The 138,685-nt window shown below is 51.8% G+C and overlaps 6 protein-coding genes across 13 annotated transcripts in view; 4 read left to right on the plus strand and 2 right to left on the minus strand.

Annotated features, from left to right (window-relative positions):
- Nucleotides 1–4,915: 4,915 nt before the first annotated feature.
- Nucleotides 4,916–23,397, plus strand: TMEM269 (transmembrane protein 269). Of its 8 annotated transcripts, none has more exons than XM_055001271.1 (7): nt 4,916–4,999; nt 6,451–6,532; nt 16,518–16,665; nt 17,592–17,689; nt 18,418–18,561; nt 19,688–19,888; nt 21,349–23,397. In XM_055001271.1, exons 2-7 carry the CDS (start codon nt 6,508–6,510, stop codon nt 21,456–21,458), a joined length of 726 nt encoding a protein of 241 aa, XP_054857246.1. In that variant the 5' UTR covers nt 4,916–4,999; nt 6,451–6,507; the 3' UTR covers nt 21,459–23,397. The 8 variants fall into 8 exon arrangements, with proteins under 8 accessions (XP_054857246.1, XP_054857247.1, XP_054857248.1 ...); XM_055001272.1 differs by having other exon boundaries at nt 4,977–4,994; nt 6,447–6,532; XM_055001273.1 differs by lacking the exon at nt 4,916–4,999 and adding an exon at nt 5,173–5,190.
- A 180-nt stretch (nt 23,398–23,577) lies between these two features.
- Nucleotides 23,578–25,945, minus strand: SVBP (small vasohibin binding protein). Its single transcript, XM_055001829.1, has 2 exons — nt 25,778–25,945; nt 23,578–23,964 (listed from the first exon to the last, which is right to left on the minus strand). Exons 1-2 carry the CDS (start codon nt 25,907–25,909, stop codon nt 23,878–23,880), a joined length of 219 nt encoding a protein of 72 aa, XP_054857804.1. The 5' UTR covers nt 25,910–25,945; the 3' UTR covers nt 23,578–23,877.
- Nucleotides 25,946–27,672: 1,727 nt separating this feature from the next.
- On the plus strand, nt 27,673–32,631 carry TRIM62 (tripartite motif containing 62). Its single transcript, XM_055001002.1, has 5 exons — nt 27,673–28,254; nt 28,560–28,655; nt 29,563–29,819; nt 30,013–30,128; nt 31,557–32,631. The coding sequence occupies exons 1-5, from the start codon at nt 27,832–27,834 to the stop codon at nt 32,105–32,107; spliced, it is 1,443 nt and encodes a 480-aa protein (XP_054856977.1). The 5' UTR covers nt 27,673–27,831; the 3' UTR covers nt 32,108–32,631.
- Nucleotides 32,632–41,696: 9,065 nt separating this feature from the next.
- LOC129344603 (protein-arginine deiminase type-2-like) lies at nt 41,697–78,121 on the minus strand. The gene is made up of 16 exons (XM_055001387.1): nt 77,977–78,121; nt 71,580–71,763; nt 69,469–69,541; nt 68,009–68,070; nt 66,521–66,638; nt 64,769–64,894; nt 60,089–60,267; nt 57,901–58,004; nt 57,242–57,353; nt 56,241–56,348; nt 48,916–49,067; nt 47,472–47,616; nt 46,141–46,234; nt 44,092–44,177; nt 43,343–43,471; nt 41,697–42,564 (listed from the first exon to the last, which is right to left on the minus strand). The coding sequence occupies exons 1-16, from the start codon at nt 78,066–78,068 to the stop codon at nt 42,331–42,333; spliced, it is 1,998 nt and encodes a 665-aa protein (XP_054857362.1). The 5' UTR covers nt 78,069–78,121; the 3' UTR covers nt 41,697–42,330.
- A 17,878-nt stretch (nt 78,122–95,999) lies between these two features.
- On the plus strand, nt 96,000–114,028 carry LOC129344696 (protein-arginine deiminase type-1-like). The gene is made up of 16 exons (XM_055001531.1): nt 96,000–96,091; nt 101,059–101,239; nt 102,425–102,494; nt 103,802–103,863; nt 104,452–104,569; nt 105,971–106,096; nt 106,442–106,620; nt 106,957–107,060; nt 107,350–107,470; nt 108,094–108,201; nt 109,101–109,252; nt 110,285–110,429; nt 111,310–111,403; nt 111,493–111,572; nt 113,113–113,238; nt 113,795–114,028. The coding sequence occupies exons 1-16, from the start codon at nt 96,000–96,002 to the stop codon at nt 114,026–114,028; spliced, it is 1,992 nt and encodes a 663-aa protein (XP_054857506.1).
- A 12,430-nt stretch (nt 114,029–126,458) lies between these two features.
- The window catches only part of LOC129344535 (protein-arginine deiminase type-3-like), a 23,982-nt gene continuing 11,755 nt past the window's right edge, over nt 126,459–138,685 (plus strand). Inside the window, exons 1-9 of the mRNA XM_055001259.1 lie at nt 126,459–126,570; nt 132,357–132,537; nt 133,732–133,804; nt 133,933–133,994; nt 134,955–135,072; nt 135,440–135,565; nt 136,549–136,724; nt 137,138–137,241; nt 137,910–138,021. Coding sequence (XP_054857234.1) covers nt 126,476–126,570; nt 132,357–132,537; nt 133,732–133,804; nt 133,933–133,994; nt 134,955–135,072; nt 135,440–135,565; nt 136,549–136,724; nt 137,138–137,241; nt 137,910–138,021 — 1,047 coding nt within the window. The 5' untranslated portion in view covers nt 126,459–126,475. The remainder of the gene's footprint in view (nt 126,571–132,356; nt 132,538–133,731; nt 133,805–133,932; nt 133,995–134,954; nt 135,073–135,439; nt 135,566–136,548; nt 136,725–137,137; nt 137,242–137,909; nt 138,022–138,685) is intronic.

Consider the following 138,685-nt stretch of genomic DNA (forward strand, 5'->3'; position numbering starts at 1 on the left):
AAGGACTGGCTGTGCGCATTTCCCCTGCAGATGCCTTTCAAACAGCTAAAAATGATTTTCAAGGATGGGTTAGAAGCAGGATGTTCACCAGGCCGCTACGAAAGATCATCTGTCACTGCCCTGGTCATATACTCCATCCTTCAACATGGGCAAGAGGACATGGGATGGGACGCTTTCAGCGGTGACCCCCGGCTTGGGAACAACCTACCCAGCAAGCTGCATCTACTACAGACTGGCGAAGAGGCTCTTGTTCAGGGAAGGGGCTGGGGCGGGGGCGGGGCTGAACCCAGCTGCCTTCTTCTGGGCGTTATTGCTGGTTTCAGGCGTCGTTCTCCTGCTTGCAGTGGCTGGTTCTCTTGGGGTCTTTGCAATGGCTTCTGGCTGCTCTCAGTTTTTAAATGCTGCTCTTATCGCTTGCTGCTTTTTGTACCCTCGGGCGCCTCTGGCCCCGTCGGTTAATGCTGTAGAGTCCCAACCACCGGAGGCCTGAGGATTTGCCTTTGACGCTGTCAGAAAGGATCGCTATTCTGTCCTTGAAAAAGGTACAGGTGGTCAGACGCCCAGAGTCAAGCTCAGGAGTCGAACAAATGGAGCCCTTTGAAACCAGCGGTTCTTGGGGAAATGTCAGTTTTAGTGCTCAGAGGGAGTCTTTCCTCACACCTTGAGAGGAATCAAATACAGTTTTAATACCGCCCTGTGAAAGTCACGTAACTGGGTATATGTGGTGGTGGCACACATCCCCCCCCCCACCGTCTCTCAGCCTTGGCTTGTGGCGAGACGGTCTTCTCTTTCTGAAAACGCTTAGCTGAGAATCGTAGAAATTATATTTTATCTTTCCATTTAAGATAGAGAGATGACATGTTTGTTTTCTTATTTTTAAATTCTTTGACAAACGATAGTGGGTTTTGTATCACTGTGATTCTTTCATTTTTAATTATTTCAAGAGCAATTTAGATTGTTTCTAAATAAAAATCTTAAAAGATAACCATGGGTGATTCTTGGCTGGGGTATAACGTTTTGCCTCACACCTGGAACAAATGAACTCCTGACCTCTTTTCAGTCAGAGGGCTGATAACTGGTAAGAGACTGATTATGTAAGAGAATAGTCCTCTTATATACAGCCCTGTGGGTTGTTGTTATTAATATTTATTTATCGTCCGCATTTCTCACTGAGATACAAGATGGATCACATACTGCGAGTGAATACAATATAATCAATTGCTAGGACACTGACGGAGCAGAAATACAACAGGGCGTTCCATGAAAACAGATACAATGGGGTACGGTAGTGGCAAATTTGTAAACTAGCATAAAGCCAAACATAGATGAAACCTCTCTGAATAAAAGCACAATGAATTGACACCTACAGTTCCTGTGGTTAATGCCATGATTTGGAACAAAGGGACCCTTGGTTTCCATGTGTCTGTCTGGGAAGTAATGCTCCCCCTGAGGGAAAACTCCGTGTCATGGGTGGTCTGGATTCTGTGTTAGCTTTGCAAGCTGCCCCCAAGTGTCCTTTGCTAGAGAAGTGGAGGCTAGCTAAGTAGCTGACTGGAAAAAGAAGGCTTTGACCAACCAAATGGACACAGTTCAGTAGGCCAGCCTCCCAGTACTCCAGAGCTCTTCAACAGGCTGCAAGCTTAAAGTCAAGAGGGCGAGGAGGAGGAAAAAAGCGTTCCAGGCCCTGATGTGAAAGTCTCTTGTTTGCCTGTCATTTACGATATGCTGCGGACTTGGGCAGCTGCTCATCTTGTTAGACCTTTCAGCAGCGTTCAACACGGCCGGCTGTGAGTTGTTGGCCCACCGCCTCGCCGATGTGGGGATTCGTGGGACGGCCTTGCAGTGGCTCGTCTCTTTTCTCCAGTCGGGGACAGAGGGTGGCACCGGGGGAAGAGACTGTCCGCACGCCAACCGTTAGGGTGCGGTGTCCCACAGGGGGCGATACTCTCTCCCCTGTTGTTGAATCTTTATATGCGCCCCCTCGCCCAGTTGGTGCGGCGTTTCCGACTGGGTTGTCATCAATATGCAGATGACACCCAGTTGTATCTGTTGATGGGTGGCCGACCTGACTCTGACCCTGACACCCTGTTGAGAGCTCTGGAGGCCGTGTCTGGGTGGGTAGAACAGAGCAAGCTGAAGTTGAATCCCGTGAAGATGGAGGTCCTCTACTTGGGCCATGGACTGTCGGAGGCAGGGATCCTTCTCGTGACCTTTGGGGGGGCACCACCTGTGCCCATACCGTCGGTTAGGAGCTTGGGCGTGATTCTGGATTCCTCCTTGTCTATGGAGGGCCAGATCGCGGCTGTGGCTCGAGTGGCCTTTTTCCACCTTCGGCAGGCCAGGCAGCTTGCCCCCTACGTCTCGGCCCAGGACCTAACGACAGTGATCCGTGCAACGGTCACCTCCAGGTTAGACTACTGTAACTTGCTCAATGCAGGGCTGCCCTTGGGCTTGATCCGAAAACTTCAACAGGTCCAGAATGCTGCTGCGCATGTCCTAACTAGAGCTTCATGTAGGACACACATTAGGCCTATCTTGCAGCAGCTTCACTGGCTCCCAGTAGAATTCCGGATCCGGTTCAAGGTGTTGGTTTTGACCTATAAAGCCCTAAATGGACTGGGACCAGCATACCTAAGGGACCGTCTCTCCCTGTATGTGCCCCAGACAGTACTTGGTTCAACAGAAAAACACCTACTGGTGGTCCCTGGCCCTAGGGAGGCTCGGCTGGCCTCTACCAGGCCCAGGGCCTTTTCGGTCCTGGCCCCAACCTGGTGGAACTCTCTGTCTGAGGACACTCGGGCCTGCCAGGATCTTGTATCATTTAGGCAGGCCTGTAAGACGGAGATGTTCCACCAAGCATATGGTGGAGGCTAATTTTAGCCCATCATTGCCAAGCCTTCCACCGGTCTCCCTCTACAAGGGGTATGGAGAGTCCATTCCCTCTGGTTGCCCTGAAAGGGGCACAGTATTTTATCTGTTTTTATCATTGATTTTAAGCTGTTTTTTAATCAATGTTGTAACTCGCCCTGAGCCCGCTTGTGGGGAGGGCGGGTTAAAAACAAACAAACAAATAAGGCAGTGCTGGGTGAAGCTGGTATCAGGGGGCACTTTCTGCCTTCTCGGAAGAAGAGAAACCAGCTGGGGAGAATACAAACATCAGAAGCTGGTCCAATGTCTCCTTAACATCAAACGGAAGGGGAGTGCATGTGCTGAGAGCAGAGCGGAAATGGCTTTGCTTTGGGCTGTATCAGTTGGTTTTAAGATGCCTGCCTTTCCCCCAGGCTGTGGAATGTACCAGGGACAGCATCATCTTAAAGCAGAGCCCCACCCCCCCTTCCGAGCTGGTTGAAGCTAACGGGCTTCACCCTGCTTAGGACTGCACTAAGGAGCAATCCGAGGCTGATCGATGTGGTGTAGTGGTGAAAGTGCCGGACTAGGATGTGGGGGACCAGATTCTAATCCCTGCTTTGCAGGGAAGCTAGCTGGGTGACTTTGGGCCAGACACACACTCAACCTAACCTACCTCACAGGGTTGCTGTGATGATAAAATAGCAGCGAGGAGAAGGATGTGAGCCACTTTGGGTCCCCCTTTGGGAGAAAGGAGAGGTATAAATAAAGTGAATAAAGTAAAGCATTTTATTCGGTGGGGCTTATTCCCAGGGAAGTGTTCTTAGGACTGCACTCTCTCGGCTGGAAATGAAGGCAAGAAGTCAGAAATGGGGCTTGGGTGTATGTGTGGGGGGGCATGCAGAGGTGACTAGTTGCTTCTTTGCAACCCCCTAAGCAACTTCTGTGGAGAGACCCAATAGGTGGGTGCCCCCCCTCCCACAATTGACTTCTGCAGGCTGGCCAGTCTTGTCCCTGGCCGGCTGGACCTTCATTCTCCGCATCCCTGCCTGTCCGAACAGCCCTACAGCAGGCTGAGAGCCAAGCTTCAAGTGACGCCTGACACAGGTTGGACACTTGTCAGCTTCCCTCAAGTTTTGATGGGAAATGTAGGCATCCTGGTCTTGCAGCTGTAATGGAGAGCCAAGCTGTAAAACCAGGACGCCTACATTTCCCATCAGAACTTGAGGGAAGCTGACAAGTGTCCAACCTGTGTCAGGCGTCACTTGTAGCTTGGCTCTCAGTCCAGCGGCGCCCTGCAGTTCTGGAAGAGCAGAAGGGCTCAGTGGGTTTGGCCTCTGGCTGCAGCAATGTTGCCCCAAGAGCAGGCTGGCAATCACCATGGCGCAAGCCAGGCCTGTGGTTCAGATGAGAAATAATACAAGGATGCGGTTAAAGACCAGAGCCGCGTGGCTGGTTGCACGTATTAATACCAAGTGCCCGAGCGAGCGCGCAAAGGCGGATGCGGTGCCCATGCCTGGCGAGAGGGACGCACCCCGCCGGGCCCCCTCCAGCCCATGCAAGAGCCACCCAAGCGAGTGGCCGCGGCTGCCGCTCGGGAGGGGGACCCCTCCGTCCTGGGCCCAAGGCGCGCCCGCTCAGTGGGCAGCTGCGCCCCTTTGGCAAGGGGGGGCGAGGCGGGGCGCTGCCTCCGGGCCACCCGCCCCTGCCTGCCAAGCTGCCGCTGCGGGCCGGGAGGATGCAGGCGCCGCCCGGAACTTCCCCGGGTCCCGGAGCGCGTTTCGGAACCCAGGCGCAGGGGCGCCCCCCCGCCGGTCCCGCCTGCCCCCTTCTTCGTGCAGGACTCCGCGCCGGGCGCCGGGGACGCGCTCTTCCGGGCAGCCTCGCTGCAGCGGCGGCCGCGTCCCCCGCACGCGCCCCGCAGCCCGGCTCGTCCGCGCTCTGCCGGCGCACAGGCTCCGGGGGCGCCCCGGGCGGGGGAGAGGGAGGGGGGAGAGCCCCGCCGAGGCCCGCCCCGCCCCTTCCTGTGGAATTTCCCCGCGGGGCGCGGGCGCGGGCGCGGGGCGGCGGGGCCGCGCGGCATAAAAGCGGCGGCGCAGCGAGCGGGCGGCCAGGCAGCGGAGCCAGGCAGCGAGCGGAGGCCGGGCGGCAGGTGAGCGGCCGGGCCGGGCGGTGATGCGCGGTGACGCCACAAGGGCCGGGGCGGCGCAGGACGGCCGGGCAGCCCAGCCAGCCCAGCCTGCCCGCAGGGGCGGCGCCCGCCCGCCCTCGCTCCTCTCCCGGCCCGCGAGGCGCCCGCAGCGCCCCGACAGCCATGGTGCCGCCTGGCGGGCAGCCTGCACGGTGAGCGGCGCGCCGGGGCAGCCTCCCTGGCCGGCGGCACTCGACCCAGCGCTGCCCTCGCCTGTCGCGGCGGCGGCTGCTGCTGCTGCCCGGACGGGAAGGGGCCGGCGGGCTCGAGAAGCCGCGCTCGCCTCGGCGGCTCCCCCCCGCCCGGGCCGGGGGCTGCGTTCTCCCCGGGGCAGGGCGCGGCAGGGCCCGGGGGCTAAGGCGGGGCGCTCGCCGGGGCCCCGTTCTGGCTGCTCCCGGCGCGCGCGCCTTCCCGGCCCCCTCCCTCGCGCCGACGCCCCTTTTCCTCGCGCCGCGGCCGGGGGAGGCGCCGGAGACGCGCCGGGCGGGACAGCGGCGCGCGATCGGGCCGAGCGGCCAAGGCGCGAGCCGGGCTGCCGTCCTCCCTCCGCGGGCCCCCGCCCGGCCCCGCTTCGCTTCCGAGGGCCGCCGAGACGGGGCTGCCCCGCGCCGAGGAAATGGCCGCTGCCGGCGGGGCCGCGCTCGGAGCCGACCCGGCCAGCTGCGCAGCAGCCGCTCGGGCTCGGCCGCGCTCTTCCCGCGCCCCTTGGCAGCACAGGCGCGCTCGGGAACGAGCCGCGCGAAGCCGGCAGAGGCGGGCGGAGCGCCGCTCCGCCAAGCCTCGGCTTCCCCTGGCGCCCGGGCGCGGGATCGCTCGCCCAGCCCGCAAAGACGCCGCGCCGCTTGCGGGAGCGCCCGCCCGGCTGCGCAAAGGCCGGCCGGCCGGCCTGCCTGCCGCTGCGATGCTCGAGCCGCCGGGCTGGGCGACGCGCGGGGAGACGGAGGCGGCTGCGCGGCCGGGCCGGCGGGAAGGGTCGGGGTGGCGGCGGCTGCCTTGGCCCTTCTTGCCCGGCACGCGCGCCGAGACGCGGCCGCCTCGCCCGGGGTTCGGTTGGGCCCCCAGCCCGGGCCTGGACCCCTGCGCGGGGCGTCCCACCTTCCCCGGCTGCCCGAGAAAGCATCTCGGCTTGCCGCGGGTGCCTCCCGCGGGCTCGGCGGCGGTTTCGCTTCCCTCTGGGAAACGCTTTCCCTCCCGCTTCCAGGGGCTTCGGGCAGCGACTGGCACCACTTGCCAGTTAGGCTGCCCGTTGTAGTGCCACGCCAGACTTGCCCCCCATCTCGACAGGGAGTCGGAGTCGGAGCGAAAGCCCCGTAACGCCCCCCCTCCTCCCAGGGCGCCGGGAAAGGCCTGCTTGGGGGGGGGCCTGGAGCCTGCCAGCTGCCCCCACCCAGCCTCTCTTCTTTCCCTTGCAGCTGCGACAGAAGAGGAGCAGAAGGAGTCTCTAGCTGTCCCGGTCCAGTCCTGCCAAGATGTGGATGGTGTTGCCCCCTTCCGGTGAGTCCCGCGACCAACACAGCCCCCCCTCCCCTCGGCACCCCCGGCGGCTTCTTGGAGCGGCTTCCGGCTTTCCCACCTGCTGAGGGGAACCAGAGAGGAAGGAAAATCCCCAAGGGGCAGCCGGGTCAGTCCACTGCAGCAAACCCAAAGAAACCAGAGTTTTGTGGCACCTTCCCAGATGAACTGAAGCAGTGGTGCAAAAGCTGCCTTTGGATGCTTGAACGTGGCCGTGTTCAAGGCTCAGGCACATCAAGTGTAAAGTAGGGGGCCAGAAGGCAAGGCAAGGGGACCCGTTTGTCTGCGGGGATCGAAGGGCTCACGTGAGGGGGCAGAGGGGGGGGGGGAGAAGCAGGCTGGCACCAAGGGCTTTGCCTGATCTAACCCTTTAATAGGATCCCGTGGCTTTGGCCTGCGTTGATGCACACACAAGATCCTGAAGCAGAGAGCCTCCCTGACCTAAATGCCCCCCCCCTCCTGCTCTCTCGCCCTCTCTTTGGTATCCTGACGCTGTTGGGGCAGTATCAGTCACAGGTTCCCCTTTCATGCTCGCAACGCGCCTGAAAGACTGGATCCTCACCTTTCTCTTAGTTTCTGGTACTTCCTGAAAAGACAACATGCAGCTTGTGGACTGAAACATCCCCCCAAATTCCAGTGGGCTGCTGAGCCCCCTCTGCCCCAGCTGCTCAGAGGCAGGCTTTCAGACACAGCTGTTGATGTGAGCATTGGCAAGGGGTTGCGCTGAGGGTGTGTGTGGGGGGAGGGGACAGACCCCCCCCCCGAGCGGAGATCTGGCAGCCCAGCATCCACTCGAAACCCCAGTCCCACAGCTGGATTTCATCTGGGGGGAGGGGGGGTCCTCTCCACTTCAGATTTTTTCCTGGGCTAGATCAAGCACAATCCCTTGACGTCAATAGGAAGTGCAGAGGCACACTTTGTAAACCTCTCTGAGGGGGCATTAAGTTGTCCTGAAGGACAGTATATAAATCAAATGTTTGTATTATTTTTTAGAGATGAGGTTTTCAGCTGCTTCTCTTTGGGGCTTCCCTATAGTGGCCGGGGGGCCAGAGCTGTTCCTGTACGTTGAATTGCTGCATTCCTCTCTGGTTCCCCACCTCTTCTTGAAGGTTTTCCACGGAGCTCTTTGGCCTGGGCATGTTCTGTCTTCTGAGCTTTAACACTCTGAAACAACTTTTAAATATCTTTTCCCTACTAATAGCCCGTGAGCCCCTCCTTGCCAGTCACCCCCAAAGGCTGTGCTTGAGCCCCAGCCGGAGGTGGGAGGGGTTACAGGCCGTGGGGAGGGAGGGAGGGAGGGAGCCACCCTCCCACAGGGTGCCCCGTGCTGCCAGCGGCTGCTGGGGCCTGAGCCCTGGCATCGTCTCTTCCCTGCTATGAGGTGATTATACGAGCAGATAGGTGGGGTGGGGGAGGAGCTCTGTAGGAGGACGTCTCCTTTGTCCCCATGTTGACAGCCTTTGCTCCCCTTTTTTTCCCCCTAATACCTGTAGCAGATTGCAGTCCAGGCGTGGGGCTGGTTTTGGTGCTGCTCTTTCCAACCCGAATCTTCCACCCTGACCATCAAAATGGGTCACTCCGGCAGTGATGCCAGTATGGGGGTCTCTCCTTTTCTTTCCCTTGCACGTTCAAGTGCAGAGATCTGGCACCGGTGGCCGTAGCCACTTGGCAGGCTTGACGAGGGCGAGCTCACACAACTTGCCCGTCCGTTGGAAGGCTCTTCCTCGGATTGCTGCAGGCAGCTGACATGGAACCGCAAGGGCTGGGCTTTTCATGCCCCTCTGCCTGTGACAGTTGCTGATGAAAGGCAGGCCGGGAAGAACTGGAACCGTGGAGGATGAGCGGGTAGGATTTGACCCAGAAATAGTGAGTCAGAGGGACGGTGAGATCCAACCTCTTGTGCTAACAGATGGAGCATCTTGTGGAGGTATGCAAACAGGAAAAGCCCGGCATGGGTAGCTGCCAAAGTTAAGAGAGGCCCGTTCAACATATGCCTCACGTGGGCCGCTCTTGGGACATGGAGCACCAGCAAGCTGAGGTCCTTTTCAGGAGAGGCAGGGGCCTCCCCCCCTAGCCCCTCCTCTGCTGGCAGAGGTCCTTGGCCCTGCAGCAGAGAGAAGGAAGCCACTGGCCAGTGGAGGCAGCCTTTGCAGGGAGTGAATTGTAGGTCAGGGGCACGTGTGGCACTTGGAAGCGTGCCCAGAATGCTGTGAGCGACCAGCACCCTCTTGTGTAATCCCAGTGCCTCCCTGCTCGGGCCTCCGCAACGTGTGGCTGTGATTTGTATTCTGAGGACTGTTCCAAGTGGAGCTCAAGGACGGGGCAAAGTCTCAAGGGCACAAAACACCCCCCCCCAGGTGTCTTTATGCCTCTTAATCTTTACCGATGTTTGTGCAGAGATGGAGGACCGCGGGGAGGTGTGCAGGATGCCAGAGGCATCTTTGAAGGGACTCAGTGTTGCTTTTGAGCATTGCAACTTTTTTGGGGGAGAAATGAAAACAGGCAGCTGGGGTGGGGCCATTACATATGGTGGTTCTCCGAGGGATCTAGAGAGGGCTGTTCTTTCTCCCCAAACTGGGCGCCTCCGGTTGTCTCTCTGGAACTGCATGGAGCTTTCCCTGCGTCCAGGCCCACCTCCCACAACTGCAGTTACGTGGAGAGTTCGCAGACCTCAGCTGTTTAAGCAGAGAGATCCTCGGGGGATTCACTCAGTCCTGGCTGCTTGGAGAGGTTTCAGCCAGTGCTGCAGTTTGGCCAGGCGATTCATGTGCCTGCCAGTTCAGAAACGGAGGGGTCTGCTTTAAAGAGCCAAGAAAAATACCACCCCACCCCACCCCGTGCTAAGTCGGCCAAGCGTGGCTCATTTGCCATCTTCCGTTCTCCCTCTGCAGAGTTCCCTCCGACTGAGACTAAATTCCGAGGCGCCACATCCGTTGCAGCCCTTCCACCCGTGAAAAGCGGAAGGGCAAGGAAAGGGCAGGGCTGGTGCGTGTGCGTGATGGGTGGGCAGGAGTGCTGTCTACTGGGAGCGCCCTTTCGTCTGGGGCCCGGATCACTGGTGGCCTGGTGCTCACCTGCGGCTCATGGCGTGGGCCTGCTGGCTGTGCTTGGCCTGGCCGGGGCCGTGTGTGTCAGTGGCCACCCCCTCCAGCCTTGGGATCTCGAGAGAGTATTTTGAGGTGAAGATGGTCGGGCTTGAATTGCCTGCCTCTTCGCTGCCCCCCCCCCTTCTCTGCCCTCGAAGAACCCAGTTCTGGGGTTCCGGGGCAGCTTGATCTGGGACAGGTTCTGGAGGCTCCTCCACAGGCCAGGCTGAGCCGAAAGGGCAGCAGGGGTTTAAACTTTTTTTTTAAAGACATTGTTGTATTATAGTTGTATTGAAAATACAGGGCTCTCCTATATCTGTACTGTGCATTGTGCAATATCAATGAAACCATTTAAAGCCCCGCGGTCTCCGTTTGATTCCTTGATCTGCAAAACTGGTGTTTGCCTCAGCACTTCAGAAAGCGGAATGTTCCTAGAAGCTTCCCAAGTTTGATTGTAAAGAACCAACTTGGCCGCCTGTCCCTTGTCTCATAAAGCCCAGGGGGCCCTTCCAGTGGCTGGTTCCAAACACTGGGGTGAGTCCTCTTTTCCCATTTTCTTAAAAGCAAACCTTTTCCCTGGGAGAAACACCTGATCCTTCTACCTCTGTCCTCCCCCAAGCGCAGTGAATTCTCCGCAGACTGCATGCATGGAAGCAAACCTTTGGCAGTCTTAAATGGGGTGGGGCCTAACTCGCTTTGGCTAGAATGGCTGTAGGACAGCGGCCAAGGGATGGCTGCATGCGGCAGGTGTGCATTTGAGGCCCTGATCCTGGCTGTGCCGTCCCCTCCTCTGCTGGGAACTTACATCCGTGTTTAGGTAGCCAAAATATGTGCAGGGATGGTGTGTACCCAGCGGGGTGTTGGCGCATGTGCCGACAGAGCTACATCAGAACTAGGAGAGTTGCATTCCTGACCAGCTGCTCACCCTCCACTGCGGAGTGCGCATGGGAAGGCGAGGCTGCCTCTCTCGGGATGGTGGTGGCTGCAGGTGGGATGGGGGAAGGACCAGAGCAGCCCGCTGTGCTCAGCACTGATCTTGCCTCTGGACTTTAAGGGCTTCAGGTGGGCCGAACTGGGTGCCGTTCCAGGGACCAGAACACCCAGCGCAGGGTCCAGCTAGCCGTCATGGGTCCTTCTGCCTTCACAAGGGGTGGGCAGAGCAGGCACAAAGAGGGTGGAGCCTGTGTCCACAGGGCATGTGTCCTGGAGCTCTGAAAAGATGCCTGGACTGGTGGGGGGGGGCACTCCCTTCACTCCGTGCATGCCCCAGAGAGATTCTGGAAAGCCTTCTCGGGCCTCCCCCAGGTGCCTGCTTCTGGTGGCCGCCCCCTCCCATCAGCATCTCCCTCTTGCTTTCCTTCTGGCTCCCAGTCTTCTCTTGAAGGGGGGGGCAGTGGCTGCCTAGCTCTCTCCAATCCCTCCTGCCTTCCTGCTACACCCAGCACTGACAACAACAGCATTTCTTTTAGCCCAGAAAAAGCTCCACATAGCCACTCCTGCTTGACAGCCACAGTGCGTTTGGAACGGTGTGTGCTGCGTGCGTGTGTGAACTCGAGGTGTGTGACTTTCCTTTGGGATTAAAAAATCCAAGGTTTCCCTGGGCCAAGACTCTGCACGGCCGTCTCTCAGGGCTCCCGTAATTATTTGACACAGCATTTCCAAAGAGCTCATGTTTAACCGTCAAAGCAGTGGCTTGAAATTTCTGACTCGGAGAGGGACAGAACCCAGTGGCTTTTAAAAACTGCCGTTCTTTGCCCCTGGGAGATCTCAGTATAGGCATGGTCCCACGAAAGTTTTGTGAGCCAAGCCCCTTGAAACTAGTGGAATGCATTAATACTGCCTTAACTGAACAGTTTGACTTGGGGTGTGACCTGATGGGTGTTGACTTAGGAACAAGACCCGCTGAGTTTAATGGCGCTCATTCCCAAGTCAGGCCATGCGGGCTGCCAGCCCTACTCACTACAGCAAAATTTTTGCTGTTTGCAAAGTTCTTAGCCATTGTGACTGGAATTCCAGACACAAGTCATTTGGCCCTGAGAAGCAGGCCTGGGGATTGGATACGTGATCCTGGAGGGAGGGGGCGGGGGGCGGGGGGAGGGTTGGGTTAAGGCAGGCATCATACAGGGACTGCTTTTTATGCCTGGAGGAGCTTAAAGCAGTCTGTTTTGATTGAGACCAAGACCCTGGGGGGTGATTTCCAGGGGTGTCTGCTTGCCCTTGGGAGGGGGCTCTCCGTGGGCCCCTCCTTCAAGCTTGTTCAGGGGGATCCAGCTCAGTCCACACAAGGGTTAATCGTTCACCCTTCACTCCAGCAGGTGCCGGTGGTAGAAGGCCCTTCCCAGGCACTGGGGGACATTCCAAGGAGGGGGCGGCGCTTTCCGCTCCAGGCTTATAATGGGCTGCGCTGAGCTCCTCTCTCCTTCAAGCGACTGGGTAAAAAGACAGCACTGCTGTGACCTTGGTTGGTGCCTGTTTATATGAACAGGGAGAGTCTCTTTCTGCCACAAAATCCCTCTGGGTACAAAAAGGCAGCCAGCGATTCCTGTGCTTTCCCACAGTGCCCCACTGGGCCTTCGGGGACTGTGCGTCGTCCCCCTGGGATGCAGCAGTGAGACACCCTTGGGGGGAAGAGGCTGAGTGGCGCCTCTTGTAATTGGCAAGCAACGTGACTGGACAGAAGGGTGGGCCCAAGGTGCCCGGGGAACAGCCTGAGCGCTCCCTGCCCCCGCAGCTGCTGGTGGGATGCGGAGCTATGGACCAGCCTCCATCTTCTCACAGTAGAAGGACATAACGGGTCTGTTTAGAGGAGCAGGCAGGCTCCCTGGGTGGCATCGCTCCAGAGTAACCGTGCCAGATAGAAGCTCAGGCCATGTGACGCTGAACTCTTCCCAGGGTGAGACTGACAGGGAGGTCAGCTTTCACTGTTGATTATTGTTGTTATGAAGCCCTTCAAAAGGCTGCCCCCAGTAAGAACTCAGCAGCCAGCATGAGCCAGCATGTCTGCCTCTAGGCAGGGTTTCCATGGGAACAAAATTCACTGGCCCAACTGCTTCCAAGTCACGCTGGGACTTGGGGGGCAATTTCTGTAAACAAAAGGGAGACCTCCCATCCAGTGGTTTTCAGATCCCAGCAAATAATGGGGGACTAAAGACAGACGAGCACCTTCATATCTGCTGATGTGACCTCTCCCCCCCCCGCCCCCGGGGTCTTTGTTCCTTTGGAATTGCCAGGGAAGATTTAAGGGGGTCCTGGCCCGGTGTGTGTGGGGAGAGGTGTAGCTGTGCCCCCTTGCCTAGGCTTCTGTCCCAGAACTGCCAGCCCCAAGGAACTTCAAGCCGGCTGGGGAAGGCTTACTGGTACCCTGGCTTGGATGACTATGAGCAAGAGGCGGCAGGCTGAAACACCAATCCGTGAAGACGGGACTGCCCTGCAGAGGCAGCGGAAACTTCTAAAGCTGAGCTATGTTGCTTAGCTGGCAGCTGAGGAACTCCAGGAACCATTGGCAGGAATCGTTTCTTCCGGGCAAATTCACATGGGATGATATCCTAGCTGCTTGTTTTCAAAGCTGATGTTTGCAGTAATTGTGGCCACTTCCCAGATGTGAAAGAACACTCCAACATCTGGGGAAGAGACAGTCTGTTCCAGGGATCCCTCATGGGGATTTCTTCTCAGAAGAGACACTAAAAAGTTTTATGTTCAGAGATGCATTCCAGTAACAATCAGAGCTCATGCAGTTCATTGGAGGAGCTTAGGGCCCTTTGCTCTTTCTTAGCCTGACCTTCCTCACAGGGCTGTTGTGAGGATAAAATCAAAGATAGGAGCTGCTTGCAATAGAACTAGGATAAAAATGTACCTGACAGAGTTTTAAGTGCCGACTTTGATCAGTGCAGTGGAACCTCACCTGTTCATTCCCTGCCAAAGAGGCCACAGGAGAGACCGGCCCGCACTATTGCAACCTCCGTGCGCAAAACTGGCCCCAAAGACTGCTGTGGGTAGGAGAATCACAGAGCAGGAAGCAGTAGGTGGGAGCAGTGAGAAGGCTGCTGGGTTGCAACCTGCTAAGCAGAGCTGGCTCTTTAAGAGCTCCTCGGGAACAAACCCGCTGTGGGGCTGAAGGCCAGTCTTGCTTGCTCTGGCTTGACCAAACAAAGTGAGGGAAGAGGAGGACAAGGGAGGGGAGGCTGCAGAATCTTGGCCCCCTGTGGCTTCTTGGGGGATGTCAAAGAGGTAGGCATGGACTGACCCAGCAGCCCTCCTAACAATGGGCCTGCGAGGACACGACATGCTTTGCGAGGACTGAGACATGCGCAAGGAGAAATGGCCACACGTTCTGTTAGCACAGGGAACACAGGCTTCGCCTCCTTTCCGCTGGGCCTCCGGAATAAATAGCCAAAGGCTCCTTTGATGGGTTACTGCAAGGATAGGAAAAGGGGGAAGGTGGCACGAATGCAGGAAGAAAAGTCTTTGGGCCAGAAAGGCAAGATGCAGAGGGTGGCTGGTCCTCACGTGGCCCTCAGTCTGCAAAAAAGGAGCAACAGCGTCTCCTCGCCTGCTTGGAAGCCTCTGGAGGACAAGCGTGTGCTCGGAGGAGCTCCTTCGGACCAAGCCTCCGCCTGGCCTCCAGGATTCTGCAAGGGGGTTGTTAGCTTGCCTCCGTTCCATCAGCCTCACGGCCTCGGCAACCTCAGCACATCCCCAGCAGTAGCACCATTTAATTCCCTGTGGCTTCCTTGTGGAAATGCCTGAGCTTTCCTTGAGTGGCATAAATGTGCACGCTCCTTCTGGAAACGACGGGAGGGGAGGTGGCGTAACGGGCGTTTGTCCCACAGTGGCCGAAGGAAGCGACTGTGCGCTCGCTGGGCAGAACGCCTCAGAGCCTTGGTTGCTGGGGCTGCTGTTCAGGCAAATGATGAAAAGCCCTCCTTGCAAATCGCCCCTCCTTCCAGAGATCCCCCCCCACTGCACAGATTCCTCCGCTTTACTCTTGGGATCGAGACCAGAGTTTCCTCAAGCGCAGATCAGCCCGCCAGTGAAGAGGCCCTGAATCTCTCTACATAACAGTCCAACAGAAAGGAGCCATTTTGGTTTTGCTTCCCGTGGGGGGGGGGGGTGGCGAGGGGCAGCCCACGTGCTGAGCTTTGCCAGCTTGCACTCCCTTTTAGCTGCAAGAGTTGCAGTTCTGGATGGAGGACGCCGTGTTCTGCACCCGCAGGCGGTTATTTTAAGCATCCACAGGGCTGGTTTCTAGAGAAGCAGAAGCGAGGGCCTGCCTCTTAAAAGCCTCACCTGTTCCCAGTCTCCTCCTTAGCATGGGATGAACAGGCCAGCCATTGTCATTGTGTTTTTATTTGGGTGAGGGACACAGCCGAGGTGCGCCTGTCGAAATGTTGGCTTGGAGAGAGTCGGAGGGGGGGCGGGGAGGCCGCTAAGCGGGTGGGTCGGGGGAGTCTGGAAGCAGGGGTCACACTGACTGTGGATGTTGTTCGGCTCTGACTGCTGTTTTCTTTCAGATGAAGAATGCCATGAACTTGCCTGGCTTTGGAAATCCGTCAAGGGCAGGGTGCAAAACACACTAGTAGGATATGTCCCTTCACACTTTCTCTAAAGAGTAGCCCTTTCTTGGGGGAGATAAAATGCTTTGCGTTAAGGAGCGGGGTTGTAATTTTTTTTCTCTGTTGCGACGGGGAATGTTTCATTTCCAAGTAGCTGTAAATTTGATGGTAATGGTAGGATATGGGGGTGTGGGGGGGGGGCTGGGATGAAAAAGAAGCCTGGCTAAGATTGCTTTTTGAAGAACAGACCCATGCATGTACCTGTGGCAGGTGATCTCAGTGCTGGGTAAATGAAAGCCAGTGGGGGGACAGCTGAGCTGCAGCCAAGCTGCACAGCCCCCACCGGTTGTATGCGCTGCCCTTGGCTTCCTTTGTGTTGCTGCCGTCTTTTGCCAAGCTCAGCATGATGTGCCAGGACAGCAGAACCCCAGCTGGCGGCTGAAGCGGCCCTGGACTCCTTTGAGGTTCTCCAGAAGGCCAACTCGGTCGCAGTGTCAGACACAGGCTGGAGCAGCATTTCCAGGAGAGCATTCAGCTGGTGCAGCGCTCGCAAACGAATGGCCAGGGCAGTGCTGAGATGGCCAAAGAGTCACAAGGCTCGGCAGATGGGGGTGGGGGGGGGGAGGAACACGGGGCACCGCCTTAAACTGAGTCAGACCACGGGGGTCCATCAAGGTCCGTCCTGTTGGCTGCTCCCCGGGGTCTCGAGCGGATGTCTCTTCTGTCGCCTACTACCTGGTCCATCTTTTATCTGGAGATGTTGCAGGGGTCGAACTCGGGCCCTTCTGAGCCACGGCTCCTTTCCGTGGTGCCCCGGGGCCAAGGCTCTCAGTGGGCTGTGCGAGTTTGTTCTGCTTGGGCAGCCTTCCTGGGATGCTGGCCAGGAGACAGGCAGCCACGGTGGCCGTGTAACCATGCCCAAGTGGCTAGCCGGGGCCAGATCCTCCGCCGCCTCTCCTTCCATGGCTGAGCCAAAAGCAACACACCAGAAGGCCAAGCTAAGCATGGAGGGGGAGCTCTCGAGGAAGGCCTGCTAGATCTGCTTACCGGGCGGCTGGACGCAGCAGCTTCAGCCGTCTTTGGGCCAGAAATTCTGTCTTCTGGGGCGGGCCGAGGTCCCTCAGCCCACAGCCCACCTCTCTAGCCGACCTCCCCAAGCGTCCCTCCCTCTGAGGGAGCTTCCGAAGTGGGGATGTGGATGTGCCTGAAGAGCGATCCTGCTGGTCCCTGGGTCTGCCTCCACTTCTTCCTGAATCATGACTTCTGCTCAGTAAAAGGCTGTGGCCAAGGACTCCCCCCTCTCTGACTTCTTCTCCCGCTGGTCTGCAGGTATATTTCAGTACCTCAAGAAGCTATTCCTGACCGAGCAAGCTGGCCGGGCTCAGGTGGCGGACTTCCTGCGCAAGAATGCGGCCAACTCCATCTCCATGGCGAACCTCGTCATGGGCCTGTCCTCGGTCCTCTGCAGCCTCAACGGGTATGTGGATGCCCAGTCTGGGGGTGGGGCTGGGGGAGGGCAGAGCCTGGCCCATAGCGCCTGCAGATACGCTCCAGCGGGATGCTTGCTTGGATTCACAACGGAAGGTAACAACAGGAGTCGTTCCTAATCCTGTTGCTGCCTCCCATTGGTCATCCCGGTAGGCTTCCCAGGGGCTGCTTGGTCATGGCCCTAAGGGCCAATCTTTGGGGCTGCCAGAGGAGCAGGGTCTGAAGGCTCCTGAAGCACGGAGCTGCCTGTGCTGGTGGCAGCCTCTCCAGCCCCCTGTCGAGACCTCACGTAGCCGTGACCCATCCCCAGAGTTTGGTATAGGGAGCTGCCTTGTACGGAGCCAGCCCTTCCATCCCTCTCGCCCAGCCTGGTCTCCTTTAAGGTGACTCCCTGGGACCCCAGATGGAAAGCAGTCTTCCCCAGCTGCTGGGGATTGGCTTGCAGGCCTTCTGTGTGCAACGCCAGGGCTTTCCCCGTGGTCTCTGCAGCCGCCTCCTGCCCAGCCGTGGGCGGCCTGTTGCTGCCGAACATGTTGCTTAAAAACAGGCGATTGCTGCAGACGCCACGGAGGGGCGGGAGAACTCGGTTTGTTGGGGAGGGGTGGTTCTGCAGCTTGAATCCGCCAACCCTGTTCAATGGGCAAAGTGCCCCAAAGCCTTTCTGCTCTGTGTGTGCAGAAGACAGATGCTCCAGTGGCAGAGAGAAAGAGAGGTGCTCACGCCACAGCACGCTTTGCCCTTTGGGGGGGGGAACTCCCCCAGGCACGTGCCACTGTGCATGAGATGGGGGGGGGAGCACAAGAGCTTGGGGGCAGTCCGCAGGCTGGCCGCACACCTGGCTTGGTGCTTCTGGGAAGGTTGGCCCTCCGAGGGGTTGTCATGGCAATTCTCAGGCTGGTGCCTCTGTCCCTCCAGGCTGCACCATTGCGCATGCTGGCTGGTCCTGGTTGGATTCCTGCTGGACTTGGCGGACGGCGCAGTTGCCAGGCAGCTGAATGCTTGCTCAGCCTTGGGTGAGTCCTCCTCACTGGAGAATCTCCCTCATTCCCCAAGGGGGTTGAAAGTCCTGGAAGTGTGGCTGGAGCCTGTGGCCGCTGCCCTGACACTGGGCTCCAGAAGACCGGGGGGGGGGGGAGGGGGGGCGTGCTTTGGTGCGCTGCTCTGCAGATTTGGCTGCCAGCACAGAACATGTGGCCTGCTGGCCTTAGGGTTGCCAACCTCCAGGGGGTGGCTGGAAATCTCCCAGAATTACAACTCGAGATTTATAGAGATCAGTTACCCTGGAGAAAATGGCTGCTTTGGCAGGTGGATTCTGGGGCACTGGAGAGGGGCTGCTTGACCAATCTAGTTTGTGCTTGGAGGAAACATAGAGCTGGAAGGTATCCCAAGGGTCATCTAGTCCAGCTCTCTGCACAATGCAGGAATTTCACAGCTATCTCCCCCCCCCCTCATCATCTCCAGTGCCCAAAGGAAGGCAAAAACATCCAGGATCCCCGGCCAATCTGGCCTGGAGGAAAATTCCTTCCTGACCCCAAAGTGGTGATCAGCATGGAAGAAAGGGCCATGAGAGCCGAGCGCCGGCCCATCCCTTGCGGCCCTTCCTCGCCCAAACTGCCTAAATTCATATTGAGTCATAGAATCAGTATTGCTGTCAGTGGCCATCTATCCTCTCCTTAGAGGGGGACTGCGGCCAAAGCCCAGCGCTCACCCGTACATCTCCCTGACCCTTCCGTCCCGGCAGGAGCTAAGCTGGATGACTTCGCCGACTTCACCACCTTCGGACTGGCCACCTCGCTGCTCTTGCAGGCCCACGGGATCCTGGACGGGCTGCTCGCCATCGTGTACGTGCTGGCGGTGTTCACGCGCCTCTGCTTCTTCTCCAGCGGTGAGTCCCTCTCTGGCCCCTGTTTCTAGAAAGCAGGGCATCTGTAGCACTTCCCTGAAATGGGGGGAACCGAATCCGGGAGCTGCAGTGATCCGGGCAGGAGGGGTTTGTACCGCCCGGAGCAGGGCGGGGCTTCCTGGGAGTCAGTCTGCAGGGCTGTTTCTCAAAAGGCAAATGAATGATGGTTGCAACATTCTTGAAAAGACTCAAGTGGGCATGACAAAGGAGCGGGAGAGTTCAGCCACTGAGATTCATGCTTGAGGACAACATCAGAGTTGCCATAATATTAATAAAAGTAATAATTAGTGTGCTTATCTACAGACAGATGAATGCCCCCTCAGAGCAGTGATCAAAGTCAGCGGTGTTGTTATCCCCCAATACAGCTGGGGAAGTGGGGCTGAGAGGAGGGGCTTCCCCAAGGCCGCGGGCTGAGCCCAAGGCAGGAGTGGGAGTCGAACCAGCAGAGCGCTGATATGCAGCCCAACCACTTAACCGCAGTGCTAAAGCAGCTGCCGTGAGCCCTGCAAGTGTGTTCAGAGAGCTGTGGAGGGGTCTGGCAACAGAGGTCCCTCATGCTGGCCCACCTGAACCTCTGAAGCAGGTTTCTGGCAGACCCAGCGGTCAGTCCTTCCAGCACCGTATTGGCTCCTCTCTAAGACCTGGCGCAGGGAAAGCTCATTCATTCTCGACGCCTGCAACCAGCAATCTTTGGGCTGGAGAGGCTGGGGACTGAGCCTGGGTAGGGGGCTTCTGCATGCAGAGCAAGGGGATTCTCCCACTGAGCAGCTCTCTCTGGGACTGCTTTGCTCTGGGACTTGGTTCATGCCAAGGAGGGGTTGAGTCGGGCAGTTCCAAGGGTGCCCCCTCTTGTGCTTCGGACCTCTCCCCGCTCCCCCCTTCTCACACACATCAGCTGTTCTGCAGTCTGTGGGCAAAAGGTCCCTCCCTCTCCAGACTGTGCCAGCAGTGAGGGAACGTCTTGGGGGAGCCCTCTGGCTGGCATGGTGGGAAACAGGTTGCTGGTCTAGAGGAGCCCTTGGCGCGACCCCCCTGCACAGCGCCCTGGTGCTCCCCGAATCCTCCAACCAAGCCAGTTCACCACCTCCCTTTCCTCCCCTCCTCTTAGGGGTGCCCTTCATGTACCGGGGACTGCCCTGCCCTTACGGCTCCTCAGTGCTGGCGTCCACCTACCTCTTGACTGGGGGCAACCTCGTGGTGATGCGCGTCGTTGCCATGGTGATGATCCTCTTCATGGTCGATCAGGGCTTCTACCCGCATGACAAGGTGCTGGAGTCTCAGGCCTGGAAGAAGGTCGTGTACGTGGGAGGTGAGTTCCCTGTGTGGGAGGGGGTGTGCGCGCACGCATGCATGTGCGCGCTCCTCACTGGAACCATCTTAGCCGCCAGGGCTGCCCACACTTCTTTGTAGAGTTCTGTCGACTTGGGGATGAGGGGGGTGGATTCTGTCCCTGTTTATGGAACGGTTCCTTTCTGGCCCAGTGACAGTCACTCATCAAAACGTGCTTGGAAGGGGCCTGTGCAGCTTCGCCCTCCATCCCTTCTGCTGCTTTGTTGGGTCGGAAGACGGACTCTGAGCTTCTTCCAAAGGAGAGGCCCAACCGGAGATGCTTCCGCTCTGGGCCACAAATGCCAGGCCCCAACTGGCCATTGTCAGCACCTAATTAATGAAAACATTTATACCCCACCTTTCCTCATAGCAGGATTAAAAACATTTACAGTTAAAATAAAAATAACAACCCGCAAATAGTAATTACTGCACTTATATCCCATTCTTTTAGACAGATTAGTGCCCACTCAGAGCGGCGAACAAAGTCAGTGCTGTTATTATCCCCACAATACAGCTGGGGAAGTGGGGCTGAGAGGAGGGGCTGCCCCAAGGCCACCTGCTGAGCTCGGGGCAGGAGTGGGGGGTCGAACCAACGGAGTGTTGATACGCAGCCCAACCACTTAACCACTGCGCTACAGCAGCTCCCCTTTGAAATCCCACCGTTTAAAAGATGCCTGTCGTGTAACCCCCCTGGAAGCTGTGGCGAGCCCTGCGGCACCTCCTGAAGCTCTCCTCCCATCCTCGGGGAGCCCATCCCACACAGCAGGGGCCACAGTGGAAAAGGCCCGGGCTCTGATTGATGCCAGGCAGGCCACCCTCAGAGGTGCAGGTGCCGGCCCGGGCTGGGGCACAGGGACCGGTGCGTTTCCTCCACAACCCCAGGCCATGCGGTTAAGAGAAAGCCCAGCGAGCCTGCTGCTGAGAGCCGAGGACTGACAATGTAAACATCCCCTGTGAAAGCAGGCGAATTTAAACCAGTATTGAAACAAAATGCTTTCTGAAATACATCCTTTATGAACAATACAACCTAATTCTAAACACATTTACAAAATATCTACAATTAAATGTAAGTACTCTTACATCCAACCTCACAATAGCCAAACACTATGAAATACACAATGCTGTGGACAGAAACACCTTCAGCGGGACGTGCCTTCTGTTTTGAACTTCAGTTGTGGCCGACAGGTAGCCCCAGGTTACTCCTGGTTTCAGCGTAGCTTTGTTCAAAATCACAGTTTCCACATAAGGCAAATAGCTTATCCATGAGGCACAACAAAACCAACTCCAATTCAAGTGCAGTTTGAAGCTGTATTAGGCACAAAGCCCTTTCCCCCAGGACCAGGGCCCTCCAGTATCAAGAGGGAACCAGGCACTTCGGAATGGATGCCTGTGCTCTTCCCAGCCTTTGCCTGAACTCTCTCTCTCTCTCTGCCGTTGCAGGGGCCGCGGTGGTGTTCTTCTCTGCCTTCCCCACAGCTTCACTCTACTACCTTCTTTGGTCCATTTCGTACATCTTCTTCCCCACTGTCTTGTGGAGCCACAAAGCGTGAGACCACCTGCGGCACCGCACGGAGTGAGCTTCGTGCACAGCTGGGGTGACGTGTCCGAGGCAGCCCTGCACTTCAGACCAAGTGATCCAGTGTTAACACCCATGAGTTGCCTAAAACCTTACTAAAGCTTTCGCCATCCTGACTTGAACGAAATGGCTTTGGGGTGTTTCCATCACATCCTGTAGCACTTTACCCTCCGTGCAGGAGGCCTGTCTGGGGAGCGCAGTGGCTGCCTGCTGCAGGGGAACAGATTAACCCTCCAAGCCTCTTCAGTGTAGATATGAATGTACAGATTCTTGATAAACAAAGAACACTAGAGAGATTTAAGAGGAAGTCATTTATAGATTATTTTTTTTTTAGTTCTTGGTGTACATGTTGATGGCTTTTAGGGTCTCAGTTCTGCTCTCTCCGCCATCTTTTAGGAATCCTTTTCTCTCCGGGATGGGGCCTGGAAAAGGGGACCCGATGCTATCTGCCAACGTCTTGCATTCTTTGCCTGGGAATCTGGGCAGGGGGCAGTTAAAGAGAGCAAATGGGCCTGTTGGGTTTGCACTGGTTAGATTTGCAGCATTTTAGAGCAAAGAATTCCTACTGCTCTGGGACCAAAACTGGACTGTAGCAAAGGAGGAATTGCTGCTGCCCTCATGCTGAGCTCATCCCGCAAAGGTACAGCTGTAGTATTTTTGGCCTTCCTTGAATTCTCCAGGTTGGCCTTACCAAGGCCCAGATTGAACTCAGACTTCCCCCCTTCCCAAATACAGAACAATTTAAACTATTAAGGTTTAACATTTTGTGCCATTTAAGAGATTCCAGACAGACAACATCTGGTTTTGCTTGAAGGGTCACTGGCCAAGTGTTAGCCAACAGCCTCTTAGTACTGGTTGGTTTCCAGGCTTTGCATAGATGCAGGAGGGCAACAAGTATCCTCCAGGCACGTCCTCAGGGATCTAGACCTGAGGTGAGCTTTGAGATTTCTTAGTTGTTCTATGTCAAGCCCCTCACCCAGTTTCCTGCCACTGTTGAACAGCTGAACCAACCAGTCCTGCAGAAACAAGTAATAGGCCTGGCGACGAAACGGAGATCTCCATGGTGGGAAAACCCAGCGGCCCTGCAGGCCCCCCACTAAACCTCTCCTGCTTCTTTGCCTTCAGCCCCTCCCCTGTGACAGCTAATAAGAAAATTGCTGTGTTTCTTTTGAGGGGTGTGGGAAGAGCTCTGCTGCAGGCTGGTGGCAGATGTAGCACAGCCAGGCAGGGTCATTTGTTACAGAGGTAATTTCTGTGTAGGTGCCTCAGAGCCGTGAGCTCCCAGTCCCTGTACCGATACCTGGAGTGCCTCTGAAGTCACTTTGCCCAATCCCCCCCGGTCCTGAAAAGGATCAGCAAGATGTGCCCAAGAAGAACCTCTCCTCAAATTATGAGCTAGTGGAAAAGCCTCTGCTTGGCGCATAGAAGGCCCCAGGTTCAATCCCGTTAAAAGGATCAGGTAGCAGATGATGTGAAAAAACTCCACCCGAGACCCTGCAGAGCAGCTGCCCGTCTGAGTCGAAAATGCTGACCTGGATGGCCCCGTATGGTCTGACTCAGTCTCAGGCAGCTCCATGTGTGTCCCTCTGTGTGTAGCCACCGAAAACTTGCTAGACAAGAATTCTTTGGCCTCTCCTTTGTGGCAAAGGCCCAATCCAGTCATTTGCACGGAGCTAGCAAGTAGATTTGCTGCTGTAATAACAGAACAAAAAGTCCCCGTGTTGGGAAGCACTGTGATATTTATTTTTTACTGCTCCATGTAGTGAGATGTTCCTAGGAAACTTAAATTTTCTTTCTCCTGTTAACAGTTTTGAGAGTGGGAAAAGCTCTGGAAGATGGACTGTGTGTCATTGTAATACTGTACTTGAAACTAATGATCTTGTGTTTTGGGAAATAAAATGTGAAAAGAGTTATTCCTGTGTCTTGCCAGTTGCTTTAATCTGGAATGGCATGCTAGGGGTTGCTTTCATCGGGGAGGGGAGGGCAGGGAGTCTCGCGCACTGGTGAAACGGAACTGGGGGGAATGGTCTCTTGCTATGCTGCACGGAGCAACAAACCAGCTGATTTTCCTTGGGTTCTCTTATAACGCCATGCAGATGCAGAAAACGGCTTTATTTTTTTTTAAAGTTTATTTCTCAAACCATAGTAATAAATAGAGTTAAAAACCAGTGTTCCAAAATGAGGACAGGCTGGGGTAGCAAAGAGCCAGGTGCTGGCTGGGATGGGAAAGAGCAACATTGGCTGGTCTGGGTGAAGCGCCTACGGCACGCTGCCTCTCCGTGTTCAGGGAGTGTCCAGTTCCATCTGACTTGGCCACGCATGGGGCTCTGTCCCTTGAGGCTGGCCATGCAGGTGGAACGGCTGCTGACCCTCTGGGATGCTGGGCCCGGCCCTCACTCGCCAGACGCTTGCATCTGCTTGCAGAAGGCATCAAACTGCTGCTGCTCTAGCTCTGTCATCACTCTGTTGAGGGCATAGATCTAGGGATCAAGCAAAACAGCCACCGGTTACACGCCTGCAAAGGCAACTCCGAAGAAGGTGGGATGGGATGCAGGTGGACTGAAGGCATCTGCCCGCCCTTCCTTCTTAGCGGCTGCCAAGAGGCAGTGCAGGGCTGAGGCTTTGGCTGACACGCTGGTCCTTAGAGGCCCTCTGGGGGCACCTGGCTGGCATGGCGGAAATGGGGTGCTGGGCTAGAAGAACCCTAACCCTCAACCAGCTCCTGAAGGGCTCTTTCCTTTGCCCAGTGCTGAAGCTAAGCTGGGATGGGCAGGGCCTGATGGGAAATTCCTGAGACTCACCTAAGAGCAAGCTACACAGTGTAAGATGAACCGCGACCGAAGGACACGGCACGCCCTGCACCGTCAATGGAAGACCGAATGCAGCTCAGGTCAGGGAAGTGTCCCGTTTTAGTTCACTCAGCATGGGAGGATCTCACCCAGCCGGGTTACTGGAGATGTGCTTGTATGCAAAGCACCATCTGTCCTCTTCCTCTTTTCTCTACTGTGGCCGCTACACAGATGTAGAATTGTTCAGGAGGGCCCTTTTATTCCGGGAACAATTGCGCTGTTTATTGCATGGATTATTCTGTTTATATGTCATCCTCTATTTTTGCTTGTTTATATTCTCTTTTTGCACTGTCTTCTAATTCTGTAAACTGCCTTAAGTCTTGGTGAGAAAGGTGGACTATAAAAGAAATAACTAAATACATAGACATCCATTCTAGCAGGGGTCTCCAGAAAGCCCCAAAACAGGGCTGCCAACCTCCAAGGGGTGGCTGAAGATCTCGAAGTACAACTAATCTCCAGGCCACAGAGGTGATTTTCTCTCTTTTAGAAGGTAGGCTGTATAGCACAGTGGCTAAGTGGTTGGGCTACGAATCAGCACTCTGCTGGTTCAAATCCCAGTACTGCCCATGAGCTCAGAAAGTGGCCTTAGAGAAGCCATTCCTCTCTGCCCCATGTTGTGGGGATAATACGCGTGCTATTGATCTGTCTAGAACTGCAATCTGTCTAGAACTGCAATTGATCTGTCTAGAACTGCAATTATTAGAGCATAGGGAGTGGTTGGGCTGTGAATCAGCACTCTACTGGTTCGACTCCCACTGTCATGAGCTCAGCAGGTGGCTTTGGGTGAGCCCCCCTCTCAGCCCAGCTCCCCAACTGCATTGGGGGGATAATAACCTTCGATTTATATTCCGCCCTTCAGGACAACTTAATGCCCACTCAGAGCGGTTTACAAAGTATGTCATTATTATCCCCACGACATCAATCACCCTGTGAGGTGGGTGGGGCTGAGAGAGCTCCAGAGAGCCGTGACTAGCCCAAGGTCACCCAGCTGGCTTCCAGTGGGGAATCAAACCCGGCTCTCCAGATTAGAGTCCCGCGCTCTTAACCACAACACCAAACTGTCTAATAACATTGACTTTGTTCACCGCTCTGAGTAGGGAACCAGTCTGCCTAGAAGAGCAGTTTGTTATTATCAGTAGTAGTAGTACTAGTCTGCTGAGGCCCCGCCCCCTCCAGGCCCCGCCCCCAAATCTCCCGCCACCTCCCCACCTGGAGCCGGCCACCCCTCGCAGAAGCAGGCAGCGGGCGGACTGCCCCTGCCCATGGAGGCTTCCTCCAGCAAAGGCCGCCCCGCCCGCCTCCCAAGCCAGTGGGCGTGGCCACGCATTGCATATTAGCCTCGCCCCGCCCAAGTTGGGCGCCCTAAAAGGCAGTGGGCGTGGCCACCCCAGGAGCAGGCCCCGCCCGACCCAAACGGCGCCCTCATTAGCCTGGCCCCGCCCACCTCGGCGCGCTGCCGCTGCTTGAGCTCCTGCTGGGCCGCGCGCTGCTTGGCCTTCTCCCCGCGGCTGCCGGGCGCCTCCTTGGCCTTGGGCGCGGGCGGCGCCTTCTCGCGGCGGGCCCCGCCGGCCTCCATCCCAGGGCCGGGGAGCAAGATGGCGGCGGGAGGGGAGGGGGAGGCCGGCGCCTCAGGCGGCGCATGCGCGGGGTGCGGGCCGCTCTAGCCGCGCCTCTGTGGCTGCCACCGAGCCCGAGAGGGAAGGGCGGGAGCGGCGCGCCACTTCCGGCTTCGCAAGGAACTAAGGCGGTGATTGGACGCCGGGTGTTGTGGGGGGGGGGCGGGCAGGAGGAGGCCTGTTGCCTCTCTGCGAGTCTGCGGCCGATTGGCGGGTGCTGCATGGCCGCCTTTGGGCAGAAGAAGTCTCTCCTCTCCGGAGCCAGAAGAGGGCCTGCCAGGAGCTTCTCAAGCCTCCTCTCCGGGCTCCGACTTGCATCCTAGGCAGGCGAGCCCACTCCCTGCTGCTTAGGCCGGCTCTTCCCAGACAGAAAGGAGAAGCCGGGAGAGCGCCCACTCAGGAGGGAGTTTTAGCTCTGGCAATAGGCCTGCGCTGTAAGGAATGGATTCGAGGCCTTGGGAACGGGACAGGTCCTGTAGGCGATACTGCTGGGTACTCTTTCGGTGGAGATATGCTCTTGCTGAGAGTTTCTGCCTCGTTTAATATGTGACTGTCCTGTCAAATTATTTTTGAATCTTGCTCCCATTTTGCGCTCACTCCATTGGATTCCCATCAGCTACTGGGCTCAGTTCAACCCATTGGCTGTCACATACAAAGCCCCTCACATACCCAGCCTTGCTCCTGCACATTTATAGGGCTGCATTTCTCCCTGGATTCAACCACCACAGCAGCTTTGCTCATCTGAACAGGGCCTTCCGCAGGTGTCACGGTGCACCTGGACAAAACCCACTGCTGTCTGTACATGCACATTCTCCACCCTATGGCAAGGGTCTCCGTGAAGAGGTCCCAGTCTCCCGTTTTCAACAGATCATGCAAAACGGAATTGTTCAAGAGGGATTTTTACTCAGATGGGAGGGTTGTGCTGTGCGGAGGTGGATCGACTATGCTTCTACGTAGTGTCTGTTGCTGCAAGTCTGATCCTACTGGGTAGTTTATGCGCCGTTTAATATGTCAGGCTTAGAATTCTTACGTTCTGTCAGCGTCTCTTCAGCTCTGTATTGGATTTCTGCTAGTTTCGATTTTATTTATTCGCATTATTTACAGTCCACCTCACTGAGACTCCAGGTGGATAAACTGGGATGGTTTATTGAAATATCCCTGAAATTGACGGTAGTGGTGCTCACTGCGTAATCCGCCTAGAGCCCGAGTGAAAAAGGCAGACCTGATTAAACCCGGGGCAAGTATTCCCCTCCCTTCTGCGGAATCCGTGCCCGGCCCGCCAGCGCGTCCCCCTCCCTGCTGCGGCACCCCCATCTGCGCCCTCCCAACTTCACCGGTGCCCTCGTTCAGGCACCCGGGAGCACGGGCCGGGCGGTCTAGCTTTGCGCGCAGGAAGGGCGCCGTCCCTTGGGGATTCGGCCACCTCGTGGCGGTGAGTTCCATGGGGTTTTGCGCGGCCCAGGAAGAGGACCCGACCGGACCGCAGGCCAATTTCGTGGCGCGGACGGGATCGCTGCGGAGAGCGGGCCAGGCAGCTCCCCCTTTACGCACCCCCCGCCTCGTGCGAGCAGCAGCCGCGCCTCCTGCGCCTTTAAGGCCGCCCGCCCGCCCGCCTCCACGCCCCGCGCTCGTGGGAAGCGCCGGAGGAGCCGGTCGAGCGGGCCCTTTGTGCGCCCGGGAAGGGGAGCCGCCGCGCCGCGCCCTGCCCGTCCCCGCTGCGCGCGCCTGGGAGCAGGAAGAGGCTCGGGCCGGGCCGCGGCGGAGCCCCCGGGCCGAGGCAGCGCAGCGCAGCGCACAAAGGGCGGCCGAGGCGCGCGCGATGCCCGGCGGGCGGCGGGGGGCGGCGGGCGAGTGAGCGGGCTGGAGGGGCGAGGCGGGCGCGATGGCGTCGTCGTGCAGCCTGAAGGACGAGCTGGTGTGCTCCATCTGCCTGAGCATCTACCAGGACCCGGTGAGCTTCGGCTGCGAGCACTACTTCTGCCGCCGCTGCATCACCGAGCACTGGAGCCGGCAGGAGGCGCAGGCGGCGCCGGCGCGCGACTGCCCCGAGTGCCGGCGCACCTTCGCCGAGCCCAGCCTCTCGCCCAGCCTCAAGCTGGCCAACATCGTCGAGCGCTACGCCGCCTTCCCGCTGGACGCCATCCTGAGCGCGCAGCGCGGCGCCTTCGCCTGCGCCAAGGAGCACGCCAAGGTCAAGCTCTTCTGCCTCACCGACCGCGCCGTCGTCTGCTTCTTCTGCGACGAGCCGGCCGTGCACGAGCAGCACCAGGTCACCAGCCTGGACGACGCCTTCGAGGAGCTGCAGGTCCGGCCGGGGCGGGGAGCAGCGCCTTCGGAGCGAGACAGAGGCCGCTGGGGCCTGTGGGCGGGTGGCGTTGCATCCCGGGGCAGGGAGTTCCGCAGTTGCATTGTGCCTTGTGGCCTGCGGTGGGGCTCCCTCGGGGCTGCGCCTGGGGTGGGGTGGGGGGTGCAGCAGCCCCTGCCCTGATGCCCCGTGGGGTGGTCCTCTGGCCCCAGGCCCTTGGAAGGGGAGGGGGCAGCCGGGCTGGGGAGGCCCTGCTGTTGCCGCCGCCGCGGGCCCTGACTGCCTGCCTGTTGCGCCTGTTCCAGCGGGAGCTGAAGGAGCAGCTGCAGACGCTGCAGGACAGCGAGCGCGGCCACACGGAGGCCTTGGCCCTTCTGAAGCGCCAGCTGGCCGAGACGAAGGTGAGGCTGCGGCTGGGCCCCAGCCAGCCCTGGGGGGAGCCGGCAGGGGCGGGTTGGCGGGCCGGCTCCGAGGCTGCCTCTGGGCCCTTCCGCCCGTGCGAGAGGGGAACAAACAGTGGCCGCTTTGTCTGCGGCTGCCTCTGGTTGTGCCGGTTGGAGGGGGGTGCGGGCGGGCGGGCTGAATCCAGCCTCTGTCATGGAGAAGAAAGACTCTGCCCGGAGGACAAAGCCGGAGTGTCCTTTTGCATTCAGCCTCTGCTTGGGGTTTGCACCTCCTTTCTGCAGGTGAGTAGGGAGAAGATTTGCCTGCCCCACCACTCTCTGCCTGCGGTCTTCCCAGGCTGCAGTATCCGGGCCATGCGGTTCTTGCTGTGATCTGGCAGAGCACATATTGACAGCCTTTTGGGGTGCAATTTGCTATTTGTCAAAGTGGTGCACTGGGCCATCTCTGGGATCCCTGATTGGCTGCCTCATCTTGTGGCAAATGAGCCATAAGATTATTTCACGGCCTTGGTGCTCATCTCCCTGTTATTGGATTAATCCATGGCGCTTCTTCCCTCTTCCCTTATGAATCATTTTAAAGAGGGTGAATGTTATTCCTCCCATTTGGAGAACTCTGCTGTAAAACAGGTCGGTTACAGTATCCTCCTATTTCACATGGAAGGCTGAGGCCGACAGTGGGGGATGCTGAAGGGCAGGGAAATGAGTACGGGGCAGAGGCAAGATTAGGACTGGGGCTGCCCAGGCACCGGTCTCAGAGCTCAGAAAGCGGCCTCAAATTGTGAGCCATGGCAGCCTGGCTTTGTCCACTCGGAGCTGGATTGGGATTGGGATATTGGGAGTGTCTGTTGGACCAGGAGGGAGCCCAGCCCAGCCGTGACGGGTCTGTGCCTCTTCCTCTCTGTAGTCCTCCGCCAAGAGCTTGCGAGCCACGATCGGAGAGGCCTTTGAGAGGCTGCACCGGCTGCTGCGTGAACGGCAGAAGGCCATGTTGGAGGAGCTGGAAGCTGACACTGCCAGGACCTTGACGGATATCGAGCAGAAGATCCAGCGGTACAGCCAGCAGCTCCGCAAGGTGCAGGAAGGCAGCCAGATCCTGCAGGAGAGGCTGGCCGAAGTGGACAAGCAGGCCTTCCTGGCAGGCATCGGCTCCCTTTCCGAGAGGTAGGCGGGGCAGAGGTAGGGTGGGCGTGCGCGTGGCAGTGGAGGAAGGCCGGGAGGGAAGCTTGCCCCGGTCACGGCGGCTGGGGTCTGGGGCAGGCGGAGTCCGGGCTGCGATGCCTGAGCCTGGCGATGGGGGGAGGGACCCCCGAGCCACGGAGGAAAGGCTCACCGGCTGTCCTGCTCATGCCTGCAGGCTGAAGGGCAAGATCCACGAAACGAACCTCACGTACGAAGACTTCCCCACTCCCAAGTACATGGGGCCCCTTCAGTATACCATCTGGAAGTCTCTCTTCCAGGACATCCACCCAGGTGAGTCGGGTCCCTGCCTCGCCCAGAAGCGATTTCGGGGCCCTGCACCCCTGGTGCCTGTGCCGGCAGAAGAGAGATCTTTGCGGCCCTCTCCCTGCTAGAGCTTTACAGGCACCTTCTTTGCGTTACCCTCTTGGACTGGGGAGGGCGGCACTCTGGGCATGGATGCCTTGCCAGGGGCCAGGCGACGTCCGCAAGAATAGTCATGCCGGATTGGACCGGCGGTCCCTCTGGCCCAGTATCCTGTTTCCGGCAGGGGCCACGTATATGCCACAGGCTAGCCAGCATGCAGGGCCCGCGGGCAGTGGTCGCCAGCAGCTAGCTGTTGCCCGGCAGCTGACAGGCAGAGGCATTCTGCTTCTGAGCCTGAAGGCAGCATTTGGCTATTGCGGCTAATAGCGAACAGTAGGGTAGTTTCAGGTGGGTGGCCGTGTCGGTCTGCAGTTTTTAAGGAGCTACTGGGCCCAGATCTTGCTCCAGCCAGCAGTAAAATCCCTCCTCCTTTTCACAGTATCGAAGCCCGTGGCTATCAGCAGATCATGGCAATAAGGCAACAGCCCAGCTGTGTGAAGCAGAGCTTCCTTTTGTTGGTCTTGGTCGTGAGAGGTGTCCGGCTAGATTTTGGTCTCACACAGTGCCAGTAAACAGGGCACAGAGGGCAAGGCCTTCCCTTGGTTTTGCCTCCTGGCACGGGGGTTTCGTGGCTGCCTCTGATGGTGGGCAGTTCCTTTCAGTCCCCGCAACTAGTAGCCATCGATGGACCCTCCCCTCCATGAATCTGTCTGGCCCCCTTTTTGAGTTGTCTGTGGCTAGATCTGGTTGGTCTCCACGGTGCTACTGGACCTGAGTCTTGCTCTTCTCCTGCAGAGCAACTTGGCCTCCTGCCTGAAACTGGACCTGCTGCCAGCCAGTTCACAGGGCGGCCCCCAAACTCTCGCATGGCGTTCTTCAGATTGCACACAATCTGTGCCGCCCCCTCTCATGGCACCCCTCGGTCACTTGGTTCTGAAACGGAAAAGCTTTGGCTGCTTTAGCCCTGCCTCATAGGGAAAGGCACTGTGGCCCCCTCGTCAGTTTGGGTTACCCTTTTCTGTGCTTTCTCTAGCTCTTCAGGACTCGTTTTGAGTTGTGGTGGAATGCAGTAGTCTAAGCGAGGCTGTGCCGCTCTGCTGCTTCTGCCTTCTGTGTCTGCACTCCCTGGAGTGCCCCACTCACTTCTCTGAGCAGCTTCCCAGGGTTGTCCCACTGAGGGCCCCGTGCCCCTCTTGCTGCCTCCTTGGACGTCCTCCTGTCTCTGGCACAGGTGGCGCAGGAGAAGCGTCAAGAGTCCTTAAGCCATAAGGAGCCTCTTCCTTCCCCAAGGGTGATGCTGGCTCCTGGCACTGCGGTGCCGGCTCTAAACCGCCCCCCCTTCTTCTTTGGCCTCAGTGCCAGCAGCGCTCACCCTGGACCCTGCAACTGCTCACCAGCGCCTCATTCTGTCCGACGACTGCACCATCGTGGCCTACGGCAACCTGCACCCGCAGCCCCTGCAGGACTCTCCCAGGCGCTTTGACGTGGAAGTGTCGGTCCTGGGCTCGGAGGCCTTTGGCAGCGGAGTGCATTACTGGGAGGTGGTCGTCTCCGAGAAGACGCAGTGGATGATCGGCCTGGCTCACGAGGCCGTCACCCGCAAAGGCAGCATCCAGATCCAGCCCAGCCGGGGCTTCTACTGTATCGTCATGCATGACGGCAACCAGTACAGCGCCTGCACGGAGCCTTGGACTCGGCTGAACGTGAAGAGCAAGCTGGAGAAGGTGGGCGTCTTCCTGGACTTCGACAAGGGACTGCTGATCTTCTACAATGCTGACGACATGTCGTGGCTGTACACCTTCCGGGAAAGGTTTCCTGGCAAGCTGTGCTCCTACTTCAGCCCGGGGCAGAGCCACGCAAACGGAAAAAACGTGCAGCCGCTCCGCATCAACACCGTCCGTATCTGAGGGCTCCTGATGCCCCCCAAGGGGAGCGCCCCTGCGTGTGTGAGCAGAACGGCTGGTGCTCTGGACAGTGCAGAGCTGGGGGCAGGCTGAGCTTGGAAGCCTCCTGGGGAGTAGTCGGGGCAGGGGGAGCTTTATCGGTGCGCCCAGGGGACAGCTGCAAGGCGGGCTGTGGGAAGTTGTCCTTGCGCGTGCTGTTGATGGGATCTTGATGGGACTGGCAGCCGAGTGCTTCAGTCGGGGTCAGAGGAACAGCTTTGTCCTCTTGCTAGTGGCAGCCAGGGCTGCACATCTGCATGTACCGAAAGTCCACCCCCTTCTCTGGTGGCATAGCTGGGAAATGGGTCCATATACATTCATACAGACTTTGGCTCCTCTTGTTTTCTGTTACACAGGCCGTGTGCAAAATGAACACTCTCTCCTCTGTCATGTGGGGCACACTGGTCGTCTCCCAATTTAAAATGGATTTTTGAAGAAGAAAATACTTTACTGTGGGTGGGGTGAGGGAAGAAAGCGAAATAAACGGAAAGTTTGGATCCCAAATTTATAGCTCAACCCTTTGTCTTTCTGCGTTGTGTTCTTGAGCAGGCGGCACAAACCTAACCCCGGCCTCTGCTGCGGTCACATTCCTGAGGAGCAGAAGCATCCGGCGTGCCAACGGGCAAGCATCGACTCTTAATTCTTGGCCACTCCACCACGTTCTGCTCGATTTAGACCGCAGCCACTGACTCTGCACTCTCAAGCCATCTTAGACTCCCCCATAGAAACTTTTCATTTAGGGGTAGACTAGGATCTGGGAGGCCTGGGTTCGAATCCTCACTCTGCCATGGGAGCTTACAGGGTGACCTTGGGCCAGATGCAACCTCTCAGCCTAACTTACCCCACAGTGTAGTTGTGGGGATAGAATGGAGGCGAGGAGAACGTTGCAAACTGCTTTCAGTCCTCGGTGGGGAGAACGGAGCGATGTAAATGAAGGGAAGAACTGATACTGTGAAAATGAAATCTGAGCCTCCACTTTGGGGAGAAGTTGGCGTACAACCCTTTTTCTCTGGACAGAACGTCTGTAATCTAAATAGCGACACAAGAAGCAGGAATTCAAGCCGCTAGCACTTTCTGCTTCGTGCTTGCAATGGTAAAATTCGCGCCTTTTCTTAAAGGTTCAGTTTTCTCTTGAGGAAGGAAAAGAGACCACGGCTCCTTCCTTGCACTTACCAAGTCCGGAGACAGACTGGCAATTTCTGGCTCTCTTTTCATTGTTGTCTCTCCCCCGCCCCCCCCTTCTCACAATAGCCCTGAGAAACTGACTAGGCTGCGAGTGACTGACGGCCCGAGGTCACCCGGTGAGCGCGGTGGCTGAGGAGGCGTTTGAACCTGGTTCTCCTCCGTCCTAATTGGCTTCTCTAAAGGCCTTAACTGGATTTCCTGCCAGCGCACTCCAGTTGTCTAGAGTTGTAAGGGGGGCGGGGACTAAGAGACATTCAGAAGGAACCTGGCCTGGGGCTTGTAACCCTCTCTCTGCTCGGCTGGTACATTCTGGGAGTGACTTTGGGGCAGCGTTGGAAGATGCTCATCCCTAAGTGGGAATTCAGGGTCTTTCGGGGGGGGGCTCCTTCTCAGGGTTTGGGTTTTTTGATAAGACGCACACCCTCTTGGCAAACTTCGTCCTTGCTCCTCGCTTAATCCGTGTAGCTCCTGTTCTCAGACCCTTTCCCTGGGGCAGGTGGATGGAGAAGGGACGTCTTATCAGGAGGAAGGCTGGAAGTTATTCCCAAACGGCGGTGCAGCCTCCTGGCCTCTCCCTATTAGCTGGCTCTGCACTGGGAGAGCAGGAGCCAAAGGGAGGCATTGCTGGGTTGGCCTGCAAGGATCTTTCCCTAGCCACCGTTTTTATTAAGACAGGCAGGCGGATGCAAGCCGGCCCCTTCCGAAGACGCATGACCTGCTACCCTCTGTTAGCCGATATGCTGTATGCAGCTGAGCCCCATTAATCTTTCAGTCGCTGCAAGGCTGGCGGTTCTGCATTGACCAGCCTTCTGTGTCCCCTGGGGTCAGTTAGATGGCTTTAGCTTATCGGGGAACAGTAGCCGATCTAGCCTGTGGGCCCTCTGGGAGTCACTGAGGAAGCCTGGAAGCAAGCCAGCCTCCTTGGATGCCCGGATCAGTAAAAGTGCTTTGTGCGTTCAGCAGACGTTGGGGAGAGTTTTCAAACTTTTTGTTACAGGATCTTGAGGGCAAGAAGTAGGGTATGTTTTGGAAGTGGGGGTGGAATTGAGCCTCCTGGGCAGCTGTGCTCTTTGCTATCATTCGCTTTGGGGGCTGAGTGCACCAGCTGCACAGGGGGGTCTGGGTAGCCCTCCTAACAGTGAAAAGTGTTGCTTCTTTGCAATACTTCCACAGCCAACCTCATGGCAATACCAGAAAGGAGCTGCCCAGCTTTCTCTGCCCTGCTCAAAGAGGTGAAAAGGATACAAAAGGCTTAGCTTCAAGAAACAGGATTGGCGCTGCTATTGGAAGCTCAGTATGGCTTCATCCTGTTGTGTAGACCTGTGCCTCAAATACATGCATCGGTCTTTGCATTCGATTGAAAGCCAGGGTTGTGTTCGCTTCCTCCAGGGAAAATCAAAATCCACTAATTTACTGAGAGCCAAGCTACAAGTGACGCCTGACACAGGTCGGACACTTGTCAGCTTCCTTCAAGTTTTGATGGGAAATGTAGGCATCCTGGTCTTGCAGCTGTAATGGAGAGCCAAGCTGTAAAACCAAGACGCCTACATTTCCCATCAGAACTTGAGGGAAGCTGACAAGTGTCCGACCTGTGTCAGGCGTCTCTTGTGGCTTGGCTCTCAGTCTCCAGTGCAATCCAGGGGCAGGAGGGGCTGCACGGCCCGCCAACTGGCTGTGCAGAGCACGAACAAGGCAGCATTGTCTGCCATTTTCCTGGCGAAGGAGCCCTGGGCCACTCCCTTGGGCCTTCCTCCTGCTGCAAGTGAAACTGCCGATGGCGGCCTTTGACGAAGGATGAGCCGTGAGGCGGAGCGGAAACTGACTTGGTCCAGAGTAAAATGGCAGGTAGAAGCGGGGGCCCATTAGAAACAACCCAAATGCAACAGGAGGGGTTTTTTGGTGGTGGTTAGGACCAACAAAAAAGTCACAAAGAGGATGAAAGTTTGTAGTTCCTTGGAGCTCTCAATCAGGCTGAATGCTCGGTATTCAGATTTTTAAGAGAGAGAGGGGGAAAAAAGATGTTCCGGGGCAGGTGGAGAAGCCCCCCCAGATCCCCCCTCTGCAGACTGTTTGCTGAAGCCGATCAAACGGGGCTTTACATTTGCAGCATGTGGCAACTGACTTCTAGGTTTGCATGTTTTTCACGGCTGGGGCTTATTTCTTGGAGGGGGAAGGCCAGAGTTGGCCACAAAAGGCCCCAAGCAGCTCGTGACTGGGCAGTCGTGATGAGCCTATATCAAAGGCAGTCCCTGAGGAAGGGCAAGGAAGGAGGGTGGTGGCAGAAGCAGAAGAGCAGTATTGTGAAGGGATTCATGCCCTGAGCCACGGCTGGGTTTCCTGGGTGACCTTGGGCCATCACTCTCTCTCAGCCCAGTCTACCTCACAGGACTGTTGTGTGGAGAAAAAGGAGGAAGAGAGAGCCCGCTGTGCTGTCTTGAGCTCTTTAGAGAAAGGGCAGGAGAAGAACGTAGGTGAGCGACAGGAGGAATGACTGGTATGGGGAAACCAGACATTTTGGGAGTGGCTGGTCCAAACGAAGGAATCCAGTCAGCCGTATTAATACAAGTCTGGCGCGGCCGCATGATGCTGCGTTGAGCTTCCTGCATGGGTGGGGTGTGTGTGTGTGTAGTGGAAGCAGGGCTGTGCAGGGGAGCCGTGCTGAAATGGCCACAGGAACGGTGTGTGCAGCATCAAGCTGCTGGGACTACAGTTCAAAGAGGCCCAAGAAACGAGAGTGCCCCAGTGTTGCCTTGCTGCTGTGCTTTACAGTTGCCTACACTGCAGCACAGCCCTTGGGGGGGAGAGGTTGGTTGGCTGGCTGGTCACAGAGGTCTCCAGGAAGGCCTCTAACCAGCTCAGGCTCGTTTGCCAACTGCCGCGGTTTCTGAGAAGAGCTGACCTGCCTGCAGTCTTGTTTATCTTGGTAGCATCCAGCTTAGATTACTGTAGCATACTGGACTGTGTGTGGGGCTGCCCTTGAAGGTGGTCCGCAGACTTCAGCTGGTGGGAGCCCTCGATGGGATCTGTTGTGATTCACTCAAAAAAACACAACAGCTGCCCTGCCAGTGTAACGGGACAGTTGCCCGTGTCTAAGACCAAGTTTCAACTTGCCAGGAGAAAGATGGATCTCTCTCCGGGGAAGCCGAAAGCAGTTAGTCCTTAGACCTGTCAAACAGATAAGTTCTTTGAACCAGCTGTTTATCAGTACATTTATTTATATAGGGTTCAATATTGCTTTGCAACTCCCCATCAAACACACAGACACCAATCTAGAGTTTATTTCACTTTATTGAAAATACACCCTAGTTTTTTAATGAAGCAAGCAATCAAAATATAAATGGCTATTAATATGAATCCTATAACAACAGAACATAGAAAGGCAATAAGAAATAAGTTCACTAACATTTCTCAATAAATCCTAAGTTTACATTGCTCAAAGTTTCTATGAAATACATAGGTAGAAATGGTTTCTCACCTAGATTCTCCCAAGAGATCTCTTCCATCAGTACCCTGCTTATTCTTTCTGTGTTTGCAATGATATACCTAATCATATGCAAATATTTAGGGTCTATTCACATGATAGCACAAACAAATATTGATTGGTTTGACACTTCACTGAATATTCATAATTTCATAGTACAGCCTTCCAATTAGTTAAAAAATTATGTCATAATCTGTACTGCAGGAAAATACTATAAATCTCTGACAAGTGTCAAGAAAAGTTAAGTTGGACGATCACCATTGGTTGAATCTCTGATAGAAGAACATCAATCTCGGTAGAGTCCACTATTTTAATTAATTGTCAAAGGATGAAAGCACACCTGCTGAATTACCTTATACATAGAAAAAATACACTGAAAGTTCATGTAAAGTTTAAAAGTTCATCTAGAGAGTATAGAAGCTAGGCCTAGTATTGTTCAGTATTGATTATTGGCATATGATTTTAATCTATATTGGCATAACACCGGGTCAGAGCAACATAGCGTTGAGTTTAACATCCTTGCAAGTCTTACAAAGAGGCCACTGAAAGTCTCTTGCCCATTGTCGATAAAAGTCTCTTACCCACCAGCGCTGCTATTCAAGCTTCCATTTAGTTGCTGTGGTTCATAGCCCTTGATGGACTTTTCTGGGTATTTGTCTGGGCTGGTGCCCGTGCTGCCGGCATCGCCTGCCAATCTGTTTCTATGCCAAATTCAAATGGCTGAAGTTGACCTTAAAAGCCCCCAGTGGCTGAAGGGCAGGGCACGGGGCCCCAGCTCCTCTGAGCAGCCTGCGACTGAGGAGGGCTCCTGCTGTCCTGCTTGCTTTGTGTGACTGGAGTTAAAGAGCTCTCCGTGCAGAGGAAAGCGGTTTCAGGCAGGTCCGGGCCCAGTCGCATCTCCGAGACCACATCAGGGCCAGTTTTCTGCACTCCGCACCCAGGTTTTATCAAGCTAACTACAACATGTATTTTAGCTAGCATCTTGGCACGTTAATTCACAACACCTCTCCCACCCTCTGTCTGGATTATAAGGTCAGTATTGTTGGGAAGAGCAGTGGATATTTTTTTTCTCCTGACTCATTTTTTTTTGTAAAATCTGTTTTTAACAACAACATTTGATTTATATACTGCCCTTCAGGACGATTTAACACCCACTCAGAGCGGTTTACAAAGTATGTCATTATTATCCCCACAACAAAACACCCCGTGAGGTGGGTGGGGCTGAGAGAGCTCTGAGAGAGCTGTGACTAGCCCAAGGCCACCTAGCTGGCTTCAAGTGGAGGAGTGGGGAATCAAACCCGGCTCTCCAGATAAAGAGCCCTGCCACTCCTAACCATGACACAGGGTGTTTTGTATGTTATTATCCCCACAACAAAACACCCTGTGAGGTGGGTGGGGCTGAGAGCTTCAGAGAGCTGTGACTGGCCCAAGATCACCCAGCTGGCTTCACGCGAAGGATTAGGGAATCAAACCCGGCTGTCCAGATTCTCAGTGCTCTTAACCACTGCACCGAATTGGCTCTCACACCAAACTGGTGTGATTCTGATGTGTGTGTAGATTTTATGGCTTTTATTGACAGCTATTTTACTTGTTGGTGTTTCGTATTAGCTGCTGTTGGTTGCTAACTTTTGCTTTTGGGAGGCATTTTTAGCTCTTGCAGACCTGCTTTTGTTTGTTTTTTAAAATTTTAACCTTTTAAAATGTTTTGTTGTTGTAAGCTACTGTGTGTGCTGTTTTGATGACAGAGAGGCAGCACGGAAATTTCTTGTAATAATAATACTGCGGCAGAGAAGAGCAGGGAAAGCATCCCCTGTCGGAGGGCATCTGGGGTCTGATTTTGGGGACCCGGGTGCTTAAGCCATGGCGGCAAGCCATGGCCAAAAAAGGAGCAGCCTGAAGAACCTGCGCGGAGGAGAGTCCAACTCTTTCCGTAGCGAGAACGGCCTGCGTTTTCTCAAGCTTCTGGGCTTAATTTCCAAAGCAGGTCACAAGAGGGCAGCAGCTGTTTAGTTCGCGCTGCAGAGGGACACTCGCAACCTGTGCGGTAACCGGACAAAGGAAAGTGACGCTCCGGCCCACACTTCAGCCAGAGTGACACCGCTCCACTTAGGTCATGTTCCAGCAGGAGGGGCCGCCCTGCTCGCTCGCTGGCTGCACTCGAGATAGTTAATGGTAGTTTGAATAATGAATGAGCTCTTCTGCCTCCTGTGGCAGCAAGACTGGATGGAGCAGCAGCAACAGGCAGCCGGCCCTTCCTTTTGGCACACCCTCCCTGTCTGGGCTGCCTGCACCACCTTGGCTTCTCCTAAGAAATCTTTGCTTCCATTGCAAGTGACAGATGGATGTTCTGAAACTACCCCCTGCCTGGATATTCCAGTTCCCTTCATTTTTGGCACCCGTCATCCTCCTGAAGCGGTGGTCAGTTCTGAGACTTGCTTTATTTTGGGGTGAATTATGCCTGCCACAAACAGAGACCACCTTCGGTTCCATTGCAAACAGCAGGGGAGGTGGGGCGGGTTTCTTGACCTAATGTGGGCCAGGAGGATCGGATTCTTTCCATCTCTGGCACTGCAACGCCCACAATCACCCTGACGCTGGTGGCTGCTCACGAGACTCCTCGCTTCTTTTCTGACGAGCCGTGCCTGCTGCTTACACAGTCAAGGTGCATCACAATGCAAAGCTTTAAGGCTGCCTGTAGATGCGAGCTTTTATTTCTCTAGTCAGAACGCTCAATCTCAGTTTTACAGCTGAGCGTTTTAGGATCGGCCAAATTATAATCTAATGAGAAAGCAGAGTGGTCTCGCATAATACTTTGAGTAGGGAAGCACAGCTCCTGCGAAGTAAATGCTGATTATCTGCAGTGGGGGTGTGCATAAATGAAATCCTGAGCTGTAAAAAACATGGCAATCGCTGTTTTCGAGCCTGACTTGTGACCCTCTGGAATGGAGATGCCAGTCTGGGCTACTTGGCCGTCCCAGAAACTCCCCCTCTGAATATTCCATGATATTTTCCAATTTTGAGAGCTTCCGAGTCTCCCTCGGTTAGTGCTGCTGGCTTCATCACAGCAGCGTGCAGGTGCTTCTCAGTGATCACTTTGTTTTCAACCAGTTTTCCCCAGGCAACCAACCAGCAGATCTCCCCCTCAACCACTGTGGCCGGTGACCCTTTCTGTGTGCCTTTATGCCCGGAATTGCTTTTACGCACAGAAAAGGGACACTTTCTGTGCACTTTTATGCCTGATGCTAGCAGTGTCTGTGTGTGCCCTGAGGCATCAACAAGGGGTGTAGGGAGCCAGGGGTTTCTCCTCCACGCAAAACTGCAAAGGCTTGTGCTATGCAAATGAGGGTGAAATCTGGAAACAAATGGCTGCTTTTTAAAGTGGAGAGTCACAGCAACGTCTGAGGTAGGGGTACCTGCTAGCTTCCAAAAGTGATTTGAAAAAATCCATTTAACGTCGTGCTTTTCTGCAGGGGAGGAAGATCTAGCAGCAGCTGAGCTCCTTCAAGCCGAGTTTCTTCCCCTGTCCTTGCAGGTACTTAGTCTGGGTAGGGCCAGAGGTGCCAGCGGAAGGGCTCTTGGCCCGGCTGTGTGTGGCAGTCGGCCTGAGGTGTGTGACTCATCTCAGTGGACCAGGACTGGCCCAAGAATGTTTGTGTTTTGTCTCATTTGCGTAAATGGTTTCGTGGTTTTGAATTTTCTGTAAGCCGCTCGGGGTCCCTTCAGGAAGGAGAATGGCACAGAAATGATCCACTGAATTAATCGATAAACCTAATTCATCTCTGACACTGCATTTTGCCAATCTTCCTTTAGGGTTTAAAATCCACACAGGGGAAAACTCACCCCAAGCTCATGCGTTGCACCCCCTCCCCTCATCCATGCGACCCGTTGCCTTGCGCGCCAGCCATGCCTCTGCTCGCGTTGGCTGGAGACACTGGCAAGCACTGCACACAAACTGAGGAGCATAATTAGACCCCTCATGGGGAAGAAACGTGTGATGCGTGTGGATAAACTTGGAGCCGCCTCCCATGACGTGTGTGTGTGTGTGGGGGGGGGGGGTTGACTGTGTCTCCCCAAGCAACTGAGATGGTGCGGTGGGCAAGATGCCCAAAGCCCCCCGTTTGTGCTTCACATAGCTGAGGCCAGTTCACCTGCTACGGCTCTGGCTGGAGAGTAACCCGACCCAAACCCACAACAAAGGCGGAGGAGGGTTTGCAGCCCACCAAGCTATGCAGGCCACCTCCAAGCTGGGCTCTCCATTCCCCGGTGCTGGCAATTTCCCAGAACAGCCAGCAGTCTCATCACAATGTGCTCTCGGCCTGGTATGCAGATTCCAGCGGTCTTACTCCATGAAAGCCATTTATCATCGCTGGGGAGACAGGAGACGAAATTTAATTCCGTCTCTCAATGTCAGCGACGATGCTGTCAGCGGGGACGCTGCCTGAGCGCCTGCCGGGGGTGGGGCCTTCTCCCAGCAGCCTTCCACTTCTCCTCCGAAGCCAATCCCTCATATTAATTTAAGCTGATACGCCTGTGGAAGCGCCTGGGTTCACGTAAGGGGGGCATGGACAAATAATGCCTTTCCTGGGAGGAGAGGGTCGGTTGCCACTTCCTATGCCACGTCTTCCTTCATACGCGTCTCCAGAGGAATTGCTCCAGAAACATTTGTGTGGATAGTAATGGCACACCAGATAACACAGCCTGCTCCGTTTGCCACTGCCGATCTGCCTCTCCCGTTTGGTCTGAACTTTAAAAGGCAGCTTGTGGCGTGTTTGCGAGTAAAAGGAACCAGCATTTTCCTTTAACGTGGGCAACGTGGGACGCCTGGGTAGGAAACTCAGGTGCAGAAACGACCCGTAAGCCACGCAGCAGTTCCCCCATTTTATCATCATCATCATCATCATCATCATCATCATCATCATCATCATCATTTCAAATCGGTGCCACCTGAAGTCAGGAGACAGGGGCTTCTGCTCCATGGTTTCCTAACCTCTGTTTTGGTATAATGCCCCCAAACCAGCAAAACAACCTCCAGCTGCCATAACTCCCAACACACACACACACACACACAGTATGGAATGGGCTTTGGGTCTGCTGCATGCACAAAGAAGAGAGGAAGGAGAATGGCACCTGGGTAGCCCCGTCGGCAAAATGAACCACACACACAGCACGCACAGAGTTACTGAGTTACTGAGAAACAGAACACAAAATACCCACACACCACCCGGATGCTCCCTCACACACGCGGATCACTCTCCAAGTAAACAAAGAAACTAAATGAAAGGCAAGGCACTTTCTCTGGGAGGATTCGGAGGAAGAGCCAGACCTCCCCCAAGCGCCCACTGACTTGCGCCACTTCTCCAAGGAGAGCCGGTTCCAGAGTCCGCGGTGCACGAGGCCCTGGAAAAGCGAACCGGTTCCCCTTGACCCAAAGCTCTCCGCGACGGGCGGCACAGGTCAATACATGCTGGGGGAAGAATTGCTGCCTGAATCCTTCCTTGGATTTATGACTTCCACAGTCTTTTCAGGGGACGGCCTTCCACCACTTGAAGGAGAAAGGCTTCCGCTGAACATTGGTTCCACAGTGGACTTCTCCCAGGTGCTTGTGGTAGGAGGAGATGTCGTCAATGAACGTGCAATCCAGCCCCAGCGGCTCCAGCAGGGAGCAGACGTGTTGCTCCAAGCAGCACTCTCCCTCGATGACGGGCCCGAACGGCTTGGGGACGCCCAGGTCCCTCTGCAGCACAATCATGTTCACCTGCGCACGAGAGGGGAGCCAGCGAGGGCCCGGTTTAGAGGGAGGGAGGCAGCAGAAGCGGGGCGCTGGTGGGCACAGCTTCTGAGAAAGAGCAGGAGGGGCTCGCCCCCTGGGAAGGCTACCGGCAGACTCCTTCTCCAGCTCGCCCAGAGCGGCCCACTCTCAGCGGCACCTTCTCTCCAGCAGCATCCTGGCCAAGGACTGTGCCCAGCCCCCTTGCTGGAGACCCCTTCAAGAAGCGGTGAAATCTGGGACCCTCTCTGGGCAAAGCGGGGGCTCTGCCACTGGCCTCTGGGGCCCACTTCCTTACCAATTAGGTGCCACAGAGAGCCAGCCAACATGTGGCAGCCACCCGGCAACCTCAAATCCTGTCTATAAAGAGGATTCCCAAAGCCACAGAGGGTACTCTGAATAAATAACTGAAACACCAGGAACCCCAAGGTGCTCTCCGTGAATATACAGCAATCTCTCCGGAACCACTGCTGCTCTCAGACCCAGCTATTTGACAGGGTGCAGGGAGAGAGAGAGAGAGAGACAGGAAGAAAAGGAAATGCACTGGGCATTTCTCCCGCATGCCGTTTCTGATTTTAATGCTCAAAATGCACTCCTTCTAAATACCCCAGAGCTGAGCACCACCACCAGCAGCAGTTTTTAAAAAGGGTCTTTTCAACTCTCCCTGGTCCCCCCCCTCCCACAGACTCCCCACAGACAGGTGCTGCCTCGGAACTGATGTACTGACGGAGCCAAGACCAGAGGGGTGGGGTGGGGGGATGCTCACCATGTTGGGGAAATAGGCCATGGCTTTGCCGTGCTTGTCTATCTTGAAGAGTGCTGGGAGGTCGATGATGTCTTTCTCCCCCAGGCCCAGCTCCTTCTTCAGGATGTCCCTGTTCCAGTCGATGCAGCGCTAGAAACGCGGGAGGAGGCCAGGGCGTGAACGAGTGGCCTGGATCGCTGCTACGTGTGAAGCACTGCCTCGCCCCTCCCTTCAGCACTTGATTCTGCCCTCCGCAGTTGGAAATGGCTCCTCCCATCAGACTGACCAGCTGCACTGCCTTAGCAATGCTGCCAAGGGTGTATCGTGCGGTGGGGCAGCAGAGATGCCTACCGGGGTATTCTCTCTTGGCTGCCACACGACGACACGCTTCTTCTCACTGCAGCCGCCCAAACACCCTCGTGCGTCAACATCCACCTTTTCTCTCTTGGCCTCAAAGGGGGCAATAAAGGCCCTCGTTGGGGGGCCCAGGCACTTTGCTCCCTGCACCACCAGGCCGGGGAGTGACCAGAGGGAACTGCTGGCCTGGCAAAAGTAACCTAACTCTGCTGGTGCCTCCCCCCAAATGCTTGGGTGGGGCTTACAAATTAAAATAAGCAAGTTTGCCATTTGTTGTACACGATCAACAGAGACAAAATTGTTTAGATCGACCATGGTGGCCGTGTTGTATGTCACTCTATGAAGATCCCCCCTTCTGCCTCGGGCAGATTTGGGAGAGTGTAGGAGATAAATCTTTTAAATAAGTAAATTACCTGCACATACTGATTCTCTTGCACCATGACCTCGTTGGAGAGGACCTTGTTAATGGTAACTCGTTTTGTGTCTGTCCCGGTATACCCTGCAAAGTCAAAAAAGGGAGCCATGAGCTGGTGAGCCGTGTTCTTTGGCTCACTTTGGCCAGAGAGGCTGGCCAGGAGCTCCTCTATTGCACAAACAGATGAAAATGGGTGAAGTGAAATGCTGACACCTGACAACAGGGAGGGGAGGGGGCAACCACAAGGGAACGAGAGGAGCTGGCAGCAGGCAGGCCTGGCTAGAGAGGCTTGGCAGGATCGGCAGCTTATCACCCGAGGGAGCGACGGATGCCCAGCCAGAAGGATGAAGTCTGGCTATACCACTGAACAGCACCTGCAGCCCTGCAGCCCTCCTCCCGCGCCAGCTGAGCGCTTTGGAATGAAATGGTGCCTTGCATGTGGGAAAGATCAAGCGCACGAGAGGGCACCACAGGCCACAACCATCTGCAGTGGCAAGGCTGCTCACACGCCTGGCTCAAGCGACGGGAGGCGGAGTGCTATTCACTAGCAGGCTTCTTGAAGCTGTCGCTGGTCCCTTTCACAGGGGAAAAGTCTTTTCCTCGGGCTGTTAATGGTGGGTGCTGGTTGGCCAGGCGGCGCAGTGCTTGCGGCTGGGGCCTGGACGGATTCCCCTCTGCGTTTACACACAGAAACTGGACCCAGTGCCCAAGAGGCCAGGGACTGGACCTGCCCAGCAGTTTTAAAAGCTAAATCACAGCCAAGTGGAGGTGTGGGAGGAGGGGGCTTATTTCTCCCACCCAACTTGTGTTTGCCCATCAAATCCCTCCTTGCTGCGCCGTTCTTAGCCCTGGAAGGGAAAGAAGACCAGTCGCAGAGCCACACTGGGAAGATGGTTTCCACAGGAGAGACTGGGGAGGGAACGACTCCCCCCTTTCCAGGCCCAATCCCAAATGGGACTCTGTGTGGCCACCGAGCGGCTCTAAAAGCTGCTGGGAAGGTCTGATGGACGCATCTTCCAGCCTCATGTCCATCCTGACCCCCAGAGAGCCTCCACTTACGTTGCATGAAGAGGGACTCAGGCGGGGGAGGCAGAGAGAAGCAGCACAGCAGGCGGGCACTCTTCCATCTGGGCCTCCTAGGAAACTTATTCTCAGCTGGCCTTTAAAAGGAGAGGCAGTGCCCACCTAGGTGGCACAGCTGCTAGGCAGTAAAACGGTCACAAGACAGATGTGAAGGCACTGGAAGACGTGGGACCGGTGGTGACCCACCAACTGTTGCGGCCACTGCCTGGTGCCAGGGAGACATTTGCTTCCATGAGCATAGGGGTCTGAACTCAGAGGGTTGGATCCTGCCAAGGTGCACTGACCGTTGCAGTCTGCATCGCAGTTCGGGCAGTCATGTCAGGGTGGATGGTTTGCACCGAGGGCTCGGCCCCTTCCAGGCTCTTAGGAGACCGGATGCGTAGGCCCACTTTCCTGCCTCTGCACCCTCCCGGTGCCTTGGCAGACGACTTCAGGCTCATCCTGACCAACAGAACCGTGGCAAGAGCGGTGCCGGCCCAGAGGTCTTTGCTACACTGAAGTCCCAAACTAGGAGCTTTGGCACCCACCCGTGGAGGCACGTGCTTGCTTCTGCAAGACCCCCAGGCGTGGGCAAGTAGCCCCAGCAACAGAGCCAGTATGAACAAGCACAGCTGAGCGCCTGCTCTTGGCTGGGGTGCACTTTGCACACAGCAGATGTCATCTGGAGGGACTTCATGCTACAAGCAGATCAGATTCTCCCACGGAGGTGGGGCTGGGTAATCTAGGAGCCAAATCCATCCTGCTCGCCTCTACAGGCATCTGAAATACGGGCCCTTCCTCCTCCTCCTCCTCCAGAATGTAAGACAAGCTTGGCAGCCCACCCCAGTGAGTCCATGATGGGTCTGCGGGGGGGGGGACCCCTGCACTTTTCCTGCTCGTGCTCAGCAAGCGCCTGGATCTGGTGGAGCAGGAGGCGGCCTCCTCCTCGCCACGCGTGTCCACCGCTGCCTGGAAGGGAGCCTACCTTTGAACATGACGGCTTCGCCATGACCTTCTTTCTGTTTCTCTCTAAACAGCTTGTAGCAGGAAGATGGACTTGCCATGAGCATCCGGAATTGCTGGGGGGGGGGGGAAGGAGGGAAGCGGCAGACGATTAGGGAAAGAAACCCAGGCTGAATCAAGATGCGGAATTTTGTCCTCCTTGCCTCTCAGCCCCCAACTTCTGCCCAAGGCCCCGTAGGAGGTTAACCCCCCCCCACACACACACACACTGATGTCCTTTTGCTCCTCCTGCCCCCCCCCACCAACTTGACCTTAAGTACTCTGTGGGTAGGGTCTGCCCGCTGGCCAGCAGAAGCCACCAAGTGGGCTGGCCTTCTCTTCTCTTGGTGGCTTTAACTATGGTGCAATATGCAAAACTTGGCAGCTGATGCTTTGTGTGCGATATCTGCAGGTCAAGCCGTTGCTGCTGAAGGGCCCAATGTCCGGTCCTTGCAGCAACTGTGCTGTCAACACTCCATGACCGTCTCTTCTACTCAGCCATTAAAAGGCAAGATCACAGCAGAGCAGCTGAGAGTGGGCTGGGGCTTAACAGACAAGTGACAGCCGGCTTCTAGGTTATCAGACGTCTGAACTACGGGATGGCCTTAAAACTGCACCACTGAATCTGTCCTACTGCAAAATCATTCAGTCTTGGTACCTGGATACATTTTGTTCCCATACAGGATGGGAGAGTCTTTCTGTGTGTGGATGGAGTAAGGGTGGGGGGCATGTATGCTTCCCTCAACGCTTGGGAGGACAGACAGCAAACAGACACGTCCATCCAGGTGAGACTCCCTGTTCAGCCTTGGCCAGGAAGGCAGCGAGTTGTGGCTTTCTCACTTTGCTCCATGGAGGCAAAGCAAGCCCATGCCCTTTGCAGCTGCTCTCTGGCTGGGGTGTTTCAAAGGACAGAACGGGCAGTCAGTGGGGGGAGCGATCCTGAGTCTCCAGTCTGCGGTGCTGTGCCCTGGCGCAAGAGGCAGAGCAGCAGCATTCTGAAGGAGACATTCTCTGCCTCCACGTCTCTTTCCAAGAGGCAGAACTCCTTTGCGGCGGGAACGGTGCCCTTGCCCTGCTGGGTGCTGGAGTTAAACCCGCTTGCCCCAGCAGTTGTACTGGTGGACCTGCAATCCCAGGGGCCGTGCGGGGCCCGCTTCTCTGAGTTATCTGCTCTGCAACGTGCCCCTTCCTGCCTGTGGCATCTGGAAGTTGGGTTTGCCGGATCTGAAGGTCAGCTTTGTGACACGGGGCCAGGCCTGTGTGTTGGACCCCCCCCCCTTTGCCCGCCCTCTCCCAAATCCACCGAGCCAACACCTTTTTGCCAGGAATGGGAACAAAGGTCACAAACTCATCCACATGACCCACGGTCAGCCAATCGGAATAGAGTTCCACGGGCGACTGGACTAGCTGGGCCGAGAGGAAGTCCCGGACAACCTTCGTCATCCTCCTCCCAGCAGAGCTAATGGTTTGGATTTCCCACACGGAAGAAAAAGAAAAAGAGCAAAAGAGAGAGCGGTCATTTTCCCAATATTTGCTCGCACATATAAAGGCATCCGCCCCTGAGAACCCCTGCTGGGAATACCTAGCTCAGTTTAAAAGGCAACTAGACACCTTCACGGAGGAGGAAAGATCTCCCGCTGGCTTTTAATCATGATGGATACACGGGACGTCCACGGGTGGTAGAGGCAGGGGACCTCTGAAGGCCAACCAGTGGAGGAGGAGGAGCTCGCTTACAGGTTCTCCCAAAGCATCCAGGACCTCACAGCTGGGAAGAGCAGGCAGGCCCACTTGGGTCTCAACCAGTAAAATAATTGCTACGTGTAGTTTTTAAAGACTTAGGCAAACGTAGGGATAGGCCTAGGAGTAGACATGAGGGGGGAATGGAACTTCCGTCAGCCATAGGGGGGCAAACTACGGCATGCAGACTGCGGATAGAAACAGGCTGCTGCAGATCATAAGCCCCGCCTGGTCCAGCTGTTTGCCTTTGTTCACATCAGGAAACTTACAACTGGATGTGTGCATGTGTGTGTGTTCAGTCCCTCTGGGTTTTCCATTTTTTCTGGTTAACACCTGGGTAGTCCATCTGTTGGGCTTCACTGGCACCCTGCTATAACTTTCTTTGCTTAAAAAAATCATGTTCTGCCAACATCACTCAAGAAGCCCTCAGGAGAGGGCTGTCCACTCCAGGCTATGAAATTTCTGGAGATTTTGGGGATGCAATGGGCTTTGAGGAGGGGAGGGACCTCGGTGGGAAATGATGCCAGGGATTCCACCCTCTAAAGCAGCCATTTTTCTCCACGGGAATTGATCTCTGTAGCCTGGAGATGACTGGCAATTCCAGAAGATCTCCAGCTACCACCAGGAGGTTGGCAACCCTACCTCAGGATGGCTTATGAGATATAAATACTAATAAAAGCATCCAAATCAATCAAAACACATTAAAAAGAATGGCAAGCCCACAGCAATAGGATAGAATAATTAGCAGCTGTCCCAGAGATGGCAGTTACGGAGAGGGGCAGATCAAGGGCCGTTTGAGTGGCTTCCCATTGAGATGGAAAACAGTGCCAGTCGCACCACCGTGATCCTAATTGGCATTTCTGGCCTAATTTCCACTGGCTTTCTCCTCTGATTTTCAAAACACACACGCAGCTTTCGTAGAGGGAATCATGGCTGACGACAGCTTTCAGTTTTTACTGGGCGTTCAGCTGCCTCTCTGATCTCAGCGCAGTGAATCCCGCCCCCCCCCAATCTCTCTTACGTAGGGAAGCTACTTCCAATCAGGATCCTCCCCAAGGGATACTCCTTTCCGTTGGCGGTCACTGGAGGGCTGACCTCCAGATTCCCAAACGAGTCGAGGCTGGTGACTACTTCAAACAGGGGCTCCCTGGTCACGTAGCCGAAATCTGGACCCTGCGAAAAAGAACATTCGTTGCAAAAAGTGAACTACGAACAGCCCTAAGAACCCGCCGCACGTTCCCACCGGGTTGTATTTGGAGGTTGCAACTGCTTACTACTACTTGTTGTGAATTCCAAATACTTTCATATAACCGTTCTAAAACGTCCTCACAAAATCAATTTGGGTTGACCTATATCATCTATGGAAACTTCTGTCTATACTTTGTAGGTCAATGCTAGAAGATAATGCAGAAAGAAAATGGATAGTTCAGTTAACTTGGCGAAGCTGTGGACCCCAACCCAACTACAATTAAGTTGCCCTTTAATCCTAATGAAATAAAGCGAGGCATGACTGACTTCAAAGGGAGTTAAACGGGATTAATTTTAGCTGGATTGTTAGGGTGGCCTCTGCAGGACTGGTTTTCTCTACGGAAGAGAGCGTGGAGGAAGCATCTGAAACAGCAAGATATAGTTCGGTCTTGGGAATGAGTCAGCCTGCATCTGGCCAGAATATGGAAGGGGGGCCTCAGAGAATATCTATGCTGCACGGCAGTCTGAGCCCCTTTTAGAAATACATCTGTCAGATTTTGTTTCATATACAAGTTTATGGGATGGGAGAGCTCCTACCCCCCCCTCCCCCTTCTGGATTTTATGCATGCCTCCAAGCAAGAGATGTCTCCTGCCCTGCTTCGAATACCGCTCGCTTCGACATCCTTAGCCTTCCCGGGCACAAAGTGCTCAGAACCATCCCCTGAACAACAGCAACCACAGAGCAAGAACCGTGGAACTGGGAGGGGCCCCGTCCTCCATCCCTAAGGCCTGCAGGAGCTGCGTGCGACAGCAAGGTCCTCGTGGGGCAGGAGTCCTGGGGCACCGCAGTCCAGCACTGGTGGGGCGGGGGGGGGGGGCGCTAGGGTGGAATGCCTCCCAGTTCGGCACTTGCAGTGTCATGGTTCACAAAAGGCGGTCCCCAGAAACACACAAAACGCCCACTGAGGTGAGGAGGGTCGCCTCGAACGTCATCCACTCTGACAATGAAGCAGCTGCCAGGGAAAGACAGATGAGCCGATGCTATTATCACAGTATTGTGCTAATGAACACGAAATGCCCTGCGGCAAGGGCCTCAAATCCAACATAAGCTCTGCTTGGAGGACACCAGCAAAAGTTATGCAGGCCGATGGACCCCCTGCAAATTTCCTCTCCTCTGTTCGTGTGCTGACCCTTCTGTGCCTGGTGTATGGTGGGAGGATGCCAGGGAACCCTGGCATTATCTGAAAAAAATTCTAGGGCGCAGCTATGCAACGAAAGGAAGGGGCATCACGGAACGTAATTACTGGAGCGAAGAGGGGTCTGCCTGGGAGACGGTATCCTACAACCAGTGCTGCCCCCAAATTCCAATGTACACAGCGTGCACGGCCGTTCCGGGCCAGCTCCACGTTTTGGATGGCCAGATACCCTCCAGATGCCCAGCTATGCCAGCACTGGCCTGGGGGGGGGGGACTGGCCCCAGAGACAGCAGTTCACTCAGGCTGAAGGACAGTGTCCGGCCGGGGCTAGCAGACATGATGGGAATGGGCCACACCCAAACTGCCCAGATCTCCCCAGAGAAAGAGCCCAGCACAGAAAGCACCTGGCCCATGCCCAGAGGTCCACGTTCACATCCCAGCACTCGCTTGCACTGGGCTAGAGAAGGGAGCATTTGCTGGGCCAGTCCCGCTTTCCTGAGTCTGAGAGGCCCAGCGGGCTGGAACTAGCCCTGGCCCAGGCGTGTCCAGCTCCTGCCGGTCTGGGCTTAAACTGCACAACCAGCAGCAGAACGTTTTACACGGGCTGACAAAAACACACAGGATTGCCAGTCTGAGGCTCCTCTGGTCTGAATGCAGCCCAAGCGTGGAAATCCAGCCCACGTCCCGCTGTCCTTGGAGAGCGCTCTGCAGGAGCTGCCTGAGTAACAGTCCTTTAAGGCTCTTTTGCTGCCAGCCGCTCTGTCCTCTTGCAGACCCGGACTTGATCTTGGGGAGTTACATGTACGGGGGAGGGGGGGGGAATCAACAGCGAAGGACTACGCAGTCTGTGGTGGTGAAAGCTATGAGCCAGCAACTGCTGGAAGGCACCTGTCTAGTGCATGGATAAGATGTCGCAGATTCAAGTCATCACTAGAAAGATATACGAGTAACAAACCGGACTATGCAATTCAACAATTTCAAAATCTCAGCCCTAAAAGGGAAAGATGTGGTGAGGATACAGATGCCTCGTCGTGCAGAATGGAGGTTCATGGTTGCATTTCCCGAAGGGGCGTTATGCGTGATTTGTGGGTGAAGTTTCACTGCTCATGAGTGCAGTTTTGGCCCACGCACAGCTGCTTCCCTCTTGTGTCCTTGAGGGTACTTTCGGAGACAGTTTCCACCTCTCCTGAGTTAGCAGTGCTGCATATCCCATCCCCGTGAGCTCCGGGACTGGGCTCCATCCTCACCACATATTTACTTGTACATTGCATATAAAAAGAGATGTGATACAGCAGAACAGTATAAAACCAGGAGGAGAGAGATCCAATTTCAGGCGACTGCACGAGCAGGCAGTGGGCCGACAGAAAGGCAGCTAATCTCCTTGCTGACTCTCCAAAAGGTACTCAGCCACGGAGGCAGCGTTGTATTGGTTCCCCCTAGTTGTGTGGATCAATATTGGCCAAACTACCTTGCCCGTATTTTGCACGGGGAAGTTGAATGAATGAAAACCACTCAAGAGGATGCCAGAAGATCCTTTTGACTGGGAAACCTTGTGGATCCACTTGATGAAGAAATCATCAAGACGTGACTCCTCTGCAGGCTGTGAAACTGCAATCTTGGGGGCAGCTGGTGTGCCCTCCCAACTGAAGGCCGCATTTTGAACCTGCCCACCTGCTGAGGCCATCCTCTTGGCATAAGCGCCACTGCGTCTGCATCCAGAAGACGTATCCCGAACGCTGTCCTTTCTATACACCAGGCTTCGCGAGCCTGTGTGTCCCGTTTTCTTCCAAACTATTTCAATCCACAGGAAGAAGAAACAAACTCCGCACAACACAGTTAAAACCAGAAAGCGAAAAGGGTACAGTTGAGATACAGGAAGGGTTCAGGTTAAGGGGCAGAACTGAGAAACGGCCGTAAATTAGATTGTTTGGCCCCACTTTGAGAGGCTTAATCCTCACGGGCATGATTAGGTTACTGGAAAGTATGGAGAAGAGCATCACGGGAGGGTCTTTTTCTTGCCAGGAGATGCTTTGGCGATTGCGCCGGAGGACTTAAAGCAAGGACTACGCAGCAGCTGACAGCTTGACGTCTTCATTTTGAGCCCAGGAAAGAACTGCGCCCACTTCTATGCGTGTTACCCCTCTTTTCCCTAAAGCATTGGTGGCATGAGATGCTGCGTGGGCAGGGATGGAGGAGTTATTTCACAAAGCAAAGAGTCCGCTTGGATAACGTTACAATGCGTTCTAATTCTGCTCCCTACCTCCCCAAATAGATTCCAGAATGACTCATGATATTAATTTCATTGCCTTGATCATTCAGTAATGCTGACCAAATGCCCAATTAGTTCTGTAGCTCTGTTTTTTCATTAGACACAAGTTTCAGTATGTCGGCGCCAACTTTCTCCATAAGAGGAAACGTAGGGGAGGCCGATGCCAGCGTCATCTTGTGAATTCGTGGTATGAGAGCTGAAAAATCTCACTGGACGACAGGGGTTGATCAAGAGACCTCCAGGCCAGCCTGCTTGCTGCTGGATTTGGAAGTAGAAGGGGGAGTCCTAATACCGCAACCAAAAGGAATTGGTCAGCAGAGTCCCCAAAACTAAGTACTTAGCAGCTGTGTAAGGCACAAACAGCCCACAAGCCAGGTTGACGTCTTGCAGCCAAAATTCTCAGACATGAACACTCACGCCACGTCAAAACCAGCACAGGACAGTAGAGGGACTATTGCTATTGAGTGTCTTTATACGCACACTTCCGCCTGGTCTGTAAAAGAGTGATATTATCAATGTACCTGAATCCAACCTTCATGATTCATGACGTGAAGGGCAGAAGAGGTGCTATGGGGTTTGGCTTCCTTGCTTGGTCATTCATCCAGGTAGCAGCATCAAAAGGAGAGGGAGGAAGAGAGCTCTCTGCTTGGATGCTGCCAGTCCAAACGTGGACCACTCCGGACCATCTGCCTCTTGCCACAGGCAGGTCTCTGGGTTCAGGCACACCCTTCTCCAGTCTTGTTTATATCGTGCCTGGGAGATGCACTTGGGGGGAAAGGCATCCTTCAGTACGCAGAGAAGGCAAAGTTTTGGGTTGACACAGGGAGACTGTCACGGAAGTGATTTATTCAGCAGTGAGGAGGACGTGTTGGGTTAGTGAGCTGGTTTCTGCTCACGCCTTCTAATGCTCAAGAGGCAATCCGCTCCAGGAGGGGTGAGAACGGAGGAGCCTTCTTTCAATATCCCGCCTCTGTTCCTCTCCCTGCTTGCTCACGGAAATGCCTGGCTGGTACCTTTGCTTCCGGCAAGACTTCAAACTGATTGCTGCCAAGGCCAGACTAAGCCTCTTCCCCCTTGCACACTTTCCGCTTAAACAACCAAGATTCAAGCCCTCATTTCAAAGCAGGGAAGAGAACTATTGGACGTTCTTACTTGGCAGAGGGTAACAAGTTCTACAGGCGAATCTAAACCCAACAGGGAGCCAAATGTCATGACCCAACATGGCCGATGGGTTTCCAGCCGTGAACAGGGGCCAGACCTCTTTATCAATCTCTTCTGAAATGTGTGTTACTTCATTATTGCCCTCCAAGGCATCAGTCAAGCAGATGCACATGGAAAAAGGAGTTCTGGAATTTCTAGAGACTGACATTTAAATCCCACCTGCACCTGCAGGTTCAGGCCCTCGTTTTCACCACAGGAAAGATGGCAGGTCCCCTGGCTGCAACCAAGGCCTTCTTCCCTTCCATCTCTTTCCCCATTAACTGGCCCCCAAAGGCTTAAAGACAGGTATGTGCCTCACTAGTGGGGGGGGGGGAAATGTTTGACTAAAACGTCCCATCTGGAAGACGAGACTGGAAAAGGATTACAGGAGCTTCAAAACAGAGGACTGGAATATAATACGTACAGCCACCCCGGTGTCTGAAAATTGCTTTTCTTAACGCTAAGAATATCTTTTAGAGAGGGACAGAAAGAAGAAGGTGCCTGTTTTTCATTTACAAAGAGAACAAGAGACCAAAGTCGTATTCCTATCCCGCATGACAAATCTAGGACGGCCTGTACTCATTTGCGGCATGATAAATGATAGATTTCGCCACATTTAAAAGCGATTAACCTTCTCCAAGTGGACATGTATGGAAAGGAAGCCGTTTGTGCTTTAATACCTACGGCGCCTCGCTCTCGTCTCTGGTTACAGGCACCGCCATGGAAGCAACAAGAGGCGGTGCCAAGCGGCAACAGATGCGTCCAAATGCAAATACTCCCCCAAATTTCAGAGGTGTCCAGTCCCTACAATTTGAGCAAATCCATACATCAGTCTCTAAGGAATGGCTGCTGGAATGTCCCGTTGATCAAAATCCTGTTTCTTCATCTTTATCGTAGTGTTGGCAAGGCTCCACCTGTCCTTGGTTGACACTGCCTGATGCAACCCCTCGGTGGACTTTCTATTGCATCCGGGGGTGGGGGGGGGGGCAGTTTTAGACATTGTGCCCATTCCTGCCCACCTTGGGACTATACCCTCCCAGAGAGTGCCCAGGTAGCCCAGCTGGCTTCTAATCTGCCATGATTAATCTGGGGCTCTTAAAAGGAACCTTCTCAGATCTCGGCTGCGGCCAGTAGGGACCTCCACTGGCTATTTATATCCGCTGGGAACAATCAGAAAGGCGCCCTCTCCATTTATGAGGCAACAACGAAACCATCTTCAGAGGAGATGTCATGGCCAGAAGGCATCGGCTTTACTACGGTCTTCAAAGGGGAGCTGAGCAGGTGAGGACTGCGTGGTTGTGCAGAGCACAACAGGACCATTAAAAGCTCATTTTTTAGCCTGCAGTTGCTGCGTCAACCTCCCGTTGCTCCCCCTTCCATCATTTCCTTTCTTTTTCTTTGCAGCTGAGACTATCAGAGCACGGCACGTTCTCGTTCAGCGCTGCTCTGGGAAGATGAACCACCTTCAGCCGCTATGACACCGGTGTCATCTCCACAGTTCTGGGAGGACTGGAGGTCTCCTCCTGAATTTGGAAGCCTGGCTTACGTGCAAAGATGCACAGCTAATTCCTCTAACCTGGACTGACCAGGTGCTTATTGGCTTAAGTGGCCTCTGTCCTCCTGGCTCAGCCCTGATAAAAGGGGATTAAACTGGCACAGGAACAGCAACTGAACGAACACGGCAGGTTCAGTTGTGATTCCTTATCCTCATGACCGCACGCCCCCCCTTATGCGTGAGGATTTGAGGGATATGGTATACTTCGGTTCAGTTTTATAAAAACGTTGGATCCGTCATTACCCATGCACAGGTACATCTACTCTGAACCAGAATTCATGGTGGGCCTACATGGAGCCTCTATGGTCCATGACTTATCAATTTTATTCATTTTAAAAATCTGTACTCTGCCTTTGAACCACTGACTTTAAGTGGCTGCCATCTACAGGCATAAAATATTAAAAAACGTAGTTCAAAACCAGAGAAACCATGACTTCCCCTTTGTAATCAGCCACAAACGTGTTTTGTGCATGCACGCTCCCACACCCCTCCACTCACACTCCTGCTTTGTGGGTTACATTTATTCTGGGAATCTGCCATAGAAACGTACAACTGGCTATCTGGTGCAGAATCCAGGACTTGGGGAATCCTGTTTGGGATAGCACAGCGATCACATTTTTGCCATCATGCAATACTTTATTCAGAGCTTTTTCAAAGTTTCCCGAGTCAGTGTAAGCATCCGAAGATGCTCTCAGGTACGGCAGGCATCATTTTGCCCTATCCCCCAAGAAAGGCCCAGGAATGGGTCCAAATTCTCTGTTCCCTGGCAACCTCCATCTAGAGTGAGAGAAGAGGAGCTTTCTGAGGGCGCGCTGCAGGAGAGATGCTACGGCTACAAGCAAAGCACCAAGCAGGTTCTCTGGTCAACCGTCCCTTACACAATCCAGACCAGCAGCATCACAAGCCCCGGGGGGCATGAACAAAGAGGCAGCTCTTACCAAAATCTCCCTGATGGCAAAATCTTGAAGACCCCCATCCCTTGGGGAGTCCAGAACCACCGGGAAACCTTTGTGGGGGGCATGAATGTAGCCAAATTCAATTTCATCCTGGCAAGGCAAGGGGAAAAAAGGGCAGAGATATATACATCCACACACACAAGGAGTATGTCTTGGCTCTCTTGTACGCCTCCAGGGTTTCCCCATCTTTCCTGCAATCTCTCCCAAACCTGCTTTGCTAAGTTTTGGGAAAGATCACAGCAAAGCCAAGTCCAGATCTTCCCAGACCTGCCCACATCAGCGCCATTTCCCCTGCCTTGGCCTTCTGCAGCCTCCATTTCCTCCTCTCACCGAAGGGCTTTAATCGGCCAGTGACATGGGTATGTTTCGCCTGGAGAGGAGGCGGCTGAGAGGTGACACGACAGCCCTCACACAGAGGATGGAGCGGAGTTGCTTTCTGCTGCCCCAACGGGTTGGCCCAGAAACAATGGGTTAAAATGAAGATTTTTAACCCTTTTTGGCTGAACGTGAGGAAGAACTTCCTGACAGTTAGAGCGGTTCCGCAGTGGAACAGGCTTCCTCGGAGGTATTTAAGAAGAGGCCGGATGGCCACCTGACAGCTATGATGATTCTTTGACTTAATATGGATGCACACAGATCAAGAGAGGGAGGGCACGAAGGGCTGAATCGGTGCTTGGCTCTCATGGGCATTTTGCCAGGGTAATGGCGATTGCTACTTTAGGGTCAGGAAGGAATTTCCCTCCAGGCCATATTGGCCGGGGGTCCCAAATGTTTTTTTTGCCTTCCTCTGGACATAGGGCAGGGGACACTGGGGGTGGTGAGGGGGCAGACAGCTGGGAATCTCCTGTATTGTGCAAGAGGCTGGACTAGGTGACCCTTGGGGGCACTTCCAGCTCTACGCTTCTAGTGTTATAGAGTTAGAACATCACAATGATCTGTCTATTAGGTCCTGGGCCCCAGCCTGGGCCCCAGCGCCCACTCACCTGCATCCACCGGTCGCTACGGTTCATATACTTGGAGCACACCTTCAACTGGCAGTTGGCTTTGCTCACCAAGCTCTTTATCTCCTTCAGGAAGAGATAATTATCCTTTACGCTGACATAAGAAAAAGGACAGCATTGTTATCAGAGTCAGCAGCTAGAACCGGTTGGGAACTGTGCAGCTGAAAGGGGATTCCACGGAGCACCTAGCTGCACCCACAGGCTAAACAGATGGGGGGGGGGGGGGGAGCTGCTTCGTTCCTCCGAACCTGCACGGCTCATCCCAGAATCCGCTCTAACTAGCAGAGTAGCTGGACTGGCTTTCAAGTTAGCCTAAGTTGGCTGCAATTAAAAGCAAGCATCCAGTTGGTGAGCAGAGTTTGTACCTGATTCTCTCTGGGGGTTTCGGCTAGTGCCACCTGCAGCCATTAGAGCTTCCCCCTGTACCTATACGGCAGTCTGTGGTCTGCTTCCATAAACACAGCCCCCCCCCACTCCAAAGTTTTTTTTTTAAGTACAGAAAAAAAATCTTAAATGTAAGCAAATTTTCTGAATTCATAATTCAGTGTAAAAACCTCATAAAGATTTTCTTTTGAAATGACTCACATTAAGGTCCTTACAGTTAAGTTGTTGCTCCCCCCTCCCCTCCCTTCTTATTTTACCTGCACACAAAAACGCTGACTGGTGCCAAGGTGTTTGGGGTCATTATCCACGGAGCCACACGGAAAACTACGGAGTCTGTAAAAATGGGGGTATGCGGAATGCCCTGTGGAGAAATGGAACTGTGTATGCTATTTGTATTTAAATGTACAATTGTCACACCTCAAATGGCTGGAACATGTTAGGCCTGATCCAGAACACAGCATACACAACGAAGGCCAAGCCTGCTTTAAAAAAACCCCAAAGCCATTGTCTGTTTGGCAAGGGGGGGGGGGATGGCTAATTGAGAGGATTCTGGGCTTGTTTACTGGACTCCAGACATTCAGCTCTTCCTTCTGGCTGAACAGGACTGGGGGACTCATGTGTTTCCCCCGATATTGAGCTTGGGAGACCTGTGCGCTTGTGCCGTGCGTGTCAACTGCTGCCACTGCGCTCAGCCTCTCCACTGGACGGAGGCACAGGCGTTTGTCGCACTGTCTTCAGTTGATGTTGTGAAACCAAAGCAATGACAAGGCAGGCCAGGAGGGGCACTTCCATGACCAACGTTGATGGGGACTCTGCAACTTTGCTGCACGGAAACAGGCACAACTCCCTCCTCCCCCTCTTCGCTTCACAATGACTGTGAAATGCTCACCTATGAAAAGGCATCTGGGGAAAAGCACAGCACCAGCCATTTGTAGGCTCACACTAAAAGAGCAGCGCATGCTGTTGCCGCTCTCAAAATATGCAGGCTTAAGTCTTTCTGGATGCCCTTCTCCCTAACTCCACACTTGGGGGGTGGGGCAAGAACTAACAGAAAGAGGAAGGCTGTCTGCACATGCTTAGGGGCTTTCTTTTTCATGCTACTACATAACATGCTTTTCTAAGGAGCTGTGTGGAACACAGGCACCACCTGACCCCAGAAGTCCTGCTCTGGCTTCCGAGCTTTTGCCAGGCACTGCCCCACATTTCCACGTTTTATCTGTGGCCACAAGGGTGAGACCTTTGCTTCACGACTATCGTATGTACAGGGAACCGCATATTCTCTCGAAACAGAGTTCTGTGCATTGTATTCTCTTACGCCATCTGAGATGCTTTCTATTTGGCTTACACTGCCACAAACATGAAAAAGAAAAACCTGTTGCTTGGGAGTGAAGGAACATCTTTTTAACTGAAGAAAATGTTTTCAATCAATGAACGGGCTAAACGCCATGATCTAAGATGGAGAGTTCAAAGCATTCTGCTGAAAGAGTGTCACCCAGAGACCGCTGGTCAGCACTCCAGGTCTGCAAGGGACGAGAAAGGGCGTTTTCAGCTAGGAAGGCGGAGGAAGTAGAAGGTGGAGGAGCATCGATCGGAAATGCCTTGCCGAATTAGCAGATTGCTAATAGAAGTGGTATTTTTATATGGCAACCGAGTCAGGCCTCCCAGTTATGTCTGGCATTTCAGCCATGGCTAAGAGAACCTGAGAAGGCCACCTGGCTTAATACGAACTTGGTCCCTGGTCCAATTCATACAGTGCAGAGAGTCCGTGCTCCAAGCAGGCCACTTGCCGCTGAAGCACAAACAAAGAGAGGGAAACAGGAAAGAAAGACCACCTGCCAACTGCAGACTGGCTCATTAGAAGTGTCGAGTGAAGTGTCGAGCCCTAACATCAGCAGCTCCTTCCGCAGTCACATAACACCGCTTGCCAGAGGGAGTGGAGGGACTGCACAGCGGCCCAAGTGGACGGAGAGCTCTTTGGCAGGCAGTTGGGAGAAGGGGGGGCAGCAGACAACCAATCAGAAAAGGCGGGTGGGGTGAAGGAAGCCAGGTGAGGGCTGCCAGGTGGATGGTGGCTGCTGCCCCTGTGGGATGGAAAGCAGCATTCGTTGCTCCAGGGGCTAAACTGTGTCCTCTGGGTCTTTGGGGATCGACCAGAAGAGCCCTGCTGGACCAGAGCAGTCTATCTAGGCCAGCATCCCATCTCACACAGTGGCCAAACATTACCCTGGAGGGCTTTCCCGCTTAGACTCGCTGTTTTCTGTTGCCTGCTTTTGACGCTGTTATGGTTATGCCAATAAAGGTTCTGTCTGTCTGTCTGTCTGTCTACTCTGGAGGGCCACCTCTGTGAGCCTCTTGCCTTGAAAACCCATTATAGCCACCTCTCTGGGTGATTTTCGCACCCTCTTGGAAGGAGAAAAGCAACCCCATTGCCTGCTGCTTTGTTACCTCTGCTAACTTCTCCAGGAGGCTGACGCTGATTGTAACCAGCCCACTGAAACTTTCATCTGGGAAGCGGAGACCCTCCACGAAGAATTCCAGCTCTGCAGAGCCTCCGGTGTATTTCACCACGTGGAAGAGCTTCCTTCGGCCCAGGACGTGGATGTAGCGCTGGCCAAAGAATGGGTCTGTGGGCAGAGGAGGGGGAAGTCATCAGACAGCAGGAAAGGCCACTGCCTGTCTGGCCAGGGAGGCGCTGGGCTCTCGCCTGCACTGGGAGCCAAGAGGCCTGACGTGCAGGTGCCACTTCCTGGCACAGAGACTGGTTGCCACTGCCCAATGCCAATAGAGCCAGTATAAAGTAGTGGTTAGAGGGCCAAACTTGGATCTGGGTAGAAATCTATATTCAAACAGATTAATTGTGGGCCGGTCACATCTTCTGCACATGCTTAAAGTACTCTTGCCTTCACTGTTTTACTGGCAAAGTGCCTGAATGCCTTACCTCCACAGAATTGCTGGTAGCAACAGTATAAGCATCTCTCACTTGAGGCAAAGGGAACTACTGTCTTACATGGGAGGAAATACAGCCTGCTCTTCCACCCTGATAATAATGATATTTGAACACACGCAGAGTTCCTTTCCCTCAGTGCTGCAAAATAGGCACCCAGCCTCCATACAGCCGGGCACAATACCGAACTTTCCCCATTAATAAAAATCTCCCACTGGCTGGGGTGAAGGCAAATGTCCCTCCCTCTCTGTCCCAGACAGACCCCCAAGTTAATGCATTAATGGCGTGGCTGGCTCAGAAGTCAGAATGTCCCCTGCTCTGGGCTGTCCCTTGTTCCAAGGACACCACTGAACATCTTGGCCAAAAGCAGACCTTTGCTTTCTTTCAGCCAGACACCAGATCTTTGCACCAAGAGAAAGGAGTCATTGTGCTTCGGGAGCAAAAGAGACGAGCCCTGCTGGACGAGAAAGAGCGGCTTTTCAAGGCTAAATCACTGGGGCAAAGCGGTATGCTCTGTAAAAGGTTGCACGATAGAACCGCCATCATCAATATTTTGCACCAACAAAATTCTGTTCCAAGAAAAGCTGGATTTGGGGCTGGAAATCATGTCCTTTTCCTACCTATTCTTTACAGAAATGAAATGGAGGCTGGAGACACAGTGTGAAGACTATGTCCCTCTTGGTCCCCTTTGTGACTGACAGATGGTTGAAGACCAGGCAACGTGACCCCCTCCCTCCACCCTCAAACGCTGAGCCTGGACGGCCCGTCCTTCGGCAGAGGCGACAGCGAGTGGGTCTTCCAGCTGCATTCTTTGGCCTTTCCGAGGCAAAAGGAAATTTTCAGTGCACCTCATCCCACCAGCACCTGCCTGCCAAGGGCACCCGTCCACGCGACCCCGCTCTGCCGGCACCGAGAGTCTAACGTCATTGCAACTGAATGTGGTTTCATAACTGGCAATAACGACACAGCGAGCTTAGTGAGAGGCAGAGACGCCTCCTGAGGATTAGGAAGGCCAAACAGAGGTGGCATCCTGGCCAGAGACCACTCCCACGCCCTAATCCCCTCTGAGGTGTCTCACGGCTGTTCTAAAAGATGCAGCAGCCAAAGGGTGGCTTATCTGAGCTATGACTTGGTCGACACCCCCTTAGCAGCTTCCATTTACAAGGTAAACACTCCTCACGAGCAATTGACCTTGGGGCTTTTAATACTCCTTTCTTCTAGAAGACAGATTTGGGGATTCTGGAATTCCAGAAAGAGTTGCCCCCCTTCTATTCCTTGGCTTCTTTTTGCTCCATTCCCTCCATTAAAAGCTGAAACTACATTCCAAATAATGTCAAAAATTAAATGGAAAATACCTTGGAAATACTAGTAAAATTTCTCTTTTTAAAAACATGCCTAAATCTTTAAGTCTTCTTGGTAAAAAATTAAAGCAATATCATGCAACAATTCCTGTTTCTTGCTTCCATAGTTTTCTTTTTTCCTCAAAAAAGGCAAAGGTGGTTTGAAGGGCAGGTTTTTGGAAACAGGGTCCATAGTTCAGCAGCAGAGCCCAAGGTTTGCATGGACAAGCTCTCAGGTCCATCTCCAGTTTAAAAAGGAATCTTGGGTAGCAGGGCTGGAAGAGACCCCACAGAGTGCTTTGGGAGACAATGCAAACCCAGAGACTCAACAGCTTCTGCTGGAGGGCACCCTTTGACATGAGCACGTTCACATTTTGTAGGGTTCCCAAAGAGCTCTTTGAGCAGCAGCAAGCGCAGACGCAGGTCCACTGTGCAAAGGACCTCTACATTAGCGTTCAGCTTTCTGAGCATCCCATTCGCTCACAGATATCTGAGAGAGTCATTTGTGGCCAACAGGAAAAACAACCGACGTTTGCAGAGGTCCCTTAACTGGACAGCCGCACGAGGCCCTGACTCACATCAGGTAAATGGCGTTTTACCAAACTGCGTGCAGATGTCGGCTGGCAAGCCTTGAGCCAAAGGGAGGGCTTCGCAACTTGTCCCCTTGGCCCCCCCACCCAATACCTGTCAGCAGCCTCTTGCTGCCCGCCTCTTCGCTCCTCCTTTCTCGAAGACTTTTAAGAGTATCTGCTGAGCCTTCCCGAGTCACCCGCCTCGGCCTCCCCCTGCTCAGGAAAGCAAAAGCCCTTTTCCTTAAGAGGAACGCACCGTATTTAACCCGCTGAGGGAACCCTGGGCCGCCGGGCTTGGCCAGCTGCCCGAGGAGACCCACTGGAGTGCGGCTTCCAATGATCCTGTTAGTGGCTGAGTGACGAGTCACAGCGGTGCCTCTGCCAAAAATGCCTCCCCCTCTCCCGGTCAGCTCTAATTGCAAGAAGTCTCTGGCAACTTGTCGGCCGGCCGTCCTTCTCTCGATGCCAATTAAGTACCTGGAATGCTGCAGACATCGGGGCCTTTTCTAATTGGACATTTCGACGACAAGATAACTCACCAGACCAAATGCTGCTTATTCCCAAGTTGGTTGTTGCATGAATGAGGCACAGGTGCTACAATTAATACAACTTGCCCTCTGGGGCTGGTTAAAAAATAAGCATTTACTTGCTAAGTGCAGCAATAGGCCAGCGGGGCCCCTGGAAGACAGGCGGGGATGCAGCCCCCACATTCTTGCTGCCCCGTCTCCCTTGCCACAGAGTACTGGGTAGGAGTCCCTGGCAGGAGCTGGCCCTTGGCTTCCTGTGAGTTCTCTCCATCAGGCTAGAGAACCGGAAGTGGGAGCCACCCCTCTGTGTCTGTTGCAATTCTGCAGAAGCACAGAAAAATCACCCAGGGTGTCATTTCTGTAGCTTTCTTTCTTTTTACAACCCATTTCCTAGCCCCAGTGGCTTCGAAGATGTGCTTGGAAGGGGGTGGGCGGAGCGTGCTGAAATCTCAGAATCTCAGAGGGAGCAGAGGTGGAATCAGAGGCCGTGGAGCCACACGCAGCTCCCAGCCCCTTTCCAAAATAAAGGATCAAAAGAGTAAAAATTAAAGTTAGCTGGTGAGGTCCAATGAGTACGCAAAAGTCAGCTTGTATCTCCTCTGTTTTGGGGCCCTCGTTGCCTCCATAGGATGGCTGCCAGGTTCTGGCACAGTGAGGGCAATCTCGCTGCGACATCTGTCATGCCATTGATTGACAGCTGTCCTGCCACTGATTCCTGGGTTGATTCACTTTCATCTCATTTCTAAACTTTCGCCCCACCAACTCAGCCAGTCAGAACCATCACCTGAGGCGCAACACACAACATAGACTGTAGAACAAGTTGTGCCAATCAGAGGGGTTGTACATGTTTTCACACTCCACCCAAAACTCTGGATTGCTTTTTTTTTAAAATGCAGAATCTGGATTGTTTTGGCGCAAAATATTAACGACTTTTATATACGCAGCCCAGGCTAGGATAAAATCCCTCCAACGCTTCTCACACACACAACCTGGTACTGATGCCTGGAGGCTCCTCTGGTTCTCTGACTTGGGTTGGGACTTGCAAAAGAATCCTGCATTATGTTGCATGTCAAGCAAGATAAGTGGAAGGAAAGCAAAGGCCAGACTCCTCCAGGTGGAATTTTCAGGATATCCAGACCGACACACCCAGGCACTTAATCGGAAGCTGGTGTAAGGAAAGCTGTCGGTTACATGATTCTTTCTTGTCAGTCAAGTGTGTGTGTGTGTGTGTGGAGAGGTGAGAGAGAGAGAGGGAGTTGTGTACATGTGTGTAAGAGGGAGAGAGGGCGCACGCATGCATGAATTTAGGGGTGTACATTTGGTATGCCCACCAGCCAACCCAATAGCAAACGCTCTCTGCGAGAAAGGTGAGTATAAATGAGGTCAATAAAATCCCAGGTTCTTCAGGTATGTCCAATCACAGGGGAGCCCAAGGCTCAAGGAAGCACACCAAAAACCGCTACTGGGCGTAATGTATCACCATAAGGTATATTACCATTCAGACCACAAATGATGCAGTAATAATAACGATTCTTGGATTTAAATGGTCCCAACAAAATACAGTTTCAGGTATGTCAACAGATGCTACCTTTGGTGGCTCTTGCTACAAAACGGATTCACAGCCAACGCTAAAGCAAAATGTACGAGAGGGAGAGAGAAGAGTTTTGAAATAAGCCAGCAGTAGCCAAGATGTTAGAGACATCATGAAACACAGAGAAAAAATAAGAAGAAACCCGACTTACTCTGCAGGTAAAAGACTCCTACTTTGTCAGAGTCAGAGATAGGAATGTAGAGAACCATTTCGTAGCCAGGAGGGAGTCTGTCGGGGCCCTGTGTTCGCAAGATCATCCGGGACATGTCCTCTAGGTCTGAGGGTTGATAGGAAGGGGAGAGGGAGAACAATATGTATATATATCAGCACTTTGGACTCAGGACTGTCACCGAGGGCGCTTCCGGCAAAGGGTCTGGGCTGGAACCCGCATGCTGGACACGCACACGCCATGCAGCACTGGGCTGACCGCCTGCTGATAGGCTAAGCAGCGGAACAGCGCTGGCCAATCGCTCCCCATCTTCTTCTGAAAGGTACTTTCCCTCCACGCCATCACATCCTGCCTTGCAGAAAGCAGGCTCTCCCTGCTCACCACTCACCATCAACCGCCCGCTCCAAACACATGTGCCCCTCTCGCCCCTCTCTCAGGGTGACTCTGCCCCTCTCCCCCACTCTCCTGGAAAACCAAGAGCACAGACCCGTCTGCATTCATTCATTCATTCATTCAAGATTCAAACACCTTCGTCCACAGTGTGAGCTCAAAGCAGCTTACAAGTATGCACACAGCATGAACAATACAATCAAAAACATATCTCGCAACACAGTGGTGTAAAAACCAGATACATAAAGAGAAAGCCCTTCAGAATAAAATCGTTTCAGAGAGACAAGGAGCCCCTGGGCAGCCCATTCCACAGTGCTGGAGCAGCCACCAAAAAGGCCACAGATTCGGAATGAGTGGCCGCCAACCAAACCTCTTTCTGGGAGGGAGCCCTGAGTATCAAATGGCTGCCATGAGCAAAGCTGATGCACAGGCTCAGGCAGAGCCCTCCTATGTCCCTCCTTTCTTCCACAGTATGGACAGACCTAGGCTACCAATTTAAATGGGGAATTCTGCTTTGGGGCGAGTGATGAGAACCCCCCATCAGCAACTGCTATTCCTCCTCCTGCTCTGAACTACGATCCCTAGAGTTTCCTGAGGGAAAGGACTGACTGTTAAATCAGTTCAGGTCTGCACTCAGAGGCACTCTTAGCCAATGGGCAGCAGGCAGAGCTGCCCTGGGCAGCCCCAAACTTGCGGGGTGGGGGGGGGCAACTGGCCATAGCCCTGCCTCACCAAAGGAGGGCACGGGAAAGAAGATGAGCAAGCTCTTGCTGCCCCTGGCACCTGCCTCCCATCTGGGGCTCGGGCAGCTGGCTTCCAGCAGCAGCAGTGGCTCCCACCCACCTGGTATGGGGTGAGGGGTACCCATTGCTTGGCCCCAGCAAGGGGGGCAGTGATTCTGGGGCCCCATCTTGGACTTTTGCCCAGGGCCCCAGAACCACTGAGACACACCCCCGCAATCCGTACTGTAGTTTGGTCAGCCCAGTTCTTCGCTCCAAAGAGTCTCTTCTAGACTCTCAGTTGTCTGTCAGGGTCTCCTCATGTCCTTTTCAAGAAATGTCTTTCTTAAACTGAAGCTACTAAAAGGGAAGAGCAAGAACTCCAGGCCAGACCTCACCAGGAGAAACTGAAAGGTGCCTTCTAAACTGGGTAAGTATGCAGTTAATGTTAAATGTGGGGCAGCTCATACTCAGAAACGAGGATTTGACTTTAGTGGGGACTGGGGGGCCTGCACGTGTGTAAACATGTTCAGAAAGAGAACTTGGACAGTCCTGCTTGAAAGGGGCCTTCCCCTCAATTGCACTCTCCCAATGAAAGAGGCCACCCGGAGAAGGGCCCGCATACCTTCTTTGCAATACACTTTGTCGTCCTGGCAGTCCTCCATGGCTGTGAACGGATTTTCCTTATCGCAATTCACCAGCAGGATGGCCCCCTGTCCGTCTGGACCCCATGTCCACGTTGCCTGAAATGGCAACATTTGAGTTCAGCAGGGAGAGCTAGAGGGAGGACCGATTTCTTCAGCTAAACTCCCTGGAATCCCGGAGCCTGGAAACTGGGGCTGTTGTCAGACTACAGCAGCCTGAGGTTGATTAACTGTATGTGCTTCATGGAGCATGCCTACAGATAGCACTTCTGGGCAGAAGAAAACCCGTCCTGGCCTCCTTTATGTCTAGAGGACGTGTGGATGTGTCTCTCCTCCCCTGGGCTCCGTGTGCAGAATATTATTATCTGCTGGCCCAAAGGCAAGCATGTCCATGAAGCAGTGCAGCTCAGCGGGGGAGCCTGGAGGAATGCGGGGGCAGGCGTGGAGGCCTCGGCGCCAATTCAGCACGTATGGGGGGCGGGGAAAGAGCGGGTGGCATCCCTGCTGTACAGACTGTCCCAGCCATTTCCAAGGAGGCAATTTTTTTTTTTGCAACATGAATACCTTGTAGGCTCCAAGAAGTAACCCCAGTTGACTTTACCTCCCCCACCCGGGGGGGGCATGCTAATTTAAAGAAAAATGAGTTCTTGGGCATGGAAACACATGACTGGGCTCAGGTGGGGCCTGGGGGTGCTTCAGGACTCCTAGACCTGCATCCTTTCCCCCGAAATTAGGGGCAGTATATGCAAAAGGGGCACATGGATAACTTTTGCACCAACTGCACACTCCCTCTCCAAGGCCGGCCACGGCCCAAGCCTCCTGGGAACCCCTGCAAGATCTCTGGCTCAGGCTGGCCTTGGCGGGACGGGCAGCTGTGGGGAGAGAACCCATCCGTTATGCTTCAGGCATTTCAATTCAATTTTCATTTTTAAATTGTTTGTGGAGATTTCACAAGTACTAGTTTTCAGCTTCCAGAACTGGGAACTGAAAAACAACTTGGTGGGGGCAGAACAGGGGCTGAGAAGCCCTATCGCCCCTGGCCATGGCTGAAGGCAGCCGGATGGTGCCCTGCTCCTGGCAGGATCCGGTCCATCGGGTCTATACAGAGGGTCCAGGAAATGTAAGTGGGAGTCATTGACTTGCAATATTTCACAGACATCTTCCGATATGATTAAACTGATAGTACAAGTGTTTTCCAGTATCATTTTTGATGGGGGAAACCTGACCATGTACCAACTGTGTAGCTAGTTCTAAGCGGTTTTCACAGAGCCAGCAAATTATCTTTATGGCTAAGAAGGGATTCAAGTCTGGATTATCTGTGTCCATACCCAACACCTGAGCCTACTGCAGTGTAGCCACTTTGAGCCACTTTGGCCTGAGCCTATTGCAGTGTAGCCACTTTGAGCCACTTTGGCCTGAGCCTATTGCAGTGTAGCAAGTCCTGCACAAAAAGAAAACACACACATCACCTTTTTGGGGTTGTTCTTCTCCACCACCCCGTCACGGTCTGCGTCAACATCCAACGAAATCCCTAGAAACACGAGCGGAGTTGGTGATCGCTTCTCTACTCATGGATTTGTCAAGAATTCTCCTGCTCTTTCAGGCAGAAAATCCCCCCCCCTCACAGTTGATGGGACACAGCAGGGCTCATCTTATGTTTTTAAGGGGAAGAGGAAAGGCTGATACAGTCAGTGTTGCCCAAGTTTTTGCAGGTGAGAGCCCCCTTTATCAGAGCTGTGTGCCATGCCAAGTTTTGGCCAGGGGGGGTGGTGGGGAACAAGGACACCGTTTTTAAGGACAGCACTCCCCAGCCTGGATGATAATCCTAGTAAACCCTCCTGCCTGCAAGGCACTCGGCTATCATGTTTCTCAACAACATTTGGGGCCATCATGTGAGGCAGCCTCAACACTGCTGGAAATCTGTTTTGCTGCTGCCCTGGTGATGGCTGAAACAAGGCTCGTGCCTATGGCTACTCTGAGTGCCTTTCAGCTGGAGTGAGAAAAGCAGGTCTCGCTTCCCACTTCACTGAAATGGCAGGCGCAGAGGCACGTTCCAGCTGGGAAGTGGGTGGTTTGCGGGCGGGACCGGGGCCATTCGAAGGGCTCCCAGAAGGCAAGCGCTCCCACACTTGCACATAATTGCAGAGATAGCAACTGGCCAGACCCTGAGAGGGAACAAAATCCAGCTATCAGTTCACCCCCCGATAGTTTTCCAGGGTGTGGTTTCATGCTATCCAACACCTGTCTCAAGCTGTAGCAGCCACGGATGCTTAATTTCACTGCCTCGGTCATGGACTGGCAGGGAACTGGCCATGTATTCACAGCAGGAAAAGAAAAGCACTCTGCCCAAGCTCAGAGGTACTTTGTATATTCTAGGACCATACACAGGTTGCAGGGAGACTGGAAATGTAGAAGAACAAGGCAGCCAGCCAACCCCCCATATTCTTCAGTCAGCACGTTATTGTGATTTGAACTTTATGGGTTCCGATCCCCATTCTGCCACGGAAGCTCTCTAGGGGTGACGTCGTTCCTCTCTCTCTCTCTCTCTCTCAGCTTAACCTACACCACAGGGTGACTGCGAGGATAAAAATGGAGGAGGGAAGAACAATATTATCAGCTGCTTTGGGTCCCCTTTGGAAAGAAAGGTGGGGGCATAAATATCTAAACAAATAGATAATTTTAACAATCAATTACTCTGAAGATGCCAGGACGAAGGTGGCGTTAAGTTTCACAGCTGCTGCCAAAGGAGCAGATTTTGTGTCATGCCCACTTGGCACTTGGCGTGCAAGAAAACCTTGTTACATTCCAAAGCTGAAAAGCTCTGAGTCTCTTCAAAGAGTCCACGAAAACTGCAACCATTCACAACACAGAACAGAGAAATCACAGGACTGCACCTCCCGGCAGAGTCAGTACAGGCAGGAGAACTTACCAACGCCTGTCAGGAAAATGCCAGCTTGGTCTATAGGGGGGCCTCCATTCTCGCCATAGTAGTTTACAGTTACCTGGAGGGAAAATATAATGTCCAGTTAAAGCTTAAAACTCTGAAGGAAGGGAGAGAGGCACAGGAGGAGGAGATGAGCAGGACTCCAGTGACACCTGAAAGCCTGGCAAAATCTATTCCAGCACAAGCTTTCATCAGTCAGAGACGCAACTTGTGACTGAGATGAGACTGTATCAGGGTCAAAGCGGTTACCACTGCAGGTGCCCGAAGAGGCCATCAGAGCTTTGAGAGGGTCAAAGTCCTTATGTGACGTATTGCTGGACAAAGGCTGAATCCACACCCCCGCGGAGCATCCCGGCGTTGCACTAAATGTTCGCTAAACACCCGGAAGTGTAGCGTCTTTCTAGCACAATTCAGCAATCGCGCTAGAAAGACGCTATACTTCCGGGTGTTTAGGAAGTCTGTGAGCATGACTTGCCTCGCCTTTGCAAGGGGGGCACAGAGAACAGGGCTTGAGAAAAGGATCTCAGCTGGCACCGGCAGGCCCAAGTCGTTCAGGGCCAGAACTTTGGATTCCGCCTAGAAACAGAGCAGATCTTTCAGCACTGGGTGATCCAGTCACGGCATCCAACCTCAATCAAGAGCCTAAAACCCCTAGATTTTGAACACGTTGATATTTCTGCACAGTTCTTAAAGGCACTTCACAGCAACCTAACCTGGATCGGGTCAAAGCATGGGTCGCTGGGGCCAGATCACGCTTTCTGAGGAACGGCCATATTGGAGATCAGCCAAAGCCAGTAAGAGCCCCTCCCACGCCCACGTCTCCACCTGATCCTCCATCTGCAAGCCAGGATCCAGCAGCCAGACACGGAAGCAGCCCTCGCCAGCAGTTCCAGCGTGACTGGCCACCGCTGCAGCCCCCCCCCTCATTTCCAAGCCCGGCCCCCTCCCACTCCACTCCCTCTCCAGAATGCACAAGCCTGCGGGGAGGAGCTGGCAGACTTCCTCCCTACTGCCAGCTTTGATGGGCAAAGAGCACTGATGTCCGAGGCAAGCACCCTCAGGCTGAATCTAGTCCCTCGAATGGCTCCTTCAGACAGACCCCACCAGCTTTCGACCTTCTTACCTCCTTTTCTTCGCAGCTGAAGGCAGAGACGGGCCAAAGGGTCATGTCCAAGTGGGGATTCTCTCCTGCTTCTGTTTCTGGGACTCCTCTTCCTCACTTGCACAGTTGCCCCTGGCTGCCCCCTCAAATTCTCTGTCTAGCACAGCACAGACTTCCCATCAACCCACTTTGCGGAGAGGCCCTTGGCTCTTTGCTTCCACCTTCTATCCCAGGATAGTGGCTGACCAAGAAATTGTGCCTCTGTAAGGTCAGCTAGGCTACCCAAACTCCAAGAGAAGCATGGTTGGATCTGGACAGCTGGGCTTTTAAGCCTTTTCTCCCTCTTACTGAAGTGTGCGGGCCGGGTGCTCACTTCCAGACAAGAGCTCCCCAGGCACACCTTGGCGAGCGACAGGCCAGTGAGCTGGGGACAGGGACAGCAGGTCGGTTGACACGAGCCTGCCTAATACAGGAACAGCGATGGCCGGCTGAGGTTCCAGGGCCTGGGATACTCCTCATGCCTCTGGCCAGGGGGAGGTCAGTCCACAGGGGCACAAGCCCAGTGGCAGCTGAAGCCTCGGGTTTTCTGGCGCTCCCCTTGCGCCAGCCCTGTGTGCCCGCCTGCTAGCCATTGTCCTCAACCCGCATATTTGCAAGTAAAGAGAAATCACTACAGAAGCATCACACACACACACACACACGAACAAACACTGAAGATTGTTTCAGCTGGGCGACTGTGTTGGTCTGTAGCAGAAGAGCAAGATTCGGGTCCAGTAGCACCTTAAAGACCAACTACATTTCCAGGGCATGAGCTTTCACGAGTCAGATCTCCCTTTGTCAGATACTCTTGAAAGCTCATCCGCAGGAAATCGAGTTGATCTTTAAGGGGCAACCGGACCTGCGCCTCGCTCTCTCACACCCTGCACTCCCTAATCTCAGGGAAACCAGCCCTGCAAAAGGCTCGGGGCCACGGGGAGCACGAGACGCATCCCACCTTGTTGTCGTTGGCCTCGGTGCTGGGTCGGGTCATTTGGATCTTCAGGTTCGTCTTGGCGTCCAGCGGCCACTGCTTCCCGCCGTTGGTGGGTGCTGGCTCCAGCTGGTCATTGCTGATGACTTCCACTTCCACGCCATCTGTGTGCTTCAGGCTGAACGTCAGGGCCTCTGCAGGAGCTGCCCTGTAAGAGGAGGAGAGGGGAAAGGCGTGCGGCCCCTGAGCACCGGGGAGGCAGCCTCTCGCAGCTGCTGCTCTGGAGTGTCCGGTGTTGCACAGCCTGCAGGAGGACACGGCCTCTGCCCCGAGAGCTTCAGAGCTCCATCTGGGTTGCGTGCCTCCCCTGCCACATCTGGTTCCACCCCTAGGAGACAACAGGGGCCCTGGCTCCAGGGCTGCGGAAATGTCACCCGGGTAATACTGTTCTGTACCAACGTATTTGATATTAGCTCTTAGTCAGCTGCTGATCCCAAAACATTAAAACTTTTTTCGAGCTGTGCCTGAACCAGAAAACTGTTTTACAACTCAGGTCAGCAAAGCGTGTCAAATATGCAAGCATTGGTGTATTCCTGTTTTAATGAACATAGAGCCAGAGGAGTTAGCCGTATTAGTCTGTAGTTGCAAAAGAGTAAAGAGTCCAGTAGCACCTTTAAGACTAACCATTTTATTGTAGCATAAGCTTTTGAGAACCACAGCTCTCTTCATCTGAGCTGACAAAGAGAGCTGTGGTTCTCAAAAGCTTATGCCTCAATAAAGTTGGTTAGTCTTAAAGGTGCAACTGGACTCTTGACTATTTTAATGAATGAAGCAGGCCACAGCAACCTGCTCCTGAGCAGCATCCTCAGAAGGTACAGCAACTTCTCACCACCTCAGAACTTTTAGTGGGGCAAGACGACTAAGCTGTGACCTGGCAATAGGTCTGGTGGCTAGAGTTGCCAACTGGCCCGGAGAAAAATGTCTTGCCCTTTAATAGTGGCTTAATGTGTGGAAATGGGCAGTGGAAGCTTTTGTTGGCATGGAAGTCAGTAACATCACTTGTTAAATAACATCCCGTTAAGCCTCTATTAAAAGGACAGGATATCCGTGCCCCCCCCAGCCAATGGGTGACCCAGCTGTGGTGCTCTGATTTGAACAGTATTTTTGGCACTACAAACTCTGTTCCTTGTTTGTTTTTCTACAACTCTTTCCTCTCCTTCCACATCAATTTAGCTGCATCAGCTGATATGAAAATACACCCTTCAGCGATCTTACCCAGGCAAATTGCGCTCAGAGCCTCTTGGAAAAGACCCCACCTCCACCCCAGGACGGTCCCCCAGATTTCCAAGGCGGCTCTGCTATCCAGCAAGATTTATGACATTCACACCTGGATGCTCTTCAAGGCAGCATTCTTAGAGTCACATGGCCGGCTCTCCTCTTTCCCTGTCTTTCACCGAAACACGGAAGAGCGGGAAATACAACCCTCGGGGCCCTGAATTCTTACACCCTTGCCTGCTTGCAACTCCAATCCACTGCTGGGAAAAGCCAACACTACAAAGAGTGCAACTATTCAACCACAATCTTAAACAGACATGGAAAACAGATATTTTGATTTGTAAACTCATTTTTCTCTTTTCAGAGCCCAGAAGTAAAATTTGTGTCTGTGGCACCCTCAATGTGCACGGCGGTTTATGATACTGTTGTACTTCGGAAGCTGCCCACAGCAGATCTCCGGAGAGGCAGCATTTAAATTTTGTGAATAAATAAAGTTGCACATACGTTGTCTTCCTCTCAACAAAGGCTGGCGACTAGGAGGTCACGGTGCTTAAAAAAAAATTATTTATAAAAGGCAGGAGCTTTTTCGCATCAGGATCCAAAGAGGCGTATTCCCTTGGTCTCTCCTTCTCTACTCCATCTTCACAACAACAAGCTGTTGAGGTCGGTTAGGCTGAGAGGCTGTGACAGGCCCTGGGGTCATCTGGCAGCTTCCGGCTGTCCCGGGTTATTTTATTTATTTCAAATTTCTATTCCGCCCTCCCTGCGAGCGGGCTCAGGGCGGATAACAACATATTAAAATACAAAATACAGTAAAAACAACATATTAAAATACAGTAAAAATCCATACACATTTAAAACAGGATGATGGGCAGCCTTCACAGGGAGGGTTAAGATTTTATACACCCCTTTCTAGTGCAACAATCTCGTGACTGTGCCACGTTGGTGCTCGCGTCAAGCGCAGCCCAGGAAAAGGTCACTTCTGAGAACAGGAGTATGGCCTGTTCTGCTTGGATGTTCTCAGCTAGGCACCTTGCAGGACCTCAGACTTCTGGTATCTTCTTGGGCTATGGTGAGCTTTGCAGAACCTGAGCTGCGTGGTCAGAACCACCTTCTTTCTAGGACCTCACTGACTTTGCAAAATAGTGAGGGCTGGCTTTGCTGAATGGCAGCGGTTAGATGACACCGATTTGCAAAGTATGATTGCGCTGAGTGTTACTGCAGGCATCCCAGCTTCCCTTGGGTTACCTTTCAGTGCTGGCTGCAGCAGGATGGGCTTCAAGGTCAGGGGAGGTACCTGAACCCCTTCTGCTTTTGGATACTCAGAAAATGGCCACTGTGCCCACATCGCCCGTTTTGGGAGGCATTGCATAACACACACGGCTTCCCACATCTATTTTTAAGTGCTGCTTCAACCATATTCCTGGCAGTGGCAGCTGGCGCTCCGCCTGGGCAACCGACACTGCGCTGGCCCAGTGAAGTAGTGGGGGTAAAGAGCTCCACTCTTCTGGGAGACGCTGCTTGATGTCGCAGTTCACGGCTGGCACAGAAATCCAAAGCTCCGGTTGGGATGCAGAGCTTAAGGCCAATTTGCACAAGCGTCCTGTGTAGGACAGCACACCTGCCAGATGTTCTGTGTGCCCCAAATCTGGGGGAACTGCTTAACTACCAGTGCCTGAAAAACTGAAAGGAAGAAGGTTCCTACCCAAACCACAATTACCCCCACTACTTCACTTAAAAGTGAAAATAAAAGATATTTTAGATTTGCATTTTGCTTGACTGCATTCCTAAGTCTATAGAAAGTGCAGAACATGTTACATTTGCTTAAAGGCCAAACAGTAGATTGAATTCCACTCTGTTTTGTAAACTCTGATCTTGGCATCTCCTTGCAAGACCTCAGGTCTTAGCTGTCCAACCACTCGCTTCTGTGAAACTTGCTAAAAATAAGTGTGCAAGCTGCATGGCCTGCAACAGAAAGAAGGCAGCTTCCTCTTCTGTTTCTCTCTCTCTCTCACACACACACACAAACACACAAAGACACAGGAGGGGGGAGAGAATAGTCATGGCATCAGCAGATACCCTGGCAGAGAGCTTGGCATAAATGGCCTCTTTAGTGGAAGAACAAAGAACAATCAGCCGTAAACAAGCATCGGCAGTGACAGGAGAGGCTTACACTGGATTAGGAGAGCTGGTCTGATGATCTGGCCAACAGGGCCTGGAAGGGACGAAACGCCCGGGGCAAGCAGACAGCCGAGAGACGAGCGCCCCTGAGCATGTGCGGGTTGCCTGCTGCTTCCTGCCACCCAGAAACCAGAACCAGCAGCTTTGGGAGAAGAGATTCTGGAGTAGAGGGAATTACTTTAGGGCAGATTTGTGACCTTCTCCCCCCACCCATGCTTTAGTCCCAAGGGCAGGAAGGATGTACCGAAGGGGTTTTGTTGAAGTCCAGCCCCCTACCCAGCTTCGAAGCCAGGAGTGCGCAATAGCAACTAGAGCATGTGCAGAGTATCTCCCTCCCACCGAGCCCTCTGGTGTGCCTACAGCAATACAGAGGGTTCCAGGAGCAGAAGGCATGGCTTAAAAATGCTGTATTTTAATATTTTATACCCGCCAATTTTAATTGTTTTGATATAATGTTTTAATGTTTTTATAATGTTTTTACCGTTTTAAACTGTCGTTAAACCGCCCTGAGCCCATCTGACGGGGAAGGCGGTCTAGAAATGTGATAAAATAAATAAATAAAATAAAAGCCCCGGTACTCTTTTTTCCAGAAACGAAGTGCAATGTGGAGCCCTGTGCTGCCTTCCCTCTCCTCCCCCCCCCCCAGCACCTGGGAAGCACCTTTGGATTTTGGGCTGAAGGTAAACCTCCTTAGCCGCCCCCCCCCCCGCTTACATCTAAACACAGCGAATGGAAAAGCCGGACTGACTAGAACGTTTGGTTCTTTCAGAATCTGAGTCGGTCTCTAAGGCACTACTGGACACCAAACTGGCTCTTCTGCTACAGACCAATACGGCCACACCCACCTGATCCAGCTTCAGAAACGACTCCCTTTCCATGTCTGCTGCCTAACAACAGCATCAGAAAGTGAGGTTTTCTTGACTCCAGAGAGTTTGGGGCATCCATGGGGAAAACGCTGGAAAGCGAAGGGCTAAACGAACCCCGCTGCCATGTCAGGGCTCAGCCTGAGAGTGTTTTGGAGCATAAGTGAGTCTCTTTCCCACTTCCACATCCAGGTCTGAGAGCCAAGCTACAAGTGAGGAATGACACTTGCCTGGCAAGTGAACAGACTCACGTGTATCCCTCCCTGATCACTTGCACTTCACTTGCGCTCCACTTGATCAATACACGTGAGTCTGTTCACTTGTCAGGCAAGTGTCATTCCTCACTTGTAGCTTGGCTCTGAGAGTCTAGCACTATAAAAAAAGGCTGTCGGGTCAGAGAGGCAAAGGTTGCCAGGACTTTTAGAAATTCAGTACTGAATGCACTATTAAGACACAATTGGGTTCCTTAAAGTCTGAGGGTTTTAAACTATTTTCGATTCCAAAAGCCGTTAAGCAAACCTGGTGACGGCCCTGGTGGCCTGTGAAGACAGGACTCTTGACAGATCTGGGCATCAGCGCCAGGGGCTGACAAGTCACCCACTCCATCTCTAGCACCCGGCACATGAGGCCGAGAAGCCAGGGATCAAGATCTAATCTCTGTGCCCACATGCCCCAAACCAGCTGCTCTGGGAAGCCGAGGGGACGGCTGACCCAAGGAGAGAGGAGCACATGTCGGAGGGAAGGACACCTGCTGAGTGGGTGCCGGAAAGACAAAAAGAGGGGCGTGGGTTGGTCTGCTGTAGCACGAAAGCCCAGCACGAGACCTCACAGAACCTTGCGGCAGCTCAAGAGCAAAACAGGCGACTGGACTGGACTGGAGATCAGAGTCCTGGTCTTCAGAGCCCACAGTGACGCAGCCCCTGGGAACGTGGATGCTGCTCCCCTGGAAAGTTTTGTTGCGATATGTTCTAACATAGAGAGCGGCCGGAGTGATATTTTGGGTTATCTGTTAGCCCAGAAAGATGCAGACTTGCACGGAGCTGGTTCAAGGGCACCCCTCCCTCCATGTGTTGCATGCGAGTCCGCTTAGACCCCGAATGAGAGCCCCTGACCGCACCCTCTGGCCCCAGCTCTGTCGGCCTTGTTTAGACAGAGCCCTGGTCGGACCTTTCAAGCGCACTGGAGAGCAGGAGGATCCCTAACAAAGACGCACGCACGGTGCCCCTGCTCTGTGTGAGGAGGCGCTATGCAGGTGGGACAGGGCTCCTCTCTAGAGGGATGCAACTGGTGGCAGCCAACGGACAGAGCAGAGCTCTGCTGGGGGGGGGGCAGATAAGAGGAGGCTGGGATGGGGGTCTGGCTCTGCCCCAGCCAAGGGCTGCTGTTGGGTTGCTTTCCTATTCCCAGCGCCCCCCTTATGAAATGGACATCAAGCTAAAAGCAAGCAGGCCTTTTCGTTCTCAAAAGGAGCTCCCGGGCTGCATCTGACAAAGAGACCTGAATGACTGCAAAGCTTGCAAATTTCTGGGCCAACAGAAACGCCCCCCCTTCTAGAGTCATTACTTGCCAAATGATTTCCAAACAACAGAAACGGAAATAAAACGCCTGTGCTGCCATACAATGGCTGGAAAGCCTTTAAAATGCCCTCTCTGGAAACCAGAGTGTGCTGTGTGGGCTAGCCCCTGCCCTGACTCTCTGGCGCCGTATTTCTTTCGGAGGAGCTGCTGTGGTAGCAGGACATGAGGGAGATGGTGCAAGGCAGTGGGGTTCTTCTTATTTGTCCCCTGCTTTTGGGGGGGGGGAGGGAGGGGAAGAAGGTGATTTACATCATTCTCCTCCGGCCCGTTGTATCCTCCCAACAACAACCATGTGAGGTAGGCTAGGCTGAGGACATACCACTGGCCCAAGGGCACCCAGCAAGCTTCCGTGGCAGAGGGGGGATTTGAATCTGCGCCTCCCAAATCCCAGTCCAACACTCTAACCACTAGGCAACAGCTCATGTCCAAGATTGTGCCGAGGGCCACGGGGTGGGGGAGGCAAGGAAGGGGGCTGCGATCTTCGGCGGGGCGGCCGGGGGGGGGGGCGCCCGGCCTCCTACTCACCCGTAGACGTCGATGGCGACCTGGGTGCCCACCACGCAGATGGCCTCGATCCGGTTCCCGAACTGCAGCCGCAGCGTGCGTTCCCGCAGCATTGCGCCGTCGGAGCGGAGCAGCGGCCCGGGACGCGGCACCCTCCCTGCCCGGCGGCCGCCTCTGGTCCCTCGGGTGGGCGCTGCGCCCGGCCCCACCTCCCGCCCCCCGAGCCCGCCGCGTCACTCGAGCCCCCGGCCGGCCGGCCGGGCGGGCGGGGGGAGCTGGGGCCGGGTTTCCGGGCGGGCGGGCCCCGGGGCGGAGCTGCCTTCGGGGGGCGCCCTGGAGCGCCGCAGCCAAGCGCACGGCAGACTCGACTCGAGGGGCCCGAAGTGCAGCCCCCGGCCCGCCCGGGAGGAGCGCCCGGGAGGAAGACGCGGAGGCCGGGCGCGCCCCGAGCCCTCGTGCGCTGCGAGGGGGCCAGGCCGGGCGGGGAGGGGGCGCCGGAGGCCTGGCCTCCTGCCTGCGCAGAGCCCCGCCGCTCCCTCCCGCGCCGCTGCCCTTCGCCGCGGGCGAGCTCCGTCCCCGGGCATCCCCTGCCCTGGCCGGATCTCAGAAGCTGAGCGGGCTCAGCCCTGGTTAGCCTTTGGGTGGGAGACCTCCAGCAAAGACCGGGGGCTCTTCGAAGAAGCAGGCAGTGACTGGCAAGCCGTCTCTGTTAGCCTCCTGCCTTGAAAACCCACCAGGGGTGGCTGTAAGGCGGCTATGACCTGGCGTCACTTTCCACCACCATTTGCTGGCACGAGATGAAATAGCAACGGCTTGGTGGAACCTCCATGATCAGAGGTCGTATAGTTCACCTCCGATTGCCAGATGCACAAGACAAGCGCCAGGGAATAGCGCTGCTCTTCATGCTTGGCTTTTGGAGACCCTGCTGAATCTGGAGACACCGCTGAATCCAAACCAAACCAGAAGTTTCAAAAGAACAAAAGCTGAGGGAGCGGGAGGGCAGAATCCAACAAATTAGAGCCTCCTCCATCACCAGTTTTGGGTTGCTGCAGGGAATACAATTAGAGGGGAGGCGGGGGGGGGCTCAGGCCTTATGGAGGCCTTTTTAGTCTCGAGAACTGGTAGCCCAATTACTGCTGGAAGTACTTTAATTAAGTCCTAATGTCAATGAAATGGAATTCTGCAGCTGGGTGTGGAGTGGGCAAAGAACAGAAGGATCTGTTGCAGAAAGCAGAGAGAGAAATGCCAGGTCAGTGCCAAAGAAGCTGTGGAATAATAGCACATGCCAGCACACCACCAGGCCGCTGAGCCACCTTGTCAGCATTCTGGGTCAATGAGCGCCTTTCCACCCAGCCCGGAATGTCAGCCGTAATTGCCCTTGATGGATGGCCGCTCTGAAGAGAGAGAGTTTTCCAGGGCTGATGTGGAGATGGAGCAAACACCCGCGGCTCTCCCCTTCCCCATCCGCTCCCACTTTGATTTTTGTCTGATTACTCTTTGTATATATATATTGCGCCGACAATGCCTCTGGCTCTTAAAGGGTAGCATGAGCAAAGGCTGTCAGGCCTCACAGGCCTCGGAAGCCATTCTGGCCTCGTTCTTTCTTGGTTTGCGGCAACACCTAGAACCCGTCGTCTCCAGCTGGTTGGAATCCCTCCAGTGTCACGCTATGGACTTTGTCAGCAAGGCTGGGCCTCCCCGGAGACTGCCGGGGCTCACCCACAGAGCCTCAGAACTGACATTCTAACCGGGGTTAGATCCAGGCCTGTTGGAACCCCTGGGCTCTGCCACAAGCATCTACTTCTGAGAGTCCGCGCAAGGGGAAAGCGCCCCCCTGCAGCAGGCAATCTGGACGGTGCGGAAGCTCTCTCGTTGCTCAGGACAGCAGGCAGAGTTGTGGTGGGTCAAAGTGGCAATTGGCTTCGGCAAGCGCACAAGCAGCCCCAGTGCCCCAGTCTCTGCGAGTCCTTTGGAGGCCAAGGGCCCCTCTCACCATCAGGGTTTACAGCCATTGGTGACTGTATCCGCAACAAAAGGCTTCTTCTCGTGCGTGCCCCATCTCAGGATCCTTCCTCTGGACTCCTCTCTCCTGGCCCCTCCCATCAGCTCTAATTCTCGGGCCTGGGCCTGGGCCAGATGTCCAACCTAATCTCCAGTTTGGTCCAGCACAGAGCCCCTCCCCTCTATTTGCCGGGCCTTGATGCAAAGACCCCTTTGCACCCGCTAGGCCTCCACGTTTCCACAATTTTGCTTGAGAACTATATAGTTGGAAGTGGCATAAAACCCCAAATAACTAACTAAAGAAATAAATCCAGGGCTCTGAAAACATTCTTGGAATGGCAGGATTTGAGTCCAGTGGCAGCTCAGAGACCAACAAGATTTTCAGGGTGGGAGCGGTCGAGAGTTAGCGCTTGGCTCAGGGATCTCCATTCCTCCTGATGTCTGAAGACGGGAGCCCTGACTCTCAAAAGCATACACTCGGAAAGTCTCTCAGGTGCCACTGAGGTACTGCAGACAAACATGGCTACCCACCTAAAACTAACTCTTGGAATGGTTAGGGAAGTTTAAGACTCGGTAGCTCTTGCTCGGTTTCAGGTTACAAGGCAGTTTCAAACTTTGGCTCCCTTCTTGATTCAAGAGAGGCGAGGCCCGGCCAGTGTCCCGCAGGAGCTGCAAATATTCCCCAGAACACGCAGGCCAACCTCTTCTCCAGGGGGATCCTTGCTGAGCACCCACAGGGATGTGGAAAGGGCTCCCCAAAGGACTGGAAGTTTGACAACCACTGATCTCAAACAACAAGGAAGCAAAAGCCACCCAGAGGGTATTTGCATAAAGGGGACATTCTCCTGGGTGAAACAAACAGGCTATCTATATCAACATTCCTTGGTGGAGTTTTGCTGGAGCCAGAGGGACTCGGGTTACCCCCAGCATGTTGCAAGGATCGAGCACAAGTATGAAATTGTCGGCAGGTTCCTTTCATTGACTCCCAAAGTGCTCACAGGGACAAGGACTTCCGGGGACATTTTTGAGAGTACAGGCTAAGTTTCCAAAGTCCTTGCTTGCTTCTTAGAGGTGCCAAAAGATCACTTTTCGGGGATAAGGCCCGTTTCATCCCTGGATTCAGCTTTGAGCTTCAGACCCCTGGATGTCTGAGTAGAGTGGCAAAGCGGGTGGGCAGGTTCAGAGTGCATTTCTCTCAGACACTCGCAGCTACAGTTTCCAATGGATGGGAGGCTAAGGAAAGAACTTCTGATATCTTCATCTCACTATGATGTATGTGTTATGCACTGTCAAGTTGCCTCTGACCTGTGAAGGAAAGACCTCCAAAACATCTATCATTAACAGACTTGCTCAGATCCTGCAAACTGGAGGACGTGGCTTCTTTTACTGAGTCAAGCCATCTCATTTTAGGTCTTCCACTTTTCCTAGCATTATTGACATTTCCAGAGAATCTTGTCTTCTCATGATGTGGCCAAAGTACGATAGCCTCAGTTTTGTCATTTTAGCTTCTGGGGAGAATTCAGGCTCGATGTGATCTAGTACCCACTTATTGGTCTTTTTGGCCGTCCATGGTATCCGCAAAACTCAGCCCCACATTTCAAATGAATCAGTTTTCTTCCTGTAGAACATCTTTTTGTGGCCTAAGAATCTGGTCCAAGAGACTTATAGATAAAACATGATAAAATCATTAAAATACATAACATTGTTAAAAATTAACAACTATTAAAAAATTCCTTTGCTAGGGTGGAGTTCTGTTTCTTTCCACCAGAGTCTTAATGCAAAGTTTCTGTACACAGGAAAAAAAGATAATATCTTTTCTCTGTGAGGAAATTCAAATGAAATATAGCACCATGTACTCAAACTGGGTGGGGATTTTTTTTTGGCAAGTGTCACCTAGTGATGGTTTGATAAGTGGTTTGATAAGTGTCCTTTAAAAACTTAAAAATCTGACCCTCATATTAGAAATCTTGATTTTTGTATCCTTCTTGTGTACCTTCCTTTAACAGTGAGAACTGAGGACCTATATACTCACCCCCTGCCCATAAATCCCAAAACTTAAAAGCAAAACAAACATTGATAGAACTTGGAGCCTTGCAGATTCAAGGGAAAGTTCTGGGGGTGGAAAGAGATTTCGGAGGTCCTCTCCCTGATAAAAATAGACCCAGGTCTTTTAAAAATAGTTGGAATAGGTCTAATGTTCTGTGAAGAACCTTAAAATAGACTGGGCACCCAAGGACCTAAACGCCTGTCAGCACCTCTAGCAGGGTGCACAAATCTTTTGTCCCGAAAGAGGTCGTGTGGCCGATCCCACCGAGGGCCCCTTCTTAGGAGAGCCCTGGGCAGGGCCGGGGGGGGGGGGGGCTGCCTGCCTCTGCCGCTTTCCTCTCTGCTCTGCCAAGGGCCAGGCCAGACAGTTCTGCAGGAATCCCCTTCTTTTCCTGTGTGAACTGGATGGTGGTTCCTACGAGGGCTCAAAAGCCTGATATCTGAGCTCTTCTGGGTGGCCTTAATTAGGCACTCTGGGTTGGGGGGGTCAAAGCTTTGGTCATCGAATCATAGGGTTGGAAGGGATCTCCAGGGTCATCTAGTCCCACCCCCTTCACAATGCAGGGAATTCACAACTACCTCCCCCCCCACACACACACATCCAAGATTAAGCATTCGGGTGTCATAGCCTGGCTGCAACAGTCTTTCTTCTAGGAAAGAATCCATCACGGACCCCAAAACAATTTTCACTCTGATTTTTAGTCCGTGCTTGGGAGATAGTGGTGAGTTTGTCAAGTCTGTATTTAGACAGCACAATCAATTTGGAGTTCCTGGCAAGCTCAAGCCTGCTTATTCTTGGGCTCCTGAGTCCTCCTGGCCCCTCCCCATTCCTTTCTTCTTTGCTGAGGTCAAAGACAGGCTGAAGCAGGAGATCTTCAATCTTGGCTCTGCGTGCAGTTTAACCGCAATTTGTTGTGATGTCTGGATTTGGGAAGCTTTAACAATCTGTTGTTTGTTTCTTACCACAAACTAGGATTCTGAACCGCAGTGGGCAAGAAACAAACCGTGTTAAGGCTCCCAGACGGAAGACTTCCAAAACCAGGGTGCCGTGTGCAAGGGAACAGGGGGAGAGGAAGGAAGCACAGGAGCCCGAGAGGGGAGCGGGCCTACTTGGTGTGCAAGATTGGCAGGTTAAAGGCGTGAGACAGATGGGTGGTCAGGGGGGAATGATTCCCTCTCTCGGAGTGCCAGAAGGTAGGATCCTCCAATGCAGCTGACTGGCTGTTGGACCCTAATTGACGGAAGGAGGTACTTCTTCACTCACGGCATTGTGAGATTTGTGGGATTCAAGGTCATTAGCATAAACAGCCTTTTAAAAAAATTATTCCGGGAAGAGAGGTGGTGATCAGACGGGGCAACTCAAGCCCCCAGCCCCCACCTTGGGAGGCAGAATATCTCAGCCGCAGGTGCTGGGAGCCAGCAAGAGGGAAAGGCCGTGCTTTGCTTTCATGGGCGGCCTGAGAACTTGCCTGCCTGAGGCATTCAGCTGGCAACTCTCTCGTTTTCTCTCTCTCGTTTTCACACATGGGGTGGGAGAGGGGAGAGTTCTGGCGGGATCCCCATCAGACAAAGCCAGTCGATGGAAATTCACACGGCGGCTTCCTCAGCACCGCCTTCCTCACACGGTCTTCCAGCGTCAGCTGAGACCTCTTATTTTGGGAGAAACCTTTTAAAGGTCTCTGTAAAGTTTCAGTGGTTGTTACCTGTTTTAACTCTTTTGTATGGAAGCTCACATTGCAAGCCTCCTTGAGCATTTACTTTTAAAAGGAAAGGTGGAGATTAATGCCGTAATATATAAAAAATAAGAGCAAGAGTCCAGTAGCCCCTGTAAGACTAACAACATTTGTGGTGGGGTATGAGCTTTCGTGAGTCACAGCTCACTTCTTCAGCTCTGTTAGTCTTACAAGTGCTACTGGACTCTTGCTCTTCCCCACTGCTACAGACAAACACGGCTGCCCATCTTAATAAAAAATAAGGTATTGGGAGTGATGGGAAAGAGGAGGGATTTTAAGCACTGCCCTGGGATTAAAGCCGATCGTCCTTTCTTTATTCCCTTGGAAGAAGCAGGTGTGATCTTGTTTAAAGATGTGTGAAAATGTCCTTCCCCCGCCCCCCCTCAGTATTCCCCAGGACCCTGGAGAGGCGCCGTCTCTTTCTCTTTCCCTTCCTTGGAGTCCTTCCCCTGAGCTCCCCTTGCCACAAAGCCTCCTGGGCAGCCCTTGAGTCTTCCTCCACTACTGAGGCTAGACCTATGTGCCTGTTGCAGGAATGATGGGAGATGCCCTCCAGGTGACTTCTGCCTCCTTTTGTTGTCTCCCTGCTGACTGATGTTAGGCTAGGCTGGGAGGAGGGAACTATTATGTTCCTGCCTCACGCCCTATCATAAATGTCGTCATCATAATCATAAATAGCAATGGCTATAATAACCTGCATCTTTCAGTGGGGAAAAAACACACACCTCCAGAGCCACGTCGGGGGTTTTGTGGTGAGACAGCTTTAGGCTCACAGCCTGCCTTCCTTCGCAGAGGACGGCCAGAGCCGTGTTGGGAGATGGACGGAGCTGGAAGGGTTGGGAAACCCGCGGCAATTTGCTGCCAATCCCGCTAGATGGCGCTGGCTCCCCGTGCCTGCCGGATAAACTCGCGCAAAGACTCGGCGGCTGCAGGGCCGGGACCGGGACGGGGCAGCCGGCGGGGCTCCCCGCGGGCCTCTTTCCGCGTGCTCAGGCAGGAGCGGCGCAGCTGGCGAGTCAGGAGGAGCCGCAGAAACTTGCCCAGTCTGCCGCGAAGTGTGCCAGGCCAGCCGTAAAGAAGAGGTGGCCCAAGTGCCGTTCCTGCGGCAGCAATTAGAGGTCGCGCAGACTGGAAACAAGCGCAGCGGGAGCGCGGAGGATCCCCGAAACCGCGGCTGGCTCATCTGTTCGTGTCTCCCTCAGTTAATGACGCATCGAGCGTTGCAGGCCCAGAATAATAATGAAACTGGCTGTTCCGATGGACAAACGCTTCCCCACCTGACCCGAGGGAGCCCTGCTTTACCTGCCCAAGAGGTACGAGGCAAGGTGCTGTTCACAAGCTCAGTCTCGGAGTTCAAGCAAGAATTTGAACCCGGTGTTCGCACCCCAGATGCTCATTTCCTAACCCCAAGGAACAGCCACGCCTCAAGCCCCCGTTAATGAGTTTTTTTAGAAACAGAGATTCCGGAAAAGGGGAAGGAACCCAGCCAGCCAATCCAACCAGTGGCAAGCGGAGCCATTTCCATACCCCCTACAAATCCCGTCACCTTTTTTGCATGACAAATTGGAAGATTATACTTGGTAACGCCCGGAGTATGCCATTGATAACCTACCCTAGGCAGTGTAAGCAAGGTCCCAGACACGTGGCTGTGTCTTCCGAAGTGGCTCCCTCCCATCGATCCAACGAGAAAGGAACATGCATTGCGGCCGTCCTTGCACGTGGTGCCAAAGGGAAGCCTGCTCCAGAGCAAAGAGGAAGGCCTAGAGACCTAACCAGGGCTTGAAACGCACACACCCTGAAAGCCCTGGATCTCTGGGCAGTTAAGGGGACCTCTATTGTATATCCCTTGCAAACTGAGAGCCAAGCTACAAGTGATGCCTGACACAGGTTGGACACTTGTCAGCTTCCCTCAAGTTTTGATGGGAAATGTAGGCATCCTGGTCTTGCAGCTTGGCTCTCCATTCAATTGAAGTTTACAGAACCCACACACACACACACACACACAGGGGAGGGGAAGGGGGGCGCCCGGCGAGAGCTCGACGCCTGCACTCCCCTCCCAACCGCATGTTCTCCCTCCCATAGACTGCCACTCTGTAAACTTCAATTAAACAGAGAGCCAAGCTGCAAGACCAGGACGCCTACATTTCCCATCAAAACTTGAGGGAAGCTGACAAGTATCCAACCTGTGTCAGGCGTCACTTGTAGCTTGGCTCTGAGTCTCCTGAACCAAGAATGGCGTGCTGCAGCAACACACACATCACAGACTCACGTGTTCCCTATGTGGGTTTTTGTTGGTTATTAGTTAGCAGAGTGCAGAGTTTGCACAATGACCATAATAAGCACACACTCCCATGTTTAGCTCTATAAAATTATTACATAATTGGGTAAAAAATATTACATTGCTAGGAAATAAAGAACAGCTATCTAGCTAGGCTACATCTTGTTGGTTAGACTTAGAGCTGGCAGAGAGGACAGAGTGAACAAAGAGCGTTAAAACTTCAGTATATGTTTCTAGCTAATTGCCCCCCAATAAAACTGGTTGCTCAGTAGTGAATCCCGCATCTTTTTCATTAAGCATAAAGACTCCCCTTTCTATGGCGGGAAACTTAACTCGACAGCTAAATAATCCTATGCAAACTAGTTTAATATCTAAGTATCACAATAACAGTATAACACTTTCATGGCTGAATGAAGAACACTTGCTAATTCCCAACAACCCTTTCTTAAGTGTCGAAGCTGAAGGCATGAAGATTCATCTCCTCGCATAGATGTTTAAGCTTTGCCTTTGTGAGCGGCTTAGTGAGTATGACTGCAACCATGTCTTCTGAAGGGCAGTACTTAATGTCTATTAGTCCTTGTAGTAAAAAGTCCAGTAGCAACTTTAAACTAACCAACTTTATCGAGGCATAACCTTTCGAGAACCCCAGTTCTCTTCGTCAGATGCATGGAGGGTATGAAGAAACTGGCCAGAGATATATAGGTGGTGAGGGGAGGGGGGAGGGTGCAGGGAGTGAGGGCCATGTGGATGCAAATCAGTTGCAAAAGCCATGAAAGAGGCGGAGTGCACAATCCAGGCAGGGTGTGACCCCTCCCTCCATTGCGGAATATGAATGGAATGCCAATCCATTCCATTCCACTTCAATCTACCAAGGGCTTCAAGGTCACTATACTTCAACAGAAACATTTCAAAAGCAAAATCTAACAGGAAGCTGCTGAATTGGAATTCATATGACAATTTGACTCTATCAGACTTGGACTGAATAGAGACTCTGGATGGTTATCTCATTCTCAGAAGTAACTGCCTTGCAGGCATTTGCAACTGATTTGCATCTGTACGGCCCTCACTCCCTGCACTCCCCCCTCCCCTCACCACCTAAATATCTCTGGCCATTTTCTTCATATCCTTCATGCATCTGACGAAGAGAACTGTGGTTCTCAAAAGCTTATGCCTCAATAAAGTCGGTTAGTCTTAAAGGTGCTACTGGACTCTTTACTATTTTGCAACTACAGACTAACACGGCTAACTCCTCTGGATCTATTAGTCCTTGTAGTGGCATCTCTCTCACTTTGAGATGTTTGGCAGCTATGTGTTTGCTTCTTCCCTTGATGCTTTCACTCTTGGATAAAGCAATGCAGGCTACAGTTATCAGCTTAGGTTCGTCTATTCCAAAGTCCTTCAGTAGATTGATGATCCATCCAAGCTCATCGCAGGCGTGTGTGGTTGAGACATATTCCGCTTCAGTGGTAGATATGGCGACTAGAGTTTGTTTCTGGCTTGTCCCGTTGATCAGGTTGTTTCCATAGAAGAACAGATATCCACTGGCTGATTTGTAGTCATTCATCTCTTCCGCAAAATTAGCGTTCACGTATCCAACTGGTGTTGGATTGTCACAGGGTAAAAACTATTATTTCAGATCTGCTGTTCCCAAAAGATACCTGGTTAGTCTTCTGACTGCATTCCAGTCATAGTGGTTGTGTGCATTTGGCTTTCTGCTTAGGATCCCAACCGCAGCACATATATCAGGTCTTGACACTTTACTCAGGTAGGGCTTCTCTGTACTTATGAATATCCTTAAGTGGTATTCCATCAGTGTATGTGCAGTATGCTGGTTCCAGCGGTGTTCCCACTGTTTTCACATCTTGCATTACCAGAGATTCTGCAGTTTCTAGGATCTTGTGTTTCTGGTTTAAGAAAAAGCTTCCATTCTGAGTTCTTTCAATTTGTATTCCAAGATAACTACTAGGTTCTCCCAGTTGCTTGACCTCAATGTCCTCATTCTGTTGTTCAACAATTTCTTTTGCTCGTTCACAGCTTCCACAACCAAGTATCAAATCATCAACAAATGAAAGAAGAAATTGATATCATCCATTTTTCATCCTTATGAATAGGCCGGGTTCTGCTTTTCCCTGTTGAAAGTCTTGTTTTCTTAGTAGTTCCATCAATTTATCATTCCATGCTCTTACAGATTGACATAGTCCATAGATGCTTCTAATTCTTCGCATTAGAATTTTATTTTATTAGAGAGCATGCAAAAATGTTCCTTTGATTTCCTTTTCTCATTCCGCTGAGTAAAACTTTCACGGCTTTTGCCTGGGGTGCTCGCTCGGCCACATGAGCTCCCAGAGGGACCCCTTTGTTCTCTCACAGGCTTGTCTCTACAGCGCTTGGCCACGTGACCGCTTTTGTTACAATAGAAGCATCCTACAGGGTTTCCTCTCTCAGAAAATTTAAGAGCATGAAAACTTTCTGAAGTTTTGTCTACAGTCCTTTTGCTGGCCTCATCATGCATAAATTCTAGATTTATCCCTGGTACTATCTTCAGGACAGCAATTTGGCTTGCATAAGGGATGGTATAATGTTCAAAACAGCAGCATTAATCTCGGAGTTTGGTACTTGAGCTCCTGTGGCTTTCGGCTGAGTAACAACTTGCATAACACTGTTTAGATGTGAACGCACATCCTGTCCCTTCCTGACTTGGGGTTATAGAGTTTCATTCTTAAGAATTGCACTTCCTGACCAGATTGATTGGAATGCTTCCTCTCTATAGCCTGCCGTAACTCTTTTGCAGTTTCACATTCAGCAATCATGGGTATATACATTTTACTTAAAGAGGTGTGGTGGTGGAGACTGCCCTCAAGTCAGAGTTGACTTATGGTGACCCCTGGTGGAGTTTACACGGCAAGAGACTCACAGAGGTGGTTTGCCATTGGCTGCCTCTGCAGCCCTGGTCTTCATTGGTGGTCTGCACGAATTTCGTATGTCCGCCTTTCCTTAGGCTTTTCACATGTGCGTCTTTCCTTTACCTCCTTCCTGGGAAGGCTGATTTTCCAGGATTATATTTGTTAGTGCTTGAGCTCTCAAAGCACATATAACATTTGTTTTCCATAAGGTACAATTTTTATCATTTAGCTTATACTGATTAGAAGATTTGCACAGTTCAATCTCACCCGTTCCAGGCGTCCGCGGTTTGCTAGCGTCTCTTGAGTCAGGCCCGCACATCTCTCTTGTTTCTTAAGCGTGGGCAGTTTAAATCTCCTTTGATATACGAGTCTCGCTTCACCTTCTTCTGGCTAGAGCAAAGGAGGGATTAATTCCTCCAGGCTGTCCAAAGCTTCAAATGGGAAGTCACGTGGTCCCTTTCAGCATTTCCAAAAAAGGCTTGAGGATTTTTCCCTTTTAGAGTTTACTTTTGCCTTCGCAAGGTATAGCACAGAGTTGCCTTATTAATGGCATCTGTAGCCCATGGCCAAATTTGTTATTAGTTAGCAGAGTGCAGAATTTGCGCAATGGACATAATAAGTACACACTCCTGAGTTTAGCTCTATAAAAATACTTTACTACATAATAGGGTAAAAAAGGTTCCATTGGTAGAAAATAAAGAATAGCTTTCTAGCCAAGCCAGGGACCTTCTAAATTACTACGGACCCCAGCAACCTGGAAGGTAAAAAAAGTCTTGCTTAACGTGTGGATAAGGACAGGAGAAGCGTTCCATGGCATGGTGGTAAATAACATCCCAATAAGCCTCTATTAAAAGGACAGGGCGCTTTCCCCAGGCTGTTGGTAACCCTTCCTAGATCAAGATTCAGGTCCAGTAGCACCTTAAACACCAACTAGATGGATCTTTAAGGGCCCAAATCCTGTTCTTCTGCTATAGACCAACACGGCTACCCTCCAGAAGCTACCTTTCCAGACCACAGCTCATCCCCTCCATCCTTTGCCTAGCCCCAGACTTCTGAGTTCAATTCCATTAAGAATTTAGGAGACCTCCCTCTTTTGGAAGGTTGTAAGACGAAATCCCTGTTATCCCTCTCTGAATGTGGCTTTCAATGGGGATATTATTCAGCTAATTTCTTTACATTTAAATACGATGGTTAGTTAGTTGCCTGTTAGTTGTCTGATTGTTTTAAATTAGTGTTTATGGCCAAATCTCAAAAAACCACACAACTAGTTCCATGTGCCCAAACACGGCGGCTGTGGCCTGCCTCCATCAAAGAGCAGCCTCTGGTAGGAACCTTTCTTGGGCCTTTCCAACTGCAGCCGAGGCCCCAGAGCAGGACTCCTGGGGTGCTCTTCATACATTTCTCCAGCCCTGTCTTTGACCCAAGGAGGTGTTTTTCTGCCTTAAACGTCTGAGGGACAACCAATACTCCAGAACTTTGCCTCACATGGTATTTTTTCCAAGAAAAATAAACCCCGTTTGGAGTATCTCTTAATAAAGTGTCAACAATAAATCAACCTGCTTGCTCAGCAATAAGCCTCCGACAAATGGCCCTGAATCATCATTTAATACCCAGCTTTGGTACAGGTGCACCAGCGCTGGCTGTGTGTCTTGCGCTAGGACTTTTGTACCTGTGCCTCAATTAATTTTATACGTCATAGAAAACAAATAGCGCAATGAAAGCTTCTTCTAGTAATACTAGATGGACCTGAAGCGTTACGTGAAGCAGGGGAGAAATTGTCTCTCCCTATGGGGGTAAGTAATATGGCTAGATATATTATGGACTACAACACACTGACTAACTAGATGAATTAATGAAACATCTTTTGATTGATGGCGCTCCTGAATAATTAACCAGCAGATTTTTATTAATAATAATAACAACAATAGAAGATAGGAAGCATCACTGACGAGGCTTTACCCCTCCATTCTCAGTCAGGATTGCTGAACCTAAAAACAAAGGAAGTCTGTTTGCCTTTGTCTGTAAAACTATCGTTTCCATATCCATGCAAATTTATGTAGATAAGGGATTAATGAATCAGTTATGCCTCGCAGGGTTGTTGAGAGGATAAGAGAGAGGAGAGGAGAATGATGTAAGCTGCTCTGGGTCTCCACTGGGGGGAAAGGTGGCGTGGAAATGAAGTAAACTGAAATAAAGTAAGTTAAAACTTATATGCTTAGACACATGGCGCTCTCTCTCTCTCAAACCACTATAACGTGGCATGGCACGAGCCTTGGAAATCGGCCACGAAAGCTGCTGGAGAATATCGGGCCACTTGCTCAGGTTCTCTCCGCCCAACCAACTGCATAGGATTGTTAGCTGGGAAAACATTGAGTCTCACCACATCCTCTATGAAAGAGCAGAGTGCAAATGGTGGAAGAAGGCAACAAGACATTTTTTATACTATGTACTTGATTATTTTGCCAGTAAAATCCTTCCAGTAGTCACCATGTTTGCCACATTAAACTTTCTCATATATATGAGAAAGTTTAGTGCCAGTTTGGTGTAGTGGTTAAGAGCGGCAGGACTCTAACCTGGAGAGCCCGGTTTGATTCCCCACTCCTCCTCCACTTGAAGCCAGCTGGGTGACCTTGGGCTAGTCACAGCTCTCTCAGAGCTCTCTCAGCCCCACCCACCTCACAGGGTGGTTGTTGATGGTTGTTGTGAGGATAACAATGACATACTTTGTAAACCGCTCTGAGTGGGTGTTAAGTCATCCTGAAGGGTGGTATATAAATCGAATGTTGTTATATTTTAAAATATCCTAACAAAATATGAAGTAGGCTGCAGTTGAGAGAGAAGGTGTCTTGCCTGTGGTCGCTTGCAAGACCTGCAATTATTGTTGAGTTCGATTCTCTCTCGATCGGCTCTTTGCAATCAGATACTTCCTACTAAAAGGAGCATCCAGTCACATGACTGTCCCAGGCTTTGTAGCAGAAGCTTTTGTGGGCTGGGAGTGCCTTTGTCAGAGCCCTGGCGAGAATAAGGTGTCAACTCAGATACTGCTTTCAACCACACTTGGGTCCAGTAGCACCTTAAAGACCAGTTTTGTTTTGGGTCTTCTAGCACAGATTAATATGGTGACCCACCTGAAACTGATTTCAACCAACTAGGCAACTAGCCAATTTTATGAGTCTGCAGATTTCTAAATATCTCCAAATTAGATTTTTTTTTAATTTAAAGAAATGCACTTATAATTAGATTCCCAGGTTTCAGGTCCAGCGCGGCTTTATATCCTGTGCTCGCTCGCTCTCTGTTTCTTTGTCTTCTCTGCCACCTGCTGTTATTCCTAGGCCCCGTAGAAGCCAGTCTGCACACTGTGTGGGAGCTAGACATCCCCCATATGGCCAAAGCGATTTAGCTAATTAAATAAATCCTCCCACAAACAAGAACAGGAGCCCAATAACTGCTCTGCTGCCTTCCCTCCATAGCTGTAATTAGCTGGGAAGGCTTTGAAAGCCACCGACTGCAATTAAGCACATGGCATAATAATTAATGCAAGTAATTAGCAGCTTAAGGAGATGGTCGAACTGTCCAGGCAGTGATGCTGCTATCTGGCTGATTAAAGTGAGTGCCCAGCTTGAGGTATTGAGGGCATTTCTCAGGGTGGTGGGAGGAAGGGCCTGAGAAGGTGCCCGTCAGCTGGCTGGTCCGAGGGATTCTTCTTTTGGCGTGAGGGAGCAGCCCTCTTTCAGCCGGCTTTCTTATTGCCGGGGCGGGAGGCCGTGGGCCACAGCCAGCCTCCCAATCTCCTTTTGTACGCACCAGTCATCCCTTCTGCCTAAACTGTTCTCAGAAAACACCTCCCCAATTTTTTTCTTTGAAAAGTCTAAGAAAGGAGATCCCACAACCCCCCCAAAGCAGCTTGGTTGAAGCTGAAGTTCTTCCTGATGTGCGAACAGAAACTTCACTCACTGGGGTTTAAACTTTCTCAAGGTGAATGTTCCCTCTCTTCATTCAAGTCATGTAGGCTGTTGAAGTTCTCTTACTGCATTTTCCAGCAGTGTGTTCCAAGCCCGCTTTACAGGACTGGGATTCAACAAGAAAGAGATGCACTGCTATTCAGTCAGTAACTAGATGCTATTTCATATGCCGCACCGGCCGGGGAGGAGGTAATAATCCTATAACATAACTGAGTAAGCATATTCCTGACGACTCACCTCGATTCCCCTGCGCAGGTGCAGTAGTGCACCCCAAGCGGGGATAAGAGAAGAGTCGCTCCCCAACTGCAGCAGCCCAATCCCACGCCGATGGGGCGGGATGGGCTGCTGCCGGGCACAGAAGCCCTTCAGGGCGCTTGGCTCCACCTCCCGTGGCCCTCATCACCTGCATCGGCCCAGGCAGCGGCCCACTCCGACCCCAATGGGGCCTGAACGGGCTGCTGTGGGGTGCAGGAGCCGGGTGCCTGGTACGTCCCCCCCCCAAGCCTCCAGCCCCAGAGCCTGGAGACAGGCAGGCGCGCCTGCAGCCCTTTGCGACCACGATCGTGGCTGCGAAGGGCTGGGAGGCACACCCGCCTGCCAAGCCTTCAGCCCCAGGGTGTTGGGGAGGGGGCAATACCAAGCCCTGCCAGCCTGCCCTCCTTCCCCCACCCCAGATCGTGGCACTGGGGAGGGGGCAATGCTTGGCCCCACTGCCCTGCCTTCCTCCCCCCGCCCTGCCCTTTCCCCCCCAACCCAGTTTGGGCCACTGGGGACAAATGTCTTATTTGTGTGTCTGTTTTCCCGCTTGCAGTGTCCTGCCCATCCTTTCCCTTAATTAGGGCGTGTCTCTGCTGCAGTTCTCAAGCTCCCCCAAATTATAACATTTGCTATTCTGCCTGTGATGATGCGATGACTTTTGCCCCAGTAACTGGCCAAATCCTGATGTCAACCTTTCAAGAACTCATGCTGAGAACATCAAAAAGGAGTCATGGTTTTCAGAGGTCAGGATTAAGTTCGTATTTGTTTTACCAGGTTAATTGGCCCTCTGGGATTGTCCCATGGAAAATTAGCACTGTCTCTTTTTAACGATGACAAAGAGTCTTGTAGCACCTTAAAGAAGAACACATTAATTGCATTACCAGCTTTTGTGGGCCAAGATGCAGAAGGCGCCGATGTACTCCAGCTCATGCTACACAAAATCTATGAGTTTTCAAGATGCCACACAATTGCGATGTTTGCTGCAACAGACAAGCACCCAGAGTTTTTGAGGATGCTCTTTCATGGATGGTTTTTTAAAGTTTGTAAAAATAATATATTTATTTGGGGAATTCAAACTACAAGCCCCTTCTTCCAACACATCCAAATGACCTCCCACCACCACACACAGTTTATTGACAGGAGGACCGGCGGAAGCCACATGGGGGACAAAAGAACTTTGTATTGCATGAACTAGCCCTGTGTGAAGCAGAGTCTCTCTCTCTCTCTCTCTCTCTCTCACACACACACACACACACACACACACACACACGCACACACACACACACACACACACACACACATATATATATATATACATATATATACACACACACACACAGGATCAGATGTGAGGAAGCAGACTTGGTACTTTCTAAGAATCCCTTTCCTCTATGCCTGGTTTGTCAGAAGGGAGGAAAAGTCCCCCCTGCACATTACCTGGGTTGCCGCCCCAGTCTCTGGTACGTGTTTGTGGCTTGCTTGTAATCCTTTGCCTGGCGTGCCAGAGTGATGTGAGTTTTCTTGACCCCCCCCCCCCAAATATCTGGGGAGGCCCCTGACCTATTTCAAGCACCCACATTTCGTGAGCTCAAGTTCACGTGCTGGCATCTCAAAGGTCAAGCCGGTGTTTTGTATGCAGAATGGCCTGCTTATAAAGATTTATTTAGGTGAAACTTATTCTGGGGGTGGAAAGTTCCATCAAGTCATAGCTGACATGGGTCTTCAAGGCCAGAGGCTACCAGAGGGGGTTTGCCATCGCCTGTCTACGCATAGCAGCCCTGGTCTTCTTTGGAGTTCTCTCATCCAGTTACTAACCAAGGCCAAGATTCGCTTTGCTTCCAAGATCTGAGGAGGCTGGGCTTGCCTGGGCTGTCCAGGTCAGAGTGACATCTGTTCTATCAAGATTTTAACAAATGGGCAATGAGATTCCTCTGTCAGATACAGATGTTTAAACTGTCTGCTATTTAACACAATATTTGGTATTTTCTTAACATTAATTTTAACAGTGTTCTTGGTTCCTTCTTCTATGTCACCTTGAGAACTTCCTGTAGTGAGGAGGAAACTTGTATTTTTTGCAAACAAATAAAAACTTGCATTTCAAGAAGTTGACAGCAGGATGGCGGCAGCCTCTGTGCTCCTCGGAGCATTCACAAAACCGGTCATCGGAGCCGAAGAAAGAGACCTGGGCCGATTCCAGACGGCCCTCCCCATGCCGAAACGTCGCACGTCGTTGTGCGGAAAACACGAAATATCGCGTTTTCTCGCGCGAGTTTTACGCGACGTCACGTGTCGTCGCGCAAAACTCGCGCAAGAAACCGCGATATTTCGCGTTTTCCGTGCGACGACGTGCAACGTTTCGGCATGGGGAGGGCCGCCTGGAATCGGCCCTGCTGTGGGCTTCATCTGAATAAATCGGCCTTCGTGCAGTGAAGCAAACAAGTCTGGTTCGGTTCTAACAACTGCCCTACTTTCCCTTGAAGACTAAGCCTAGTAGCTGTTATCACCCTGAGTAATAGTCCAGGAACACATGAGTAGCTAAATTATAGCATTTCTCAAGAAAGGTGACCAACCCTTTCCGTGTCTAAGTGCTTGATGTCATTCCCTGATGATTTGACACCCCAGCAGTACGCCCAGTCCTTAGACCTGCAGAAGGCAGCCGGCTGAACTCAGGGGGAGCGTTCGCCCCTCCTGCCTCCCATCCCCAACTATTTAAAACTCCGGCTGCGCTGGGAGAGAACAAGGAGGAGCCGAGCTCCCATGTCCTGCAAGCCAGTTGTGCCGGTTTGGCCTTCAGACAGGACGGCCCAGGTGCACCAGACAGGCTTCCGTTCACTTTGGCCACCTTCTCCACGCAGAGACGATGATGGCCCAGCAAAGAGTCATCCGGGTCTCCACGGAGCAGCCGACCTGTGTGGTCTGTGTGGTGGGAACCGAAATCTCTCTGGCCCTCAGTGGGTAAGTGATGGCGCCTGGAAGGAGAGAGCGCTTCCTTTGTGTGACAGGGGAGCTCTGGGTGAGCCATGGTGGGCACATCCGTTCAGCCGGGAGCTCTCCGGGTCAGCCTTAGCCAAAGTCACTCTCCGTCGGCCTCTGTTTCCCTGCCATGTCTCACTGATTTACTTTACAGGACGAGACAACACATGGAGGGCACTTAGGGAAAAGCGCTATATAAATGCTATTAAATATTGCCATTATTATTGTTAATATTCCTGGAAAGCCTCAGAAGTTGATCATGAAGGTAAGATGGCAACACCCCACTCCCTTGTTTGCCCCTAAATAAGCCACTGCTTCTAAACAGAGAAGTTCTTTGTTTGTTTGTTTGTTTTAACCCCCCATAGTTAACAGCCTTGGGTAGGCCTGTCTGATCCTTCTCAGAAGTCATTGGTGCCAGTAGCCACCCTTTTCTTGTGGCAGAGTTCAGTGCCTTGTATGAAGTGCTTGCCTTTGTCTGTCTGAGCCAGCGGTGAATGGCCGATGATTTCATCTTTTTGAGCTCAGATAACTAAGCAAGGTTAATTTCCTTTGGGGACGAGGTTGTGAATTTCTTCGTTGCTGATGCAGCTGCCCTCATAGCCCAGCACAACAGGGCTTTCACCCCCCGTCTCCTCGGCCACTTGGGGGTTTTCACAGTTTGGGGGGGGGTTGCCCTTCCCTCATACTTCCATGATGAAAAGAGCTAGAGATTTGTTTTTTAAAAAAATGAAAGCCGGGAATTCAGAGAACATGTCATACATATTGTTATTATGGTATATTAATATAACAATATGTAATTGCCATTTTTTTAAAAAAAGCCAGCTGGTGTGGGGAGAAATTACTGGTGCGTTCTGCAGGGACAGGATCAGGTAGGAAAATCCAAACTTTCACACGTATGCCAGCCATCCGGGCTTTATTGTGATCTTTTCCAAAACTTTGGAGTAAAGCATATTTGAGAAAGATTGGAGAAAAGTAAGGGAAACTCAGGGTCAAACTAGACATGCAAGTTTTTAAGGGCCTCAGAGCCGCCGCAGGGGAAGGAAGAACTCCCCCCCCCGCCCCGCCCACAACCTGTTTCCTATGTCAAAATAGCCCGGGGTGGGGTATTTCCCTGTTTTTAATTATCCATGTGCACAGATTCATGTGGAGCACCAAAAACAGAGGAACCCACCCAAGCATATTTTTGGTATCTTCCTTACATGCATTTTAAAAATTAAAACTGGGAAATGTAAGATAAGAAGTGGACTTTACAATGAGGTGGAACTACTGCCAAGCTCAGCTGGTTCTCCGCAGTCTCTTCCTATTGAAAGCTTCTGCAAGCAAGCCAGGAAATGGTTACGGTCTTGCAGGATCGGAGCCCTGAATCCAAAATTCTGTAGCCTGACTCTGATAAAAAACACGGCATTTGATTCTGAGCATCAGGGTGCGAGTGCATGCAGATTTTCAAGAGGATCAGCTCTAACTTTACCTTGAACCCCTGATATATTGGGAAGGGAAGGGAGTCAAGCTTACAACATGCACAGACTTGAGAGGTGACTTGAGACACAGAAGCAAAATGTACACACCCCTGGGAATCAGGTGCTATTTCTGTCTGCCATGACAGCAGGCTGCAGTTTTTCACATGAGTAACTACTTGCAAATCAGACAGCGTAAACAAAGAAGGATGTCCTATAGTGGCGAGCGACAGCCTGAATACAGTTTTAAATTGTTAGTTGAATTTCACATGCGTTACTTGAAGTGTTTCACAGCTCTTTTTCCCCTGGAGGCATGTATGAAAGACAGAGTTGTAATTTGAAATGGGCTTGAACCAAGATTTTAAAATGGACTGATGGTCATCAGTCATTATTATAGATCTAGAAGAGTTAGCCGTGTTAGTCTGTAATAGCAAAATAGAAAAGAGTCCAGTAGCACCTTTAAGACTAACCAACGTTACTGTAGCATAAGCTTTTGAGACTCACAGCTCTCTTCATGCATCTGACAAAGAGAATTGTGATTCTCGAAAGCTTATGCTACTATAAAGTTGGTTAGTCTTAAAGGTGCTACTGGACTCTTTTCTGTTTAGTCATTATTAAGACTTTTGTCTTGAACCCCTTTGGAAGCATTCCCTGGACAAGCTGAACACTGCGAAGATGGTGAGATTCTGGAGCATTGCCCTTGAAATGTTTCATATTAAGAGGGAGATTTTATATCAATAAATGTTTCATACTAAGACAGCCATTGTCCTGCCATGTGTGAAGCCGAGGTACCCTCTTGCCCTTCCTGCTGGATAGTGAAGTATGGGATATTGAAATTACTGGGAGCAGGGCTCAGACTGCAGCTAGCCTCAATCCATTATCCATTTCCAAGGCCTGGAATATATGGTGCAAAGCCATATAAAAGTCCCCTTGAGTAGCTGCATGATGTAACAACAGAGAGCCTGCACACATCTAGACTTTAAAGGGGAGGGGGCTTCCAGATCAGGAGGTGCTGTTTTCAGGCAGCCCTGAGCACAGAAAATCCCTCTCATTCAAGGAATTAAGCATTGGCTAGAAGTAAAGGCTGCTAGACCTTCTCCCCTAGCAGGCAAAGATGTCCTGCACTCTGTAGTACCTTGAAGCAGGTCGTGATGGTTCTAACTGGTACCGTACACCAGCACCTTTTTTTTTTTTGTGGCTCTTCTAACTCCTTAAGGGGAAATTAGTGGAAATTGGTGCGGCCTTATATATGAGTACTGGCACCTTTAAAAAAAACTGCCTTGAAGGCTAACATATTCATTTTGAAATGAGTTTTTGTGGATTAAAAACCCAGGTGCACGAAAAAGACTGTGCAGGTACTGTCGATTATGAATGTGCGCTATGTATGAATGAACACTGATGATAATATTTCTTAAGTGCCTTAAAAGTTATTAGGTGCCGGCGGCACAAACCATACTGTGCAAAACAGACCTGGACCTGTAACGAACACCCTGAGTGTGAGTTTCATTCAGACAAGTGTGTTAAGGTGGTCAGAGTGTTGTTGACCTGAGAGACCTAATGTGCCATAACACTTGCAATGTGACTTTTGCCCACTCAGAGCCAAGCTACAAGTGACTCCGTCCTGACACAGGTTGGACACACTTGTAGCTTGGCTCTCACTCTCTGTCAGCCCAACGGATCTCCCAAAGTTTAGAGTTTGAGCGGGGGGCTATCCTGGGCCCTCAAAATGGGTACATCTGGACAAAGATGGTTATTTCTCATGCATGGACAACTGTTCTGGAATCAGTGCTCCTCTGGCCAGGGACACCAACTCCAGGTTGGGAAACTGCTAGGGATTTGGGGAGCAGAGGCTGGAGATGGTGGAGTTTGGGGATGGAGGGGAGCTCAGCAGGGATTTGATACCATGCTGCCCCCCCGAAACTACCCTTTCCTCCAGGGGAGATGATCTCTGGAGTCTGTGAGCAGCTGTAATTCCAGGAGACTTCAGTCCCCATCTGGAGGTTGGTAACCCTTCTTACAAGTGAGTGAGATTCCCCCCCCCCCGCACTGCTCCTCCAGACCAAGCCAGCTCCAGCTACATGGTTATTGGGTGTATGACTACACATCATAAATCCAGCAGAACCAACTGCAAGAGAAGAAGCTATTACAGGAGTTTATGGCGAGATTTATTGCCTCTTTCTTTCCCCTGTTAAATTCTGCATGCTGACAGATTAATCTCTCTCTTTACGAGTCTCTGCAAGGCATTGATGGAGCTAGGCAGTGGGAGCACAAAGACAGAGAAAGCCAAGAGAAAAGATTATTTTCTCTACAGTATAAAACTTTTACATATCTTTTTACAGGGCAGAATCACTAATTGCCTGGATATACTTACTTTCTTGTTCTCTCTTTATCCTTCTTTCTTCTCTCTCTCTTCTTGTCTGTCTCTCTCTTTCTGTTTTTCTTCTCTCTCCTTCTTTCCTTATTCTCCCCTTTTCTCCTGAAAGAGTTAATGAAAGGTCAGCATACAACCATGCAAAATACACTCAGAGAAGTTTTGTTCTCTAAAGGTTAATTGATATTTGTCATATGCAGATTGGAAAAGTACCATTCTCTATGAAATTGTTATATTTTGCACTTGCATAGCAGTTTAAATGGTCTGGCGTGTGAAATAAGAGCAGAGCGTGACAGGCAAGTTCCTGCTCATTAGCAGACTAGCACAGTAAGATTAAGGCCCCCAAACAAAAGAAACTGCATAAATATTTGCAATGTTTTAAGATGCAGCTAGGCACGCGGTGTCATATTTTAAAATCTCAAGATTTTAAAATGAAGCTAAGCGTTCTCTAGAGAGAGCAAAACGAATTTCAAAGGATGAAAAAAGTCTTATGATGGTCTCTCTCTTTAATGCTCTCTAATTCACACATGCATAGTCAAAATTCAGTGACCAAGCGTCAAGTATTGGCTGGCATGTGTGAACACAGAGCAACCACCACAGATTAAACAAACCCAGGAGTCAGTTCACATATTGAGCTACGTTGTATAATTGAGAAGTGACAGTGAGAAGAGCACGGGTTCAAGGCTGCATGGAAGATACGTTCTGACATGGAAATACTTTTAGCTCTGGAAAAGATTAGAGAGGATTTTACAGAATCTTTACAAGTAATCAGTAATGTAAGGTCATTTGCTGGTGAACAAAATGCATTCTGTACCAGCATTTATTTTGCATGCTGCAGGACTGAGCCTTGTTATCAAAAGCCAGTCTTAGGATTTGGCTCAAATCCTGCCCTTCCTCTGGATGATCACAAGGCCCGTTTCCACAGCTTTCACTTGTGGAAGGACGTATCCGCAGCCTCCTGCCCATCGGGGCCTGAGTGATTATATAAATCGGCAGTAAACATTGTGCAAGGCTGGCTTATTAACTGAAACTTCTGCTGCCACATCCAAAGGCTCTTGCCACTAATTTCATTGCGACACCTTTTAAAACGGAATGCTTCCCCCAATCATTTGTTTTTGCTCTAGATGCGTCCCAAAGGGTGCCACGTATTTTGATGTCCACGGAACCTCTGGTCTCAGAGTCAAGGTAATCTACAATCCAGAGCTTGTCACAAAGCCCACTGGGACACCGAGATGGCCGCTGAACTCTGACGTGGAGGTCGTAGTGGGCATAAATGGCCCCAGCAGGGCTGTCAATGATAACAAGGTGAGCACAGGTATTGTGAGAAACCTCATAAGCAGGGCTTTTTTTCAGCGGGAACATGGTGGAACGGAGTTCAGGCACCTCTTAAAAATGGTCACCTGGCTGGTGGCCCCGCCCCCTGATCTCCAGACACAGGGGAGTTCAGATTGCCCTCCGTGGGCAATCTAAACTCCCCTCTGTCTGGAGATCAGGGGGCAGGGCCACCGACCATGTGACCATTTTTGCCAAGGGTGATTTAAACTTTAAAAAACTCCCCCCCCCCCGTTCCAGCTGACCCAAATTGATGTCATTGTGCGGTCTTGAGTTCCACCACCTCTTTTCCCAGAAAAAAAGCCCTGCTCATGAGTCGCATAACTACTCCTGGAAGCAAGCAGTTGATTTAGGAGTCAAAAGTACACCCTGCACCACAGCTTCTTGTGTGGCTAGGCCATCCTAATCATCCCAACTGCGCTTATATACTGCTCTTCTAGACAGAACAGTACCCCACTCATAGCAGTGAACAGTGTCATTATTATCCCTACAATGCAGCTGAGGAGTTCAGCTGAGAGGAGGGGCTTCTCCAAGGCCACCTGCTGAGCTCAAGGCAGGAGTGGGAGTCAAACCAGCAGAGTGCTGATTCGCAGTCCAACCACTCACACTATACTATAATAACTACAGTTATATATTGTTCTTCTAGACAGATCAATGCCATGCTCAGAGCAGTGAACAAGGTCAGTATTATTATTATCCCCAACAATACCGGGCTGAGAGGAGTGGCTTCCTCAAGGCCACCTGCTGAGCTCATGGCAGTAGTGGGATTTGAGCCAGCAGAGTGCTGATTCACAGCCTGACCACTTAACCACTATGCTACTGAGTCCAAACCACAGGTCCCCATAGCATCGTACTATGTTCATGTACCTCCTCGGTTTTCCCAGCTTTTCTACAATCCTTCTCAAACTGTTTAGCTGATGATGGGAAATGCAGTTACACTGGAGAACCAGACACCCTTGTAGACGCCCTTCTCTGGTTACCAATGGGGCTATTGGAGGGCTTTTTGAAGGAGGATCCAACATTGCATCTTATTCTGCAAACTGGGGTACCGGCAAGGCCCTTTTCTTCAGCCGCCGGTTCCTGTTGTTTGCCATTTCCAGGACCCTCGTCACTGTCTGGGTGCTGCTGAATGTGAGCAGGTGTTTTATCTTCCTGCAGGTTAGAGTGTCCTATTGTGGTCCGTCAGGAGAGACTCTTGCCAGTGCTTGGCTGTATCTCACTTGCATGGGTAAGTAATGCCACACCTCTGAGACTCACACCGGTGTTCTTCTGACTCAGCTCTGTGGTTCTTGAGGAACGTACTCCTGACTCAGGTATTGCATATACTGAGGAACTGGCATCACAAACCTCTCCGTGTCTCTGGGAATCAGTGGTCTCCTTGACTTTTCAATTGAATGCTGCTATCCATCTTCCCGTCTCTTTTCTAAGAAGGGAACGGTGGTTAGGAAAGGTCTCTTTTTCACAATATTCCTGGCCTGTGTATATATATAAACTCTGGTTTTATGATGTTGCGACCCGCCCTGAGTCTGCTTGCAGGGAGGGTGGGATATAAAGCCAACGAACGAACGAACGAACGAACGAACGAACGAACGAACGAACGAACTACTAACTAACTAACTAACTAACTAACTAACTAACTCTGGATCCCCAGGTCTGCAAACATTTCAAACATTAAAAGAGTGTTTACAATACAAATATATATAAAATACCTAATACCCAAGAGCCCCGTGGTGCAGAGTGGTAAGCTGCAGTACTGCAGCCCAAGCTCTGCTCATGACCTGAGTTCGATTCTGGTAGAAGCTGCGTTCAGGTAGCCAGCTTGAGGTTGACTCAGCCTTCCACCCTTCCGAGGTTGGTAAAATGAGTACCCAGGTTCCTGGGGGTAAAGTGTAGATGACTGGGGAAGGCAATGGCAAACCACCCAGTAATAAAAGTCTGCCAAGAAAACATCGTGATGTGATGTCCCCCCATGGGTCAGTAATGACTCGGTGCTTGCACAGGGGACTACCTTTACCTTACCTACCTAAAACAATTAAATAAAAGATGTAAATGTATACACTGGGAAGAGGGCTAATAAGAGGGAGACAGACAAATCTACCTGAGGAGGAAGCTCTAAAGTTTCAGTGCCGTGACTGAGAAGGCCCTTTTTCAGACTGCCTCCTATCTAGCCTCCGACGATGGGGGAACCTGAAGCAGGGCCTCTGGAAATGACAGGCATGGTTGACTAGAGTCATATGGGCATAAGTGGTCCCATATATTAGACCAGGCTCCACGGAATGGATGCCCCGAGAAGGAGCGGCCATTTCTTGCAAAGAACCCCCATCAGAGAAATCTCTTGCAGTTCTACAGGGCATTCACTCTAGTCCGTTGTTTTAAAAAGGTCCAGTGAGTCTACTTCTGTTTCTCCTTTTGAGATGCTGTGGAGAGCAGCCGGTTCTTCAGTCCAGAGCTTGAAAGGGCTAGCCTGCTTTTATGCACAATGTCAAAGATACAGCTGGCGAAGATACTGATATTTTAATGTTGGCTCCATCTTAGCTATTTCTCTGGATGCTGATACCAGCCGAAGTGGAGTGGTGCAGACCAGTACAACCAACAAGGTAATGGATGGATTTTTATTCCCTGGGGGTTGAGGCTGAGAGTGAGTCAGATTCCCGGTGCAACAAGAGGCCCCCCCTCCCTGAGTTCTGTGCCCAGGTCCAGTAAACCAGAAAAGTGATTGAAGTTCACAAGTGAAGAACTCTGCCAAAAGCAGGTTAAAAGAAGGCGATACCGCCTGTTGTGCAGTCTCCTGTAAGATGAAGCTGGCAAAATCTTCTCCAGTAGATGGGACCAAAATGTTTCATATGTGAATCCAGTCTCATAAATGTTCCTGCACATATTCATGTGATGAGAGGGTAGAGCAAAGTTGTTGCCCAAGAGGATGCGAAGAGTCCACAAGTTCGCCCTTGTTCTAAGGATCAGCTCAAGTCATGCATGAGCAAATTCAAATCACGCTGACTTCTAAATGGGGCGGGTGGGGGTTAATCCCAGGGGTGTGACTTCACCCTGGAAAGAGATCTGCACAAAAATGCATACAGAATGAGCAACAACAAGCTCAGACGCACGTAAGGAGCCGCAGAGCGTCCAGCCCTCTCCAAACCCATCTCACCGGCTCTTTTCTTCCTCTTTCGCCACTTCCTCAACAGACAAAGTGGACCTGGGGCCCCGATGGAGAAGGAGCTGTGTTGTTGGTGAATTGTGATAGAGATGGCCCAAGCTCTGGGAACACGGACAATGCTTACCCCTATGTGCGATCCCACACAGGTATTCACTAGGGCCAAAGGCTGCACTAAGCAGTCGCGGGAAGTTGTGGGCAGGAAAAACTCTTGTCCAGTTGTCTCATGCTTCTTCCAGCCATTCCTGAGCAGCCGCCCTACTGAGGCGACCCACTGCAGTCAGTAAGATTATCCAGGTCTCTTGTTTGCTACACTGTGTAGCCCTCTCCCTTTCTGGACTCGGTCGGTCTGGTCACTCTGGTTCACAACACAGAGATCTTGAAACTATTGTAACATACTCTGTGTTCTACGTGGGGCTGCCCTTGAAAACAATTTGGAAACTTTGGTTGGTTCAAAATGCAGCAGCCCGTTTATTTGGTAAGCTGTTGTGCTCATCTGACTCTGAATCACCAATCTTTGCTTTGGCTGCCTGTAGGTTTCCACTCCAGGTTCAATCCTGGGCGTGGAGCTTCCCCGCAAAGCCCTTCATGACCTGGAAACCACCTTCTCGAAGGGAGGCCTCTTGGGCCTTTCTGGAAGTGAAAGGAACCCCTGACTTGGGAGTGCTCAGGACAGGAGGGCCTGCAAGACTGAGCTGGTTAGGAGGGTCTACGGGGGCCCTTCTTGGTCTAGAACTGAATGGAGATGGTTTTTATTCTTTGCTGTCTTTTGTGTCTTTGGTTAATAGATGGGCTCTTGTTTATTGCTTTGCATCTTGCCGTTACCTGCCTTGACTCCCAGGAGTTGGGAGGAAGGTGGGCTTATAAATAAATAACGGATAGCTATTCTAGGAGAGGGCTTTAAGGTGCTCTGAAGAGTGGGTGCGAGGCAGTCAGGACTCCAGGATACCATGCGAAATGGCAGAGACTGGTGGGCTGATTGTAGCTCTGGTTGAGATGTCTTCTCTAACAATGAAGGGGCCTTGCATCTAGTTCCGTGGGAGCTGACAGTCCCTTAATTTATTTGGCATGGTCATGGTTATTTAATGGTGAAAGCAAGGCACTTTGCACATGCTCACAGTCACCCACTCATTTGGTGTGAAAACCACAGATTCCGTGGCTGAATCTTGGAATTAAAAATTAAGCAAGCAAACGAGAGTACCGGCCAGCTCTGCCCATCTACTAGTTTGCACAGTTCATTTGTTCTCCCCTGACAGGCTAACCAGAATGGTGAAAATCCCCTAAGCATGGAAACACCACAGTGGCCATCCTGTGCCTCCAAACCTGGTGGCTTCCAAAGAAGCTTCATATACTCCCCTCTGCTGCAGAGATTTTCTGGTTACTTCCCAACACAGTTTCCAAGAGGCATCTCTCGCTTGCAGAATACCTTTTCTGGGCCAAATAGACAAGACAGACAGGTGGAAACTCAGAGCGCCCAAACTTGGGGCTGATAAGGGCTTCCTTTGATGAGCAACTCTTCTGCCACCCAACCTCTACCTCTTTCCCCCAAGACTTGCAAGACATGTCGCTTGTGATCCTGACCACCGAAGGCCCAGCTGGCATCTCCGACAACCATACGCTGCTTCTCCAGGTCTCCATGTTTGATGCCGCCAAACTGAGAGTTTTCCATGCTGGTGGTGAGATCTCATTGCTCTGCTCTCACATCTGCTCTCTGGTCTGGTGGAAGGGGCAGATGCGGGTGCCTCTGGTGGCTTTAATCTCCTGCAGATCCTAAATGAAGCATCAGCCATTGATGCTGTTGCCTACACTTTTGCATTGAAAGCACTCTAGAGCCTCACCTGACCCTTTCAGCCAGTTTAAAGCCACTCCCTGATTTCTCAAGGAACATTCCAAATTTATCAAGCTGTTTGGGAGGAAGAGAGAGTCTGACACTGCACGTTTGCACGACTTTCTTCCTCTCGGCCTTCCCAGTCTTCTGGAAATGCGTTTGATGCTTTGCTGTGTGCTCCATTTTGCTGTAGGTAATGCTTCACTCTCGAGTTACGAGCATGTTTTGGGGTCAGATAAGCTGTCCTACACCGTGGAGTGCTCTGGTGGGAAAGAGCAGAATTCCTTCTTCGTGGAGGGCCTGGCCTTCCCAGACGCTGGTTTTGACGGCCTGGTTTCCTTGAATGCCACACTTTTGGAGGCCTGTGGTCAGGTACACAGATTTGTGTGTGGTCTGTGGTGGAGCAGTGGTAGACGTTCAGCCACAACTCATGTAGCCTAATATAGGGGTGAGTGGCCGTAGCTTAGTAGCACCGGCTATGGCTCAATGGCAGAGCGTTCAGAAGGGTGGGTGGGTATTTAGTCTCCAGCAACCTGACTGGGAAATTTGTCAGGCTGAAATTCTGGGGAAATCCTGGTGAACAGTATTGGGCCAGAGGAGCCCATGGTCTGGTTCCACAGAAGACAACTTCCCTTGTTCAGCTCTCTAGTCCACAGGATTCTTCACCGTTGCGTTTAAAACTGATCTTTCCCTATCTGCTTTCCACAGAACTCTCCGGCCATCCCCGTTTTTTCAGACACTGTGGTTTTCCGGGTGGCTCCTTGGATAATGACCCCCAATATACTGAAGCCTTTAGAAGTCTTTGTCTGCAGGTAAGGGGGAAATGGTGCTCAGTTTTGGGGGTTCTGGAATTGCTTAAGATACTAAAGTCAGTGTTCAAAATGAACTCCTTCAGTTATTCTGCTGGAATGGATATTGTGTCCAAAAACGGAAATCCTCCTTTGAAATTTTGGGAACAGATGTGATAATGCAGGGAACAAGTCATGGGAAATGGGTGGAACCATGCTTACAAATTAATCTGAAATGGTCTTAAATTTACAATCTAGGCCCAATTGCTTTCCAAAGGAAAGGAACAGCCTTCACTCTTCTTTTTCTTCCTAGCATTGAGGAAAGAGCGAACAACAAGAACTTTTTGGAGGCTGTGAGAGCTCTGGCCAAGGAAGCCAATTGCAAGCTGACAGTTTGTCCAGAGGTAGAAAATCGAGGTGACCGCTGGATCCAGGTATCCTCCTTAAGATTGCAAAGGAACAGAGAGGTGTAGCAAAAATCCCAAGGGAGCAGCAGAAATCCACCAAGCGTGCACAAAATGCAGGCGATCCAAGCAGACCAGTCAAGCCTTCTCATGCCGCAAGACTGCAGCGTGACTTCGTTTGTTAAAATGACAATTGTTAACGATCAGGCAAATATTTCTTCAATGGGAACTGAGGCTAAGAGGTTTTTTTTACTGGGCCATCCCCCCCATAGAGCCAGAATTCTGTCCACATGGCAGAGAAGAAGCCATCTGGACAGTCTGATTTGAGGTCAGGAAGAATGCCACGTGCTCACGTTCAGAGTCTGCATGGCCCCCAAACACACTGCTTGTATAGTTCGTAAATACCCACAATTACAAATTACACCGTTGTTCTCAATGCAAGGAAACAGATCAGGAAGAAGGCCACCCAGGTTAATCACCTGCCAACCTGGGAAGAGGGATGAATCAGCTCCTCTTTTTGCAACCGTAGATATACATGTCTGTATACACACTTGTATGCTATGTACACACACACACACACACACACATATGCAAACACACAAAACTATATAGATTCCTACTGGGACCACTGACCCTAATTTTTCTACCAACAGGATGAGATGGAGTTTGGTTACGTGGAAGCTCCCCATAAAATGTTCCCTGTCGTCTTTGACTCCCCCAGGAACAGAGAACTCCAGGACTTTCCCTTTAAGAGGATTCTGGTAAGGCGAGGTCTCCTCTGCATGTTCTTTCCATTCCTGGGGGAGTGGTCCATCCTTCCCACAGTCATGCCTCAAAAAGGAACACTGATTTTACATTATTTACTCCATCCTTTCTTCAAAGAGCTCAGGGTGGCTATGGGCCCTTTAGTCCTCACAACAGTCCTGTGGAGTAGATTCAGGTGAGAGAATGATCCATTGGCCCCAAATCCCCCGCTAAGCTTTAAGACTGAGGCACTGAGGAGTGCACATCTGGGCTGTTTTGGCTCAGGAGAAAAGTGCAGGTGGGAAGGCAAAGGCCATTCTTCCCCTGGTCCCCCAGGCACGGTCCCAGTCCAAATCAGGTCCTGCAGCACAACTGGGGAAATCAGTTTCCCACATCTGCCATCTAGCTAAGAGGAAAGCAAGTTGGGCGGGGAGAACCTTGACCCGACTCTTGGACGTATGTCTCGTCGCGGTCTGGCCTGAGTGGAAATTTGAATTTGGATCTCGCCACTGTCTCTAAACACCACATCAAGCTGGCTGGCATTTTACAACAAGAAAGTAGAGAGCTTACAGAAGTCTTTGCTGCTGGGAGGGACTATGAACCTCAGTTCATTCCAGTCCAAGTGCAGCTATCCATGCCACATGGAGTGTCCTAAACATCCACGCCACATGGAGTGTCCCTTCGCGCCGCGGTGCAGAGGGCAATCTAAACTCCCCTCTGCCTGGAGATCAGGGGGCGGGGCCACCAGCCATGTGACCATTTTCAAGAGGTGCCAGAACTCCATTCCACTGCGTTCTGGCTGAAAAAAAGCCCTGCTCCAGACCAATAAAAAGTTAAAGGTCAAGCTTTCTGTGAAACACCTTTCTTTTGAAATTCTTGCGTACGCTCTACTTTTAATGTCTTTTTCTGTTCGGAGGGACCTGATTTTGGGTACGTGACTCGAGAACCCGAGAATGGACGTGTCTCCAGCCTGGACTCCTTTGGAAATCTGGAAGTTAGCCCTCCTGTGACAGTCAAAGGGAAGGAATATCCTCTGGGAAGAATCCTCATTGGGAGTAGTTTCCCCAGGTGAGGGGTGTTTCCCCGTCAGCTTCTAAAGAGTAAGGAGGAACGGATATACTGCGTGCATTTTGCACCTTAAATAGCCAGAGAGTGCCTGCGTGTGGATGCTCTTGGGTTTCTGGTTTCTCAGTGGTTCAGGCATTGTACGTTCTTTGGGTATAACTTTTCTTAGGACTGCACTCTTACTGTGCAATCCTGTGCAGAGGTACTCAAATCTAAGCCCAAATCTAACCAATGGGCTTAGACTGGAGTAACTCTGCATCGGATTGCACTGTTGCCCCCCCCCCCTTTTTTTTGAGAGGCATGCTGTTAAGGCATAAACGAGAGCTCTTCTGTTTCTGTATGCTTTGTCAGTTCAGTTCAGTTAACCTTTACTGGCAATTATACAGGCATCTATACAAAAGAGTAATGATATGAGCAACAAAGTACAAGACCAGCCAGAGATAAGGCTAAAGCAAACTCAGTTTTAAGAACCGCTGTTCCAACTTCCCAGCTTATGTAAGGGCAGACATGACAAGTATGATAAAATGGCCGCTTTCCGCAGAATGCCGGTCGGTCAATATGATTCCAGTAGTCCTGCCTTGTGTAGCAGAAGACTGCGCCATCCACAATGACCCTCCTGATACCATTGCCATTTTGTGTAACTATGTTCCAGCTATGAATTATTGCGTGCACTCAAAACTCCGAGTTTCCAATCACAAGTACTGAAGCTGGAAAACCCTGTTCACGCAGCAAGATGGCCGTGCAGAGCACGATCTCCCCCTTATGTGTAGTTGGGCTGCCAAAATCGTAATGATTGAACAGAGCCTATAATGACAACAACATGTGTATGCGTGTGCATTTCTGCAGGCTAATCCCTGTTTCTGTTCCTAGATGCACGTACACGTTTGGCCATTCTCACATTACAAAATGCATGCATCTTAGTCTGGGAGCAGGCCTATGCACCTATGAAATGGCATTATAGTGAAAAACTATCCTCAGGTTTCAAGATCCTATGTTCTAATCCTGTCTCTCTTTCTGTCCCTCTTTGTCTCCTAGATCTGGTAGCAGGAAAATGGCCAAAATTGTCAGGGACTTCCTCTATGCCCAGAAAGTCCAGTCCCCGGTGGAACTCTATTCTGATTGGCTCTTGGTGGGGCATGTTGATGAATTCGTGACCTTTATTCCCGCCTGTGACAGGAAGGTACCGATCTGCAGGGACATGATTGAATGATGCTTCAAGTTTCCATTAATTCCGGACCGGGGTGGCTTTTATCAACCTATCCTGCCATTTCTTTAGCTCTCCAGCTGGGGGTCACCAGTCCTGGGGGTCACCAGCCCTGTTTTTAGACCTGGTGTGAAATTTTGGCTAAGGGACATAGGAAGAGCTGTGCAGGGTCAGACCAAGGGTCCCTCTTGTCCAGCAACCTGTTGCCAGCGGTCGCCTACCAGATGCTTCTAACAAGCCCATGATCAGGGTGAAAAGGCAACAGCCCTCCCTGTATTTGGTACTGAAAGAACCACTGCCTCTGGATCTGGAGATTCCCTTTAACTAATACCCAGGGTTTTTTTCCCGCTGGAACGTGGTGGAACGGAGTTCCAGAACCTCTTGAAAATGGTCACATGGCTGGTGGCCCCGCCCCCTGATCTCCAGACAGAGGGGAGTTGAGATTGCCCTCCGCGCCGCTCAGCTAAACTCCCCTCTTTCTGGAGATCAGGGGGCGGGCCAACAGCCCATGTGACCATTTTCTCCGAGGGCAACCCACTGAGTTCCACCACCTCTTTTCCCAGGAAAAAAGCCCTGCTAATATCCATTGATAAGCTTTATTCTCTGAGAAATTGTTTAATTCATGGAGGAGGGCTTTTAAAGCCTCTCACTTCCATAATAAAAAACTGCCTGGGCTGTAGACATTCTGTGCCCTTTCGCTTGAATGTTTCTGAATGTTCCGTGACATCATGGCAACTTAGCCATTGCCTTATGGAGACCTGTAAGACAGCAGACTATAACAGGCAGGCAATAATCTGAGAATACAAAGATTAACTGGATCCTGCCCAGGTTACCTACTCTGGCTTTCTCCATGCAGGGCTTTCGATTGCTTTTAGCCAGCCCCCTGGCCTGTTATAAACTGTTCAAAGAGAAACAAAAAGAAGGCTATGGAGAGGCTGCCCTCTTTGAAGGTGAGCGAAGGGTTGGCTTCCTTCCCAGACAGGAGGAGCCCCCCACCCTGCTCAAGGGAGCTCATTTGTTCAATTTATTTCCCATGCAGGTCTAGAGGGAGTCGAGAGAAAGACTCTTGATGAGATCCTAGCCGATGAAACAGTATACGATGACAACAAATACGCACAGGTAACGTTTTGTTGAAGTGATGCCGTTTTCTGGATCTAGGCATCTAGAACTTCAATAGTAGCCTCCGAAGACTTTGCTGTTTCATAACCAGCTATTGGGGTTCCCCAATCCTTAAGCATTAACTGAGGCACTCGTATAACTGGACAAGACACACACACCTTGACAAATACCTGCCTCTCCCAGTAACATGCAGCCCTAAAAAAAGATGATGCAAGGCCCACACAGGAACTGAATATAGAAGCAGTGTGGCGTAGGGAAAGGAGAGGTAGTCCTGAGGGCATTATTTGCCCCATTAGGGGGATGTACGGGCACTGAATGCTTACACGTGCCAGCCTCCTGACTGAGAAACCTGCCTCCCGGTGCTGAGGTCCCAACCAGAACCAGGCCTGTGCCGTGCTTCTAAATTGAGTAGCTATGAGAAGTTCACAGCTGGCATCCCGCTGCAAGTCCCCAGGATGGTCACATGGCATACGGAACGTGCAGGTCAGTCCAAAGAGGGGGAAACTGAGCGTGCCCCTGTTTATTAAACAGAAATAAGACACGGTTCACACATGGAGGGGACTGAGATGGCAGAGACTTGAGACGGTGGAATGGACTGCACCACTTCAGGCTCCAGGTGGTGCGTAACAACATTTGATTTATATAGAGCCCTTCAGGTCAACTTAATGCCCAGTCAGAGCAGTTTACAGAGTGTGTTATTATTATCATCTCAACAATCACCCTGTGAGGTGGGTGGGGCTCTGAGAGAGCTGTGACTGACCCAAGGTCACCCAGCTGGCTTTAAGCAGAGGAGTGGGGAATCAAACCCGGATCTTCAGATTAAAGTCCTGCCACTCTTAACCACTACATCCAACTGGCATGACATTTGAGAATACAACCTTATTTTAAAATCTCCCTGCAAGAAGAAAACTTGTGATGTAATGGAGTAGAGCCTTTGTCCCTGCTGTGCTAGCTTTCGGTTGGCAGGGATTTTTTGTGTGCAGGTGGATCCAGAGCCGGAATCCTCCTCCTGCATTCTGAAGTGCCGCCTCAGCATTCTGCCCTTTCATTCCCATCTCATTCTCCTTCATGAGAGAACTTGCCAGAAGTGTCAGAAATGTGGGGAAAAGCAACAAACACCTTTAGGGAATTGGTGCAAAGTCATGGCAATAAGCTGTGAGATCCAGGGTGGTGTTGTGATTACACAGCAGAGCGCTGAGAAGAATGAAGTAAGCAGCTTTGGATCCCCATTGGGGAGAAAGGCAGGGTGTAAATAAAGCAAAATTTAAAAAAATGAAAGAATGTCCTAAACTACACCGAGATGAAGTAGCCTTGAGCCAAGAGGAAAGGCAGGGTAAACATTGCAATAGACAAACATTACCTGGGATAAAAATTCTCTCGAGGCCAAATGTTCCAGAAGGGCTGAGGGTGGATGCTGATGCTGAGCAAAGACTCGTAGCCTTGTATCTTCTGAGGTAAACGTCTGGATGTTCTTTTGAGACGCGCTTATGGCCTAAGTGAGGCAATTTGCATTGGTCGCTTTCCCCTTCTTTTCATCCAGAGTTGCATTGACTGGAACCGAAGTATCCTCAAGCGGGAGCTGGGACTGAGCGAACGAGACATCATTGACATCCCACAGCTCTTCGCTTCAAAAGGGGGTGGAGCACACGCCTTCTTCCCAGACATGGTGAGGCAACCGTCCTCCATCTTTTTCAGTCAGTTAAGAAGGGACATAATAACCCCCAATTCAGGCTTTCTGTGAGGACTTGACTAGCTTTTTTAGAATGGTGGCTTCTCCCCTGTTCTGCCTGTGGCAGCTCCCAGCTGGTGGGGAATTGGCCAGTGTAGTCATGTGTTGTGCACACACAGCACTGAGGTAACACGCAGCCTTCCTGAGGGAGATAGTCTCCCTGCCCTGAATAAAATAATACCAGCTTTACTGAGACAGCTTTGTCAAAGCATCCCGGGAAGGGTCATTAGGAGAGAAGGTTTAACAATTCTTGCCACATGACAATTTTGGGGACAGAGCTATGCCAGTTATTCCTTCTTCATGTGTAACACACACATGTGCTGTGGGGAGAGAATAACAATTGAAGCAGTTTTTATGGGTCTGGTTAAACGTGGGTTCAGTTGGGAGTCATGTTGAATGTGTGACAGCACTCATCCTCAAAATAGTGTGTGTGGACAAATGGAAAGTTTTTGCCTGAAAGCGGCACTGACCGCTGCTCTTCTGCTCCTTATAGGTCAACATGCTTGTGCTGGGGAAGCACTTGGCCATTCCAAAACCATTCGGCCCCATCATCGGTGGGCAGTGCTGCCTGGAAGAAAAGGTCCGCTCTCTGCTGGAACCGCTGGACCTGACCTGCACCTTTATTGACGACTTTTTCTCCTACCATGTGTGGAGCGGAGAAGTTCACTGTGGCACCAACGTCCTTCGGGAACCCTTCTCCTTCCACTGGTGGAATATAGTCCCCTGACTGAGTGTGTTTATTGCCGGGGGGTGGGGGGAGTTCTGGAGCCCCAACATTTCACAGCGCTTTGCATGAAGAAGGGGAGAGGATGAACAGTGTAGAAGATTTTCTGAACAGAGCGGGAGAAATGGAGAAGGGAAAGAAAACCAGAACTCCTCAACTCTTGCATTAAACTCTTTTGAAATGAGTGGGGGGACAAAGTGTATAAAGTGTATAATCAAAGGATGCTTTGGGGAGATGTGAAGGCTTTGGAAGGATGGAGAATCTGGATATTTAAAGTTAACAAGGATATATGCTCTCCTGCTGGAAAGCAAGTCCCATTGAATGCTGCAAGTCTTACAGTGGAGTAAATAGAATCGTATGTTCTTTATAATTTTTTAAAAATATGCCACCCCCCCTCTTTTTAAAAAACTCATTGCGACACAACATAGAAAATAAACATACAATAGAATTAAAATGATGCTTTTCCACAATACTTTATTGAATGAGCAATATTTGTTCTATGGGAAAGGACTGTTTTACAATAAATACATTTCCAAATCATTCTAGGAAGAGTAGACAATGTTTACTTTTTGAAAAGCAACATGGGGGGACTCACGTCTGCTCAGAAACCACATCCGATTTTCTTGAAAGGATGCATCATTATGATGCTTTGCAATGACAAAACAGGGGCCATTTCCGCACAGCCTGTTGTTCCTTCTTTTCCCCCACTTGAGTTCTCTGTTTTGCTGAGTCGCCCTGACAACTCATCCTCCACACACAGTACTCACATCATGCACTTACCTCTGGTTGTGAGGTTGCAGCCAGAAAACCTCCAACCAGTTTTGTTTTTTTTAAAAAAAGCGATTTTGGAGGGGAGGTCGCGCATTTTTCTCATCAGAGACAAAAACTCCCATCCCCTTTTTTATTTTTATTTGTACTTTGCACATGCGCTATTCAGGCAGCTACTATTGCAAGCAGGCTTCTGCAGCTGAACAAAAATGTAAAGAAGGAGGGGCAAGAGCTTCAGGTGAAGAACCTGGGGGAGGTTGAGAGGTGTGGGAAACACTTCAAACATTCCTATGCCAGAAAATGCAAACAAACAAACAAAAACCCAGAAACCCGCAACAAAAACACATTGGAGCAAGTGCGGTCCTTAGGGTCACCTCCTAGTGGGAGATGCGGATCCCTTATACACCCCATCCCCCAGGCTGGGCTCCAGGGGACCTGGCAACCCTAAATCTGCAGAAAACCTGGTAAAAAACCAATATGTACATGGCTGCCAAACGATAACATATGCATGTTTGAGAGAAAGCTGCCACCGGTCTGAGGGAGAACTGCACCTCTAATGATATAAGGAAATGTCCAGCGGGTTAGCATCACACAATATCAGTCCTGATTGTCAGAAAAGGAAAGGCCTGGTTCAGCTGAAGTATTTTAGGACACGGAAAGGTAGGTGAGCCACTTGTTTTTCAGTACTGGCTAGTCTTCAAAACGCACACTTAGAGAAAGTTCTGAGGTAGGTGGCAGCCATTTTGGTTCAGTGTCTGAGGAGAATTTTGTTGCATCTGTGTCTAAGAAGGAGGCGAGAGGACTTTTCAGTCTTTTGATGAAGATCAAATGTAAGACAGAACGGAAAAGTACATCAGTTTACTGACTAGAGAAATACACTGTCGGCCTATGCAGCACAACACTTTTTATTCCTAGCTGGCTGGAAATGCTGGGCGGGTGAGGGATGCTGAATGGATGGCAGCCATTTTGTTCTGAGCCACTGTGGAAAACATGGCAAAAAGATGGAATTGATGAAAAGCCCAGTGTTTTACATTTTAGCATATTGCTCCAACATCGTACTACCAATAATCAAGTGAATTCTTCATTTTAATCACTCGTGTATTTATTGTTGTCCATTCTGAATCTACTGCCCGTCAGCGTCATTGAATGCCATCAAGTTCTAGTATTTTGGAGAGGGAGAAAAAGTTCTCTCTACTCTTTCTACCTTGCGCATTTTATAAACCCCTATCATATCATTGTTCTCCCCCCCCGCCCTCCGCCCGCCCTTGATTGTCTCTTTTCTAAGCTAAAAAGTCCCAGAGTCTTCAAGCTTTCCTCATAGGAAAGGCAGTTCAACCCCCTAACCAGCCCTCACGTATCAGCCTACGAAATCCATACCCCGGTCAGAAAATAGACCAGTTGCAGAAAAGATGTCTGTAGATGGCTCCAGCAAGCAAGCCAAGCGACATTATGCAGGAATAGAAAGTCAAAAAGCTCAGCAGACTAATCTGAAGTTCTGAACCTAGGCTGGTTATTCCAAGCACAGACCGGTCCTGATCCTGATCCACAGCATGCTACAGTTCAGCCTAGGGTGCCTGGAGGACCTTGTCAGTGTCGGACTGATGGAAAAACCTTGCCGGCGAGTTCCCCTTAGTGTGACCTTTTAACCCAATCAACCACACAAAGGCAGAGACCAAGGGCAGTTCAGCTTTATTCTAATAGAACAGATGGTCAGAGGCAGTAGTCTGCAGAAGCTCTGAACCTGCCTGGGGACAGGATGTCACATCTTTTATACAATCAGGTAAGCAATTAATTCTGCGCATGTCTATTAAGCACTTACACAATGGAGCCTTCCTTTCTACTAATGAATTCTAAGGCTCTTTGCGTATGCTCTAAATGAGCAGTTGTAGCTGCCAGAAACCAAACAGTTCCCCTTTCACGGTGAGCACTTGTGGTGAGCTAGGTTCTAAGAATATTTCTGACTTTCTTGTTAACTTCTTCAGAAATCCTAAGGATTCAGACTTTCTAGCTTTGTCAGGAATCCCAAGAATATCCAAACTCACTGACCTAGTCAGAATTCAAGAATACCGCAGACATTGGCTATGTTAGACAAAAACAGGGGATTTTCTAGCCCCTAGAACAGCTTAGTTTGCAAGATGCAGCTTGAATGTTTTTTGCAGGTTACGTGATAAGAACAATTACATGATTAAAACAATATATAATACAATCACTTAGGTTTTTCTGATTTCTCTATCAGTCCCATGAGAACCTGCCTGTTCCTTAAGGCCTGCATCAGAAGCGCTGCCCCGAGCGCCTTCACCTTCAAGAGGTCACACAGGAGGGCTTTGCAGTGCCCCCTCCTGTTTATGAAATCACTTGTATGACTCTGACTTTATTATCTTTCAGGAGCCAGGCTGATTATTTTATTCTCCTTAAGAAACTTGATTTGTTTTTCTAGCTTGCTCTGTTGGCTTTTGATTTTGCTTTAATGGTTGTAAGCCTCCTTGGAGATTCTGTTTTAAAGTTAAATGTAAAGGCAGCAAATAAAACACATCTTGAGTAAACAAATAAGTTAAACTGCTCCCCTCCCCAAGAAAACTTTTTTAGATGTGTGGTGGAATAGCCCCGCTGACCACCAGCACTGTCTCTCCTTGCCCTCTGGGGTGTTTGGGGTTCCCCCAAGCCTCCACCTGGCGCATGCCACCCACGTGGTGGCCCCCTAACCTTCAGAGCAACTTTTGCTCTCTTGCTCGTGCTGCCACCACCTGGCCTTTGTGGGAATTGCCTCTGGGGAGGGCCGAGAGACTCCCCTCTCCCGTGCATCGCACCCAGTCTCCTGCTGTCCAGCACCTGTTATTTCAGAGACTGTCTACACCACTTGTGCACCGCTGGGGGATCAGCCAATTGCCAACAGACTCCCCCTTCCCATGGCATCTGTTTTTGGTAGTGTGGCTGAGCAGCGGGCGTCTATGTGGTACAGACAACCGCCACCAGTATTTACAAATTCAAAAGCATTTATTAATGAAAAGGAAAAAAAATGTTCACACTCACACTTTTAAGCACAGCACCAGAGCAAGCAATGAAACTTAAAAACACAATTCCTCTGTCCCTTCGGCTGTTCATGCCTAACTTAGATCTTCTGTTTAGGCAGGCTTTCTATCTTAGAAAGTTCCAGCTTACTGAGAAGCAGGGCTCATTTTGAGGGGGAACACGCAGGAACGCAATTCCGGTAGTTCTCCAAAGAGGTCACATGTCAGGTGCCCCCGCCCACCTGATTTTTGGCCAGTTTTGGCCCGTTTTGACCTGGATTGGACCCAAAATGGCCAGAATTGGGCCTAAAACAGCCAGGATTGGTCCCAAAACAGCCAGGATCGGGCCTCTGATGGATGGCGGATCAATATATTATTGAAGGCTTTCATGACTGGAGAACGATGGTTGTTGTGGGTTTTCCGGGCTGTATAGCCGTGGTCTTGGCATTGTAGTTCCTGACGTTTCGCCAGCAGCTGTGGCTGGCATCTTCAGAGGTGTAGCACCAAAAGACAGAGGTCTCTCAGTGTCACAGTGGATCACTTTGCTGCTCAGCAGTGGCCCAATTCTGACCATTTTGGGCCCCTTTTCAGCTATTTTCAGCCCCTTTTTGCCATTTTGGGCCCAATTTCGGCTCTGAATGGCCAAGATTGGATCCAAAACAGCCAGGATAGGTGAGGTCAGGGGGTGTGGCATATGCAAATTAGCTATGCCAATGACACACTTCCAGTGATGTCAAGGGGCGTGTCATATGCGAATGAGTTATGCTAATGAGTTCCTGCAGCTCTTTTTCTACAAAATGACCCCTGCTGAGAAGTCTCCATACCTTTCCTGTCTCAGCCTCCACATACGGCTGATGGCCGCCACTGCGCCTACTCCAGCTCTCAGCAGCTCCCAGCTCAAATCAGACAAAAAGACCCTCCTTCCTGTGCCAGGAGGTTTTTCCTCTTGCTTTGCCCACCCCCTGGGCAGGTAAAAGGTGCAGGTCAGGAAGAAACCTTTCTGGCATTTTATTCCTCCAAGTCTCTGCCCCCCCCCACACCTGGAAGAGTAGGCTTCTAGCAGAAAGGCTTCTGGCCACGTCTGCATAACTAAAGCCCAAGGCTGAGTGCTGCGGCTTAGAAGGCATCTGGCTTTCCCTTCCCCCTCAGCTAAGCCACACTTCTGAAACTGGGGGTGAAGGTTTTGACATGTGCCAAATGCACAAATAAAAATAATTTCTTCACAGATGCTCTGTATTTCATGTTTGAAAACAAGAGACAGAATTGGGCCCAAGTTGGCACAGACAAACCCCAGCAAGCAAAAAGAGTGTTGGCAGTGCCTTATGACTGAATAGTCTGACCCTAGGATGTCCTCCTAAATGCATTAGCTAATCCAGCTATGCCATTTAGCTATATAAGATGCTGTTCGGGTAGAATTCTTCCGTATCCCAATTGCTGGGTCAACAGAGGAAGGCTTCGGTGTCGCCATCCCTGCCTCTGGACCTTCTGATTGGCTCCTGTGTGGGAAACACACACACTTCTAAATATGTTCACACACACACACCTGCAACACCGGGGGTGGGGGGGAGGGGGGGAGAGAGAGATCTTGCAGCCCCCTCTGGTGGAAGTGTCCTCCTTATTCCTATTCTCTCCTTGCTCGCCTTGGTCTTGTGTCTCTTGTCTTAATTGAATAGCAAGCCCTCCAGGGCAGGGCGTATTTTCTTTGATGCTCAGGCCCATGTAGAAGCTGACATGAAGATCTATGTAAATTGCCAACTTTTATAACAATAAATTAAGCAATCCTTAAGCGCTGGTGTCAGCTGCTCTCCCTTGGCAATTTGTTACTCATGATAATTTATCCAGGGAAAGTTTTCGAGGTGGAGCAGATAAAGTCAAAGCCTGTCAGAAATCCACATCCTTTGTGATTTATCATTACCATCCTCATAATTTTTTCCTAGTTCTTTAACACCTTTTCCCTATTGCAAAGAAATGCATGATAACAACAACATTTGATTTATATTCTGCCCTTCAGGACAACTTAATGCCCACTCAGTGTGATTTACAAAGTATGCGGTTATTATCCCCACAACAAAACACCCTGTGAGGTGGGTGGGGCTGAGAGAGCTCCAGAGAGCCGTGACTGGCCCAAGGTCCCCCAGCTGGCTTCAAGTGGGGAATCAAACCCGGCTCTCCAGATTAGAGTTCCACGCTCTCAACCACTACACCAAACTGATGGCTGTTCTCTGCTATTTTCCTTGGAGTTCTCCTATTTTTTAAACGGTTACAGTTTTAAAATTAATAGGAATATATCATGAGATTTTCACATTGCATGCCCCAAAAGCAAATTCCTTCTCCCTTCTGGGACTCCAGTTATTAAAAAACCCTCAATCCAAACCCTCAATCCCAAATTTACTGATAAACCAGTGAATAGGGTCTTAAATTAACATCAGCCAAAATGGGGGGGGGGAATACTTCAGGTATCCTGTTGCAAACCAGCTAAAGGTCTGTTCAGACCAGGGCTTTTTTTCAGGGGGAACGGAGTTCCGGCACCTCTTGAAAATGGTCACATGGCTGGTGGCCCCGCCCCCTGATCTCCAGACAGAGGGGAGTTGAGATGGCCCTCCGCACCGCTCAGCACACAGGGCAATCTACACTCCCCTCTGTCTGGAGATCAGGGGGCGGGGCCCCCAGCCATGTGACCATTTTCTCCAAGGGCAACCCACTGAGTTCCACCACCTCTTTCCCCAGAAAAAAAGCCCTGGTTCAGACTACATCACTTTTAAAGTTACAAGACTCCTGTTAAACTTGTCTTACTTGCTGGGTTCAGTGGGACTTACCTTAGCACGTTTATTTGGAATTAACTTCCACTGTGTTTGAGGGGGTATGTTCATACTGCAGTAAGGGCCAAGCTACAAGTGACGAATGACACTTGAACGGCGAGTGAACAGACTCACGTGTATTCCTCCCTGTTCACTTGCACTCCACTTGCGCTCCGCAAGTGGAGTGCAAGTGAACAGGGAGGAATACACGTGAGTCTGTTCACTCGCCGTTCAAGTGTCATTTGTCACTTGTAGCTTGGCCCTTAGTGGCAATGAGCTTTAGCTGGATTGGAGACATGACACCTTTGTGGCCGTTCTATGACTGGGTCCTTCCTTCCTTCCTTCCTTGTCCACTTTTCTCACTGAGACTTGGGGCAAATTACCCAGTATGGGTCAGTACAGTCAGTTCCAAAGACATTTCAATACACATGCAATAGGGTATATACATGCAGATTTGCAAAGATTTAGAACCAGCAGAAATTCAAGACAGAGCTGAAGAAATGCTGAAACAAAGCATAAGTAATTCTAAGACTGACATAGTAAACAACATCGGATCTACCCAGTAGGATCAGACTTGCAGCAATAGTAGTAAAGTTTACAGTCACTCCCTGTCCCTTTGCTGATGCATCTCGTTGAGTCGGCTTCCTTATATTACAGCCTTCCTGTCTAAGTCAAAAAGTCCTCTTGAATAATTTAGCTTTGCATAATTTGCGGAAAGCCAGGAGAGAGGGAGTTTCCTAACCTCTTTAGGTAGGCCATTCCATGCAGTGGGGGCCACCACTGAAAATGCAGTATACAGGCAGTTGTTAATTTAGCCCATATCTGTGCTTACTTCTAGCTGCAGTTTGCTGCTATCTAGAGGCAAATGTGTGTAAAAGGAAAAAACGCCAACATTTCTTTCATTTCACTCCAACTACACAATCGCTAGACCTAACAACGCCAGTTATACCATCTCAAGTTCATTCACTTGTTCATCTTCCAGCGTTATATATATATGCCATCAAGTGTCAGCAACTGTCTCTATTGGACAGGTCAGTCCCTTCACAAAAGAATGAAGGGATATAAATCGTATATAAAAAAACAACAACATTCAAAAGGCAGTGGGTGGACATTTTAATCTCCCGGCACATTCCATCACTGACTTAAGAGTGGCAGTTTTCAAGCAGAGAAACTTAAAAAAGAAAATTACAACGGGAGACTGCTGAAACTCAGATTATTTGCAAATTTGGAACGGTGGATACCCCATGGTTGAATCACGACATAGGATTTTCTCCCATTACATATGCTAATTTTCTGCACTTCACACCCATGCCGTAATTACAACACGTATCATAGCTAGCTTCCTGACAGTCTAATTTACAATATCCCTGCCACCCTCTGCCTGGATTACAAATACTTCCTTTTTCCACTCCTTGTATCTGACAACAGGAGCTCTGACACTGAAAATTCATATCCTGGGAATCTAGTTGGTCTTTAAGGTGCTACTGGACCCAGATCTTTCTCTCTGAGTGCAGATCAACACAGCCACCCTCCTGAGAAAACTTTAAGACAGGCAAACCCTTTAGGAGTGAATACTTTACTATAAGCCCCTTCCCCATAACGAAGACTGAAAGATTAAAACTCATTTGTCTGAAAAATATTGGGATACCTATCAGATACGTATCCAATTTCCTATTTTTTTTTTATTCGATCCTCCCACTTACTGCGGGTCTTAACTTTCCCTAACAACCATGACAGCCAAAAATAAAATAAAATGATACGAGTTCATTGTGGTCGCAACAGGGGAGCTCAGGGCCTCTCTGCCCTTCCATCTCGGCTTTTTGTGGCTTCAGGTTGGCCAATGTGGACTTGGACTGGGCTGATCCAGTGGGGCTCTTCCGATGTTTTTTTTTAAAAAAACATTTATTTATAAATTTTATACCCCATCTTTCTGCCCAATCAGGGCCATCAAAGTTGCCAACAATTAAAAACTAAACATTATAAAAGTTCATAATAAAATAAGTAAAACTAAAAACTAAAATACATCTCTGTTCTGTGCTGGGAGCTTGGAATGTGAGGCCCCTTGAAGCTGCTGGCAAGATTGCTCCTCTTCGACCTCTCCTACCCTTGGGGTGGAAGCCAGCTCTGTGATTTGCCATGGAACTGGGTGACGTTAAAGAGAGTTGGAAGATGTCTAGAAAGACGGAGGCAGAAAGCTCATACTCAGTCTGATAGAACAGGCTTATGGAGCCCATTGGAGAACCTATGAAGCAGCAGTGGTGATGGCAGAGAAACTTTTTATTTCTGCACCCATGGCACCAGCTGGTTCATGACCATACCAGTTGTTTAAGGTGCCTTGATGCCTTCTAGGTGATCCCTGGAGAAAACCTGGAGAAAGTGGGGTTTGGGGAGGGAACGGACCTTGGCATGGCATAATTCCAGAGAGTCCACCCCCCAAAGTAGCCATTTTCTCCAGGTGAACTGATCTCTGTGGCCTGGAGACCAGTTGTAATTCCGGGAGATCTCCAGCCACTACCTGGAGGCCGGCAACCCTACAGGTGAGGCAGAAGAAATGTTTTATACTCTGTCTGGTCTGCTCATGGACCATTTTGACCTAGTTACAGTGATGAATATTGACAGGATCCTGGCATCTGCGAAGACCACCACTTGTGCACTGTATCCCTGCCCATCTTGGCTGCTAAAATCATGCAAGTACCGCATAAATGAGCCCTTGTTGTCTATCATAAATCAGTCATTGACCCAAGGCTTCTTCCCCCAGACCACTCAGAGAGGCAATTATCCACACGATATGTTTAAAAAAATAATCCCTAGACAAAAATGACATGGCCAATTATCACTTGGTCTCTAATCTACCCTTTCAAGGCAAAGTGATTGAGAGAGCAGTAGCGGATTAACTCCAGGTCTTCTTGGATATCTCTGGTACTCTGGACTCTTTTCGGTCTGGGTTCAGGCTAGGCTCTGGGATGTGGACAGCTCTGGTGGCTTTACTGGATGACCTCCTTTTGAGGGTAGGCAAAGGCCACACTTCTTTATTGCTCCTCCTCTGTCCATCTGCAGCTTTTAACACGATCGATCATGCCAAGCTTTTGAGGTATTGGGGGGCAGAAGTGGGTATCAAGGGATGTGCCTTGGCCTGGTTAACTCATTCTGTGTGGAATGGACTCAGAGAGTTGCTGTGACCAGCTATCTTCAGGGTGGGAAGTACGTTGCAAGATTCCACAGGGCACAGCCTTATCCCCCATGTAATTCAACCTCTACGTAAAGCTTCCAGGAGAAATCATTCATAGCTATGGAACTGGGTATCATCGCTTATGCAGATGACACCAGCTCTGTATCCCACTATCCAAACCATTGGCTGATGCGGTGGCGGTCTTGGGTCATTGCCTGACTGCTGAAAGGGAACAAATTGAAAGCACCTCCTGGGTGTTGTGTAATCGCTGAAAAGGTCTGAAGTATTTGTCTGTGAACAGAATAAATATGCTGTAAGGAATGCATGGAATTGTAAGGAGTAGTACGTTTAACTCTTAACTTGGGCACAGCTCATAAAACTCGGACGGAAAACACATAGCCTTAACAGCATACACTACTCCGTTGGGTACTGTCTGCTGATGTAGATGTGCGCCTACTGGAGAGTTTCCACACTGCTAAACATGCTATGTAAACAAATTTTGCTTTGTTTAAGAAAGATTTCCCACCTCTGCTCAGATTTATGCTTTTCGGACTTTCTGCTACCATGCCCTGTAGTATCTCTTTCATTAACTGTCCTAACTGTGATTCATTATTGTACTCTGCTCAATGAATGTCCTAGCTGTTGATTCTATTGTATTTTCACTCGCACTGTGTAATCTGCCTTGGATTTCAGTGACAAAGGCAGACTATAAATAAATAAATAGAAGCCGAACCCAGAGAAGATGTAAGTGTCGCTGGATAAGAGCCAAGGGGTTCTACTGGATCCAGCGCTGCTGCTAGAGAAGCAAGTAAATGCAGCTGCAAAAATGCCTTCCTCAAACTAAGTCTAGCTCAGAATATGAGCCCCTCCCTTGACACGGCCAGTCTGGCCACCTGAAGCCATGCCATGGTAACAGCGAGGCTAGACTACTGTCGTGCACTGTACATAGTTCTCCCCTCAAAGTCAACTTGGAGACTCCAGCTGGTGCAATTCCACAGCTTGATTATTATCAGGAGCTAGATAGAACATGCCTATTATTCCCATTCCCATCAGTTACCAGGCTCAATTCAGGGTTTTGGCTATCACTTATCAAGCCCTTCATATCCTTGGCCCTCACCTTTGCCGGATGCCTCCCTCCTTGTATTCCAGCCTGGCAGCTTCACTCATCGGAACTGGGCCTTCTGCAGGCACCACCCTGCAACCGGACAAAATAAACAGCTGCCCACGCACACGTTTTCCCTGTGGTGCCCCGCACCTTATGGAACGGCCTGTCTAAACTCCCACTCTCCAGGCTTTCCACAATTGATGCAAAACCAAATTATTCAGGAGGGCTTTCATACACAGGCTGTGCTGTAGGAAATGGTTCAGAGAGATGCTAAAGGGACAAGGGCTGGAGACTATACTATTCACTACTGCCTGTTGTTTCAAGTATGCACCTACTGGGTATTTTCTGCATTGTTTAATACGCCGTGTTAAATTGCTTATGTTTTGTTTCAGCGTTGGTTTTCTGCTCTGCATCAGATTTCTGCTTTTTTCAAAAAATTCTGCAATCTACACCGTATTGTATTATTTACTGAATGTCCCAGCCACTGATACTATAGAGTTACAATGTGTGATCTGCCTTGAGTCTCAGTGAAAAAGGCAGACTATAAACCACCAACCAAATGGATGACTAAAAGAAATCTATTAAACACAAAGACAGAAAGTAAAACATAAGGCAGGGGGGAAGGGTCGCTGAGGGCACAACAGGCAAAGCAACACAGAATTTGCCAGCTAGCAGCAGACAGACATAGCAGGGGACAGGTGTGCGTGTCTGGAGAGGGAGTTCCATAATCTCGCTGCCACTGCCCGAAGGCCCCGTTGCCACCTTTCCGTCCTCCGAAGGCGGGGGCACCTGCTGCACAGCGCAGAAGAGGACTGCAGCGGTTGGGGAGGCTTGTTGTGGGGGCTTAAGGCGCCGGCTCTCAAACCCGAGCAGGCTCCGGGGGGCACCGCCTGGCCGCACCCCGAGCTGAGCCGGACGACAAAGGGGGACGGACCGGCGCAGAGGGAGGGCGACTGAAGCGGCAGGCCCCTCGGGCGCGCATTTCTGCGCCCTCGCCAAATGTCCCCAAGCCCCTCTCGGGAAGAAGCGGCAGATCTGGAGGCGGGGCGCTTCTGGCCCAGTCCCAGAGCCGCAAGGGAAGGCGGGCGCCCGCTCCGCGGTCCAGATCGCGCCCGGAGGGCTGTTTCCCGGGGAAGGTCCCCGCCAGGCGGGAGCGGCCCAACCCTCCCGGCGCAGCCTCGCTGCTTGCGGCAGGCCTCTCCTTGGCTCGTGCAAAGAAGGGGGAGCCCTGGCCGGGCACGACAGCCTGGCACCGCAGGGGGAGCCCCGCCGGCCGGCCGGTCCGGGCCAGGGAAATGCGCCCTCGGGCGGCTGCCCGCCCGCCTCCCCGCCTGCCTGGCCTCCGCCTCGGGCGGCCCGGGGCTACCTGCCGGCGGCGGGTCACCTCAGCCGCGCATCACCTGAGCGCGCCGCCCGCCCGGCCGCCCTGCCGGCGTCCAACCAGGCGCGCCCGGAGGTGGGCTCTGAGTGCCCGGCGGCCAATGGCCGGCCGGCCGGAGGGGCGGGGCCAGGGGCGGTGGGCCGGCCGGGGCTTTTTAATCGGCTCGGCGGGGCGCGCTGCTGATCGCCGCTGCCGCCGCCCGGGGCGAGGAGGTGGCCGGCATGGCGCAGCAGCAGCGGTGGGCCCGGCTGTCTGCCGAGCGGCCCACGAGCGCCGTCTACGTGCTGGGCACGGAGCTCGCCCTCGACGTCTCCGGGTAAGCCGCCCCCTCGGGGGCGCGGGCGCCGCTCTGGCAGCCCAGCCAGGTGCGCAGCCTGGCTGGGCCGCGGCCCCGAGAGAGCACCCCGCGGGCGTCCCCCGCTGCGCCCCGCGAGTGTTTTGCCTCTGCCCCGGGGCTTCTTCCTTCCAGCCTTGCGGGGGTGGGGGGGCGGCCTTGTTTGTCAGTTGGGAGGGGGCGCATTCTGCGCAGGGTCTGGACGTGGTACGGAATGCACAGCGATGCATTCTCCGGGCATGCATACCTGCCGCCGGGGTGCAAAGAAAGCCGGGAGTCCCCCGCAGGTGCTTCTTTTTCAGCAGCCGCTCACACTTCCTATTGTTTGGCCAACAGCTGTCTAGCCTGCATCTAAAACGTTACTTGGGGTGGGGAAAACTGGGCCCTGCGGGTGGAGTGCCTTTTGGGGGTCTGCACAGAGAATGCCCTGCATGACCGGGCCTGGGGCAGCCTCCCTCCTGAAGGGTCTTTGTATGTGGACCCGTGTTTTCCCGTCCTTGCTTGCTGCTTTGCTCCAGTTTTGATCACTGCTCTCCTGATGCCAGGAACCTTTGCAGGCTCCTCATCTGCGAATTTAATTTGTAAGCTGTTGCTGATGCTGCACTTTGGCCCTCCTTTTGCTGTCTCAGTTTGGGAGCGGAAGCCTTCAGCCAGTGATCTCCCTCACCAAGGGAGGTTCATTTTGCAGGGGACGGGAACTTTGTTTTCTTAAAGCTGCTTATGCCAGCAGGCGAAGACATTGGCAGGTGGGGTGTTGTTGTTTTTTGCCAGTCCTGAATTCATTGAAAATATTTGCACTGGTTGAGAAAATGACTGACAACAGCTTTCTAATTTCTAGCCACCCTCCTGCTTTCACTTTGCACTTCTTACCTGGTTTTTGAAAGAGTCTCCATGAGAGACCAACAAGATTTCCAGGGTATGCGCTTCCAGGAGTCAGAGCTCCCCTCTTCAGATTCAGGCACCCTGCTGGTCTACTGCGGAGCCATACAGCCCCCTGCCTGAAACTACCTGTATAAAACCTGTGGAAAGAATGGAGTCTAGTGAACTTTCTTAGGAAGCAGATCCCAAAGGTCTGGTGACACCTCTTCTTGAAAAGGACTCTGGCAAGAGGGAATTCCAGGGAAGAGGGGGCTCCCATGGTCATTCTTTCCTCCTCCTCTTCCTCACGCCCCTGCCTTGCAAAGCCTTTCCTGAGGAAATGCACACGGCATTAACTGTGGCACCCACTTCTCTCTGTGGCCTCCTTGTGGAGAGTGAGCAGCCCGTGCCTAGCTAGTCCACCGGGAACAGATATTAAAACGTTAAACTCTTCACAAGTGTCCCCGATGCAGACCGAGCCGTTGTGTGCAAAATTGCAAAGTCCTGCAGCCAACCAGCTAGTTTCAGGATGAACTTGCAACAAGCAGGGGTCGTGCAATGGGTGTGGTGTGTGTTGTGTGGGTAGGTGGGGGGCGGGGTGGACTGGAGGAAAAAGGATTGCTTTTAGGCGCCAAGTTAAGGGTTCTGTGCATCTGTCCTGTTGAAATGTTGCACGTAACTTCTCCTCCCACACACCCACACTGCCTTGCACAAGATGTACAAACTTCCTAGAGCAGCTGGTCTACAGTGGTGCCCCCTTAACCATGGTGGCATCCCCCTGGGACAAACGCCTTCTTGAGTGGCCATGTGCGGGAGTCAGCTTGGAGGTGCTTTTCTGCTTCCAGAAGAGAGGGGGGGCCTGGTGCACATGAGCATGGGTATGTTCGTCTGGAGATGGGGGCAGCTGTTTCATCCTCTTGGGCTGAGCCTTCCAGTGTGGTATCCTAGGCTGCTTTAAGAGGACAACAAAAGTGGTTTGATAACTGTGTAAACTACAAGCAGGACTTGGGAGATCTTCTGAAATCAGTGCAAAGGACTACTAAGGAAGCCACTCCATTTATTCTCAGCCTGGGTACAAGACAGAGCGCTGCAGCAGTGGCCGCCTCCTCCCCTGGCGAGCAGCAGCGTGGACTGCAGAAGTGGAGCGCTTCGCTGCTGAAATTCTCATGGGAAGCATCTGTTGCTTCTTTGAAACACTGCACAGTTGTGGCTGAACTCCACTTGCCCTGGGTTAGCTCTGCCAAGCACTCATTAACCGTGAGTGGCTGTGCTCCTAATTAGCAGCTTAAGGACATGAGCAAAGACCGGGGACTCCCCGTCTGCCACAGCCCTAACTCGACATTCCTTACGGCCAGAAAACGCGAAGACGGACAAGCCTGGGTCTGCTGGCAGAACCTTCCTTCTTCCTGGAGCTCAGGCGTCTTCCAGATGAGCCATCTGCCTCCCCTAATCTGCACAGAAGGCAGCTGGGCCCAACCTGGGTTTTAGGCACAGTGCAGATTGGCATGAGTTTGCCACCCTGTGCACTCAGCTGAGTGCTTGTGGCTGGCCACCTTCAAGTTGCAACTTGCCCAGTCTTACTTCACAGTACTTTCAGAAAATAAGAGAAGTAACTGAATTGGTGTTGGGGAAAAAGCCATAAAATACTCTATTATCAGAGTACCATAGTTTGCAGAGAAGCATGGGGTGTAGGAGGAGGTTGTGTGGCTGGGTGAGAGAGGAAACACATTCAAAGCCTTAGTTAAGGTTTAGAAATGAGAGTTATTTGTTGTAGGAACGTCATCCCAGATAGGAAAGAGGAGAGACAGATCTCTATTTAGCTCTCCACTTTAAGGGTGAGTCCTGCCATCTGTGGTGCAAGACGGAAAGGAAGGATGGAGATTGTGATGAAGAGAAGATGATGAAGTGTCCCAAGGAGGAAGTCCTGAGAATACGATGGTGCCAGGGGCAGTAAAGAGCAAAGGCTGAACAGGTCCCTGAGTCCCTGACCTCTCTACCTTCCTAACTCTTTGGCTTGTCTCCCTCTGAACCCTGAGTGAAGGGACAGCATTAGTCTTCCTCTTCTAATATACTCTGTTTGGTGTCGTGGTTAAGAGCAGGAGGACTCTAATTTGGTGAACCAGGTTTGATTCCCCACTCCTCCGCTTGAAGCCAGATGGGAGACCTTGGGTCAGTCACAGCTCTTCCAGAGCTCTCTCATTCCCACCCACCTCACAGGGTGATTGTCAAGAGGATAATAATAACACACTTTGTAAACCACTCTGAGTGGTAAACCCCTGTGCGGTGCCTCCTTGAAGTCTTGAGAAGTGCAACCTGAGGATGATGGGCAGGTGAGAGGCGGGAGAACACAGATGGCTCGTTACAAGCATCTGGTGGAAATTCTTGATACAGCTTTTTCCTGCCATGTGACGGGGGGGAATCATGCCACACAATCAGATAACCATGGAGAAAGAGAAGGAGCAAGATTTAATTGGGCAAGAGAATGCAGATGGCTAGCTTGCAAAAAGGTTATACTTCCACTGCTTGACTTGGTGGTTGCGTGCACAGACCTCAACTCTACGTGTGGATTTTTGTGCTGCTGAAGCTGCTGTTGAAATCACAAGCGTGGATCTGGCTGGGTTTTACGGGTGGGATCAGGTACTTCAGCCTGTAGATACTTCAGCCTGTATCTTCCCCCATCTTGCCATGCTGGACACAGGGGCTTGTGCAAGGTGTGCATTATTTCTCCCCCCTCCCTGCCAACAGGGATTGTGGTCTTGTGTTTGAGAAAGCAAAAATTCAGTGGCGGCAACTGTGCCCATCCCTGCCGTGAAAACACAGGAGCAAGAAAGTCTGAAACAGCAGACCCAGATTCAGGAGGGAGAACTGCCTGGACTTGTACGATGTTAGCTTGTTACATAGGCATATTCGGGAGCCGGCGTTTCCCCTCTTTGGCGGCCAGGTGGGTAAAGTCATTGTCCTTCCTGTCAGCCAGCCAGACAATCCCCCTTTGTCAACATTAGCGGGTTCGTGTCTTGACAAACCTCAAAGGCGCTCGTCTCTCTTGCGACTCGTAGAAACGGGAACAAAATGTTTCAGCTCTGCTTGTTAGGCAGCCTTTCATCTTCCTTCTGGGTCAGCTTCCAGCAGCTCAAGGCCGCTGTGCCACGTTTGGCAACCTGTTGAATTGCTTGAGGAGGAAGCAGTTCTGCATCCCAGTCCTAAACCACAAGATTGGTGCCAGAGCCTCGCCTAGTCAGGGGCCTTCTGGAAAGAACCTCTTAAGGACTGTAGATACTGTGGTTTGCAGCGGAGGACCCAGGAGCCAGACTCACAGCCAGGAGGCAGAACCCCCCTTCCCACCCCGGCAGCCCCTCGAAGGCCATCCCTTGTAAGCCAGACCTCGAGGTGGGGACATTTCTGGAGATTTTGTGGGTTGGGCCTGGAGAGGGTGAGGTTTGGGGAGGAAACTTAGCAGAGTATAATGCCAGAGAGTCCACCCTCCAAAGCAGCCATTTTCTCCAGGGGGACTGATCTCTGTAGCCTGGAGATAAGTGGCAATTCCAGGAGATCTCCAGCTGCCGCCTGGAGATCGGCAACCTCCTCTCAGCGTGCCCCCCGTAGAGAGTGGGAGGCTATCCGAATAGCAGACAGCCCCGGACAGAACCGTGTCAAGCAAGCTGGGCTCTGCGTCCTAGTGGCTAATTTCTAAGAAAAAGGCGGGTCCGATTGGAAGGGAAATGTTCCCTCTTTTAATATTAGGGTTATCAGTTGATAACAGAAATCTCCGCCAATCTATTAAATCTGCACAACTTTGCATAGAAAAATGGATTGTTTTTGTAGGGAAAGCAGGCTTTGAGTTTACCACATATGCCTGTTATAGCAGGGCCGTCAGAAAAAAGACTTGAGCTCTCTGGCTTGAGCGTGTGAATGCCGCTTCCAAGACGGCACCTGCCGCCTGTGGTTTTTAGAAATGCTTGTATTAAAAGGATTAATTTCTTTAAAATGTGTTGCTGGATCAGTGGGAGGCGGGACTCGTTAGTGTCCAGGGTGTTTTTCATCAGTTACAGCAACTCACTATTCAGTCTAGGGCTGCGCTCTTAATTAATACCAGCTGTGGATCTCGGGTTCCAGGTAGCTGCCATTGAAGGGAATTTCCTCTGTATTTGTTCGTTTGCATAGCTCTGTTAAATCCCAATGAACACTTTACTTGCAGGGTCTTTTTTGTAATCTTTTTCTTTACAACACTCCTGTCCACACTTGTTGTTTATTTTTATCTAGACATCATCCATACTGCCTCTCGAGAGACTGTCCAGAGCATTTATTTATGCTGTCCCTCCAGAACAGGCTGCCCAAGGCAGCTTCTGAAACGGAAAACGTGAACTAGGTTCCCTCAAAGGACTCTGGGAATTAGAGTTGTGGGAAGATACTGAAAATCTGACACACACACACCCCCGCCAGGAATTGCAGCTCTTGAGGTTCTTTGCTTGGGCTTCATGAGAGCGAAGCAGGCTGGAATGTGGTTGAAACTTTCTGGTGCAGAAGTGCTCGGAGAGATCGTTTGCCTAAGGCAAAACAAGGAGTCTGTGGGGAAGATGGGAAATAGAGTGCAATCCTGTACATGCTTACTTGGAAGCAACCCCTGTTGTATTCAGTGAGGCTTACTCCCAAGTAATGCTGCGCAGCTCTTGGATCCAAGCCCACCTCCGCCTCTAGCAGAGCTGTCCTTGGCAGAGCTTACACCCTTCTGAGCCCACTGAATTTGGTCGGCTTAGAAGAGTGCTTCAGCTAGCACTGGAAGTCTCGGGCAGAGAAGAGAGGAGCAACGAGGACCGCCAGGCTACGGTTTCTTCAGCAGGATTATTTCTGGAGAAGAACTGGGTGGGATTTCAGTACAATGAAGCAGCTGAAAGACTAGTTTTCTCTTGCAGGTCGGCCCCCGTAGGTGCCACAGCCTTCGATGTCTGGGGGACAGCAGGAGTCCACCTCTATATCGTCCACGATGGGGAAGCTGTGAAGATACCTTCCTGCGTGCCCAGGTGGCCCTTAGGCAACAACACAGAGGCAATAATAACCATGGACACCCCAAGCATCATAGTCAATAACGACAAGGTGAGGAGCACTGCAGGTGGAAGGGGCAGGGGCAGAGAGACTGCAAGCACAAACCGGTCTGACTGCCGTGGCTGTCCTCTGCTCAGAACGCTGGGAAGGGTAGCTGTGTTAAGGGCGAAGGGAATTCTGCTGAGCGTGCCGCTGTGGCAGAAAGGGGCGAGTGCTAGACTTCGACTGCAGAAGCCTCGGTTCCAATCATCACTCAGCCGGGAAGTTCACTGCAACCAAAGTCTTTTGCCAGATCACCTTTCAGCTTAACCTGCCTGGCTTCCAGCCCTTTGCTCTGCCGCAGAAAGTAGCAGACCTTGGATGTCCATGCCCATGGAAGACGAGGGAAGGCCTTGGCTTCCGTAGCCATTTTTCTGACCCTCCGGGGCAGCTTGTTGGCTGGTCTGATCCAGCAGGACTCTTCTTCCTCACAGGGTTGTTGTGAAAATAAGTAGGAGGAACTGTATAATAACAACAACAGCAACAACCGTGCTTATATAGCAGTCTTCTAGAGAGATTAGTGCCCCACTCCAAGCGGTGAACAAAGCCAGTGTTGTTATCCCCACAGTACAGCTGGAGAGCTGGGGCTGAGAAGAGTGACTTCCCCAGGGCCACCTATTGAACTCTTGGCAGTTGTGGGATTCAAACTAGCAGAGTGCTGATTCACAGCCAAACCACTGTGCGACTGCAGCTCTCAACCATATACACTTTCCTGATCATTGGAAGCAGCGTGATGTAAAAATGTGATAAAAATTCCCCTTAATTCTGACTGCCATGCCAAAAAAAAAAGAAAGAAAAAGTGTGTGTGTGTGTGTGTGTGTGTGTGTGTGTGTGTGTGTGTGTGTGTGTATAAAATCTTAACTCTCCCTGTGAAGGCTGTCCACCATCCTGTTTTAAATTTGTATTAATAGAAATACACTGCTGTTTTAATTATGTTTTAATGTGGATGAATTTTTATTGTATTTTAATATGTTCTCCACCCTGAGCCTGCTCGTGGGGAGGGCGGAATAGAAATGTGAAAGAAAATAAATAAATGCCAGTAATAATAATAATGCAGATCATGTTACTTTGCGGGATGCAACAATGAAAGCTCTCCCAATTTAAAATGATTTCAAACCTGTCATGTGGATATGCTTCAGTACGGTGCAATACGTTCATTGTTAGTTGCCTTCTGAAACAGATCTCTGCCGTGTGGTTTCTTGGCAGGTCAGAATTTCCTACTACAAGGACAACGGGAAGGCGCCGATGGCCCAAGCTCTGCTCCACCTCACCTGCGTAGGTAAGGCTGCCGAAATCCAGCAGAAAACAGAGTGAGGGATGTACTTACTTCTGGGGTTGACTGGTCCAAAATGGATCAGAGTCCTCACACCAAACACAGAGAATTTCTTCTCTTTTGTTGTGCTGCAGAAATCTCCTTGGATGCCGATACAAGCCGGTCAGGAACTGTGAACAGGAAAGCTAAAAACAAGGTATGGTACTCCAGGTGGCATAATTATATATATGTGTCTGAAATCCTATTTGTGAATACGATCGACAGAGCGCCCGGGTGCTATACAAGTGCGTCTTCAGCTGGTGCTAGGAACTCAGCGCACTCACTGGCAGCTGAATGCTGGAGGAGGTTGTGCTTCATATTTGAGGCCCCGTTTTGCATTTTCTCCTGCATTCAGACAGAAAAGGCACAGGGACGTTGTTTGTCTAAGGCGCAGACGTGGAGGAACAGCGTTTGGTCGCTGAGCTTAGAAGGACTTCTGCCCTGCAAGGGCAGCCCTTATGCTTGTGGCTCCTGAGTCCGATCTGTTCTGCGGCCCCACGGCGAGTGGTCTGTCCGAGGGTGGTGAGACTGTAGAAAGGTGGTCCTGCTTGGCTCCACATCCAGGCTGGAGTCGTGTGTTTGGTAAGAACTACTCCGGTGGAGCAGGAGAGGAAGATGCGGGTGCGCACACGGCTTCAGATAAAAAAGTAGCCGGGCAAACCGGGAGGAAGTACTTGGCAGTCTCAGAGGAGCTCTTGCCTCTTTGCGTCATGACCGCAGGAATGACCTGGTTTCTCTTTGGTGGTGGAATCCCCTGGGGACACGGCTCACTTCCGTCACAGGAGGGTGTCTTTATAAGGCAGGTGATTAACAGGAAAATGCCGCCTACTGGTGGCGCTCCCTCGTGAACATGCTTGGGTGAGCCCAGCCGAGTTGATTTATGCAGATTTTAAAAAAAAAATCTGCATAATTCTTCCCAGCAGCAGAAACGGGTTTCCCAGCTTCTTCTTTGTAGCTGGTGGGGGAATGAAAGAGGTGCTGCTTTCCCTGGCCGCCCCCTCCAAAAGAGATGTGCGAAGGCTGCGTGGAACGCCCGTTCCCCTTAGCTGTGGGTGGCAGGCGTGGGGTTCGACGTCTTTGTGCTGCCAAGACCTGCCACTGATGGTTGCCTCTGCAGAAAACGTGGACGTGGGGCCCGGAAGGCAGAGGAGCCATCCTCTTGGTGAACTGCGACAGGGATTATGTCGGAGCCAAACAGATGGACAACCAGGACACGAAAGTGCAGTCGTACGCAGGTTGGTGAGCGACTCGGGCAAGATGGCAGCTTCATGACTAGTGGAAAACCCTAACAAGTTCCCTAACAGGGCTTTAGCTGTGGGGCTTTTTTGCTTTGTGAATCTTGCACCCCCAACATGCATACCTGGTTGATTGCTGCACACAGACCTCCCGCAAATGCGTGCCTGTGTGTTTGCACAGTTCAAAGTGCTGGCTGTCAGTGCTTGGGTGCGAAGGCCAGACAAAAGGGAGGACCAAGGAGATCTGGAATCCGACCCTGCCTGCTTCACTACAGCACCCCAGAATGTGTTGAAACGCTTGGGGCTCCCTTACAGAAGCTGTCCTTTCCTTCCTCCTGTGTAATCTTCTCTCCGCTGTTCTCTTCAGACCTGAAGGACATGTCTCTCTTGATTCTGACCACTTTCGGCCCTGAAGACATTTTTGACAACTACCAGCTGCTGCTTCATGTTTCAGAATCTGACCACGACAAAGTGGGTGTCTTTCATGCCAAGGGTAAGTCCCTGCAGCCTTCTTGAGCTGTCCGACCTCGTTTATTTGTTTTTATTCCACCCTTCCTCCAAGGAGTTCATGGAAGCTTATATATTTTGCTCTTGGCCTGCCAACTCTGAGTTGGGAAATTTCTGGGGATTGGTGGGGAGGGGGGTGGAGCATGGGGAGGGGGGGTTGTGGAGGGGAGGGGCCTCAGCATAGAGTCCATCCTCCAAAGCAGCTGTTTTCTCTAGCAGAATTGGTCTCTATCCTCTGGAGGTCAATTGTAATTCTGGGAGGTCTGCAGGCCTCACCTGGAGGTTGACAACCCTCTGTCTCATTTTTTCCCTCACAACAACCCTGTCAGGTAGGTCAAGATGAGAGGGAGTCATCCTCTGAGCTGTATGGCAGTGTGGGAACTGCACCACACCAGAGGCACTCTCATAAAAGCAGTTCTGTGCAAGAAGAGGGGAAACAGCGCAGGTGGATCAGTTGCCAAGCCTGAGTCCCTCTCCCCGTGAGAATGCAATCTGGGCACGGAAATTCTCCCATCCTGCCATTCCAAAGAAAAGCCTCCAAAGTGTGTGGGGAAGAGGGTTCCCCTCAGCACATTGGATTCTGTGCACAGGTCCATCTCTTGTCCATCATACCATTCACAGCCAATCAGAATCCCCTGGGGGCAGAGTGTGATGACTGTGACTTTCCGGTGTTTCCCCCCTCCTCCCGTTTAGTGTCTGGTATCCAGGGGTATACTGCCTCCGAACATGGAAGCTCCATGTAGCCATTATAGCTAAGGCCTGTTGATAGACCTGCCCAATCAATTTGCCTAATCCTCTCATCTAAGTTTGTGGCCATCACCACCATTTTGCAGTTTCGACTTCTGCAAGTTGATGACGCACATAAGAACATTTGGGCTGAACCGACTGATGGCTTGTTTCAAAAAGGGGGAAACCCTGGTCTGGATGGACACTTTATCTTTTGGGGGAACCCGTTTCTTTGGTTTGCAGGGGGAAAGAAAATGAACCAATACAAGCACGTTCTGGGGTCAGGAAAGGTCTCTTACGCAGTGCAACGTGATGGCTTCCAAGAACATCATTTCTACGTGGAAGGGCTGGCCTTTCCGGACGTCAGCTTCTCGGGACTGGTGACCTTCCACACCACACTGCTGGAGCCCCCCTGTAAGGTAGGAAGAAAAAAGGGGCGTGCCAAGGAGCACGAGGGCCTTGTGGGGACAGAGCCATGTGTTCCAGGCTTTGAGAAGGGGCACAGGAGGGAGAATGCTGGCAGGGCAGTTCTGCAGCTCTGTGTGTGTTTGTGTGTGCGTGCGTGCGTGCGTCGCACGCACGCACGCACGCAGAATCATGCAAAAGCAGGGCATGATAATGGGGTGGGATGATCCAGGTGAAGTGGGGTCCCTCCACCTTAGTCACCAGTGCAAGTTGGCTGAGAAGCCAACAGTGGTGTCCGTAAGGCCACAAGCCCGTTCAGTTTGTCATTTGGGGACAGAAGTTGTCTTCTGAGAACTTCTGATGGCCAGTTCCCTCCTGCTTCTCAGCACTCTTCTCAGACCTTTTACACTTTCCCTCCCTCTTACAGGACCTGCCTGAAGTCCCCATTTTCAATGACTCTGTGGTTTTCCGGATGGCTCCATGGATAATGACCCCCTGTACATTGCAGCCGATAACCGTTTATATCTGCAGGTAAGGGGACATGCACAAACCCTGGTATGCATTGTTGTGCTTAGAGTTCCAAGCAACAACCACCAAGATTCGGGACACGGCATTTTCTAACAGCGTTCAGTCTGAGAGGAATATGGGGTGGAGTCAGTTTTCAGTTAGGGATGCCAATAAAGCGATGTGTAATCCAAAAGTTGCACCCTGTGATCCTCTGTGAGCATTCTTGAGATGCTTCTTTCAGGTCGGCAGCCGTGTTGGTCTGCAGTAGAGCAGCAGGATTTGAGTCCAGTGGCGCCTTAGAGACCCACACGGTCTTCATGGTAGAAGCTTTCGAGAGTCAAAGTGCACTTCTTCAGATATAGTCAAAGGGAGGTTTGACTCTCAAAATCTTGTTGGTTCTAAGGGGCCATTGGATTCCAACCCAGGAGATGCTTATCCACCCCACAGGGAGAGGCAAAGTTGCTTGGTCTGGTTGGGACGGTTGTTAGATTAGCACTGGAGTCTTTCGTCTTCTCTATTCTTGCAGCTTTGAGAGAGACTGTTTCTGATCAGGTCTTCTTCCTCTGTCTGCCTTCTCTCTTTCTCTGACCGGATTAAAGCGTTCTTGTTACGTCAGCCCTTACTTCAGCTGTGGGCATTCCTTTTTCTATGGCTTGGTTCCAATTTGCTTGTTTTCCCATTCGGATATCCAGTGATAGATCCAATGCTGACTTTGTGGCGGCTGTGAGCAAGCTCGTGATGAAGGCCGGCTGCAAACTGATCATCTGCCCGGAACTGGAAAATCGTGGGGACCGCTGGATTCAGGTTTGTAAGGAAATGAACTCTGAGCTACAGATGATGCTCAAGTGAGAAGGGAACAGACAGCAAATCTCCCCAGACAAGGTACAGGCGGAAGGACCGAGGGCCGTGCTTGGGAAGTGCTTGCTTATCCCAGTCTTTGTAAGCTGTGGAGTGATCTCAAACAATTGTTCACAGCTCCCAAAGTAGGTGACTTTTCCAAGTTAACAGCGTGGAAATTTAGCTGTATGTTCAGTGTGTTTGTGTGGGGAAACATGCTTGAAACACACTTTCAGAGGCATAATACCTTTGCCAGTTTTTATGCATGGTTTCATGTTACGTTTTTCCTGAGTTGTGTCATAACAAACACACTGTGGTGGTGTCATGGATATAGCTAGAATTATAGGAGATTAGTTGCTGGATTTGACCAAGAAAGTCATAGAAGATGCCTTTGCACACAGAACCAGGGCGAGCCTGGCCCCGTAGTTAGACATGCCACAAAGGGAGATGGAGGCCTAGAGTAGAACAGCTTTGGAGAGGGGCAGGAAACAGAGGAGTAAAACAGTTGTATGTATAGATCTGAAGAGCCGTCTAACCCATATCAATAGATACTGTGTGTAGAGGCCCAGGTGCAGAGTGCATCTGCGAATGACTGGAATATCTAACTACACAGAAGTGGAGTCATAATTCA

The sequence above is a fragment of the Eublepharis macularius genome, chromosome 17 (assembly GCF_028583425.1).
Source record: "Eublepharis macularius isolate TG4126 chromosome 17, MPM_Emac_v1.0, whole genome shotgun sequence".
In the NCBI taxonomy this organism is placed as follows: domain Eukaryota; kingdom Metazoa; phylum Chordata; class Lepidosauria; order Squamata; family Eublepharidae; genus Eublepharis; species Eublepharis macularius.

Excerpts from the sequence above, each read along its gene's own strand:
- SVBP (XM_055001829.1), bottom strand. The coding sequence starts at position 25,909 with ATGGAGGCCGGCGGGGCCCGCCGCGAGAAGGCGCCGCCCGCGCCCAAG. Across the intron at positions 23,965-25,777 it reads AGCAGCGGCAGCGCGCCGAG|ATCTATGCCCTCAACAGAGT; the intron begins GTGGGCGGGGCC and ends CTTGATCCCTAG.
- LOC129344696 (XM_055001531.1), top strand. The coding sequence starts at position 96,000 with ATGGCCCAGCAAAGAGTCATCCGGGTCTCCACGGAGCAGCCGACCTGT. Across the intron at positions 103,864-104,451 it reads AGACCAGTACAACCAACAAG|ACAAAGTGGACCTGGGGCCC; the intron begins GTAATGGATGGA and ends CTTCCTCAACAG. Across the intron at positions 107,061-107,349 it reads TTAGAAGTCTTTGTCTGCAG|CATTGAGGAAAGAGCGAACA; the intron begins GTAAGGGGGAAA and ends TTTTCTTCCTAG.
- TMEM269 (XM_055001271.1), top strand. The coding sequence starts at position 6,508 with ATGTGGATGGTGTTGCCCCCTTCCG. Across the intron at positions 18,562-19,687 it reads CCTCTGCTTCTTCTCCAGCG|GGGTGCCCTTCATGTACCGG; the intron begins GTGAGTCCCTCT and ends CCCTCCTCTTAG. Across the intron at positions 19,889-21,348 it reads GAAGGTCGTGTACGTGGGAG|GGGCCGCGGTGGTGTTCTTC; the intron begins GTGAGTTCCCTG and ends CTGCCGTTGCAG.
- LOC129344603 (XM_055001387.1), bottom strand. The coding sequence starts at position 78,068 with ATGCTGCGGGAACGCACGCTGCGGCTGCAGTTCGGGAACCGGATCGAG. Across the intron at positions 68,071-69,468 it reads CATTTTCCTGACAGGCGTTG|GGATTTCGTTGGATGTTGAC; the intron begins GTAAGTTCTCCT and ends TCGTGTTTCTAG. Across the intron at positions 49,068-56,240 it reads TTGCCATCAGGGAGATTTTG|GGTCCAGATTTCGGCTACGT; the intron begins GTAAGAGCTGCC and ends TCTTTTTCGCAG.
- TRIM62 (XM_055001002.1), top strand. The coding sequence starts at position 27,832 with ATGGCGTCGTCGTGCAGCCTGAAGGACGAGCTGGTGTGCTCCATCTGC. Across the intron at positions 29,820-30,012 it reads ATCGGCTCCCTTTCCGAGAG|GCTGAAGGGCAAGATCCACG; the intron begins GTAGGCGGGGCA and ends TCATGCCTGCAG. Across the intron at positions 30,129-31,556 it reads CTTCCAGGACATCCACCCAG|TGCCAGCAGCGCTCACCCTG; the intron begins GTGAGTCGGGTC and ends CTTTGGCCTCAG.